The 144,179-nt window shown below is 42.6% G+C and overlaps 2 protein-coding genes, 1 long non-coding RNA gene and 1 other non-coding gene across 9 annotated transcripts; 3 read left to right on the top strand and 1 right to left on the bottom strand.

Moving 5' to 3' along the window:
* The first annotated feature begins 33,224 nt into the window (after positions 1-33,224).
* PRRG4 (proline rich and Gla domain 4) lies at positions 33,225-50,868 on the top strand. The gene is made up of 6 exons (XM_001506825.6): positions 33,225-33,345; positions 34,057-34,172; positions 37,020-37,183; positions 38,606-38,654; positions 39,658-39,787; positions 50,159-50,868. The coding sequence occupies exons 2-6, from the start codon at positions 34,070-34,072 to the stop codon at positions 50,385-50,387; spliced, it is 675 nt and encodes a 224-aa protein (XP_001506875.3). The 5' UTR covers positions 33,225-33,345; positions 34,057-34,069; the 3' UTR covers positions 50,388-50,868.
* A 936-nt stretch (positions 50,869-51,804) lies between these two features.
* LOC114810507 lies at positions 51,805-51,942 on the top strand. Its single transcript, XR_003758206.1, has one exon. It is a non-coding gene; the product is annotated as a small nucleolar RNA SNORA7 (small nucleolar RNA).
* Positions 51,943-75,037: 23,095 nt separating this feature from the next.
* Positions 75,038-143,812, top strand: QSER1 (glutamine and serine rich 1). 6 transcript variants are annotated; one of them, XM_029061163.2, is made up of 13 exons: positions 75,038-75,480; positions 108,645-108,760; positions 109,254-109,415; positions 112,377-116,081; positions 120,468-120,790; positions 121,642-121,758; positions 124,935-125,068; positions 129,011-129,225; positions 131,079-131,216; positions 133,829-133,926; positions 137,020-137,172; positions 137,481-137,576; positions 139,695-143,812. In XM_029061163.2, the coding sequence occupies exons 1-13, from the start codon at positions 75,266-75,268 to the stop codon at positions 139,833-139,835; spliced, it is 5,613 nt and encodes a 1,870-aa protein (XP_028916996.1). In that variant the 5' UTR covers positions 75,038-75,265; the 3' UTR covers positions 139,836-143,812. The 6 variants fall into 6 exon arrangements, with proteins under 6 accessions (XP_028916996.1, XP_039767402.1, XP_007657446.1 ...); XM_039911468.1 differs by lacking the exon at positions 75,038-75,480 and adding an exon at positions 107,265-107,384; XM_007659256.4 differs by lacking the exon at positions 75,038-75,480 and adding an exon at positions 107,737-107,976.
* Positions 102,731-136,241, bottom strand: LOC114810228. The gene is made up of 3 exons (XR_003757953.2): positions 135,737-136,241; positions 115,968-116,060; positions 102,731-103,047 (listed from the first exon to the last, which is right to left on the bottom strand). It is a non-coding gene; the product is annotated as an uncharacterized LOC114810228 (long non-coding RNA).
* Positions 143,813-144,179: the final 367 nt, after the last annotated feature.

Below are 144,179 nucleotides of genomic sequence, written 5' to 3'. Positions count from 1 at the left end.
CTGGTCCAAGATTCTTCCAGAAATATTTAAAACCCCAAAGAAATATAGGATAAACATTTTATTTACTTGGATCCTTGATAACATTAACAATATTGATTTATTAATTCAGAAACATTAGCAATACCATGTCCAGAATATTGTACTAGGAGATAACAATAATAATAATGATGATGGTATTTGTTAAGCACTTACTATGTGGAAAGCATTGTTCTAAGCACTGGGATTGATACAAGGTAATCAGGTTGTCCCACAAGGGACTCACAGTCTTAATCCTCATTTTATAGATGAGGTAAATGAGGCCCAGAGAAGTTAATTGTCTTGCCCAAGGTCACACAGCAGACAAGTGATGAAGTCAGGATTAGAACCCATGACCTCTGACTCCCAAGCCCGGGCTCATGCCACTAAGTCACACTGCTTCTCTACTAAACTGACCTCAAGGGGACTATAATCTAATGAGGAGAGACAGTCAGTGGTATCTGAGCATTTCCTTTTTGCAGAGCATTCATTCAATAGTATTTATTGAGCACTTACTATGTGCAGAGCACTGTACTAAGTGCTTGGAATGTACAAATCGGTAACAGAGATAGTCCCTGCCTTTTGACCGGTTTACAGTCTAATCGGGGGAGATAGACAGACAGACAAGAACAGTGGCAATAAATACTGTACTAAGCGCTTGGGAGAGTACAGTACAGTAGTTTTGATAGAGACAATCCCTACTCTCAAGGAGTTTTCAGTCTTGTGGAGCAGTTTAAATTCTAGTGGAGGAGTTTACAGTCTAGTTGGGATCTTACCGTTCATCGAGGGAGTTTGGTCAGGCAGACACAAATTACATACACATAGGAGGCCAAAAAGAATGGAAAAGTGGATAGATGATTAAATAAGTCCTTGCTGCATAAATCAATATGTATAAAAGTACTACAGCTGGCTAAGTACCTAAGGCCTGAACTGAGAGGAACCTGGGAGTAGATAACCACTGAGGGAGGAGTAATTCCATTGATGATGATTATGGTATTTGTTAAGCGCTTACTATGTGTCAAGCACTATATTGCAGAATGCCTCCTGGAGAACGTGGCATTTCAGGAGTCCTTTTAAGATGGGAAAATCTGGGGTGATCTAGTAGATTTGAAAAGGAAGTGGAACTAGGCAGCAGGGAAGGGCATGAGCAAGAAGCCAGATCTGGGAGAGGCGAGAGCGAGACACAATGAGGAGTGTAGAGGAAGCCTGGGGAGTAGCAGATGAAGGCAAATAATTAAGAATAATAATGTTGGTATTTGTTAAAGTGCTTACTATGTGCAGAGCACTGTTCTAAGTGCTGGAGTAGATACAGGGTAATCAGGTTGTCCCACATGAGGCTCAAAGAAGGAAAATCTTGCCCGGAGAGAGTTTCGACTCCAGTGGTCAGGAATTGTTGCTTGACACACTGAAGGTTATTGAGGAGAGGAGAGAAAAGAAGTGATCAGAATGCCATTATAGGAAAATGGTCCAGGCTGCATAATATAGTATAGACCTCTTCTTAGGGGAAATGCAGCTCTCATTCATTCATTCATTCATTCAATCGTATTTATTAAGTGCTTACTGTGTGCAGAGCACTATAGTAAACGCTTGGGAAGGAACAATACAACAATAAACAGTGGCAATCCCTGCCCAAAATGAGTTCACGGTCTAAGGCGGCGGAGACAGAGATCAATACAAAAAAATAAAATTACAGGTATATACATAACTGTTGTGGTGCTGGGCAGGAGGGAAAGCAAAGGGAACAAGTCAGAATGACGCAGAAGGGAGTGGGAGATGAGGAAAAGTGGAGCTTAGTCTGGGAAGGCCTCTTGGAGGAGATGTACTTATTCAAAGCTTCAATTAGGCTTTGAAGTGAGGGAGAGCAATTGACCGTCAGATTTGAGGAGGGAGGGTGTTCCAGGCCAGAGGCAGGACATGGGCCAGGGGTTGGCAGTGAGCCAGGTGAAATTTAGGTACAGTGAGAAGATTAGCACCGGAGGAGTGAAGTATGCGGGCTGGGTTGTAGAAGGAGAAAAGTGAGGTGAGGTAGGAGGGGGCAAGGTGATGGAGGCTTTAAAGCGAATGGTGAGTTTTCATCTGATACGAAGGTGGATGGGCAACCACTGGAGATTTTTGAAGAGGGGGGCTAACATATTCTGAACGTTTTTGTAGAAAGATGATCCAGGCAGTGACTTGAAGTATGAACTCGAGGTTGGTGAGACAGGAGGTTGGGAGGTCAGCAAGGAGGAAGATGCAATAATCTAGGCAGGATAGGATGAGTGACTATATTAACGTGGTAGCAGTTTGGATGGAGAGAAAAAGGCGGATTGCAGCGATGTTGTGAAGGTGGGACCCGACAGGATTTGGTGACAGATTGAATATTTGGGTTGAATAATAGAGAGGAGTCGAGGAAAACGTCAAATTTAAGGGCTTGTGAGACGGGAAGGATGGTGATGCCATCTACAATGATGGGAAAATCAGGGAGAGGACAGAGCTCTGTTTTGGACTTGTGAAGTTTGAGGTGACGGGAGCACATCAAAGTAGAGATGTCCAAGCTCTCAAGCTGTGGGGGAGAAAAGTGAGGACAAGCTATTTATAATTAATTCCCATGGTTTCAGGCTAAGGTGGGGCCTGCCACCAAACAAAAAGCAGGGCTCTAGTAGTCGAAGGATCCCGGCTCCATCATTTTTCTGCTATATGAACTTGGGTAAGTCACAACTTTTTCTGTGCTTCAGTTCCCTCATCTGCAAAATGGGGATTCATTACTTCTTCTCCCTTCTGCTTAGACTGTGAGCCCCATGTGGGCTGATTATCTTGTATCCACCCCAGTGCCTAGCACAGTGTTTGACACATTGTAAGTGCTTAATACATGTGATTATTATTATTATTATCAGTATTACAGTGCCAGTATTGTGCACCACCAAACCCTACCTAAAAATCATGGCAGATAGCACGGGGCCTCTGACCTCCATCTGACCCTCCACTATCAGGGAAATTAACGTCCAGGAGTCTCCTGAGCACCTATCAATCTATTAATCAGTGATATTTATTGAGCATTTACATTCAGATTTTGAGTTTAAATCAAGGCAGCAGGGTTGGCCATGTCAATCTCAGGGAGCCCTATCCAATCCATTTCCTATCGCCAATGGGGTAAATCATAAATTTATTCTATTCCACTATGCGGAAAGATGCAACCAAAAATTTGAATGCAGGTGGTAGAATGCATTTCCTGCAGAAGTCTGTTTGCTAGGCAGCATGCTGGCACCAAAGCCAAGACAGTAGAAAACCTAATCAAGAAGGCCATTACCTCCTTTGAGAGAATGTGTTGGCAATTTCCTATCAGGCTCCACAACAACCTCTTGGTCTAGAAAGCATTAATGCTTCTCTCTAGCTGTGAAATCTGGACTGCCTAAAGATACCACATCTGATTCCTTAGACAGTTCCATCATTCAGGCAGTAGCATTCAGTTGAGCACTTACTATCTGCAGAGCAATATGCTAAGAACTTGGGGTTGGACAACACAGAGTTGGTAGACTTGTTCCCTGCCTACAAGGAATTTACCATCTAGAGGGAGCTTACAGTCCATCCATGTGATTTATGGGGTTTATTCAACTTGGAATGACAAGACAGGATCATAACCAAAGAAGAGATCAATCTTCTAGCATTAAAGCTATATACTGCCTGGGGTGGCACATGTGAGGAGAAAGGAACTGTGGAATATTTAAATACAGGCCTTCCTTGATTAAGCCCTCTTTTCCCCAGCTCCCTCTCCCTTCTGCCTTGTCTATTCGCTTGATTTGTGACCTCTGGGCATTTGACATTCACCCCACCTCAATCCCACTTCACTTTTGTATGTATCTTTAAATTATATATTATAAACTATTTATTTATGGTAATGACTGTCTCCCCTTCTTGACTGTAAGCTTGTTTGGGGCAGGCAATGTGTCCAAACAATGTGCTCTGTAACAATAATAATATTAATGGTATTTGTTAGGTGATTACTATGTGCCAGGCACTGTACTAAGCACTGGGGTGGATATAAGCAAATCGGTTGGACACAGTCTCTGTCCCATGTGGGGCTCACAGTCTCAATCTCCATTTTACAGATGATGTAACTGAGGCTCAGAGAAGTGGAGTGACTTCCCCAAGGTCACACAGCAGACTAGTGGCAGAGCCAGGATTAGAATCCATGGTCTTCTGTCTCCCAGGTCTGTGCTCTATCCACTACGCCATACTACTTCTGCTGCACATAGTAAGCACCCAATAAATACCACTGACAGTGATGATGCTACATGGGGAACTGAAACTGGGAAACTGCAAACAAGGGGGCCATAGGAAACCTTTTAAAGACACAATAAGACAGAGCCTCAGACATGTGCTGCATCCCAGGTGATAGCTGGAATTCAATTATTGCAAGAAGACTAGCATTACACACTGCAATCAAGAAAGAAGTGGCTCTGTTGGAGCATCATTAGGGGTATTTATTGAGCACTTTCTGTGTTCAGAGCACTGTACTAAGCACTTGGGAGAGTATATCAACAGAGTTGTAACAACATGAGTTTACTGTCTAGAGAGCATTTCTGTAAGGATCACAAAAAGAAAGGAGAATAACAGATTTAAGAGCTCTAAGCAATGAACAGGACAGTACGTTACGCGTTTACTATATTCCAGGCACTGTTCTAAGCGCTGGAATGGATACAAGTAAATCAGGTTGGACACAATCCCTGCCCCACATGGGGCTCACAGGCTCAATCTCCATTTTACCGGTAATTCCCAGAGAAGTGAAGTGACTTGCTCAAGGTCACACAGCTGACAAGTGGCCGAGCCTGGATTAGAAACCATGATCTTCTGATTCCCAGGCCTGTGCTCTATCCACTGTGCCATGCTGCTTCAACCAGGACTGTGAGTTCTGCACTGGCCTTTTAGCTATCTATGCATCCATAGGTGAATGTCACCACCAGTATCTTCCCAAGTACAAGGCATGATTATCTGTAATATAAAGAGAGAAAAACAGATGAACAAAATCTGGAAACACAGTAGGTGGTAGGGGCAGATGTCATGAACTTCGAATGCTGTGAACATGAGAGATCGAGGGGGTGAGATGGTACAAAAATAGCTGAGGGGTGAGGAGCAAAATAAAGTCTCCACCTTTCTCTGTGAGTCAGAGTAGCTAAAGGTGAGGCTACCTTTGGAGAGAGCAGAGGGGATGCAATATCGTATTGAGTCAGGCCTTTGTGGTGATGAGGAGGAAGAGTGAGCCAGACAGTAACAGATCTTAGATAGAGGGGAGTTTGCTCACCATGGGATGGAAGGCCGTCCCTCCTCAATTCAACAATTACTCTCTCCCACCTTAAAAGCCTTATTGAAGGCATATCTCCTCCAAAAGACCTTCCCTGACTAACCCCCCCTTTCCTCTTCTCCCCACTCCCTTCTGTGTCACCCTGATTTGTTCTCTTTGTTTTCCTCCCCTCCCAGCCCCTCTATACTTATGTACATATCTGTAATTTATTTATTTGAGTGGATGTTTGTCTCCCCCTTCTAGACTCTAAGCTCACTATGGCCAGGGATTGTGTCTTGTTTATTGTTGTACTGTAATCTCCCAAGGGCTTAGTACAGTGCTCTGCACTCAGTAAGTGCTCAATAAATAAGATTGAATGAATGAATGAACCAGGCTCCACATTTAATGAAGTTGAAGAATGGCAAAGTCTAGGATAGGAGAGGCAAGAAGTGAAAACATAAAATTGGAGTGAGGTGCCCATGGGCATTTCTGGGGATGAGCGATCTGGGCTGCGCGGAGGGCAGAGTGAAACAACAGTGCTCAATAAATATCATTGATTGTGTTTGGAGGGTAGCAGGACAAATATCGGGGTTGCGTACTTCAAGGTCAGAAAATGGAGATGATGGGGGAGGTGATGGGTAGTTTTAAAGTGCCTCAAGCAGAATAATTGGCAGTAATAAACTGCTCTGGCAAGCTACAGCTTCTCAACATTTTAAATGATTCCTTTTTCCTCTGCTGATGATGCTAGGTAAGGGAGAACAGGACTTGGGCAGGGCTGGACTGGGCCTGGAAAGTCAGGCCTGCTCACCTATGGCCTCTGCCCTCCTCAGCTGACACTATAACTAGTGACACTATTTCAATAAATTCCTATCCTTAGCTTTCAGGAGAACTACCCCCAGTTTGTGACAAAATACCCTGAGGATTTATTTGCTAAATTTTTGGTTAGAGTTTTCTCATCTAGAATATCCAAACTTTAACAGAAAAACAAGGAATTATTTCACCAAAGGCAGGATTGGAAGCTCTAAAAACTATCTCCATTATGAGGAAGATGAGCTTTGGAAAACCAACTTTTACTTCTAGTGTAATTATGGTATTAGGTTCACTTTATGAGGAAGGAATTTAACTTATGAATTTTGCAACTAGTCATTTTTCTATTTCCCTATGAAGGGAAAAGCACATTGCTGCCAGCATTCAAATTTCACTTTGCATCCCCTTTTCATCCAAAGGGGGAAATTAGAATGTGAGCCTGTCATTGGGCAGGGATTGTCTCTATCTGTTACCAAATTGTACATTCCAAGCGTTTAGTACAGTGCTCTACACATAGTAAGTGCTCAATAAATACTATTGAATGAATGAAATATTTTATTTAAAATAAGAATGAAATCAAACACTGATGATGTTATTTTAATTTTTACCAAATAATTTCAATGTCCCAAAAGGATATACTTGTCATTAAAATTTGGGAAAGCTAAGAGTCCATATAAAATGCTGCCAAGATACATTAACGCCTTAGATTGATGTTGCTTCACTGATATATTGTAAATATATCACGACAGGAAACAAAATAGATGTCCTGTAGAATACATTTATTCTACTTCCATGGTAATTCCATCTAAAACTATAAAAACAGCTCTCTCTCCCCTTTGTAATCAGGAATTAGGAAACAGTCACAGCTGGGAAAGGAGGACAGAGCTCTCTCTAGTGTTGAAAAAAGAGAAGTGGGCACTGAGGTTGGAATCAATACTCTAAGAACAGAACCAGAAGATAAAGTGGGAAAAGAAAGAGCACAAGAAGAAAATGGAAGGGAGTAATTCAGTGAAGAAAATAAATAGCAGTAATAATAATGATAATATCAAAAATATGTAGAGCATACTTAATTTTTCATAGTGTTCCATATTAATAATAATAATGTTAGTATTTGTTAAGCGCTTACTATGTGCAGAGCACTGTTCTAAGTGCTGGGGTAGATACAGGGTAATCAGGCTGTCCCACGTAAGGCTCACAGTCTTAATCTCCATTTTACAGATGAGGTAATTGAGGCACAGAGAAGTGAAGTGACTTGCCCACAGTCACACAGCTGACTAGTGGCAGAGCCTGGAATCGAACCCATGACCTCTGACTCCCAAGCCCGGGCTCTTTCCACTGAGCAACGCTGGTATTATAGTATTTTGTTCTGGCAAAATCACTGAGAGGTATGGAGAAGCATTTTACATATGAGGAAATGGAGGCACAGAAAGATTAAATGACACACCCAAGATCAAGCAGCCGATCCGTGGCAAAGCTGAGACTGAAACCCCGGTTTCCTGACACCCAGACCCATGTTCTTTTCAGTAGGCTCTGCTCTGCTCTTGCAAGTGAGTCTTCCTTTACCCCTTCTTCCCCTTCCCCCACAAGATAAAAGTTTCAAGATAGAATTGAAAATTTGCCAACTGGAAAAGTACTTCTCCATTAGCTGAGCAGTGAGTCTAGGACAATTACTGAAGCATGTAGAACCTGACGATTGTTGCTTCCGGCTTCCGATGGTTACATAAGTGAGGGAAATGCTGGGGAGAAACTGGTTGACAGCAAATCAACTGAATAAAATATCTAAAAGCCAATCACTCATAAGCCAGTCACCTAAGGCTCAGTTGTTGACTGTCCAATAACCAACAGGAGGAGGAGGTGGCTGCAGTCTTAAAATTGGCCGGTAGATCAATCCATGGTATTTACTGAGTGTTCACTATGTGCAGAGCACTGAACTAAGCGCTTGAGAGAGTGTAAAGCAATTCAGTCACTTCCGCAAAGTCAAAACTCCAATCTTTCCTCGGATTTTTTTTTAACCTTTTCACATCTCTCCCTGCAAACATTAATTTGTGTTCCTTTTACTCCCTCCTACAATTCTGAACTCAAGTTATTGGGAAGGTCTCATCTCTGCAAAGGTCAGGGACTGTCTCTATCTGTTACTGATTTGTACATTCCAAGCACTTAGTACAGTGCTCTGCACATAGTAAGCACTCAATAAATACTACTGAATGAATGAATGAATGAATCTCTGACCATTCTTCTCCCTTCTAACCCATTTTCTGCGACCCATTCTCTCCCTCTCCCTGACAACTTCTCCCTACTTTCCTTCTCCTGTGCTCCCCATCTTCATCCCTTCCAAAAATCTCTCTAAACCTCGACCCATCAGGGACAACGGAAATATTACCGGCCAGCTGGGGCCGGTGGAGAGAGCTATGGAAGGGATGTAGGAAGCAAAGAGGAAGGAAAGGAGGTAGATTGAAACGGGACAGAGAAGAGTCCTCTCTAGTTGGGAAATGAAGAGGGACATAAAGAAGGTGTTATGTTACACCAAGGGCAGGAAGTGCTGGGGATGTGAGGAAGAGAACTCATAGGCAGCGGGCTGAGTAGGGAGCCAGGGGCATAAAAAATAAAGTGTCTAGTAGGAAGGAACTCTCTCCTATAAATCGATGCCTTCCTGTGGCAGGAGGGATACCCATAATGGAAAGGTCTACACCAAAGCGTCGGACAAAGTCAATTCACCTTTGCTGGGCAGCAGAGGCATGGGAAAGAGTCAAAGGCGGATGACCAAGTGATTAAAACGTTGATAAAAGCCAAGAGCAGAGACTCAGGTTTCTACTGCGTGCAAGAAGATAATGGTAAACCACTTCCATATCTTTACCAAGAATACTCCACGGATACACGTACCAGAATGACCTTATGACAGGAGACGGTACGTTCGGAAGAGGGTGTGTCCACGGAGTCACTATGGGTTGGAAATGACTTGATGGAATTTGAAAAAGAAGGAAGGAACTAGAAAGGCAAAGGTGGGCGTTGAAAATATTTTTAAAAGACCAGAAAAAAATGGATCAAAGGAGGTAAGCAGGGAGGATGTCTAAGGTGGCAGAGGATGAAAAGAAAATGGAGGCGGTGAGAAGGGAGGTAGCAGGGGACCCAACTGATTGTTGTGAGTTTGGAAAAGGATTTAGGAGAGTGGGGGGAACAAGCAGGGATGGGTTGGGGGTTGGTAAGTAGACTTTGAAGAATTATTGGGTGAGAAAAACCCAAGTTGTAGTCTATTTAGCACTGCTTGGAAAGTTAGGACATAGGATGGGAAAGGATGGTGCTTACTTGTATGGCAGACAGGGCCAGGAGGCTACCACAGGGCGAGATGTCACTTCCAGTATGCTTCATCCAGAAGTGAATTCATACTGCCATGCATCCATCAAGTCTTGCTGTAGACCTGGCATGGGCAAGGTTTGGGATGAAATAATGCTGTGGGGATGAAGACAATGGCTTTGCCCCCATAGCTGAAAACTCAATGTGTCAGTGTCCCCCATCTCACCCAAGTAATTATGGGAGGAGGGTGGCTATTTTGTGTTAATGTATGAAAACCTAAATTTGCCGAAGATTTAGTTTGTCAATGGCTGACCTTTGATTTTTTTAGCTTGTTGATGATTGAATTCTGTTGACAACTCTTTTTTAGGGGATATGTTAGTTGACTCTGGTATGAATGCCCAGGGCCAGTGTTTCTCTCCTCCAGTGTTTCTCAGATTGATAGTGTGAAAGAGTCATGCAGTAATTGCTGAGTTCCTGCCTACTTCCTTCCAGGGAAGGACAAAACTGCCCCTCCCCAGCTTCCCTCCCTCACAGGGCAGAGCTGTGTGGAGCAGCTTAGTACTAAACCCCTCCCTCTCAGAGCAGTGCTCAGGTCAGATGTTCTGGACTTTTTTTTTTCTTCTGTGAAGCACAGGGACATTTTAGAAATGTCACACTATGTCACATCTGACGGTCAAGTTTGAGAATCACTGGTAAACCACTTGCATGGGTTGTTATTCTCCATCCAGAATTGCTGCCGAAGAATTGGCAGACTTTGATTCAGATTATTTCTCCAAGAAATGTCTCCAACATCCTCTCTGTGTGGTTCGAGGTAGATCAAAGAGGTCTGGGTAGAAAGCTGAGTATTCATCTTGTCTGATGAATACTTCCTCACCTTTAAAAGATGTATTTTTATATCTCCTCTTCCAAGTGGCATATATATAAGGACTAGTTTAATGGTTTTGAGTATTCAGTCAATCATTAATAATGTCGGTATTTGTTAAGCGCTTACTATGTGCCGAGCACTATTCTAAGCGCTGGGGTAGACACAGGGGAATCAGGTTGTCCCACGTGGGGCTCACAGTCTTAATCCCCATTTTACAGATGAGGTAACTGAGGCACCGAGAAGTTAAGTGACTTGCCCAAAGTCACACAGCTGACAAGTGGCCGAGCTGGGATTCGAACCCATGACCTCTGACTCCAAAGCCCATGCTCTTTCCACTGAGCCACGCTGCTTCTCTAAGTATTTACTGAGTGCCTACTCAGTGCAGAGCACTTCTAGACTATAAATTCATCCTCATATTGTTATACTATAATCTTCCAAGCGCTTAGTGTACAAGGACCTGGTTTCTAATCCCGGTTCTGCCACTTGCTTGTTGTGTCACCTTGGGCAAGTCACTTCTGTTCTCTGTGCTTCAGTTACTTCATCTATAAAATGTACTGTGTGCCAAACACTGTACTAAACACTGAGATGGATACAAGCAAATCAAGTTGGACATAATCCCTATTCCATTTGGGGCTCACAAGTCTCAGTAGACTGTAAACTATTTGTGGGTGGGGAACATGTCTACCGATTCTTTCATATTGTGCTTTCCCAAGCACTTAGTACAGTGCTCTGCACATGGTGCTCAATAAATACCATTTATTGAGTGAGAAAGACACTGAAGCAAATTACAGGTAGGAGGAAATAATGGGTATGTACCAAAATGCTCCAGAGGTAGTGAAAGCATCGAATACCCAAGTGCTTAGATGATTCAGAATTTCTTAAGTAGCACTTGAGGAGGATATAGGGTTAGGATGAAAGATTAATCAGGGAAAGTCTCCTGGAAGAGATGTGATTTCAGAATAGCTTTGCTTGGAAATCATTAGCTAGAATCATGACAGAATCTCATTCATAATCAGAGTTAAGCAGACAAATCACTCCACTAAGAAAGGCCATGCACCGCACCCACAGAAGGAGAAACAGGTATCAGTTTTTCAGATCTTTCCAGGTCTGGGCTAGGTGAGGTTTTCTGTTATCTCCTAAAGATAGCATTTCAAGCCTGCTGCTGACCTTCAGGAAGTCACTTAATGTTCTGTGCCTCAATTTCCTCACCTATAAAATGTGGATTAAATACCTGAACTCCCTCCCCCTTAATCTGTGAGCGCCATGTGGATCAGGGATTGGGTTTGACCTGACTATTTTGTATCTTCCCCAGTGCTTAGTACAGTGCTTGGCCCATAGTAAGCACTTAACAGATGCAATTATTAAATATATTCTTGAAAGCTTCTATCATGGAAAAACTCGTTTTCATTTTTAGTACAAATGAAATAGTTTTTCCATTTTGAAAATTTAAATTGCTCCCACTAATTTGCAGGCTACAGAATCTTTGGCCCAATCATTTTTTTTGTTATTATTGGTTTTGTACAATATATAATTTCTTACTCCTAAGAATTGCTAGTGTGTTTTGGTCATTTGTATTCTTTCACAATACAAGGTCTTTCTCTAAAATTACTTTTGAGAGAAAATTTATTCTCTTTAGTGCTATACACTGAATTTTAAGTAATTATTTCTACTGTTCTTGACCCACTGAAAACTAAAGACCCAAAGGAGTCTCTTAGGAATAAACAGACTTTAGAGTATTAGTCAAAATTATAAGTATTTTTAATACAGATTTTTCCAAGGACATTTGTGAAAGCATAAAATACCCTCAGGTATCAGCCTTGCAATTAGATTGTTACTATTAAAGGTTACCAAATTTGTCCAGAGACATAATTTATGGTCCATTGATCATACATGTACTTCTGAAACAAAAATGCTGTGTCATCATCATCAATACATCTGCCTCCTTTTTGCCAAATACTGAGTGCTTAACAAATAACATCTTTTTTTAAAAAAAAGGACTATGCTGAAGTGTCATCACCATATCCACAAAATTCCCTCTTAATCTGGGCTGGGATGGGGTCAACTACACTCTTCAAACTACTGCAGTAAATAGAGGTTCATATACAGGTCTCTAGGGGAACTAATAGAAGCTTTCATGATTGCCCAATATGCAGAATCTTGGTGAGCTGCCCATTTTTGCAAATTCAGTATCGCCATTATTATCAATAATATTAGTTGAATGCCTACTCTGTACAAGACACTGTACTAAGAGTCATTGTCCAATGGAAAGAACATAGCTGTGGGAATCAAGAGAAGCAGCAATGCCTGTTGGGGGATTTTTGGCAAGTCACTTAACTTCTCTGTGTCTCAGTGCCCTCAACTGTAAAACAGAAAGTCAACACCTCTTCTCCCTCCTACTTAGACTTCTGATGCCCTTGTGGGATCCAGCCTGTGTCCAACCTGATTATCTTGTATCTACCCCAGTGCTTAGTAGTGTTTGACACTAGTAAGCGCTTAACAGATATGACAATTACTATTATTACTGCAACCAAATTCCACCAGGCAGAGGCAATGTGCATGGAATAGACAGCAAGATATCCGACAGCTGTTGTAAGGAGAGCTGAAACGGAGAGACCACAAACAGAACAGGCAGAAGAAGAACAGGCAGAGAAACTATTTAAAGCATCCTAAATCATAACCACCAAAAATGTAGTTTGGGTGTGGACCATGGTGAGACAAAGACTGATTTGGTACACGGCAATAGCGAATCGCTAGTCCTGAACCTAGGTTTCAGCCAAGGAGACGGCTGAAAGCAGCAGTAGACAAACCCTGTGTGTAGCAGCGCAGTGTAGAAGAGACTGTTCCATGAATATTGGCCTTTTCACCCCACCCATACATACAGAGACAGTGATTCATCTTCAGAGCCATCAGTGAAAGACTATTATTTGTTGGTATTATTTTATGGCAGTTTTAACACTGAAGCATACTCCTAGAGGTGGCTGATTCTTTGACATTTCTTTTAATTATATATATTAGAAACTGGCAAAACTAGTGTTAGTAAGAGGAAATCAACTTTAAAAAGCCCTAAAGAAAAATACAGCGTCTAATTCTTCTGGTCTTAAATATACCTGTTAATAAGTTAAGTGTTTTGGGAGGAACATAATTATTTCACTAGGAAAGGATTACTGAATGGCCCCAGGGTATTATGTGATAATGTTCTAAATGATCCCCTGGAGGCCTGAAGGAGTTCGTTCTCCTCCCGTAGGGCCATATTTACGACAAAGGAGTCACTTTGAAATTGAGAGAATTGCACAGGCCATCTTGGTTCATTGACAATAAAGTTAGGTGCCCAAGGGGGAGTAGTGTAGAGGTTAAAGAAAGAGGGAAACCATGACTAGATTAGGACCGGAAAGGAAAGGATTCTTGGCAGTTCAGGGTTGAGTAAATAGAGGATAAAATAAACTGGCAAGTCAAGTTTTAGTCTTCAAGAAAAGGAGATGATAATTTGAAAATGAATGGATAATTTTGAGTCAAGTAATGAACAAAATGGATTTGAAAATGGAAAGTATTATTCCAATTTGTAAAATCTGGAGAAAGATGTAGGAAGTAAGGAAGTAAAGAAGATGTAGGATATAAAAGATTCCAGGAGGAAGATAGGATTTAGGCTGAGTGGGCAATGAAACACCTGGAAGGACATTATTGGATAAAACATAGAAATAATGAATTGATGAGCCACCAGGTTTGAAGTTATCTTGTATTTACTCCAGTACTTAGTACAGTGCTTGGCCCACAGTAAGGGATTAACAGGTCCCACAGTGCAAAAGGCAGGAGGTAGGGGCCAGCTTCTCAGGAGAAAGATGGCAAACATAGAGAAGAGGTAAGCTAAACTTGAAGGGGATGACAGGTTTTGAAGTTAGAAGCAACATGACCTAGTGGATAGAGCATGAGCCTGGGAGTCAGAAGGACCTGGATTATAGTTCCAGCTCTGCCATTCCTCTGCTGTGAGACCCTAGGCAAATCACTTAACTTCTCTGTACCTCAGTTACATCATCTGTAAAATGGGAATTAAAACTGTGAGCCCCATGTGAGACATGGACTATGTTCAAGCTCGTAGAACAGTGCCTGACACATAGGAAGTGCTTAACAAATACCAAAAAAAAAATAACTTGGGCACAAGAGGATTGTGGAAGCTACCTATCACACTGAAGGGGAGTCTGAGTATGTTTGCTGTGCTAACAATAATGATGATGGTAATAATAGTAATAATAATAATTAGCATTTACTATGTGCCATGCACTGGGGTAGATACAAAATAATCAAGTCAAACAGTCTTATGGGAATCACAGTCAAAGTAGAAAGGAGGACAGGTATTGAATTGAGGCCTCACCCAAGGTCACACAACAGGAAAGTAGCAGAGCTGGGATTAGAATCCAGGTCCTCTGATTCCCAGCTCTGTGCTCTTCCCATTAGATCACACTGCCACTAGGCTGTCTTCCTCCTGGGCTACCTTTTTATAACAAATTCCTGGCTAGTTCTTACTAACAAAGCAAGGAATGGAAAATTGTGGAAAATTGTCCCCAAGGGGGGAAAAAAAAAGAAAACTGCTTCTCCAGGGTAAAAAATTCAGACAGCTTGATTGCTGCTCAAATAAGAGAAATAAATGAGCACCCTAGGGCAGTAATGTCAATCAGGCAGATTTCAAGGCCTTACCCATAGACTCAGTGCTACCTTAAGTTATCCTATTTTTATTACATCAAATAAATGGATTTCAGGATGAATTGCAACAAAGTTAAAGCTGGTGACAAATCTCCCTTTTTACAAAAAATGAAAATGAGGTTACTCCTGTGTATGTGGTTAAATGTAGAGGTTCAGAATTTCTTTTTAAAATACTGTAATTAATTTTGCTCCTGGTGGGCAAAGTCACTGTCCCTCTTTTGAATGCTGCAGAAAGAAACCTATTTTCTTTAAATGTCACAGATTTGGAAAAGATAAGAAGATGGAAAATGGCAACGTGAAATGTGTCAGCCAACTGTATATTTTGAATGTTTACTGTGTGTAGAGCACTGTCCTAAGCCGTTGGGGAATTACTATAACAATATAACATATACATTCCCTGCCCACAGCAAGCTTACAGTCTAGAGGGGGAGACTTTGCCTTTAAGTCTGGGAATGTTGACAACATAGAGATATAGATCTGCCACTTTTGGGACAGCCTGGTATGAGAGTTGGGGAGGGATGGCCTTTCCTGCTTACCCATGTACTCACACTTGCCTGTGTGACCTTGGGCAAGTCACTTAACTTCTCTGGACCTCAGTTTTCTCATCTGTAAAATGGAGATTCAGTACTTGCCATTCCTTCCCCCTAGACCATGAGTCCCCTGTGGAAGAGAGACTGTATCTGACTTGGTTATCTTGAATCTATCCTAGTACTTAGTTCAGAGCTTGGCACAGTGAAGGGCTTAACTAATACCCAATTATTATTATTACAATCCATAAAGAGGATTGTGCTTCTAGGACTCTACAACCCAGAACCAGATTGGATGAACTGGTGGTAAACAGCTGCTTCCCCTCCAGCACCTAGTACAGTGCTCTGTACACCCAGTAATAGCTTAATATATAAAATTACTACTACTGTAAGTTTCTCTGCAATGGTGCGGCTACTACTGCTTTCACATAATGAAGACAAATCCCACACCAGCACAGTGAGTTTCCCTGAAAATATGGTAATATAAGCATTACTACAAGTAAAATTAGGGGGAAAAATGCTAAATGATGTAGGCACAAGACAACTAGCTTGATGGCCTTAATCAATACAATTTCATTGAAATTGATAATATCCTAAAATTACAAAAGTTTGTCAATAGACTTTAAAGGTAATTTCATAAGATTCATTTAGGATCAGCTTTCAAGATATATATCGAAATGTGCCTCCTCCATTTTCTCAAATGTTTTGCATATGACTCAGAAAGCGAAACAGGATAACTTGAATGTTTTATATTTTAGACATTACTGGGAGGTAGATTCTGAAACAGGTCTCCTGCTAGGTAGCTAGGATTCTTTAAAAGTTTTCCTTTCTCCCCAAATCTACCTAATTGTCTGCAACAATTTGTTCAGTGTGGTAAATAACACAGTGTGCTACCAATTAACTGTTTTTTATGACAGACATTGTACTCTAATTGCTCTTAGACTGCAAGCCCCCTGTGGGATGGGAACTGCATCCAACCTGATTAACTTGTATGGGATAAGGCATTTAGACCAGTGCTAGGCACATAGTAAGCACTTAGCAAATACCATAATAAATTCAAGTGCACTGGTTGAACTATTCTTAGGACAGTTCTTGAGTGAATGTATGTGAATTTCTTAAAGGCAGCTCTAAGATATTCACAGCCCCTTAGCGAGGAATATGGCTTCTGGTGGAAACTAAAAAATCCATTGGGAGCAGCTGGACACCATCCAGACCACCTCAGAGAATCAGGGTGGGCGGAGAAGGATCTTTTTCCTCAGCTGTATGGAGGAAAAGAGAATCAAACCACTTAAATATTGAAGTGTTTTAACAAGGCAAGTATAGAAAATGATATGTAAAAATGAGTTTTCCCCTCTGACAGTGACACTCTTCATTACATGTGAGGATGATGCAGCCTGACAAAATCTTAATTTTAGAATTTGGCCTTTTCCATTATGACTGCGAAAGAACAAAGGAAACATTATGATTTACAGGGAGTGAATCCCAATGCAATTACTGAATGGTGAATTATCATTCAAATGGTAGTGTGGCAGAGCAGACAACACACTGGAATAGAAACCAGAAAAGCTTCCACAGTGTTACCACTGACTCACTTACTGTATAAACTCAGATAAGTCCCTTCACAACTCAGCACCTAGGTGTTTGCCCAAATAGCAAGGAATCTTCCTTGCTTTCCATCTGGCTGAAGGGATTGGGATTAAAGAGGATTACTGAGCTTTGGAAAACACAATGAGTATTTGGACTAAAGGGCTGTAGAAGCTAGGTCAGTCCAAAGTTTCATGATTCCAGAATGGATGAGTTGGGTCATGGAGGCCTCTGACCTTTCCCTCTGTTATCCCAGGACTTTGGGCAGATGCTTAAGACCCACTGAAGTCTGAAGGCATTGGAGATGGTGAAGCCTGGTCTAACTTGCTATCTCCTAAATTATTGTTATTATTATTATTAATATTTAAGTGCTTATTATGTGCCAAGTGCCGGAGTAAACACAAAATAATCAGGTTAGATAGATTCCCTGCCCCACATAGGACTCACAGTCTCAGGGAGAGGGAGACTATTAAATCCACATTTTATAGATGAGGAAACAGAAGCACATAATGGTTAATGACTTGCCCAACATCACACAACGAGGAAGTGGCAGAGACAGGATTAGAACCCCATTCTCTGAGTTCCAGGGCCACGCTTTTTCCACTAAGCCCTGCCGCAAGGACCCCTCAGCCCATGGAGGTCAATGACCTATCAAAGGACCATTATCAGGCAAACACACATACTGGTGTCCAAGACCAAATCAAATCAATAAATCTTTAGAATCTGAAGAGTTGTTATACTCCAAGCCCACTAAAGGACAGGGGCCAAGCCTAATTCCCTCCTGTGTGTTCTCTGCTAACACTTACTACAGTGTTCTAAACAGTAAGCACTTAATAAATACTATTACTACTGCTACTCAACAAAGCAAATAGATGGCCCTCTGGTTCCAGAGGAGGTTCAGAATTAGGTGGGTAATTGAAAGTCTGGCCTAACCCTTAGGAATCCCCTTCCAAAGGACTCCAGGGAGAATGGACTGAGGGTTGCTAACCCAACCCTAGTTCAGGGAGGTCAATTTTCATGTAATTCTTTCCTGAATCTACTTACCTCCTAAGGTTCTGTGAACCTTGGCTGCACTGATGCCTAGCTGGATCAGCAGGGGCCTCACCAAAGCAAAGCAGATACCATCATCCATGACAATCATGAAGCCCTCCTCCTACCCTGCTTCACCACATCTTCTCCTGCTCTTTGCATTTCTCCCCACCACCTTGCTCACCTTCCAAGGCTCCTCCCTGTTTAATCTCTCAGACCTTTCCTCTCTCCTCTTTAATATCATCTCCACATCATCCCCCTCCACAACTTCCTCAGTTCCCTGCCAAATATCAAGATACTTCTTGGTTATCTGTGGGGCCTAGGTCTATTTTCCTGTTGAAATGACCGCTGTAGTTCTAGTAAGTTGATCCAAAGTGCCATTTAAGGTAATACCCTGCCTTTAGGAACCAATGAGGGTACTGATTTGCAATATCTGCACGGAGTAGGCACCGATCACAATCCATACTCATAAACAGAAAACTCAGAAATGACAGGTAGGGGAAGGTATCAAGTAGGAAGATTAGAGACTAACTGAGGTAGTCTGCCTGGAGGAGATAAGGTTGAAGATGGGTAGAACTGGAGACTGGCTGCTATGAAGGGGGCAGTAGTTTCAGGTAGGGGGAAGACATCAGTAAGAGGTAGGCAAAAAGGAAAGATGAAAGCAAGGCATAATGACTAAGTTCGCTTGAAAGAAATGAATGAAAGGAATGAAAAGTGTGTGTTGGAGTGTAATGGGAGAGGAGAATCAGTCAATCATATTTGAGTGCTTACTTTGTGCACAGCATGGTACTAAGCAGTTGGGTGAGTAAAATATAGCAGAGTTGGTAGACATGTTCCCTGCCCATAATGAGCTTATGATTTAGAAGAGAATGGAGAAATAGAAGGGAGTGTGGTAAATAACTTTAATCAATCAATCAGTCATATTTATTGAGCACTTACTGAGTGTAGAGCACAGTACTAAGCACTTGGGAGAGTACAGTATAACAGAGTTGGTAGGTACATTCCCTACCCAGAAGGAGTTAATAGTCATGGATTTCTGTTTGTTGCAGACCACCATTTATGTGTTTTTGAGAATTAAGGGAGCCATGGGTAGTATAAAGTTTTAGAAAAATCAAATGGAGAGAAGAATGAAGTACAGAATGCAGAAGAAAGAGGCTAGAGGCAGGGAGGTCAGAAGAAAGCTGATTCAAGCCAGAATATGACAAGTGCAGACCAGCGAGGTAGCCATTTAGAATGAAAGGCAGGGTCAGATCTTGGAAACATTGAGGAGGATGGATCAACAGTTTAAATATGGAGGTTGATAGAAGGGGAGAAGTCAAGAATAAAGCGAAGGATGGTGAGGATGAGGGTGTTGACAACTGAGATGGGAAAGTTAGATGGAGGAGAGGATTTTAGAGGGAAAATGTCGAGTTCAGTTTTGGACATGTTGAGTTTGAGGTGCCATCGGGACATCCATGAAGAGATGTCTTGGAGTCAGAAGGAGATTTGAGATTGAAGAGAAGGCAAAAGGTCAGGGTTAATGAAGTAACTCTAGGAGTGATCTGCATAAAGGTGGCAGTTAAAGCCTGGGAGTAGATGAGCTCCCCAAGGGAGTGAGTGTAGATTGATAAAATAATTACAAGGAGATAATTTCAAGATAATCAGGCCGGTTGCATATGGGGTTCACCATCTAAGAGGTTCACAATCTAAGGGGAGCAGATATATTATCCCCATTTAACACTTGAGGAAACTGAGGCACAGAGAGGTTAAGAGAGGTTAAGTGACTTGTCCCTGTTCAATAGAAGGCTAATGGCAGAGATGGGATTGGAACCTGAGTCTCCTAACTCAACCCCCTGGATCATTCCCCAAGGCCACCTTGCCTCTTAGAGCCTGTCGTGAACCCAATACCTCAAGGAGACTATACTATTGCTCTAAGAAAGGGAATGAGGGCAATATTTTTTATGGCATTTGTTAATAATCGACCAATGATATTTATCAGGCACCTACTATGCTCAGAGTACTGTACTAAGCACCTGGAAGAGTATAAGACAACAGAATTAGCAGGTTTGTTCCTTGTTAAGTGCTTACTATGTGTCAGGCACTGTTCTAAGTGCTGGAATAGCTAAGGAAATCAGCTATCTTCCCTTACCTGCTGCTCAGTTTACTAGAGGCAATGTCATCCTGGCTCCTTGAAAGTGTCCTAGCTTCTGGGATCCAAATCTATCAAGGCAGAGCAGAAAATCAAATAGACATTACTGGGGTGCATTAGCAGGAGCAATCAATCAATCAATTGTATTTATTGAGCACTTACTATGTCCAGAGCACTGTACTGAGTGCTTGGGAGAGTACAATATAACAGTGTAACAAAATCAGTAGACCCAATCCCTGCCGACAATGAATTTGCGTCTAGAGGGATAGTGAAAGTGAAACATTCTAAGTGTCCTTCTTCCATCTGGTACTGTTTGGTTGGGGAAGCCTGGTTGTAAATGCAGTTTGCAATCTGGCCCAGGGTGGAAAACATAGACCAAAAGAATCTGGGTTGAAACATCTTGGCTGTGTCCCATTGACTCATGACAGATTAGGAGCTTCTCTGCCAGAGACTGTAAAATGCCACTTATATACAACCTCATTGTTTAACCTGGGGCAAATTTTCTTGAAAAGTGAAGGAAGAAGTCACAAGTATTCCATGTTAGCTTTAATCTATGGCATTTGCAGCTCTTTGGGATGATACAAGTTTCCCTTTTTAAATCTCTTTTCCTTTCTCACAAGTCCTTTAGAAGATGGGAAGTGTGGCCTAGTAGAAAGAACAAGGCCTGAGAGTCAGTGGACCTGGATTTTAATCCCAGCTCCACCAGTTGTCTGCTGATGGGACCTTGGGCAAGTCACTTAACTTCTCTGTGCCTCAGTTTCCTCTTCTGTAAAATGGGAGCTAAATCCTATACCCTCTATTTAGACTGTGTACTCAGTGTGGGACAGGGACTGTGTCCAATCTGATTATCTCGTATCTACCTCGAAACTTAGAACAGTGCTTGGCACATAGTAAGTATTTAAATACCAAAATTACTTTCTGTCCATTTCTAGATATCTCCAGGCTCATCCCATTTTTCAATTTTGTTTTCCTCATCTTGGAATAATAATAATAATAATCATGGTATTTGTTAAATACTTACTATGTGCCAGTCACTGTACTAAGCACTGGGGCGGATACAAAAAAATAGGGTTGGGCACAGTCCCTGTCCCACATGGGGCTCACACTCTCAATCCCCATTTTACAGAAGAGGTAACTAAGGCACCGAGAAGTGAAGTGACTTGCCCAAGGTCACAAAGCACACAAGTAGTGGAGTCAGTTACCCAGGTCCTTCTGACTCCCAGGTCTGCACTCTATCCACTAGGCCACCAGATGTATATTTATGCTCAAACATATATATATATATATTTACACATACTTAGGAGAAATATGCTCACAGATTCAATCGCACTCACATGCTTCCATACACAGACTCACATGTATCATTCACCCTCAGTCATTTTTACAAATATGCCTACTCACATTTTCCTCAGATCAGTGCAAGATGAGTGCATGTGACTGAGTTGCAAAAGACAGCAGGATCCTCAGTGTTAGATACTCTTCTGGAGCGGAAGTAAAAGAAAGGTATTGGTACAGTCATAAACTAAGAAATGTCCACCAAATTGTGGCTGGTATCAGTGCCCTGTGAGTCAGTGTCATCAGGAAAACCTGCTGAATCTTTCCCAAGTGCAATAGACTTTGGAGTAATGTAAGCTATAGAAACTGTAAGTTTCTCTTTTAAAGAGCACACAGAAAAGTCTCTAAAAAGCCAAAGTTAAATCTATCAGCGTTCTTAATTTCACTTTAGGAGACCCTTCACCTAAAAGAGTAACTCCACTGCTAACACAAACCATGCCAAACTAGAAGTGCTATAAAACAAACAAATTATCCTCTTACAATAACTCAACTCACACTGTTCTTGGTCCAAGCACAAGCTCAGGAACAGGAAATTAAAGTAAATGGAGAGGGAGCAGAAGAAGCAGGAGAGGATCTTTTTAGACATTCCAGGGCAGGAGAGGAGTTTCGATCCATCAGTCACTGATATTTAATAAGTGCCTACTCTGTACAACACTGTAGTAAGCTCCTGGGAAAATACAATAGAGTTGCTAGATACAATCCCTGCCCTCAAACATCTTAAAATCTAGCAGGGGAGACTGATATGAAAATCAATTTCAGGTAGGGGGATAGAAGAGAGTTTAAAGATCTGTATTAAAGTCCTTGGTGGGGGGATGGTTGGGTGGGTTTAAGGGGTGAGGGCTCAAGATGTAGTAGTGGGAAAAATTGTATAGGGAGGTGAGAGAGTTGTCAGGGAAAGCCTCCTGGGGGAGGTGTGATTTTAGTCAGAATTTGAAGATGGAGAGAGAAGTGGTCTGTCAGATATGAAGGTGAGAGAGTTCCAGGCAGGAGGTAAGGTGTGAACAAGAGATCAGCAAGGAGAGAGATGAGAACAAGACACCGTAGTAGGTTGGTGTGAGAAAAGCATGTCTTGAGAGTTTGGGGTTAGTGGGAAAGGAGCCATGATAAGTAATAGGAGAGAATTGATTGAGTGCCTTAAAGTCAAGATCAGCAGTTTCTGCTTCTTGCCGAGGGCTGGACAACAAACTGCAAGTTTTTGAGGAGTGGGAAGACATGCACAGAACAATACTTTAGAAAAAAATGATTCAGGCAGCAGGGGGAAGAATGGACTAGGGAGCAGATGGGCTGGAGACAAGAGGTTGACGAGGAGGCTGTAGTAGAGACGGGATGATGTGCCTGGACCATTGTGGTATTAGTTTGGATGGAAGAGAAGGAATAGATTCTGGAGGAGTTGAAGATAGAACCAGCAGGATCTGGTGACTGACCGACTGACTTACCCTCTAGACTGTAAGCTCTTTGTGGGCAGACATGCCTATCAACTCTGTTATATTGTAGTCTCCGAGCAATTAGTACAGTGCCCTGTACACAGTAGCGCTCAATAAATACAGTTGATTGACTGATGGATACAGGTCAAAAGAGAGGGAGGAATCAAGGAAAATGCCAAGTTTGTGGGCTTGTGAGACAGCAAGGATGGTGTTATTTTCACTGTCTGGGGATTTCACTGCCCTGAATAACCTGTCTTTCTGATCCCTGATTGGCCATGTTCCATTATCCCCACTGGCCAAAACTGACTTCCGCCCAGAAGATTCCAAACTTTCAAGGGATTCTGGGACTGGTAATCTCTAGCCAGAAGCTAGTTTTTTGGAAGAAAGAAGCTGCTGGAATATCTTGCTACCACCGGATTCACTTTTGGCCTCATGTGTGATATACCATCTATACTTGGAATTCACACAACCAGCCTATGCTCACAGACTCACAGACAGGGAAGGGAATTGAGAGCCAAATGAGAGGAAGGGACAAAACAAGAGAAAATATCCAAAAGAGAAGAAATAATGAGAGAGCTTTGAATCAGTTCTCCCCCCTCCTACCTTACCTTACTAATCTCCTACTATAACCCAGCCCTCACATTTTGCTCCTCTAATGTCAACCTATTCACTGAACCTCAATCTCATTTGGCTCACCACCGACCCCTTGCCCATGTCCTCCCCACTGTCCTGGAACCGCCCCCCAACCCTTCATTTCTGACAGACCAACCCTCTATCTTCCCTACTCAAATCTTATCTCCTCCAAGAGCCTTCCTTAACTCCTGATTCCCCTCCAACCATTCACGGTCCCCTCTGTGTCACCTATGCACTCAGATGTGTACTCCTTATGCACTTTGAAATTCAGTCCCAGCTCCACAAAACTTAGATTCATATCTTTTTATACTCTGCTATTTTCCCTATCTTTAACTTCTGTGAATGTCTGTCTGCTCACCTAGACTGTAAACTCACTGTGGGCAGGGATCTTGTTTACCAATTCTATTGTACTGTACTTGGGGAGCAGAGGGGAACCAAAACAGGATGGACGCTTGGGGAAAAGGAATAAGTGAAGACAAAAGCTTGGGGAGCAGCATGGCCTAGAGGATAAATAACAATAATAATTGTGGTATTTGTTAAGTGCTTACTATGTGCCAGACACTGTACGAAGCACTGGGTGGATACAAGCACATGGGGTTGGACTCGGTCCCTGTCCCACATGGGGCTCCCGGTCTCAATCCCTATTTTACAGATAACTCAGGCACAGAGAAGTGAAGTGACTAGCCGAAGGTCACAGAGCAGAAAAGTGGCAGAGCAGGGATTAAGCACAGGCCTGGGAGCAAGAAGACCTGGGTTCTAATTCCAGCTCTGCCATTTGCCTGCTGTGTGACCTTGGGCAAGTAATTTCACTTTTCTGTGCCTCAGTTTCCTCAACTGCAAAATAGGAATTCAATACCTGTTCTCCCTCCTTCTTAGACTGTGAGCTCCAAGAGTGAGAGGGACTGTATTTGGTCCAAATAACTTGTACCTACCACTGTGCATAGAAGCATGCTTGACACATAGTAAGTGCTTAACATATACCATTTTTTAAAAATGGCTAATCTGAAGAAAGCTAACTACAACAGGGAAATTCTCCAGTCCCCTGACTCTTTTGCATAAGCTCTTCAAATGTATGTGAAATATGAGGAGTATTTTGAAATTTGTTTTGTGTCTAAAATATGGAATTATAACTCAAAATCGTGTCTGGCACCCTTGCTTACACTATTTTTTCTCTTGGAGTAAGCATGTGCAAGATGAATTAATTCAATTTAGCACTTCTCTGTATCAGAGGAAACAATTTTTCAATTGGAACTTCAAGGTGTCAAATCTGAAATGAACTCACATATGCGGGTTATCTTCCAAAATCTGGTATATTCAAAACAGCATAAGATTTGCTGCACTGACTCTGAGATTACCAAAGGTTCAAAAACTCATGGTTTACACAAAGTGTTAGATTATAAACGTGATAAAAAGAGAGATAAGTCAGCAAGTTAAGTTGCAAAGAGAGTGATGATCTAATACACAAGACAGAGCAAGAGTTTTGTAATATACGGTGACGCAGGCACCTGTAAATGGCCTTAAGCAAGTTTCTCAACCACTCTGATTCAGTTTTCTATCTCTGTTCCTGGGAAGGATTAATGCTTTAAAAGCATTTAATAGTCATTTCTTTCATCCCTACCTGCCACCCAACTTAGGTTTCCTGAGACTTTTTACAGCAAATGAGTTCCAATATTATTTAACAGTTATTAAGCACAAAATGTGCTTACGACATGAGCCTCATCCAAAATCCTCAGAGCCTAAACTGGAATGAAGAGATAACTTGGGGTGGGGTAGATTCAAAGTGGATTTTAAAAATAATTTCAACTGTTTAGCTTAATCTGAAAGTACTAACTCATAGCTACACAATAAACCTACAACAGAATAGTCGCATTTTCCATCTGTCTGAGTTTTTTAGGCTAGTTCCAGACAGCACAATAACCGAAGTTAAAATGTCTTTGCTAGAATGCCATAGAGCTATACGGTTCTCCAGAGTTGTATCTCCAGTCCCAAATAATGGCACTTACCTCTTTGTTACACAGATGGAAGCAGCGTAGCCTTCTGGCTTCCGTCCCCTTCACTCCACAGAAACTGCCCTCTAGAAGGTCATCAATGATTTCCTTGCCAAATCCAACGACCTCTACTCTATCCTTATCCCCCTTGACCTCTTAGCTGCCTGTGACGCTGTGGACCACCCCTTTCTCCTGGAAACGTTATCCAACCTTGGCTTCACTGACTCTATCTTCTTCTGGTCCTCCTCTTATCTCTCTGGCCATTCATTCTCAGTCTCCTTTGTGGGCTCCTCCTCTGCCTCCCATCCCCTAACAGTGGGGGTCCCTCAAGGTTCCTTCTGGGTGCCCTTCTGTTGTTGTTCTCCCTTGGAGAACTCATCTGTTCCCATGGCTTCAACTAGCACCTCTGTGTGGATGATTCCCAAATTTACACCTCCAGCCCTGATCTCTCTCTCTCTCTCTCTTCAGTCTCGCATTTCCTCTTGCCTTCAAGACATCTCTACTTGGATGTCCTCCCGTCACCTCAAGCTTAACATGTCCAAAACTGAACTCCTTATCTCCCCACCCAAATGTTTTCCTCCCCCTGACTTTCCCACCACTATAGACAGCACCACCACCCTTCCTGTCTCAGGAGCCCGTAACCTCGGCATTCTCCTTGACTCTTCTCTAACCTTTAACCTACATATTCAATCCATCACTAAATCCTTTCGGTCCCACCTTCACAGCATCACTACAGTCCACCCTTTCCTCTCCATCCAACCTACTACAACTGAGCCCACACACTTTGCTCCTCTAATGCCAACCTAATCGCTGTACCTCGATCTCATCAGTCTTAATGCCGACTTCTCGCCTGCGTCCTGTCTCTAGCCTGGAACACCCTCCCTCCTCAAATCCCTCAGACAATATCTCTGCCTGCCCTCCTTCAAAGCCTTATGGAAGGCACATCTCTTCCAAGAGGCCTTCCCAGACTAAGCCCACCCTTCCTCATCTCCCACTCCCTTCTGCTCACCCTGTCTTTCTCACTTTGTTCTTCATCCTTCCAGGCCCACAGCATTTATGTACTTATCTGTCATTTATTTATTTGTATTAATGTCTGTCTCCACTTCCCCCTTCCCGCCCCTGCAGACCGTAAGCTCGCTGTGGGCAGGGAATGTGTCTATTTATTATTGCATTGTATTTTCCCAAGCACTTAATACAGTGCTCTGCACACAGTATGCACTCAGTAAATATGAGTGAATGAATGAATAAATGAATAGTGGCAAGAGCACGGACCTGAGAGTCAGCGGACATGGATTCTAATGCCGGCTTTGCCACTTGTCTGCTGTGTGACTTCGGGTAAGTCACTTAACTTCTCTGTATCTCAGGTACCTCATCTGTAAAATGGAGATCAAGACTCTAAATCCTAGGTGAGACAGGGACTCTGTCCAACCCGACTACTTTGTTTACTAGCCCAGTGCTTAGAACAGTGCCTGGCACATAGTAAGTGCTTAAAAATGCCATAATAATAATAATTATTATTACAGAGAGTAGATGGTGCAGTTTGCAAGGCTCACACATTCATTTATTCATATTAATGCCTGCCTCTCCCTCTAGACTGTAAGCTTTTTGTGGACAGGGAATGTGTCTACTCCACTGCTTAGTACAGTGCTCTGCAGACATTAAGTGCTCAGTAAATACAATTGACTGATGAACTTATTTATTACAACATTATCATTGCATACCATGACGCAATTCTCCTGCTTTCACGGTAGTTGCTCTTCTCCTGTTTGATGTAACACTTCTTTTTTTATTTCTTGCATTCTTTTGTGAAGCAAATTTTTTAATCCCTGTCCTCCAGTAGCACACCAAAATCATCAATGACCCTCTTATAGCACAATCCAATGAGCTGCACTCTTTTAATTCTCCTTTGCCTCTCTGCCACCTTCTGCTGTGTGACCTTGGTCAAGTCACTTAACTTCTCTGTGCCTCAGTTACGTCATCTGTAAAATGAGACTGCGAGCCCCATGTGGGACATGGACTCTGCCCAACCTGATTACCTTGCATCTACTCCAGTGCTTAGTACAGTGCCTGGCACATAGTAAGCATTTAAGAAATAACATTAAAAAAAAATGTCAGCTGCACTTGCTTTTGCCAACTTGATACTCCCCTGGTTCTCCTTCTACCTCTCTGATTACTCTTTATCTTTTTCCTTCACTGGATCCTTTTCCTCTTTTCATCCCCTAACCCATGGTTAGGAGTTAGGGGTTGGGGTTAAGCAAGACTAGGAAAAGATTCTTTATCATTGGCTTCCAACTTCTCCACTAGCTCATGGCTCTCCTTTCCCACTACTTCCTCTCTCCCACTCTTCGTTCCTCCTAAACCCACCTCCTGGCTGTACCCCTCTTTTATCTTACCTGCCCATAACCCTTTGCTATCATCACCAACACTGGGAACCCCTTTGTCCCCAAATCAGCCTGCTCTACCATTAAAGCCCTCCTAAAATCTCGCTTCCTCCAACAAGCTTTACCCTATTAGTTAGGATCAATCAATCAGTCAGTGGTATTTACTGAGTGTTTACTATATGCAGGCACGCAGAAACTTATCCACCCTTCCACTGCCTCTTGTAGTTTCACATTTATTTTTATGCACTGTGTCTATGTGAATCTTCAGTAGAACAATAATAATGATGGTATCTGTTAAGCGCTATGTGCAGAGCACTGTTCTAAGTGCTGGGGGAGATACAGGGTAATCAGGTCGTCCCACGTGAGGCTCACAGTTAATCCCCATTTTACAGATGAGGTAACTGAGGCACAGAAAAGTTAAGTGACTTGCCCACAGTCACACAGCTGACAAGTGGCAGAGCCGGAAGTCGAACCCGTGACCTCTGACTCCGAAGCCCAGGCTCTTTCACCTTTTTGATTCCTCTGGAATATTTCTATCTCTTCCATGAGTGTAATAAATGGTCAAAGAATCAGTTTACTATTTTGATTCCACTGGAATCTCTTATCACCTCCTTTAGTGTAATGTAAACATATTCAATCGAACAATGAGTTTACTATTTTGATTCCACTGGAACACTTCTATCACCTCCATTGGTGTAAACACAATCAATTTATTGTTCCGATTAAACCGTGCATGGTTATTTCTGACTGCCTTCTGGCAGAGTGAAAGCGTGATCCATTTATTAACCTGATTGCTTGAACTATTTCAAGCTTATCTCTTTATTTATTTTCACTCATTCGATCGTATGTGTACTGAGCGCTTACTGGGTGCAGAGCACTGTACTAAGCGCTTGGGAAAATACAGTAATACAGAGACGATTCCCGGCCCGAACAGCGTTTATTTTGGGCGTTATTTATCCTCTCTGGGTCCCAGTGTCCCCCTTTTCATCCATTAGGCAGGACTGACTACAGAAGCAGTGTTGCTCATTGGAAAGAGCCCGGGCTTGGGAGTCAGAGGTCATGGTTTCAAATCCCAGCTCTGCCACTTGTCAGTTATGTGGCCGTGGGCAAGTTCCTTCACTTCTCTGTGCCTCAGTTACCTCATCTGGAAAAGGGGGATTAACTGTGAGCCTCACGTGGGACATCCTGATGATCCTGTATCTACCCCAGTGCTTCGAAACTTCTCTGTACCTCAGTCACCCATCTGGAAAAGGGGGATTAAAAGTGAGCCTCACGTGGGACATCCTGATGATCCTGTAATAATAATAATAATGTGGGTATTTGTTAAGCGCTTACTATGTGCCGAGCACTGTTCTAAGCGCTGGGGTAGACACAGGGGAATCAGGTTGTCCCACGTGGGGCTCACAGTCTTTATCCCCATTTTACAGATGAGGTAACTGAGGCACCGAGAAGTGAAGTGACTTGCCCAAAATCACCCAGCTGACAAGTGGCCGAGCCGGGATTCGAACCCATGACCTCTGACTCCAAAGCCCGTGCTCTTTCTGTATCTACCCCAGCGCTTCGAAACTTCTCTGTACCTCAATTTACCTCATCTGGAAAAGGGGGGATTAACTGTGAGCCTCACGTGGGACATCCTGATGACCCTGTATCTACCCCAGCGCTTAGAAACTTCTCTGTACCTCAGTTTACCTCATCTGGAAAAGGGGGATTAACTGTGAGCCTCACGTGGGACATCCTGTTGACCCGGGATCTTTGCCAGCGCTGACGGGTCTGCCCACGCGGCTCGATTCCCCTCTTCCCAACGCTTTGCACAGTGCTCTGCGCCCCTCCGCCCCCGAAGGGGCTCGGCACTGCCAGCTGCCCGTGGTCGGGGATCGCGTCTGCTGCAACTCAGTGGAAAGAGGACGGGCTTTGGAGTCAGGGCTCATGAGTTCGAATCCCAGCTCTGCCACTTGTCGGCTGTGTGACTGTGGGCAAGTCACTTAACTTCTCTGTGCCTCAGTTCCCTCATCTGTAAAATGGGGATTAAGACTGTGAGCCCCACGTGAGACAACCTGATTCCCCTATGTCTACCCCAGCGCTTAGAACAGTGCTCGGCACATAGTAAGCGCTTAACAAATACCAACATTATTATTAACTCTCCGGAGCGCTTAGAACAGTGCTCTGCCCCTCGGAGGGGGTCGAGATTCTCAGCTCCTTGAGGGCGGAAGAACGTGTCTGTCAACTCTGTTCAACCCCACCCTTCCCAGCGCTTAGTACAGTGTCCTGCCCCCCCCCCCCCGAAGGGGCTCCACACTGCCAGCTGCCTCGTAAGCGCTTAACAAATACCAACCTTATTATAATGTTCATAATAATAAGGTTGGTATTTGTTAAGCGCTTACTATGTGCAGAGCACTGTTCTAAGCGCTGGGGGAGATACAGGGTAATCACGTTGTCCCCCGTGAGGCTCACCATCTTAATCCCCATTTGACAGATGAGGTAACTGAGGCCCCGAGAAGTGAAGGGACTTGCCCCCAGTCACACAGCTGACAAGGGGAGGAGCCGGGATTAGAACCTGTGACCCCTGACTCCAAGCCCGGGGTTTTTCCACGAAGCCACGTCCCTTCCCCCTCCCCTCCGCACTGTGCTCATTTCTATATATTATTACCCTATTTATTTTGTTAATAATAATGTTGGTATTTGTTAAGCGCTTACTATGTACCAAGCACTGTTCTAAGCGCTGGGGTAGATACAGGGTAATCAGGTCCCACGCGGGGCAATGAAATGTACATCCCCCTGATTCTATTTATATTGATGATGTTGTCTTTTTCTCTTCTGCTCTGCTGTCTCCCCCGTTTAATAATAATGATGATATTTGTTTGTTAAGCGCTTACTATGTGCAAAGCACCGTTCTAAGTCCTGGGGGGGGGGGGCTACAAGGTAATCAGGTTGTCAAGGGTTCACAGTCTCAACCCCCATTTGACAGATGAGGTCACTGAGGCCCAGAGAAGTGAAGTCACCCAGCTGACAAGTGGCGGAGTCAGGATTCGAACCCATAATAATAATAATGTTGGTATTTATTAAGCGCTTACTATGTGTAATTTATATATATATATATATATATTTAATTTAAAATAAACCAGTCTGAAGCTGCCGGGTTACATTCTCAGCACGGTGCTCATCTGCTCATTTGTATATATTTTTATTATCCTATTTATTTTTTTAATGAGATGTACATCCCCTTGATTCTATTTATAGCTATTGTTTTTGTCTGTCTCCCCCGATTAGACTGTAAACCCGTCATTGGGCAGGGATTGACTCTATCTTTTGCCGAATTGTACATTCCAAGCGCTTAGTACAGTGCTCTGCACATAGTAAGCGCTCAATAAATACTATTGAATGAATGAATGCAGAGCACTGTTCTAAGCGCTGGGGTAGATACAGGGTAATCAGGTTGTCCCACGTGAGGCTCAGTTAATCCCCCTTTTACAGATGAGGTAACTGAGGCCCAGAGAAGTGACTTGCCCACAGTCACCCAGCTGACAAAGGGAGGAGCCGGAATTCGAACCCATGACCTCTGACTCCCAAGCCCGGGCTCTTGCCACTGAGCCACGCTGAAATGTACATCCCCCTGATTCTATTTATGTTGATGATGTCTTTTCCTCTTCTGCTCTGCTGTCTCCCCCTTTAATAATAATGATGGTATTTGTTTAAGGGCTTACCCTGTGCAAAGCACCTTTCTAAGCGCTGGGGGGGCTAACTTCTCTGTGCCTCAGTTACCTCATCTGTAAAATGGGGATTAACTGTGAGCCTCACGTGGGACAACCTGATTCCCCTGTATCTCCCCCAGCGCTTAGAACAGTGCTCGGCACATAGTAAGCGCTTAACAGATACCGACATTATTATTATTAGCTAAACCCTCTTTTTCCCCTTTTCCCTCTGCTCCTCCCCCTCTCCCTTCCCATCCCCACAGCACTGTACTCGTCCGCTCAACTGTATATATTTCCATTACCCTATTTATTTTGTTAATGAAATGTACATCGCCTTGATTCTATTTAGTTGCCATTGTTTTTACGAGATGTTCTTCCCCTTGGCTCCATTTATTGCCATTGTTCTCGTCTGTCCGTCTCCCCCGATTAGACCGTAAGCCCGTCAAACGGCAGGGACTGTCTCTATCTGTTCCAAGCGCTTAGTACAGTGCTCTGCACCTAGTAAGCGCTCAATAAATACTATTGAATGAATGAATTATTACATTACCCTATTTATTTTGTTAATGAAATGTACATCGCCTTGATTCTATTTAGTTGCCATTGTTTTTACGAGATGTTCTTCCCCTTGGCTCCATTTATTGCCATTGTTCTTGTCTGTCCGTCTCCCCCGATTAGACTGTAAGCCCGTCAAACGGCAGGGACTGTCTCTATCTGTTCCAAGCGCTTAGTACAGTGCTCTGCACCTAGTAAGCGCTCAATAAATACTATTGAATGAATGAATTATTACATTACCCTATTTATTTTGTTAATGAAATGTACATCGCCTTGATTCTATTTAGTTGCCATTGTTTTTACGAGATGTTCTTCCCCTTGACTCTATTTATTGCCATCGTTCTCGTCTGTCGGTCTCCCCCGATTAGACTATAAGCCCGTCAAACGGCAGGGACTGTCTCTGTTCCAAGCGCTTAGTACAGTGCTCTACACCTAGTAAGCGCTCAATAAATACTATTGAATGAATGAATGAATACAAGGTGATCAGGTTGTCAAGGGCTCCCAGTCTCAACCCCCATTTGACAGAGGAGGTCGCTGAGGCCCAGAGAAGCGAAGTCACCCAGCTGACACGTGGAACCCATAATAATAATAATGTTGGTATTTGTTAAGCGCTTCCTATGTGCAGAGCCCTGTGCTAAGCGCTGGGGGAGATCCAGGGTCATCAGGTTGTCCCACGTGAGGCTCCCAGTCTTCATCCCCATTTGACAGATGAGGGACCTGAGGCCCAGTGAAGCGACTTGCCCACAGTCACCCAGCGGGATTCGAACCCATGACCTCGGACTCCCGGGCTCTGGCCACTGAGCCACGCTGCTTCTTTCATCCCGCCGGGAGGGCGTTGCGTTTCTGCCTCCCGATGGAGCCGTTTCAACCCGCCGGAGGACAAAAGCCGTCTTCATTTCGACTCCGGTGAGGGAGTGGGCTGGACGCCCCCGCCCGCCTTGGAGGCGCTGAGGATCGCGGTGGGGGCGGGACCCCGGGCTGCTCCCTCCCCTGACCCCGCCTGTCGCCGTTGCAGGAGGTGGAGAGGAGCCGCGCCTTGAGCTCACGGACGGAGCGCTCAGCACAGCCCGGAGCTCGGCGCACCCGGCCCTCGGGGCCCCCGAGCAGCGGCTCCCCGACACGGACCCATTTCCGAGGCGGCAGAGGTAAGACGCGTCGGCGGCTCCGGGTGCCCGGGACGGCAGCCGGTCCTCCGGCTCCAAAGGAGACTGGGGGACTGCGATGGACGCCTCCAGGGGAGGGGGCTTCCCCAGCCCGGGGGGCAAGGCCGCCGGACTCCCCGCCGGTGCCCGTCCCTGTTAGGACCGAGGCTCGGCTTCTGGGGGGGGGACCGGGTCTGCCCAAGCGGCTCGATTCCACCCTAGGAAGGGCTTAGTACAGTGTCCTGCCCCCCCCCCCCCAAGGGGCTCCACACTGCCAGCTGCTCGTGGGCGGCGATCGCGTCTGCTGCAACTCTCCCGAGCGCTTAGGACAGTGCTCTGCCCCTCGGAGGGGGTCGAGACTCTCAGCTTCTTCTGGGCGGGGGAACGTGTCTGACAACTCTGTTCGACCGCACCCTTCCTAGCGCTTAGTACAGTGCCCTGCCCCCCCCCGAAGGGGCTCCACACTGCCAGCTGCTCGTGGGCGGCGATCGCGTCTGCTGCAACTTTCCCAAGCGCTTAGAACAGTGCTCTGCCCCTCGGAGGGGGTCGAGACTCTCAACTCCTTGTGGGCGGGGAACGTCTCTGCCAACTCTGGTGTCGTGTACTCCCCACCCCCCCAGCACTTAGCACAGTGCTCTGCACACGGTAAGAGCTCAGTAGCTACCGTTTATCGACTGAGCCTGGACTTTCTGATCTTCCGTTTCTGTTCGTCAGACGCCGCCGGACTATGTTCGTTCCTCTGGTCCTCCTCCTCCAGCTGCCGTTCCTCACCTTGGCATTTCCTCCTTGCACAAGAAAGCCGAAGGGTGCCAACCAGGCGGCAAAAGGAGGTAAGAACTTCATTTCAGGAGAAAGCTCTTTTGGAATACAGCCAGTTCTGGCAGCGCGGCCCACTGGAAATTAGCTATTCTGCCGCAAAATTCGCCCGCGGCCACCGATAGGGAGAAGCCCCTTGGGTTTATTAGGGTTTTCCTTTACCCCAAAAAATCTCTGTATTACTTTTAAAGGAGTTTAAAAGGTAAAGGGTGTTTTTTCTCACCTATACTCTGCCCTTGGATTCAGCACTAGCACTTATGTGATTTATAATAATAATAATCAGAAATAAATCCGTGATTGATTTATAATAATAATAATCTCAATGATAGTATTTGTTAAGCGCTTTCTATGTGTCAAGCACTGTTCTTATTGCTGGGATAGATATAAAGTAATCGGGTTGTCCCACATGGGGCTCACAGTGTAAATCCCCATTTAACAGATGAGGTCCCTGAAGCACAGAGAAGTGAAGTGATTTGCCCAAAGCCACACAGCTAAGTGGCGGAGTAGGATTAGAACTCACGATCTCTGACTCGCAAGCCCGTGCTCTTTCCACAGAGCCACGCTGTCTCCCTCCTCTAGACTTGGAGGTCGTTGTGGGCAGAGAATCTGCCTATCGACTATGTTGTGGACTCTCCCAAGCTCTTAATACATAGTGCCCTGGACACAATAAGGGCTCAGTGTGGGATGAACATTGACTGTAGTGCTGAAATAGTAGTCAGGGAATGTCTTTTATTCTATTTGTAATGTTTTACAGTAATAATGGTGGTATTTAAGTGCTCGCTGTGTGCCAGTCACTGTAATAAGCCTGGAGTAGACACCAGCTAATCATGTCAGTTACACCCCGTTTCTCATGGGTCTCAGAGACTGGAGGTACAGAACACGCATTGTCTCCTCAAGAAACTCACAGCAGCTTTCTTTAGGTGTTACCTAATCGAATCGCAATCAACCAGTGGTATTATCAACCACTTATGGTGTGCAGAGCACATGTACTGAGTGCTTGGGAGTGTACAATGCCATAGAGTCGGTAGGCACAATCTCTGCTTTAAAGAGACTTAAAATATAGTGGAGGAGACAGATATTAAAATAATACATTGCAGATAGGAGAAATAGAGTGTAAGGATATGAAAGGAAGTGAGTTGAAGTGCTTAGAGGGTATATATCCAAGCACAACTCAGACGGGAGCTGGGAGGGGGGGCTATTTTGGCTAGTCAATGAAGGCTTCTTGAAGGAAGTAGTGCGTCACAAAAGTTTCTTCATGAGTTAGGCTGGAGAGCGTCTCATGTTACAGGAAGGACCGAAAAGTTAGCAACTGCGTGAGTCAGGTAGGCCAGGAACTGAAAGTATATATCCAGGCTCCCAGCCTCATGTCATCTGCACAAGTCCAGTGGTTTTACCCTGATATTAGGAACAGTACCCCTAAACATTAGGGATTCCCTTGAAATACACACACCCCCATTCAAACCCTTAGAGGACTATTACCTAAAACTGGAGCTGAGGGAATGGAGGAGCAGTAGCAGGTGAGAAGAGAAACTACATCTTTGCTGGTTCCTGGAAGCTGGTGCCTTCCTGTATTCTTGGCAGAGGTACAAATTCTAGGGAGGTTCAGCAGCAGAAGTAGTTTCTCTTGTAACCCTTTCCAGCTGCAGCTGCCGCCACTTTTATTACTGCCGGGTTTTCTGAAGCACTTGTTGGAGCTGCTGCTGCCCAAACGGTTATAATGGGGTGTACTTTTTTTTATTTCTTCGTCGTATTTGTTCAGCGCCGTGCCAGGCACTGTACTAGGGTTGAGGTAGTGTCTGTGAGATTTCTGCATGCTGGTTACTTTGCCAGATTTTTACTTTAATAGGGGTTAACGGTTAGACAAACCATCACTTTAAATTCTCTGGTTTAAACAGGATCGGTGAGGACAAGCGTGAGTCTGAGACTGTGCTGCGGAGTCCCATCCAAGCAAAGTTCCTGCCTCAGATCTCTGATTTTGCTTTTTTTGGTATTAAGTGCTTACTACGTGCCAGGCACAGTAATAAGCACTGGATAGGTACAAGATAATCAGGTTGGACACGGTCCATTTCCCATGTAGGGCTGTCTTAATCCTCACTTTCCAGGTGAGGTACCTGAGCCAAAGAGAAATTAAGTGACTTGCCCAAGGTCACACGGCTGACAAGTGGCAAGGCGGGGATTAGAACCCAGGTCCTTCTGACTCCCTGGCCCCAGATCTATCCACTAGACCCCGCTGCTTCTTGGTCTTGGAAAAGTCAGTCAGTCTCCGGGCTTCAATTAACCTCTGCGTCATGCCTGGTGTTATTTCCATTAAAGGTTTGGGATGGGTCAGTTGATCAATCGTAATTACTGAGTGCTTTCCATCTGCAGAGCATTGTACTAAGCTCTAATCAGACCACGTAAAACCCTTTGGAAACATTTAAGTGGAAAAAAGTCACTTGTTTTTCTGGGGGAAGGTAATGAAAATTGACATTTCTAATCCTCAAGGATCGCGTTTTTGAAAATGGACTTCAGAATGGTCCTCATTTTGGCTGGTTTGAAAATTGTCTAAAAATATAAAGGTTTCTCTCCAGATTTTGGAAATGTGTGTATATAGAAACAGTATCATGCAGGTTAACAGGCGTGTTATCTGTGAAGTATTTACACTTCTGTATGTTGTAGTATGTAGATGAAAACATCTGCCACATCAGAAAAAGTAAGTTGTTAGAATTCAAATGGAACTAGTTATTTCAAAAGTTAATAAGGTAGGAACCTTCCTGGAGTTTTTCAAATGAGAATTCCAGTTGCTTTTTTTGTTTGTTCACTGCAGTGGGATTCTGTCCCTTAAACTTTTGTTTTTAAGCCTCTTTGTATTTCTTCATTAGTCTTTACACCAAAAGAAGAAGCCAACATGTTCATTCAGCGACGCCTCCTTTATAACAGATTTGATCTTGAACTCTTCACTCCTGGAGATTTAGAAAGAGAATGCAATGAAGAACTGTGCAGCTATGAGGAAGCTAGGGAAATTTTTGGAGATAATGATAAGACGGTAATTTTGATTTTGTTCTTTGAATTGGTTGAAATTGCCTACTGGAAAGAACGCGGGCCTGGGATTCAGAGGACCTAGGTCATAATCCGGACTCTGCCTACTCTGTGACCTTGGACAAGTCACTTAACTGCTCAGTGGCTCAGTTTCCTGCTCTCTAAAATGGGGATTTAATTCCCGCTCTCCCTTCTGCTTAGACTCTGAGTCCCATGTGGGCAGGTCTGTGTCCAACCTGATTATCTTATATTTACCTCAGGGCTTAGAACAGTGGTTGGTACAAAGTATGTGTTTAACAAATACTACAATTATTATTATTTTAGTTTTTATTATTACTAATAATAAATTATTATCTCTAGGTAAAATACTCCAATTCATAGAAGTGTCTTAGGTTTGGACAGAGCTATTAAGTTGTTACAATTTTTTTAAGTCAATTTATCTGCAGTTATCTAGTTGTTTTCAAGCCTTCAACCAGGGCTAACTGACCTGGCTGCATGAATCCTTCTGTTTTGAGATGTCCAATCTCTAAAGGATCATCAGGCTAGCCCCTTCCTTAGGCAGACATACAATTAAACCTGGCCCTTACACATATGATTGCTAATCCTATTTGTAAAAACTTCTTCCTGTTTGACCAAACTCTCATTTCAATTTAAGCCTATTTCCTCTTGCCCTGTCCACTTTGGAGATGGCTGCTGGTTTGGCCTGTCTCCCCCTATAATAAACTAAAAATCATTTTGAATTCTGGGTCCACGTTCCCTCCTCTAGGTTCCTCTCCTGATCGGATTGATGCCAAGTAAAGTGAAAGCAATATTTCCTGGCCCCCTGCATGTAATCTTCTTGTTAATACAGGCTGGTTGCATGTTAACTTTTCAAATGACAATGCTAAATTTATATTTCGTTATGGCTCTCTATAACCCTTACTGGACTTGTTTTTACTCTCTTGTCCCACCACTGGGTAATTTGCTGTTTATCCCAAGTATATACTACTTGCGCTAACTCCTGTTCAACTTCACCGTGGTTTCAATAGGTTATTTCTCTCATTTATTGGTGTCACTTTGAATTCTAGTGTAACCCGGTCCAATTTGGTATCATTTGTTTACTGAATAGACCCTCTCTTCGATCTACAAATGGTATCAATGGTATTTGAACATTTACCCCGTGCAGAGCACTGTGCTAAGCTCCTGGGACAATACAGTACAGTGGTGTTGGTGGATGCTATCTCCACCCACAGGGAGCTTTAGTCTCCTTTTTTCAGATCCATCAATACCATTTCAGATTGATTTCTGTACAATACCCCGCTCCCCACAGGTTGTCACTGAGCCATAATATCCCCATTTTTCGTGAGACCCTCTGCCCAATTATATCTCTTTCTAGCTTGCTAATGGGATTAGGATGTACTATAAACTTAAAATTCTCCTATTTTTATAGATATCATTTTGGAAGGATTATTCACCAAATGGACCCAGTGCAAAATCAGGTAAGATGAGCCCCGGGACAAGTCTTGTTTCTTTCTTCGGGGAATCAAATGAAAATTTTGTAACTAGCATTCAATCCGTGAATGTGTTGTTGCTCAATATTCCTTTAATTTTAAAGAGACTTCTTTAATTATACGTTGAGGTATATGAATGTTACCCCCCTTCTGTCTTATGACTTCCCAACAAAGAGAAGCAAGTTTGGTGAGATAGCTGGGGAATGAGAGTAGAAGATGGAAATATATTTCTGGACAGCTCTTGACAAATGTGGAGTGGGAGGCAAGGTGAGTCTAGACTTGTAGGTTACTAGGGGAGGACTCCACAACGTCTGACCAATTGATAGTTTTTTTTTCCCACCATTACTACACCATGGAATTGTAAATGTTGACTACTGGGCTGAATTAAGTGACGTTTAGGAGAGGGAGCTCTTCTTGTTTTTGCACATCATCTCTAGTTGTTTTAGGGTCTATTGGATTTTCCAGTTGTTTTTGTTTCTGCTACCAAAGACTGGATATAAGGTGAATTATCACTTCTGTCTACCGTGTTTGATGATTAGTAAACTGGCCAGAATGATTCCTACTTTTTTATGGTATTTGTCAATTGCTTTCTATGTGCCAGGCACTAAACGCTGGGGTACATACAAGCCGATCTGTTGGACACAGTCCCTGTCCCACATGGGGCTCACAGTCTTCATCCCCATTTTACAGATGACATACCAGAGGCACAGAGAACTTGAGAGACTTGCCCAAGGTCACCCAGAAAATAGGTGGCAGAGCCAGAATTAGGACCCAGGTCCTCTGACTCCTAGGCCCATTTTTTTGTTTTTTAGTTTCTTTTCTTCTTTGAGAGTCCATTTAGGAGTAATATAGCTAAACCAAGAGTTATTAAAAGATGATATTTTTTACGTTTAGATTTGATGTTAGTCACTGGAGTAAATTAAGAGAGTTCTTTGCCTCTTCTTATTTATATTATTTTACAAGTTGTGTTCTAATAATGATTTCTTTTAAGATGGCAAAAGAAAGAAAATTGATGTTATGGGACTTTTGACTGGCTTAATCGCTGCAGGAGTATTTTTGGTAATAACTGGGTTATTTGGTTACTATCTCTGCATCACCAAACGTACAGGACAGCATTCAAGGTGAGTTCCATAACCGGTTATTTTTCACATTATTTTTCACCATGGTCTAAAATTGAGTACGGTAAAACCTAATTAGCATAAACCTTTGATTCTGGAGAAAAAATACCATATATAGAAAGTACAAAAGGAATGGTTTTGTGCCGTTCTTCACTGTGATGCTCTTTTTTCTTACATATTTCCAAACTACAGAATTGCCTAATAACATATGGTTAGTAGCAGTGTCAGTTAAAGAATGCAGACCTGTCAATTCACTAGATCAGAGTTCCCCCTGCAATAGTTATTGGAAAGAGTAAAATGGGGCAAGGAATATTTTCACAAAGAACATGTAGGTGCAGAATAAGGCTCTGATGGGCCAAGGACAGTGAGTACTCAAGTGCTTATTGCCTTCTCAGATTATGTCCCCTCCCCACCTGACATTGTCGGGGCTGACTTTTAGCCCATTTTACAACTGTGGCAGAAATAAAACTGGAGAGGATGCTATGAAAATGTCTCTTCCTTATTATTAAAATGTTCCTGAAGTCACAGGTTTACAGAGAAGATGGTCAGTAATTCTGCCATCTGTAACTGATTCTCATTGCTTTCCTGCTGCAGTGAAAGCATCAGAACTTTGGTTAATCTTAACCCTGAAACAATAATAATAATAATGTTGGTATTTGTTAAGCGCTTACTATGTGCAGAGCACTGTTCTAAGCTCTGGGGTAGACACAGGGGAATCAGGTTGTCCCACGTGGGGCTCACAGTCTTAATCCCCATTTTACAGATGAAGGAACTGAGGCACATAGAAGTTAAGTGACTTGCCCACAGTCACACAGCTGACAAGTGGCAGAGCTGGGATTCGAACTCATGAGCCCTGACTCCAAAGCCCGTGCTCTTTCCACTGCGCCACGCTGCTTCTCGCTGCTTCTCACCAATGTGAACTACCATATTTACTCGCATAATTTCCGTCACCACTGAATTGACCCCCCCCAACTTTTGAGGAGTAAATGAAATATTATTTGAGTTAACACATAATAGTAAGAGTGCTCCTAGGGAGGAAGAGGAGAATGGGGGAGGAGGGTTTAATTCATTGACTTTCTACCAAACGAACTCAGCGGGTGGGAGTGTACAGTAGGCTAACGGAAGACTCAGGTGACCTCTTAATTTAGTCTTCCTTCTCCTCACCTTTTGTTCCTCCTCTTTTTTCTCCTGCTCCCCTTATTGCTAGACTTAATTCTTAAATGGCCAATTTAATAATCCCACCCCTATTTTAATATTATAAAAATTGTATGAAAAGAGAGATAATTATGTGAGTAAATAATGTATTTGTTAAGCACTTACTGGTCTCAGTGCTGGGATAGATATAAGTTAATCAGGTCAGACACAGTTCTTGTCCCACAGGGCTTCATAATCTAGAGAACAGGTTGGGATCCTCAGGTTACAAATCTGGAAACCAAAGCAGAGAGACTTTTAAGTGACTTGCCCAAATTCACCCAACAGGCAAACGGCAGAGTGGGATTAGAACTCAGGTCCTCCGAGACCCAGGCCCATCAATCAGTCAATCAAATTTATTGAGCACTTACTCTGTGCAGAGCACTGACTTAGCTCTTGGGAGAGTATGGTACAACAGAATTAGAATTGAGAAGCAGCGTGGCTCAGTGGAAAGAGCCAGGGCTTGGGAGTCAGAGGTTGTGGGTTTTAATCCAAGCTCTGCCACTTGTCAGCTATGTGACCTTGGGCAAGTCACTTCACTTCTCTGTGCCTCAGTTCCCTCATCTGTAAAATGGGGCTGAAGACTGTGAGCCCCACATGGACAACCCGATTACCTTGTATCTACCCCAGCACTTAGAACAGTGCGTGGCACATAGTAAGTGCTTAAATACCAACATTATTATTATTATTAATTAGAAAACACGTTCCTTGCCCATAACAAGCTTGCAGTCTAGAGGGGGAGACAGACATAGGAATAAATAAGTGTTTTATAATATTTAATTTTAAAATATGTACAAAAAATGCTGTGGGGCTAGGGGTGGAGAGACTGTCAAGTGTCCAAAGGTCACAGACAGAGGTGCACAGATGACGCATAAGGGAGAGAGAGCTGGGAAAAAGAGCCCATGCTCTTTCCACTAGGCCACGCTGTTTCTCTAGAAAAAGGATAGTTAAAGGAGTTAGTGCTTAGGTACTGGAACCCATAGGATGTCGTAAGTGCCCCCTCACATGAACAGAGGACATGGGACAGGCAGCCCAGCTGGCTGCCATCTGGCTTCAGTTCTCTTCTGCAGACTCAAAGGCTCTGCCTCATACATGGTATATTCTGAGAATATGCTAATGTTATAAAGGGCATTTTAAAAAATTAAGCTAATTGGTTATCTTCAAGGTGCTTAAAGGTACTCTTTTTAGGGATCCAAATTTCACCGAAATGCAGACAAAATTAAAAACAAGGAAAAAAATGTAATCAATTCAGGCTCAGAAGTTTCTTACGGATGTTTTAAAGTATGATTCACAGTACTGCCTATGTAAGGAAAACATGGAGGGTGAGGACAGATGGGGTTTTCCGTGTTACATATGGGGAGTTGGGGAATGAGTCACAGCTACTCCCTGAGATGACCCCGTAGACAGTGGCGGTGCCCAGAGGTGAAGCGAATGTCTTCTGACTTCCAATCTACTGTCTTACCTTTAGACTGATGCACATGGGACAACCCGATTGCCTTGTCTCTACCCCAGCACTTAGAACAGTGCTTGGAACATAGTAAGTGTTTAGCAAATACCATAATTATTATTACAATTATTATTTCATTGCATCCTAAAGAAACTATCAAGAGTGTGGAAATAGGGAGGGGAAAGGAAAGTTAACTCCTCGTCTAGACTGTAAGTTCTTTGTGGCCAGTGAGCACGTCTGCCAACTCTGTTTCATTGTACTCTCCCAAGGGCTTATAACAGTGTAGTGCACACTGTAAGCACTTATTAAGTTCGATTGATTCTGTAGTTCTTGTAGATCTGGTCCAGAAAGCACGGCTATTTATTCAGGAAAAAATCAAAACGATCTGCTGGCAGAGAAAAATCGCTCCTTGATTGTGAAAATTTTAATTGGCCCTATGGACACCTACTGGGATTAGTTGTCTCGGCTTCTTAGTAGTAGTAATTGTTTTTATTTAGCCCTACTGTGTGCAAAGCACTCTGCTAAAAATACATGGGTGAGAATTAGACCTTTTCCTTTTGTCCTTTCAGGGCTACCTGTCTCAGAATGATTGGGGAGGAGTTTGGTGACATACACAAGGGAAAATGAAGATAGTAGAAACCAAAAAAACATAAAAACATATCCAGATATCTGGGACCAGTGGGGGTCTTATCGTGCTGCCACCCCAATTATCTAGAATCCAGGTATAACCAAAGATTTCCCAAAGGTCTCAAATGTTGAAGGCACCTCATTCATTCATTGTATTTATTCAGAGCTTACTGTGAACAAAACATTGTACTAAGGGCTTGGGAGAGTACAATACAACAACACAGTCCCTGCTCATAACAAGATCAGAGTCTAAAGGAGGAGAGAGATATTAATATGCATAAATAAATAAATATAATACAGATACATATATTTGTGCTGTGGGTATGGGGAGGAAGGATGAGTGAAGGGACCAAGTCAGGGTGACGCAGAAGGGAGTGGGAGAAGAAGAGAGAGGGCTTATTCAGGGAAGGCTTCTTGGAGGAGATGTGCCTTCAATAAGGCTTTGAAGTAGAGGCGAGCAATTATCTGTCTGATATGAGGAGGGAAGGCATTCCAGGCTGCCACAGTTCAGTCAGTAGATAGATCAATCACTGGTCTTTATTGAGCATTTATTGGGTGCAGTGCTCTGTACTAAGTGCTTGAGTCCACTGCAGCCCTTCTGGTATAGGGCAGGGCAGGAGTGAAAGCCCTGCATGGCAGGAGAGAATGATGAGATGTTCCTAGTCCCAGTTACTGAACAAGGGAAATTTAGTTATTTCCCACTTGTGGTTTCTCCCCGTAATACTGACTAGTTCAGGGCCAACTACTTAGAACCTGAAAGAAACAAAAGCAGGAAGAGGAGCATTGTGCCCGAGTGGAAAGAGCCGAGGTCTGGGAGTCAGAGGACCTGGGTTCTAATCTCACCCCTGCCCCTTATCTGCAGCGTGAACTTGGGCAAGTCATGTAACTTCTCAGTGCCTCAGTTTCATAAGCTATAAAATGGGGATTCAGTGCATTTTCTCCCTCCTATTTAGGCCATGAGCCCCATTTGGATCAGGGATTGTGTCTGACCTGATTAATTTGGATCTACCCCAGCGCTTAATACAGAGTGCTTGACACATATTAAGCACTTAGCAAATACCATAATGTTGATGACAGCCCCATGGGCCAGATAACTAAGGCAATGGCTGTTGTAGCTTCATCCCTGGCAGCTCACACCAAATTAGTTGACAGGCACATTGTTCAAATGGTTCCTACCCCCCCTCCCCTCCCCTGCCCTAGAACCCCACTTTACCAGCGCTACCCCCTTCCCCCTTCCCCTACTCTTCCCCCCACCAAACCCCCTCCTCACCCGCTCCCCCCTTCTCTCTTCCCCACCCACGCCCCATCCCAGTCCTCTTGTCCCACCGCTACCCCTCATCCCCCTCTCCCCGTCCAGGGCCCCGCCACCTCCTTCCCATCCAAACTCTCCCCTCCCCCCGCCCTTCCGTCCCTCCCCCCCTTGCACCCATAGCTACTTTCAAGTGTGGCCTCTGGAACCCCCGCTCTATTACAGGTAAGCTACCTCTCATCAATGACCTTTTCCTCTCCCGCTCTCTCCTCCTCCTCGCCCTTTCGGAAACGTGGCTCTCTCCCGAAGACATGGTCTCCGCCGCTGCTCTCTCCAGCGGAGGCCTCTCCTTCTCCCACTCCCCCAGACTCACCGGTAAGGGAGGAGGCGTCGGCTTCCTCCTCTCGCCCTATTGCCGCTTCCGCACTATCCCTCCTCCCCCCTCCCTCTCCTTCCCCTCCTTCGAAGCCCATATCATTCGCCTCTACCACCCCCTCCAGATACTTGTCGCTGTCATCTACCGCCCTCCCGATCCCACCTCCGACTTCTTCAACCACCTTGACCCCTTTCTCACCTTCCTTCTATCCTTCTCTCTGCCCACTCTGATCCTTGGAGACTTCAACATCCATATGGATGTACCCGACGACTCCTCTGCCGCCCGCCTGCTATCCCTCCTCGACTCTGCCGACCTCCTCCTCCACTATACCGCGCCCACTCACCGACTCGGTCACACCCTCGATCTCGTCATCTCCTATCGCTGCACTATCTCCTCCCTCACCAACTCTGAAATCCCTCTCTCTGACCATAACCTTCTCACCTGCCTCATCTCTCACACTCCCTTCCCCTGCAAATCTTCGCTACTGCCCCACAAAGACCTCCGCTCTCTCGATCCCATCCGTCTTTCCAAAAGCATCTCTCCTCACCTTGCCGCCCTGTCCTCTCTTCCCACTCTCGACGATCAGGTCTCCGCTCTCAACTCCACCCTCTCTACTCATCTCGACTCTCTCGCCCCCCTTTCCCTCCGCCGCTCTCGCTCCACTAACCCACAGCCCTGGATCACCTCCTCCGTCCGCCTCCTACGCTCCTATGCTCGAGTGCTGAGCGCTGCTGGCGAAAGTCCAAGCACCAAGCCGACCTCACACACTTCAAATTTATCCTTTCCTGCCTTAACTCTGCCCTCTCCTCCGCCAGGCAAAACTTCTTCTCCTCCCTCATCGACACCATGCCCGTCACCCCCACCGATTGTTCCGGACCTTTAACTCTCTCCTTAGGCCCCCTGTTCCTCCCCCTCCCCCATCTCTCACCCCTAATGATCTGGCCACCTATTTCCTCACGAAAATCAACACGATCAGGTCTGAGCTCCCCAAAGTCACCCCTCCGCCTCTCCCCTCCCCCCCAACAACCCCCTCCCCTACTTTCCCATCCTTCCCTGCAGTATCCTCAGAGGAGATCTCCTCCCTCCTCGCAAGTGCCACCCCCTCCACCTGCGCCTCGGACCCCATTCCCTCTCACCTTATTAAAACCATCGCCCCTGCCCTCCTCCCTTCCTTAACTTCTATTTTTAACCACTCAATCTCCAATGGCTCCTTCCCCGCTGCCTTCAAACATGCCCACGTCTCCCCCATCCTAAAAAAAACCCGCTCTTGACCCCACTTCCCCCTCCAGTTATCGCCCTATCTCCCTACTACCCTTCCTTTCCAAAATCCTAGAACGAGTCGTCTACAGTCGATGCTTAGAATTCCTTAACTCCCATTCTCTCCTAGACCCCCTCCAATCTGGCTTCCGTCCCCTCCACTCTACCGAGACTGCTCTCTCTAAGGTCACCCGTGACCTCCTTGCCAAATCCAATGGCTCCTACTCCATTCTAATCCTCCTTGACCTCTCTGCTGCCTTTGACACTGTCGACCATCCCCTCCTCCTCCATACCTTATCTCACCTTGGCTTCACGGACTCCGTCCTCTCCCGGTTCTCCTCTTACCTCTCTGGCCGGTCATTCTTGGTCTCCTTTGCTGGCGCCTCCTCCCCCTCCCATCCTTTAACTGTTGGAGTTCCTCAAGGGTCAGTTCTTGGCCCTCTTCTGTTCTCCATTTACACTCACTCCCTCGGTGAACTCATCCGCTCTCACGGCTTTGACTACCATCTCTACGCAGATGACACGCAGATCTACATCTCCACCCCTGTCCTCTCTGTCCTCTCCCCCTCCCTTCAGGCTCACATCTCCTCCTGCCTCCGGGACGTCTCCACCTGGATGTCGGCCCGCCACCTAAAACTCAACATGAGCGAGACTGAGCTCCTCATCTTCCCTCCCAAACCCGGTCCTCTCCCAGACTTCTCTATCACCGTGGATGGCACGACCATCCTTCCCGTCTCTCGGGCCCGCAATCTCGGTGTCATCCTTGACTCGTCTCTCTCGTTCACCCCACACATCCTATCCGTTACCAAGACCTGCCGGTTTCACCTTTACAATATCGCCAAGATCCGCCCTTTCCTCTCCACCCAAACGGCTACCTTACTGCTACGGGCTCTCGTCATATCCCGGCTAGACTACTGTGTCAGCCTTCTCTCTGACCTCCCTTCCTCCTCTCTCGCCCCGCTCCAGTCTATTCTTCACTCCGCCGCCCGGCTCATCTTCCTGCAGAAACGATCTGGGCATGTCACTCCCCTTCTTAAACAACTCCAGTGGTTGCCTGTCGACCTCCGCTCCAAACAAAAACTCCTCACTCTAGGCTTCAAGGCTCTCCATCACCTTGCCCCGTCCTACCTCTCCTCCCTTCTTTCTACCGCCCACCCCGCACGCTCCGCTCCTCTGCCGCCCACCTTCTCACCGTCTCTCGGTCTCGCCTATCCCACCGTCGACCCCGGGGCCACGTCCTGCCGCGGTCCCGGAACGCCCTCCCTCCTCACCTCCGCCAAACTGATTCTCTTCCCCTCTTCAAAACCCTACTTAAAACTCACCTCCTCCGAGAGGCCTTCCCAGACTGAGCTCCTCTTCTCCCTCTACTCCTCTACCACCCCCCCTTTTCCTCTCCGCAGCTAAACCCTCTTTTCCCCCCTTTCCCTCTGCTCCTCCCCCTCTCCCTTCCCATCCCCTCAGCACTGTACTCGTCCGCTCAACTGTATGTATTTCCATTCCTATTTATTTTGTTAATGAATTGTACATCGCCTTGATTCTATTTAGTTGCCATTGTTTTTACGAGATGTTCTTCCCCTTGACTCTAATTATTGCCATTGTTCTCATCTGTCCGTCTCCCCCGATTAGACTGTAAGCCCGTCAAACGGCAGGGACTGTCTCTATCTGTTGCCGACTTGTTCATTCCAAGCGCTTAGTACAGTGCTCTGCACATAGTAAGTGCTCAATAAATACTATTGAATGAATGAATGACTAGGAGAGCCCATGAGAAGCAGTGTGGCCTAGTGGCTAGAACATGGGCCTAGGAGTCAGGAGAACCTAGGTTCTAATCCTGGCTCTGCCACTTTCATTCATTCATTCAATAGTATTTATTGAGCGTTTACTATGTGCAGAGCACTGTACTAAGCACTTGGAATGTACAGTTTGGCAACAGATAGAGACAATCCCTGCCCATTGACGGGTTTACACTTGACTGCTGGGTGACCTTGGGTAAGTCACTTAATTTCTCTGTGCCTCTTCCGTCATCTCTAAAATGGGGATGAAGACTGTGAGCCCACTGTGGGACATGGACCATGTCCAGCCTGATTAGCTTGTAGCTACACCAGTGCTTAGTACGGCGCCTCGCAAATACTAAGAACTTAACAAATACAGAGAGAGAAAGAGAAAAACAAAATTCCACCCAACTTTCTGAATTGTGGAGCAGTGACACAGTAGCTGGGGAGCCCCAGCTCTGGCATTCCTCTCTCCTCCCACTCAATGGATTCCTGGATTGATCCAAAATAGTATAGGAATTGATCGGTAGAGCATCAAGTTCCCACAGCTTCTTCCAATCATTGGTTTAAGCAGGGACCCAGAAGGGACAGGAACTGAAAAATTAACAGTGTCTCGTTCACCCTCCATTGCCTGAAGAATTGGCATTAGTGAATCCTACAACTTTCTCTATGGCTCAGAAGAATGAGGTTCTGGGACTTCATCACAATTTGACCTTCTGTGAGGTGTTGTAGGGATGTGAAAACATTATGGATAAAATTGTGCTGGGGTGAGGAGAAAGGAAATATTTCAGGACAAAGGCTGAAAGTGGTTAGAATTTCACTCAAAATTCAGGAAGGGGAAAGATGGTGAGACTCAAACATTGTCGGTTAATATTGTCATATTAGCAGATCCGCTTAAAAAAAAATGGTGGAGGAGGTGGTAACTGCTAGCTAAAATGAGGTTTGGAGAAAACTTGAGATTTAAATCCTGCTACTTCCATTCCAATTCCAAAAGGAGAGGATTATTAACTATATACTATATACCATGACTGGTGGGAATAATTTCTCAAAATGTATATGGGATTTTTTTAACTTCAGTGGAGTCCATCCCATCAATCAGTGGACTGTTAATAATAATATTTATTAAACATTTACTACATACAAGGCACAGTACACAGTTCTGGATAGATACAAGATAAACAGTTTGGACCCAATGAGTGGTAAGAGTATTTATAAGGTGCACAGAGTAGGGTATTAAGAGTGGACAGGTGGAAATTAGACACAGATCCTGTCCCTTGAGGGGCTCACAGTCTATGATTTAGGTGGTTGGGGGTTGGAAGAGGACTGGAGACAGAGAAATCAGGAGCAATGAAACACTAAAACATTAAAATGGAAAGTCAATAGAGAGCTGTAACTAAAGTTGCTGAACTTATCTTTGAGATTCAGAGCGACCAGTAATGGCTACACTGACACTAGCTTTCCCGAGGTTATATGAGGTCTTCTGTTCTATATCCAATGCAATGTGCTTATTATGAGGATGATGATGAAGGTACAGATGCTGTTCTCACTCCCACTGTGGGGGTGGAAGGCAGAACAAGGTGGGGTCATTCTGAAAGTATGGAGAAGGGCTGGCGATGGTCCTGGGTGGTAAGGATAATAATAATAATGATTGTGGCATTTAAGTGCTTACTATGTGCCAGTCACTGTACTAAGCACTGAGGTAGATGCAAGGTAATCAGGTTGGATAGTCCCTGTCCCACATGGGACTCGCAATATTAATCCCCATTTTACAGATGAGGTAACAGGCACAGAGAAGTCAAGTGACTTGCCCAAGGTGTCACAGCAGACAAGTGGGCAGAGTCAGGATTAGAACCCAGTTCCTTCTGACTCCCATGCCCGTGCTCTAACTTTAAGGTCACACTGCAGTTTTGCTAGGCCATGGTGACGGGGGCCCAAGAACACCCAGGAAGCTGAAGTTGCCAATACCAGATATTTTGTTTGGTTCTGGAAATGGAGAGAACTTTAAAAATTATGAGATGAATAATATTCGGTCAGTTGTCTAGCATGGTGGTTACATTCTTGATGAATCTATGCTCAGGAAAGGGAGCATTGTAGAACTTCCACTTTGATGTTGCATGCTTGTGCTCAACTGTTTCTTCCAACACAGTATCATGTACCCTCCCGATAGACACGTGTTGTTGGGGAAAGTTCCATAAAAGCATTGTGTCCAAAATGCATAATGAAAACACATTTTATTGTGAATGGACTACCAGCAGAAGAGGAAAGAGAGTATTTCACCCTAACAATTGTTTCCAAAGTTGTGTAAGAATTAGGTTTAGGAAAAGGTTTCTGGCAAAAAGGAAGCTAAAATTTTATCATACAAGATATATTGTGCTGAAGTAGAAGCTGTTTAGTGAAATATTTCCTTCTCATTGTAAAAATAGATATCAACTATCCCTAATTGATTCATTTTTTGTAGTTCCTCAGCATATGTGACGAGGTCTAGACACTCTCCATCGATCATCTTCAGAAGGCCAGAGGAAATTTCTTTAACTTCTTCACCTCTCTCCCTGGAGGACTCAGGATTACCATCATATGAACAAGCAGTGGCATTGGCTGGAAAAGATGATATCCCTCCTCCACCTTATCCTGGGCCAGCTAAGGGGTTTCAGGTTTTTAAAAAGTCAATGTCACTCCCAGCGCACTAACTCCAGTATTACTGCTTCGGCTTTGCGTTAAGGTGATGTTCAGTTGAAGAATCTGAAAACGTACAGTTTTAATTTTCCCATACTTTAAAGGGCATGTGACTTAAACGCCCTTGGATTTCTTGGACCAAAGATATTGAAAACCAGCTAACCACTGTATCCTCAATTGTGAAAACTTTGACCGTATACATAAGCCCGTGTATCCAGCTTTACAATCCTTCAGAGCGCTGAAGAATTGGGCACATTACCTGATGATTTATAGGACAAGAGTTTTTTTACAATTCAAAATCTCTCACAACCATTAAATCTAGTAAATTATTACCATTTTTGGACTCTTCCATGAGTGATGCTAGTGAGATCAGCAGATCCGTTTACACAAATATGGTGCCCAACTCTTGGCAAAGACATAAAAGAGCAAACTACATATGTGTGTACATATACATATTATAAACTATATGCAGGTATGTATGTATGTAGATAGATAATTGTGGTATTTGTTAAGTGCTTATTATTTTCCAAGCACCGAACTAAGCGCTGGCACAGATACAGGATAATCAGGTCCCATATAGGTACACAGCCTAAGAAGGAGGGATAACGGGTATTGAATCCCCATTTGGCAGATGAGGGAAGTGAAGCACAGAGAAATTAAATGACACCCATGGTCACACATAGGTAAACAGCAGAGTTGGAATTATAACCCAGGTCTTCTGACTCCCAGGCCTGTGCTTTTTCCACTAGGCTACACTGCTTTCCAGGGTGAGGTCAAACAGTAGCATAGCCCTGAAAAGTAGAGTGAAAAATAGCCTTCCTTAAATAAGTCAATCACTAGCCAAGTTTCCACTTGGTAAAGTTACAGAGATTTTATAGGCATGAGACAACAATCCACATCCATTTAATTGTCCCTTGTAAACCCAAGTAGTGCTATTAGTTATTTAAAACTATAAAATCCCATTCTAATTGAGCATTTTTTTCATATTTGGCAGACCTCTTAGATTAAAAAACAGTGAATTAGGTTAAGAAAGCATTGTATCTTTGTTGTCCTAAAATCCCCAAGACTAGACTGGGTTCTTGAGACCTTTTTTTTTTTTTTTAAATCAAAATCACTTGAGTTTTAATCTTCATTTCCCAAGGAACCTTTATGTGGGTCTTTAGTCACTAAAGACTAAAGCATGTAATCATCTTTTCAACTACCTGCATTGCCCATCTGAAAATAGTTTACTACTAAGGCGTTCAATTTTGGGGTGCCTTTTTTACACAACTCAAATAACATTGTAAATTGTACATAGTGATATACTTAGTGTTTTTTTAATCACTATGTAATTTTTATCACTTTGTCCCTTGATGTAAATAGGAGAGAGCCAGTATTTGTAATTTCATTCAGAAACAGAGTTACGTGATTTATCCAAGTTACCAAGTGAGTCCCCTCTCAGGATCGCACCCGCAGAGTTTCCACTACTCTACCAGTCTCGGCTACGGGAGGGAGAGTCAAACAGAGGCCTACCCATTCCATTCCCAGCTTGGGCAGTGGCTAGAGAGTGGAAGGCAATCTTCTACAAGTCAAAACTCACCTGTGCAGCGCAGCAGTGGCATTGGAGTGAGTCATGGGCGGAGACTCCAGTAGACTACATGGAAGAAGGCAGTGGTAAATCACTTCCGTATTTCTACCAAGAAAACTCTATGGATACACTGCCAGAACGTTTGCAAATGGAGGCGGGACGTTCTGGGTGAGATGCGTCCGTGGAGTCACTATGTGTCGGAGACAACGCAAGCAGCATAAGACAAGACCAAGTGGCCGATCCATTACTAGAACCCTAATTCTGCTGCCTGTATCATTACCACCAGACTGACTCATTTATGTTATGAATTTCTGGTACCTTGACACTGAATTCCAGGGTTAAGAATTTCCCAAACCTGGCCAAAATTTGAAAAGCTACAAATTTGAAACTTTTGAAACACATCCCGCTAAAGCATATGTAAACATAATCTCCAACGTCTCAGAAAATAAGAGGTCAAATTTGTTTTCCAAAGACTGTGTTTCCTCCAAGCAACATATGTTTGATAGGAAACTATTGCTGTAGAGCACTTAGACTACTGAATTAAAAATTAAATTTGATTATCCTTAAAAATAATTAGTGGTAGATGTAGAGTATGCTCCTAAATGTAAAAGAAAAGACTTGGATCATTGAAACTGAAAAATATTTCATCCAATTAAAATGTTTTAATAGCATATGTGTACTGCTTATAAATTTGCATTGTACTATTTTTATTCCAGTGTTGTCAGCTGTACATTAATGTCGGCCAGCCAATTAGATCTATCTTGGTGCCAAGATTTTTTTGTACAAATTAGAGCCTTTTTTTTTGTTTTGTTTAAATCACAAGTTGACTGTATTATGGAAAAATAGTCAATGACGAAGAGTTGGGTCTGACAATAAAATGGTTAGTTATGATTTTAACAGGTTTTCAGAAAGCTAAGTATCTCTTTGAGCTCAATCTTGTGGATATTAATGCAGAGCGTAAACTGGGAGATAAGACCAATTGAAAAGGTTTACAAGCTGAAGAAACCACCATCTCTGTCCAGTATTTAATTGGAAAGACCACTCTGATTTGGGGATCTTTTGCATGTGTTCTTGTTATGCCTCAAAAATGTTCGTGTGTTGTGTGGCTTTTTGTTTATATTTCAAGTGAGTTCCCTGGTGCTAAGGAAACCAAGCTCACCTTAGTAGCACTGGCAGAAACACTAAGAACCCCAAATGGCCCTCCTCACTTCCTCTCACCCTTCATTCCCAGGGTGAGAGGATACATTAATTCTCATTTTTTATCAGACTATAAACTAAAATGTTTAGTGTTTATAAAATTGATTTGAAATATTGGTCTCACTCAGTATATGGAATTAATATTCGATTGTAACCTCCAAATCATTCAGTACAGTGTGCTGTACAGGGTAAGCACTCAGTAATTACTACTGAATGATTGATTGTTGACTGTGAAGAATTTCTGTGGGAAACTTAAAAATTTTGACGACTTTTAAAGGTAAATTATAATGGATCATATCCTGCTTATATGGTGGCTCCTTTTTAGGGTGGGAGCCACGACCATGGCAACAGGGGACCATTTCTTTAATTACTCCTGTACTCTTCTATTTGCCCCACTTGAGTAAGAGGAAGGCCTGCACAGAAAGTATGCCAGTATATGCACATATGAGTATATGTAGTTGGTAGTAATAGCATTTAACGAGCACCTATTTTGCGGGAGATGCACTGTTCTAGTTGACTATGCAGCTCCTAATAGAAAAATGGCAGCTTTCTTGCCCATAAGGAAGCTGTGTGCGTGTGTGTGATCGTTTGTAGATCATCAGCATTATTAACAGTACTGAGCCTCTGCACTGGGCAGAGCAATGTGCCAAGATCATTCATGTTAATTTTCCATTTCCTTCCATTTTTCTACTCAACTGCTTTAAATTACCCTTTGGTAGCCAAAATACCTAATCCGGTTCTTCCAAGGATTAGTTTACTCACCTGACAGTGATGTAGCCAATACCAGTATGCTTATTGTCTTGAATGACAAAGCTAATTCCTTTTTCACATTTAGTGGTCATGTTACAATTATAATTTTAGAACATCTTTATGATGTGATACTCTAAACTGTATAATGAATAGGTCTTTTTCCTTCAAACTTCATTCAGGAATGCTACAGCATGTTAAAAGTAAAACCTGCTGTCAGAATTCAGAGAAAAAACATAAATATCAGTATATATCAGATTTAATTGTATCTCCCAAAGGCTTTCGTTATGGTCTAATTTACAGTATGCCTACTACTTGGTCTTTAATTTTATTCTCTAGGAAATTGAAAGTTGAACAACAGGATTGTTTTGATAGTGCAGTTCTTTTAAAAAGTCATTATAATTTGACTTGTGTCTATTTATTGCAATAGTAAGTACTTAAAAACTTACTGGATTCCTTTTTAAAAACATTTACTTACAATTCTCCGTGTCTTGTCAAATTGCTAAATAAATGTGTTTTCTTCCATTGTAGTAATATCCTAGCTCATATCCATTATGAAATGCAGACTTTGTATTTTTATATGCAATATTAATGATAATTTCTTATCATATACATTTTATACTTGTGTAATAAACTTGAATTTGTAACTGTTTAAAAACCAAATATTTATTGCTTAGTGTTTGTATTAAACATATTTATCTTAAACCTCCTTGTCCTAATTAACACTTTTAGATGTCAGTTGAATTCTGTTTGGCAACAAGTGGAGCCGAAACTTACACATTCAGTGCTGTGTGTTTTCAGAATAATGGCAGCACTGTACAAATGGCTCTACATTTCTTTGAAGCAGGTCGGCCAAGGAGGGCTCACGCTATGAGAAAAAAGCAGAACATGGGGATATAAAAGTGTCATTTAGTAACAGGAATTTTAATTTTTAATATACTGTCCTCTCTGTAAAACTATGTTGTATAATATGCCAATAAAAGGTTTTTCTGTAGAGCTTGTCGGTTGGATAGTAATCTCTGATGTGAGTCATGAAGAGTACTAATATGAAGTGCTCCATTAAAATTGGATTTACTGACACCTATAGATGAGATACTTAGAATATGCTCCTCCTCCCCTCCCCATTGCCCCTACTCCCTCCCTCTGATCTACCCCCTTCCACTCCCCCAGCACTTGTGTATATTTGTATATATTATTTATTACTCTTATTAATGATGTGTATATATATCTATGATTCTATTTATTTTGATGGTATTGATGCCTGTCTACTTGTTTTGTTGTCTCCCCCTTTTAGACTGTGAGCCTGTTGTTGGGCAGGGATTCTCTACCTGTTGCCAAATTGTACGTTCCAAGTGCTTAGTACAATGCTCTGCACGCAGTACCCACTCAGTAAATATGATTGAATGAATGAACATAGAAGAAGAGTGGTCTAGTGGATAGCATGCAGGCCTGGGAGTCAGAAGGACCTGGGTTCTAATCATGGCTCTACCACTTGTCTGCTGTATGACCTTGGGCAAGTCACTTAACTTCTCTGAGCGTCAATTACATCATCTGTAAAATTGGAGTTAAGACTGTGAGCCCCGTATGGGACATGCACGGTGTCCAGCCTGATTACCTTGTATTTACCCCAGTGCTTAAACAGTGCCTGTCAGATAGTAAGCACTTAACAAGTACCATAAAAAAAATCACTGTAGTTCTGAAGGATGCATTCTTAGAATGTATCATTAGCAAAGTAAGCCTATCAATGGTATTTGAGGGCTTACTGTGTGCAGAGCACTGTATTAAATACTAGACATGTTCCCTGCCCAGAAGGAACTGTTTCAATAGGAAAGGTGGGTATCTGTTTCAATTTCCTCACCCAACTCCTCTTGCCCCTTGGGCATACCTGAAATTATAAGTAAATAAAAATCAGTACCTCCAGAACAATAATTTCACTGAGAGGCTACTTGAGAGTAGACTAATTCATGGATGCGTGTTACCATAGGGATGCTCTGAGAGATGCTTGATGCCAAAAAGAGCTGCCTCTCGACCCCACACACGACTCTCTAGATTGTCCCACAGTCAGAAGACTGAGGGGCAAAATTGCAGCAGATATTCTCTTATTTCTGGTTGTTTTCCATCATCCCCACACCTACCCCCCACGCTGTACCATAGAGAGGTGGAGGGTGGACTTTGGGGTTTGAGGTAGTCTCCTACTGGTTTCTGGTGGCATAGCTCAGCATCAACATTAATTAATTCATTCATTCATTCAATTCAATCATATCTATTAAGTGCTTAGTGTGTGCAGACCACTGTACTAAGCGCTTGGGAAAGTACAATACAGCAATAAAGTGATAATCCCCGCCCACAAGGAGCTCACAGTCTGGAGGGTGGGGGAGACAGACATCGATACAAATAGACATCTGTATAAATACATAAAATTACGGATATATTTTGAGCAGAGGTGGATGGGCTACCACTGGAGTCTTTTGAGAAGTGGGGAAATGTGGACTGAATGTTTTTGTAGCAAAATGATCCGGTCAGCAGAGTCAAATATGGACTGGAGTGGGGAGAGACAGGAGGCTGGGAGGTCGGCAAGGAGACTCATGCAGTAAACCAGGCGGGATGGGATGAGTGACTGCATTAACCTTTGGATGGAGAGGAAAGGGCAGATTTTAGACATGTGGCAAAGGTGGGACTGACAGATTTTTGTAATAGATTGAATCCTAGCTATAGTTAGAAAAGGAAACTTGGGGAATGAAAAATAAATCTACAGCCTGCTTGTAATTAACCTGTCTTATGTGGAGTTGGCCAAGACAATTAAAAAGCTGTGTGGCCTAGAGGAAAGAGCACAGGCCTGGTAATCAGGTGGACCTGGGTTCTAATCTGCCGCTTGTCTGTTGTGTGACCTTGGGAAAGTCGCTGAACTTCTCTGGGCCTCAGTTACGTCATCTGTAAAATGGGTTTAAGACTGTGAATCCAATGTGGAACAAGGACTGTGCCCAACCCAATTACCTTGTATCTACCCCATGGCTTAATATGGTCCTGGCAGCGGTAAGCCCTTAACAAATGTCATTTTAAAAAAATCACATTTTTATCTTTATGATAAGGCCATTATATAGGGGATGCCTGTTAGTTAAAAAGTAATTGATTTAAAGTGTGTTCAGGAAAAAAATCACAAAAAGTGTAATAGCCTATTTGCAAGGACTTGGGCCAAGTGGCATGTCATCCTTTTTTTTCCCCCCCCACTTTAAAACTCTGGTCCTTTTTAGGGGTTTGAGAAAGAGTGAGCAAGATGCAAAGGAGATAAGAGAAATGCAGCTTTAAATGGCATGTTGGGATGGTGAGGGTGTAGAAATCAACACCTTAAGTTTTTGCTTCACAGCTTGCATAGCTACAATGTGAACTGATAACAAAGCCTGATATGCATACTACACATAGTGAAATTTACCATAATTGAAATGTATACTAACAACTTGCTTCATTTACATATTAAGTAAATTGTCGTCCTTTCTGTATCTTCTGTAGAGCTTGTTCGAAAATGCTTTGTCAGGTACTTACACCCATTCGTGAAACTAAGGAAAAACTCAAGAAAAAAAATTAACTGCCACGGGCAACATAAATCATGCAAAGGTAGTGATTACACTATCAAAATTTACTGATAAAAGTTTTGTTTAAAAAAGAGTGGGTTAAAATGTAGATTCTGGATTTGTCATAGTAAACAATAGGCACAAATTCTATATAAAAGGATATCAGTCTGCATGAAGATTTGTGCTGGATATCCTGTGGTCCAGGAAATTTATGTCGAAAGAAGATCAAAATATTTTATTTCTAATGCGACATTTTAAAGTTCCAATGTTTAAGAGAAGCCCAAAACTGTACAGAACAACACCTAGCATTTTAAAATAACATGTTTTCCCCTTAAACGTTGCATTTTGGGTTTTTTTTCAAATATTGCAACTTAAAGTTGTTTATTGAGAAAGTACAATATTTAAAAAACAAGATGGAATGTTCTATTATTAGGGAAATATAAACTCAAAATGTGAAAAAAATCTTTCTAGAGTAGTCTCAGAAAAAGCTCCTAAAGATTCAAAAATCAAAACTGTAGTAAACTTTATTTTCCAATTGTATTACTTCTCAATCCCCAAAAAAGATCATTTGGGATATTTTTTCAACTACTACATAAAGGTGTTATTTACTCCATTAAAGGAAAATTCTGTATTTGAATGGCAATTTCTAATGCATAAGTAAATAGTATAAATCTGGTTAAGGTCCTTCCTGTTAATAAACACTTACTTGTGTTCAGCTTCCCAATCTCTGTGTGCAAACAATCTAATCAAACATTCACACAAATCTGAGTTGTTAGTTTCAAAAACAGAGGTTAGAACCAGGAAAAACACTGTCATTTGGTCTATGCAGTCAAAGAAAGTGTAAAATTAGGCAATTATCCAGTGATTTGGATCAAAGTCCCCTTTTTTTCCTAAAATAGTATATTGTTTTGCCTGAATATCTGGATAATTGCTTAAACTCTTCACAGTCTAATGATCTGGTCTGGAAAAGACTTCCATTTTAGCCCTGGGCAATGCATATCGAGATAATCAGGGATGATAAAGGAGTTGATCAGGTCTGAATGGGTTCCTGCCTGAAACCAATTGTGTTAAAAGGTATGAAGATTTGGTTCCTTTCTATTCCAAGGTGCAGAAATGTAAAGCATCCTAAGTTTGTTCAATATTGATTTCTATGGGGTGGAACAAAAACAAGGAAAGTAAGTCAGTCTCAAAACGAACAAGAAGTTCAAATGTTGCCCTTTAGAAATTCAACGTGTGTGTATATATAAACACTTGGATAAATTGACTTGATTTGGAATTTATGCAAATTGCTAACTTGCTGCCCATTCAACAGGCTTTGCCTGAATATTTTCAAATTTCCCTGCTGATCTAAAGACTGTTCCTCATTTCCTTCTTGCAAATTGGAATTTATGTCACATTTAAGGAAATGATGCTAAGAGAAGCCAACGTCATCTGACCAAGAAATTGGAAAGGTTGATTGTACTCTTCCAAGGATGTAGTACAATGTTCTGTATGCCGTCAGGCTTAATAGATATTTTTAATTGATTGATGAATATTGAAAGAGATGCGTTAAGAATATATCAATATCATGGGTTTAGGAGATGAAGAGAACTGCGGTCTTGTGAATTGTGATGGGAATGTTAAATGAAGGAGAGGATTTGAGAGAGAAGATGAGTTCAGTTTCAGACGTGTTTAGCTTGAAGTGCCGGCAGGTCATCCAGATAATCAGTCAATCAGTCAGTGGTATTTATTGAGCCCATACTCTGTGCAGAGCACAGATGTGTCCAAGAACAAATTAAGTAGCCCAGGAGTAAGATCCAGTGTGTTCGTGTGTTCCACAGTCGAAACTCTAAGATATCTTACAATTTGCATAAAAGATAAGTTAGGGGATTTGCTGCACAATACTTTCACCAGTGGGAAAATCTGGGTCTGGTGTGCTTTGAGCGTCTTAGAACAAGGAATTTTATGCATTCAAGATGCCATTGTTTTGCAGATGTGTGTTTAGCTGTGTGTTGATGATGTGGGGGCTGTGATAATCTGAGAAGTCAATGGAGCATTGTATTTTCATGGAAACAGTATGCAAGTGTGCAAGAGATTCTCTGTCAGTGACACACTCTCACAGATACAGTCTCCATCAGCAGTGTTTTCTTCAAACCTAAGGACACTCTAGGACTAGAATGAGGCATTGAGGTGAGCCAGAATGGACTTCATAGTTCAGCAGTGTAACTGTTTAGAAAGGTTCATCATTTTAGAAAAACAGAGATTCTGTGGGATTCTTACTAAGTATTTGCATTGTGCTGGATATCGTTCAACTACCTGAAGCGTCTACTGAGCCACTTCCTCCTTCTAGAAGTCTTGATAAACTCTCTATTTTGCTGGCAAGATAGAGGCCCTCGGATATTAACTTCTCCAAAGTCTACTCTCAACCCCTCAAGGGAATTGAGTGCTTAACAAATAAAGTATGACAGGTGGTTGCCAGTTCATAAATATATGGTCGGCATAAATTATTCAATCATATTTAATGAGCACTTAGTGTATGCGGAGCACCATACTAAGTGATTGGGAGAGTACGATACAACAGTAAACAGTCTCATTCCCTGCCCACAGTGAGCTGACAGTCTAAAGCGGTGGAGACAGACATTAATATAAGTAAATAAATTACAGATCTGTACATAAGTGCTGTGGGGCTGGGCTAACAAAGGGAGCAAGTCAGGGCAATGCAGAGAGGAGTGGGAGAAGAGGAAAGGGGGGGCTTAGTCTGGGATGGCCTCCTGGAGGAGATGTGCCTTCAATAAGGCTTTTGAAGCAGGGGAGAGTAGGGGGAAAGTAATTGTCTGTCAGATTTGAGGAGGGAGGGCGTTCCAGGCCAGAGGCAGGATATAGGCTAGAGGTCGGCATCGAGATAGACTAGAACAAGGTACAGTGAGAAGGTTAGCATTAGAGGAGCGAAGTGTGTGGGCTGCATTGTAGTAGGAGAGTAGCATGGTGAGGTAGGAGGGGTGATTGAGTGCTCTGAAGTCAATGGTGAGGAGTTTTCATTTGCCTTGGAGGTGGATGGGCAACCATTGGAGTTTTTGGAGGAGTGTCCTGAATGTTTTTGTAAAAGAATGATCTAGGCAGCAGAGTGAAGTGTGGCCTGGAGTAGGGAGAAGGGAGAGACACTGAGTTGGGAGGTCAGCAAAGAGGCTGATGCAGTAATCCAGGCGGGATCGAATGAGTGACTGTATTAACATGGTAGCAGTTTGAATGGAGAAGAAAGGGCGGATGGTAGTGATGTTGTGAAGGTGGGACTGATAGTAGTAATCTCCCTCCCATCTCCCACCACTTATTAGTCCAAACTCCTTGGAAGCGCTGTGTATACCCACTGCTTTCATTTCCCCTTCCACCGAACCTTTGCAGTCTCATTTTCACCCCTTCCATTAGACTGAAACCACATTCACCTAGGTCTTCAATGACCTTCTTTTGACTAAATCCAAAAACCACTATTCTACTCTAATTTCTTTTAACCCTTACTTAACCATTCCCTCAAAGGAATTCTCTCCAGCCTTGGTTTATTAACAATAACCAATAATAATGATAATAATGGTATTTATTAAGTGCTTACTATGTGCCAAGCACTATTCTAAGCCCTGGGGTAGATACAAGGTAATTAGGTTGTCCCATGTGGTCCTTATGGTCTTAGTCCCCATTTTACAGATGAGGTAACTGAGGCAGAGAGAAGTGAAGTGACTTGCCCAAAGTCACACAGCTGACAAATGGCGGAGCCAGGATTAGAACCCACAACATTTGACTCCCAAGCCCATGCTCTTTCCACTCAAGCATGATACGCTTCTGGTTCTCTTTTATTTAACCACTTTTTCTCAGCCTCTTTTACTAGCTGCTCTTTCTCCTCTCACATTTAACTTCCCATTCTCTAGACTGCAGACTCGTTATGGCAGGGAACATTTCTGCTAATTCTTTTGTGTCGTACTCTCCCAGTCATCTAGTACAGTGCTCTGCACATAGTAAGCACTCAGTAAATACCATTCATTAAGTGAGAGTTCATTCTCTCACGTGACTTCGGCTACCACCTTCATGCAGAAAATTTCCACATCTGTCTCACCAGCCCTGACCTTTCACCTGCTCTATAATCTCACATTTCCTCTTGTCTCCAGGGCCTTTCAAAATAGATCTGTTGCCGAACTGTACATTCCAAGCACTTAGTACAGTGCTCTGCACATAGTAAGCACTCAATAAATACTATTGAATGAATGAATAGATGATCTTCCAGCATTTTAAACTCAATATGGCTAGTGAACTCATCTTCCTTCTTAAACCGACTCCTCTTCCTAACTTTTTAATGATCAATGACACCACCATACACCTTTCCCCCAAAAGCTCACAACTTCAGTATCATCTTTAACACCTCTCTTTTTTCTTCACTTCCCACATTGGTTGGCTCTAATTCCTACCAGTTATGCCTCCGCAAGATTCCTGGATCTCAACCTTTATGACCATCACCCTGGTCCAAGCCCTCATTTCCTAGTTGGACTATGACATCAGTCTCCTTACTAAATGTTGGTATTTGTTAAGCGCTTACTATGTGCAGAACACTGTTCTAAGCGCTGGGGTAAACACAGGGGAATCAGGTTGTCCCACGTGGGGCTCACAGTCTTAATCCCCATTTTACAGATGAGGGAACTGAGGCACAGAGAAGTTAAGTGACTTGCCCACAGTCACACAGTTGACAAGTGGCAGAGCTGGGATTCGAACTCATGAGCCCTGACTCCAAAGCCCGTGCTCTTTCCACTGCGCCATGCTGCTTCTCATAGCCTTTCTGCTATCAGCTTCTCCCTTCTTCAGTCTATTTATTCTAAATTCATCTGCCCTCTGAATTAGTAATAGTATTGTTATTAATAATCATCATCATCATAATATTTGTTTAGCCCTTACTATGTGCCAAGCATTGCACTGAGTGCTGGGGTAGATAGAAGATAATCAGGTCCCACATGGGGCTCACATTCTAAATAGGAGAAGCACAGGCATTGAAGCTCCATTTTGCAGATGAGGAAACTGAGACACAGAAAAGTTGAGCGGCTTGCCTGAGTTCACACAGTGGTCAAGTGTTGGATCCGGGAGTAGAACTCAGGTCCTCTGACTCTCAGGACCAGGCATTTTCCACTAAACCACACTGTTTCCCAGATTATGTTTGGAAAACACCTTTCAGAACATATCACTCTCCCCTACTAACTCCTAGTGGTGTCTGCTCACTCTATTGTAGCTCTACTCTGAGTAAGCCCTCTATAAATACCATTGATTAATTGATTAATCACTCCCTACTCCACAAAACCTCCAATGGCTCATCATTTCTGCATCTGACAGAACTTCTTTACTGCTTTCTTTGAGTCTTCTCCTTCGTACATTTCTTTTCATCTTGTGTTCATACTCTGCTCCTCACAAATTACTCTTTAGTTATACCTTGCTCCTGACTCTCCCCTTTCTTACTCATTGTTCATACCCTACCTCCACCAAATCCACCAAAACATGTTTCTCCCCAACTTCAAAGTCCTATTAAAAAGCCATCTCCTCCAATAGGCAGTCTCCAGTTAATCTCCATGCTGCAAGATGTCCTATTCCATCCAGCGCATAAAACAGTGCTTGGCACATAGTAAGTGCTCAACCAATACCAACATCATTATTATTATTATCTTCCCTTAGCACTTATATATCACTGTATTTATTCCATTGATTTATCCATTTTTGCTTATTTTTGTTTTATCAGTTGTGCCTATGTTTTTATTCTTGTTCCTTTTGTATGTGTGCCCTCCTATTTCCCCCATTAGCTTGTATACTCTTTGAGGGCAGGGTCTGTATCTTCTAATTTTATTGTGTGTTCCCAAGCACCTAGTACAGTGCTCTGCACCTAGCAGGTGGTCAGTAAATACTGATGATGATGAAGTGATGATGATGATGATCCCTCTCTAGACTGTAGGGTCCTTATGGGTAGCAAATTTGTTTTACTGTTGTATCGTTCTCTCCCAAGTGTTTAGTACAACACTCTGCAGCCAGTAAGCACTCAATAAATGCAATTGACTGACTCACTGATGTTGATGATGACAATAAGAGAGGAATGATGTGCTCCCTGCTAATGGTATAACGTGTAAAAACAAAGCAGCATTGCAAGTGATTTATGGCCTTCTTTCCTCATTTCTCTGGCACCGGGAAGGCTATTTAGGTAAGCGTGAGTCTCCGAAGCCATAGTAACAAATGTGCATGTTCAAATGTAAGTGCTCAATAAATATGATTGAATGAATGAAATGTAGATTGATTGATTGATAGATAGGGCTAGGAACAGTGAGGCTTGCTGGGGCATAGGGTAGAGCACAGGCTAAGGAATAGTGGGTTGAGAGAGCAGATATGGGAGGAGAGAACTGGAGGGCAGCCATAAGTTTTTTCCTGATGTGGAGGGTAATGGGTAGCTCCTCCTTGATTGAAAGCCCCTCTAAGGCAGGGATAATGTCTACCAACACTATTATACTCTCCCAAGCACTTGGGAAACTACGCTGCCCGCCGTAAACACTGAGTGACGGACTGATTGTGATTGATTTGGAGAGGGGAGAGAGATGTGAGCTGAATTTTTTAGCTGAATGATCCAGCCTGCAAAATGTATTACAAATGTAATTCAATCAATGAATCAATCAATAAATTGTATTTATTGAGCACTTGCTATGTGCTTTGGGAGAATATAACAGAGTTGGGAGACACATTCCCTGACCTCAAGGAGCTTACAGTCTAGAGAGGAAGATAGACACTAATATAAATACATTATGATGTTGTACATAAGTGCTGCAGGGTTGAGGTTTGGCTGAATAAAGGGTATAAATCCAAGTGCAAGGGTGAGTGGAGAAGAGGAAAAGAGAGCTTAGGAAGGCCTTTTGGAGGAGATGAGATTTTCCTAAGGCTTCGAAAGAGGGGAAAGTGATCATCTGTGGGATATGAAGGGCGAATGAGTTCCAGGGCAAAAGCAGGACATGGGCAAGGACTCAGCAGTGAGAGATAAAGTGAGTAGACTGTCATCAGAGGACCGAAGTGTGTAGGCTGGGTTTTAGAAGGAAATCAGTGAGGTAAAATAAGAAGGGGCAAGGTGATTGAGTCTCTTAAAGTCAGGTAAGGAGTTTCTGTTTGATGCAGAGGTCGATGGGCAACTTCTGTAGGTTCTGGAGAAGTGGGGAAACATGGGTCCAAAGGCTCTATTGAGAAGTAATCCAGGCAGCAGAATGAAGTATGGACTGAAGTGGGGTGAGACAGGAGATAGGGAATTGTGGTGGTATTTATTAAAAGCACTCATTCACCTCACTCCCCTCACTGATCTCCTACTACAACCCAGCCCACACACTCGGTTCCTCTAGTGCCATTTTACTTACTCACTGTGCCTCAATCTTCTTGTCTATAATGATGACTACCACTTTCCCACCTCCATAAATGCCAGACCACGACTCTTACTACCTTCAGAGCATTAGGGTCCCATCTCCAAGAGGTCTTCCCCGACTAAGCCCTTCTTTTCCATGGCTCTCTCTCTCTCTCTTCTGTGTCGCCTATACAGGTGGATCCGTGACCTTTGGGCATTTGAGATCCATCCTACAGTCAACCCACAACACTAATGTACATATCTATAAATTACATATTATAAATTATTTATTTATGTTGTCTGTCTTCCCCTCTAGACTGTAAACTAGTTGTGGGCAGGAAGGGTCTTTTAACCCTTTTGTATTGGGCTCTCCAAAGCATTTAGTACAGTGCTCTGTACCTAGTAAGTGCTCAGTCAATACCATTGATTGATTGATTGTTGTATGTCAAGCATTCTAAGCCCTGTGAGCCCGTTGTTGGGTAGGGATTGTCTCTATCTGTTGCTGAATTGTACTTTCCAAGTGCTTAGTAATAATAATAATAATGTTGGTATTTGTCAAGCGCTTACTATGTGCCGAGCACTGTTCTAAGCGCTGGGGTAGACACAGGGGAATCAGGTTGTCCCACGTGGGGCTCACAGTCTTAATCCCCATTTTACAGATGAGGGAACTGAGGCACAGAGAAGTTAAGTGACTTGCCCACAGTCACACAGCTGACAAGTGGCAGAGCTGGGATTCGAACTCACGAGCCCTGACTCCAAAGCCTGTGCTCTTTCCACTGCGCCACGCTGCTAGTACAGTGCTCTGCACCCAGTAAGCACTCAATAAATACGATTGAATGAATGAAATCAGTTAATTAAGCCAAACACAATCGCTGTCCCGCATGGTGTTCATAATCTAAGGGAGAGGGAGAACAGGTATCAAATTCCTATTTTACAGTTGGGGAAACTGAGGCAAAGAGACTTTGAGTGACTTGCCCAAGATCACACAGCTGGAAATTGGCAGAATCAGGACTAGAACCCTAGTCCTCTGACACCTAGGCCCGCGTTCATTCCATAAGGCCACACTACTCCTTCAATTCCCTCCACCGCGGGTAGGAGGCAGGGGGGCCAGTGGGGAGGCCGGTATGGTAGTCTAGTCAGGAGATGAAGAGAGTTTGACTGATTGATTGGTTGATTGAACCAGGGTGATGGCCATTTGGGTGGAAAGGAGTGGATCCAAGAGAAACTGTGGTGAAACAACTGGCGGGATTTTAGTGACAGATCGAACGTGAGGAAGTTTTGGGAGGGAAAACTCGGAAAATTCTGGTGGGCGCTCTGGTCTTGAGGGTCGGTGAGGGAGGTAAAGCGGTCTTGCTGAGCAGATGGAAGGGTTGAATTTGAAGTGGCAGAAGTCAGGCTGGGCCCTGGATTTTCAACAGTAAAGCTTGGATGCAGGAGTTCAGGAGCAGAGGAAGTAGATTGAGGGTCATCCAGGGCTGGGGATTAATGCCGTGATGGGGAGAGAAGGGGGCAAGGGAATGGAGTTTGGTATAAAGGGCTGTGTTGAGGGAGGAGAGCGAGGTTGGCCCTGAGGTGGATTTGTTTTTTAAAATCTGCTCATATGAGAGCGAAATGGTATTGTTTTGTTCCAAGTAATATTTCACGTGCAACTGAAGCATTTAGACTGAAAGAGAAGACAGAGTACCTCTCTGAAATACTGGATATGGAAGGAGGGTGGTTTTCTTTGTTTTGCTGTAGAAAACCCCAGATATTTGATTATATATGTAATGACATGTAGGGACAATTAAGTTTGATAGCTAGAAGGGCTCTTGGTGCATTTCAATTGGGCGAATGACCTTATCTGTTAGGTTCTCCGGCTATCAATAGGCTCTTAAAGCATTTTAATCTCTCGGAAGCTATTTTTTGAGTGAGCATGTTGTTTTGTTTACTTTGTGGTAACTAATTTAACAGGCAGAGACACATAAACTATAGTAATAGAGTAATAATATACTAAAATGCTTCCTAAATTTTTCTCTAATGTCTTGCCTTTGATTTATGTGACATAAACAAACTTCATAATACTGTGAGGTGCTATAAAGGTTTTATTGCCACTTGTTTTGGATTGCCTGCATAACTCATTCTGAGTACCAACTGTAAGCATCCGCAACTCAATTCAGTAAAATATTTCTAGCATGCCACGTTATTCCCTACATTTTCCATAAGGACAAGTCTTTTACGTTCGCATAAATGTATGCAAAAATAAGGTGGCTCCGAGTGGAAAGTTTTCTGTTTTCTGCAAGACTGCAGATTCCCCCCACTGTAGGAAGTAATATATTGTCATGTAGATTTCCTTCACTTCCCTGCAGGATCTCAGATTATCTGGTAAATCCCTCCCTGTTGGAAATGCTACTTTTTCAATGGTATCCACTGTAAAGATACATGGCAATTAGCATAAAACTGGCAAGATCACTTGTGTCAACATGTTTGAATTCAGTTGTAAATAGCAACTACTGTTTCTCTTCAATGAGCCTTCCCCCACTCCATGGCCAGACCTGCAGGCATCACAGGTGCAGAGAGACGAGCAAAGAAGCAACAAAGGGCCTCGCGGGAGTAGAGTAGGAATAAATGAAAAATTCAGGTAAAGAGGAATTAAACATTGTTTGTAATGGTAGTCATATTTTAGGACCATGAAATGAGGGGTAAAGACCCACGTATCTGCTGAACTCTCCCAGGGCCGAATCGATTTTTGGAAATCAGTGTTCAAAGAGATTTGTATCAGGTTTATGAGGTCTTCCCTTACCCATGCTTCCTCTACTGTAAATTTATATGCTGGACTTCCTTATGCGATTTGATTTTTAATCTTGGCTGTGGGTGGGGTGAAAGGAATCGATCGAAATTCATTTTAAGCTTTTCGAAACACATTACTTGCTATTGACTATTCTAGGCTTTCTGAGTAGGGTTCAAGCACCTAATTAGACACTCTGAAGTGCCCTCAAGACGCAGGATTTTATGGTATCGACGGTATCTCTCCATACACCTATACTTAGGTAGTGGAAAGAGCCTGGGCTTCAGAGTCAGAGGTCATGAGTTCGACTCCCGGCTCTGCCACTTGTCAGCTGTGTGACTGTGGGCAAGTCACTTAACTTCTCTGTGCCTCAGTTACCTCATCTGTAAAATGGGGATTAACTGTGAGCCTCACGTGGGACAACCTGATTCCCCTGTATCTACCCCAGCGCTTAGAACAGTGCTCTGCACATAGTAAGCGCTTAACAAATACCAGCATTATTATTATTATATGTATTGAGAGAGAGTACCTGGAATTTATTTTAGAGTCTGTCTCCCCCAAAAGATTGTAAACTCTTTGAGGACAGGGATCGCGTCCTTTGATTCAACTAATCAGTTGTATTTACTGAGTTCTTACTCTGTATATTGTACTTTCCCATGTGCCTACCACAGTGCTCTGCACAGAGTAAGCGCTTCATAAATACACTTGATTAATTCCTACTGTCCGGATATTGAAATGATGTCACCTCAGCAGTCAATAGGACAACTAATAGTAATAATAATAATAGCATTTGTTGAGCGCTTACTATGCACCGAGCACTGTTCTAAGCGCTGGCGGGGATACAGGGTGATCAGGTTGTCCCACGTGGGGCTCACAGTCTTCATCCCCATTTTACAGATGAGGTAATGGAGGCCCAGAAAAGTGAAGTGACTTGCCCAAAGTCACACAGCTGACGAGCGGCAGAGCCGGGATTAGATCCCACTCTGTCTGACTCCCAAGCCTGGGCTCTTTCCACTGAGCCACGCTGCTTCACTAGCGTGTAACAACTCTTATATTGTACTCTCCCAAGCGTTTAGTACAGTGTGGCGCATTCGGTAAATCCACAGCACTTTAGTCCATATCTGTAATTTATTTATATTAACGTCCGTCTCCCCCTCTAGACTGTAAGCTCCTTGTGAGCCGGGAATCTGTTTAAAATAATAATAATAGTGCTATTTCTTAAGCGCTTTACTATGTGCCAAGCACTTTTCCAAGGACTGGGGTAGATACAAGGTAATCAGGTTACCCCACGTGGGGCTCACAGTTTTCAACCCCATTTTACAGATGAGGTAACTGAGGACCAGAAGTGAAGTGGCTTGCCCAAGGTCACACAGCAGAGATATGGGGGAGTGGGGATTAGAACCCACGACCACTGACCCCCAAGCCTGTGGTCTTTCCAGTAAGCCACGTTTATTGTTCTATTGTACTCTCCCAAGCGCTTAGTACAGTATTCCACACACCGTAAGCGCTCAATAAATACGACGGAATGAATGAATGAAAGTAAGCGTTCACTAAAAACGACCGATTGGTGGATGGGGTTATTTTGAATGAGCCAAGTATTGCAAAAATCCCTTATGAAGTTTATCCCGGCTCTGCCACTTGTCCGCTGGGTGACTGTGGGCAAGTCACTTAACTTCTCTGTGCCTCAGTTACCTCATCTGTAAAATGGGGATTAACTGTGAGCCTCACGTGGGACAACCTGATGACCCTGTATCTCCCCCAGCGCTTAGAACAGTGCTCTGCACATAGTAAGCGCTTAACAAATACCAACATTATTATTAGTAGTAGGATTAATAAGGAAGTGCTGGGCGGATCAGGCCTTCTAGACTGTGAGCCGGTTGTTGGGCAGGGATCGTCTCTATTTGTCGCTGAATTGTACTTTCTAAGCGCTTAGTACAGTGCTCCGCACACCGTTAGGGAAGCAGCGTGGCTCAGTGGAAAGAGCACGGGCTTGGGAGTCAGAGGTCGTGGGTTCTAATCCCATCTCTGCTGCTTGTCAGCTGTGTGACTTTGGGCAAGTCACTTAACTTCTCAGTGCCTCAGTCACCTCATCTGTAATGCTTCTCCGTAATGTTGGTATTTGTTAAGCACTTACTATGTGCAGAGCACTGTTCTAAGCGCTGGGGCAGATACAGGGTAATCAGGCTGCCCCCGGGAGGCTCACAATGAATCCCCATTTTCCAGGTGAGGTAAGTGAGGCAGCGAGAATTTAAGTCCCAGTCACAAAGTGAAGCAGCGTGGCTCAGTGGAAAGAGCCCGGGCTTTGGAGTCAGAGGTCATGAGTTCAAATCCCAGCTCGGCCACTTGCCAGCTGTGTGACTGTGGGCAAGTCGCTTCACTTCTGTGTGCCTCAGTTACCTCATATGTAAAATGGGGATGAAGACTGTGAGCCCCACGTGGGACAACCTGATTCCCCTGTGTCTACCCCAGCGCTTAGAACAGTGCTCTGCACATAGTAAGCGCTTAACAAATACCATCATTATTATTAAAGTGGCAGAGCTGGTATTCGAACCCATGACCTCGTTCATGCCGACTTGTTCATTCCAAGCACTTAGTACAGTGTTCTGCACATAGTAAGCGCTCACAGCGTGGCGCAGTGGAAAGAGCACGGGCTTTGGAGTCAGAGGTCATGAGTTCGAATCCAAGCTCTGCCACTTGTCAGCTGTGTGACTGTGGGCAAGTCGCTTCACTTCTCTGTGCCTCAGTTCCCTCATCTGTAAAATGGGGATGAAGACTGTGAGCCCCACGTGGGACAACCTGATTCCCCTGTGTCTACCCCAGCGCTTAGAACAGTGCTCTGCACATAGTAAGCGCTTAACAAATACCATCATTATTATTAAAGTGGCAGACCTGGTATTCGAACCCATGACCTCGTTCATGCCGACTTGTTCATTCCAAGCACTTAGTACAGTGCTCTGCACATAGTAAACGCTCAATCAATACGATTGAATGAATGAATGACCTCTGACTCCCAAGCCCGGGCTCCACTGAGCCACGCTGCTTCTCATGTAACAAAGAGACGTAACAAAGGGAAGTGGAGAGGGAAGAAATAGAATTGTAGATGTAATAAGTGGGCTGGGGGGGGGGGGTGAGAGGGTTCTCAGGTGGTTGAAAGGAGAAGGATTTGCCATGGCGAGGGAGGGCGGGCTGCGGGTGGGAGTGAGGGGGCCCGCCCGGCCTCGGGGACGGTTGGCACGTTTGAATTTAAATCTCTAAGCGGCGGTTTAACGTCTCGGCAGCCGGCGGGGCCGGGCCGGGGGGCTGCTGCGGGCCCGAGGAGGCCGTCCTGGCCGGCTGCAACAGCTCCTGGAAGACAAAGCAGCCCCCCCTCCTCTCTATAACGCGGTGGGAGCGCCGGGGGACCCCAGGGCAGCAATGGGGCGCGACCCCCCTCCTTCCAAAAAAATAAAAAGTCGGACTTCCCCCCTCCCCGCCTAACCGTAAGACGGCGGACGGGGGGAGGAAGGGGCAGCTACAGGACGCTCTCCCCCTCCTATAACGCTCTCCCCCTCCTATAACGCTTCCCCCTCCTATAACGCTCTCCCCCCCCCCCTATAACCCTCGCTGCCGGAGCTCGGGGAAGGACGGACCCGGCTCCCCAGCCTCCATTTCCTTTCTCGGGCAGGGATCGTCTCCATTTCTGGTCGAATGGTCCCTTCCAAGCGCTTAGTACAGTGCTCTGCACGCAGTAAGCGCTCAATAAATAAGAATGAATGAATGAATGGATGAATTTCGCCCCCCCCAAATAAATTAAAGGTCGGTCTGCCCCCCCTCCCCGCTTAACCGTAAGACAGCGGACAGGGGGAGGAAGGGGCAGCTACAGGACCCTCTCCCTCCTATAACGCTCTGCCCCTCCTATAACGCTCTCCCCCTCCTATAACGCTCGCTGCCGGAGCTCGGGGAAGGACGGACCCGGCTCCTCAGCCTCCATTTCCTTCCTCGGGCACTGATCGTCTCCATTTCTTGTCGAATGGTCCCTTCCAAGCGCTTAGTACAGTGCTGTGCACATAGTAAGCGCTCAATAAATAGGATTGAATGAATGGATGGATGGATGAATTTCGCCCCCCCTCCAAAATAAACTGAAGGTCGGTCTGCCCCCCTCCCCTCTTAACTGTAAGACGACGGACGGGGGAAGGTAGGGGAAGCTACAGGACGCTCTCCCCCTCCTATAACGCTGTCCCCCTCTTATAACGCTGTCCCCCTCCTATAACGCTCTCCCCCTCCTATAACGCTCGCTGCCGGAGCTCAGGGAAGGACGGACCCGGCTCCCCAGCCTCCATTTCCTTCCTCGGGCAGGGATCGTCTCCATTTCTTGTCGAATGGTCCCTTCCAAGCGCTTAGTACAGTGCTCTGCACATAGTAAGTGCTCAATAAATAGGATTCACCCCCTTGATTCTATTTATTGCCATTGTTCCTGTCTGTCTGTCTCCCCTGATTAGACTGTAAGCCGGTCAAAGGACAGGGACTGTCTCTGTTACCCATTTGTCCATTCCAAGCGCTTAGTACAGTGCTCTGCACATAGTAAGCGCTCAATAAATACTATTGAATGAATGAATGAAGGGGGAGGAAGGGGCAGCTATAGGACCCTCTCCCTCTCCTATAACGCTCTCCCCCTCCTATAACGCTGCCCCCTCCTATTACGCTCGCTGCCCGAGCTGGGGGAAGGACGGACCCGGCTCCCCAGCCTCTGTGGAAAGAGCCCGGGTTTGGGAGTCAGAGGTCATGGGTTCGAATCCCGGCTCTGCCCCTTGTCAGCTGGGTGACTGTGGGCAAGTCACTTCACTTCTCTGGGCCTGTGACCTCATCTGTAAAATGGGGATGAAGACTGTGAGCCTCCCGTGGGACAACCTGATGACCCTGGATCTCCCCCAGCTGTTAGAACAGTGCTCTGCACATAGTAAGCACTTAACAAATACCAACATTATCATTATTATCTCTTGTCAAATGGTCCCTTCCAAGCGCTTAGTACAGTGCTCTGCACACAGTAAGTGCTCAATAAATAGGATTGAATGAATGAATGGATGAATTCCCCACCCCCCAAAAATAAACTAAAGGTCGGTCTGACCCCCTCCCCGCTTAACTGTAAGACGACGGACGGGGGGAGGAAGGGGCAGCCACAGCACGCTTGCCCTCTCCTATAACGCTCATCCCTCCTATAACACCTGCTCTCTCCTATAACCCTCGCCCCCTCCTATAACGCCGGCTCTCTCCTATAACTTTCACCCTCTCCTATAAAGCCTCCTCTCTCCTATAACTTTCACCCTCTCCTATAACGCTCGACCCTCCTATAACACCTGCTCTCTCCTATAAGCCTCGCCCCCTCCTATAACGCCGGCTCCTATAATTTTCACCCTCTCCTATAACGCTCATCCCTCCTATAACACTCACCCCTCCTATAACGCTGGCTCTCCTAGAACTTTCACCCTCTCCTATAAGGCCGGCTCTCCTATAAAGCTCGCTTCCTCCTATAACGCCAGCTCTTTCCTATAACTTTCACCCTCTCCTATAACACTCACCCCTCCTATAACACTCGCCCCCTCCTATAACGCTGGCTCTCCTATAACTTTTACCCTCTCCTATAATGCCTGCTCTCTCTTATAACGCTCGCCCTCTCCTGTAACGCCTGCTCTCTCCTATAACGCTCGCCCCCTCCTATAACGCCGGCTCTCTCCTATAACGCTCACTGCCCAAGCCCCGAGCCTCCATTTCCGTCCTTCCCTTGTCGAATGGTCCCTTCCAAGGGCTGAGTACAGTGCTTTGCACAGCGGAAGCGTTCAATAAATATGAATGAATTTTTTATTACCCTATTTATTTTGTTAATGAGGTGTACATCCCCTTGATTCTATTTATTCTTATTGTTTTTGTCTGTCTCCCCCGATTAAAACTGTAAGCTCGTCAATGGGCAGGGACTGTCTCTATCTGTTGCTGAATTGTCCATTCCAAGTGCTTAGTACAGTGCTCTGCACACAGTAAACACTCAATCAATACGAATGAATGAATGAATTTTTTATTACCCTATTTATTTTGTTAATGAGACGTACATCCCCTTGATTCTATTTATTGTTTTTGTTCTGTCTCCCCTGATTAGACTGTAAACCCGTCTACAGGGCAGGGACTGTATCTGTTGCCGATGTGTCCATTCCAAGCGCTTAGTACAGTGTTCTGCACCTAGTAAGCGCTCAGTCAATACGATTGAATGAATGAATGCTGTGCACCTAGTAAGCGCTCAATCAATACGATTGAATGAATGAATGCTGTGCACCTAGTAAGCTTTCAATCAATAAGATCGAATGAGTGAATGCACATAGTAAGCGCTCAATCGATACTATTGAATGAATGAGTGCTCTGCAGATAGTAAGCGCTCAATCAATACGATTGAATGAATGAATGCTGTGCACCTAGTGAGCGCTCAGTAAAAACTATTGAATGAATGAATGCTTTGCACCTAGTAAGCGCTCAGTAAAAACTATTGAATGAATGAATGCTGTGCACCTAGTAAGGGCTCAATCAATACGATTGAATGAACGAATGCTCTGCACCTAGTAAGCGCTCAATCAATAGTAATGAACGAGTGAACGCTGTGCACCTAGTGAGCGCTCCATCCACACGAATGAATGAATGCTCGGCACAGTGCGGTTGAATGAATGAAGGCTCCGCACATAGTGAGCGCTCAAACCAATGCGATTGAACGAATGAATGCGGCCTGGGGGTGGGTGGGTGTGTGGGTGGGTGTGTGTGGTGGGGGGTGTAGGGATGTGTGTGTGTGGGGGGGGGGGGTGTGTGTGTATGTGTGGGTGGGTGTGTGGGGTGTGTGGGTTCGGGGGTGTAGGGATGTGTGTGTGTGGGTGTGTGGGGGGTGTGGGGGGTGTGGGTGTGTGTGGGTGTGTGTGTGGGGGGGTGTGTGTGGGGGGTGTGTGTGTGGGGGTTATGTGGGGGTGTGTGTGGTTGTGTGTGTGGGGTGTGTGTGGGTGTGTGGGGTGTGTGTGGGTGTGTGGGGTGTGTGTGTTTGTGTGTGGGGGGTGTGTGGGTGTGTGGGGTGTGTGGTTGTGTGTGGGGGGTGTGTGTGGGTGTGTGGGGGGTGGGTGTGGGTGTGTGTGTGGGGGTGTGTGCGGTGTGTGGGGTTGTGTGTGTGGGGGTGTGTGTGTGTGGGGTGTGTGTGTGGTGTGGGGTGTGTGTGGGGGGGTGTGTGTGGTGTGTGTGGGGGTGTGTGTGTGTAGGGGAGTGGGGGGTGTGTGGGGGGTGTGTCTGGGGGGGAGGTGTGTGTGTGTGGGGGGGTGTTTGTGGTTGTGTGTGGGGGGGGTGTCTGGGTGTGTGTCTGGGTGTGTGGGGGTGTGTGTGTGTGGGTGTGTGTGTGTGTGTGCGCGTGCAGGAGAGAGAAGGGCAGCGGCTGCGGTGCATCCTGGGAAAGCGAGCAACATGGGGAGGAGAAGGAGCCGCCGCAGCAGCAGCCGGTCCTGGCCGCCGGTCCTGGCCGCCTCCACTTCCCTAAGCCAGCCTGGGGGCCTGCCCACCCTCTCCCCGCCCTCGACCATGTGAGGGGGCAGCTCCCTCCTCCTCCTCCTCCTCCTCCTCCTCCTCCTCCTCGTCCGCCGCCTCCTCCCGCCAGGGCCGGCGCGGATCCCCCCGCGCCCTCCGCAGCCCCCATGATGGACAGGGACTATCCGAGCCCGGGCTTCGCCGACCCGCCGCCGGGGCCTCCCGCCACCTCCTCCTCCTCCTCCTCCTCCTCCTCCTCCTCTTCCTCCTCTTCCTCCTCCTCCTCCTCCAGCACGCAGCCCCCCGCCTCCGCTTGGGCCTACGAGCGCGGCCCCTCCGGCGGGAGCGTCGGGACCGGCTCGGGAGGCAGCCTCAAAGCCAGGTAAGGGGGGGGCGGCCGGCCGGGAAAGGCCGGGGATGCCTTCGGGGCCTTAGGCGGGGGGGACACGGCGCCCAGCGCCCTCCGCATGGCCAAGTCGGGGCTCCGGGGAGGCGCGGCCCAGGCGGCCGAGCCGGGGAAACATCTGCTCCTCCGCTCGCAAACTTCTCCTTCGCCCTCCCCCGGCGGCAGCCTCCGTTTGGCCGCGCTGTTTTTCGGTGGGGTGTGTGACTCGAGCCGGGCCCGGGGACGAACCCGGGCTCCCTCATGGACGACACCCGCCGACCCCGGGGGGAAACAAGGGGCCCAAGGGGCTGGGTTCAAGAGTTCACCCTCCAGCCTTTCCAGGAGAAGCGACGTTTGGGACCCGGGGCCTTGGAGGTTGTGTGTGTGGTGGCGGCGGGGGGCGGGGGGGGGGATATGTTACATCCCGGCGAAACGGTAACTAGAAGGCGTGGTCCGATTTAACGGCCTGGAGAGAGATGAGTGTGTCAAAACTACCTCTTCTGGGGCTGATAGGTGCAGCCCCTAAATTACCGGAGGACGAATACCAGGCAGGGGATCCTTGGTTTCCCGTGACTTCATCCCCAACTACCAACAGGAAGCTTCGCTGCTTTGTGAGCTCACCAGGCTTCTTCACTGGACTCCCAGTTGAAGTACTTTCTATTTTGTATTTTTAAGAAATTCCCCAGCCCCCAGGATCAGGCTGCTCCTGCTAAGGAGTTGGCTCTTTGAAAACCAACGTTGTCCCTTTTTTTTTTCCCCCGACTCGACTAGATGGGGGAGAAGTTGCTATTTTAGGTCTTTCCAAATAAGCCATTTCCCCCCTTTCTAAGTAAAGGGCTGTGGGGTTTTTTTTTTTCCTTAAAGAAAATGGACAGAAACCATAGCAGAGAATTTGAAAGCCTGAATATTATTCAGAATGAAATTGAATAGAAGTAGGTTTCGTAATTTGGTGTGGGGCCCAATTTAAAAAGTTCTGTAGATGATGTTAATTCAGTACCTTACCTTTTCGGTACTAAGTACAGTACGTAACTGCACTGTACCAACTAATCTCTCAGCAGCTGGGGCGGTGTGCCCATGAGTGTGAAAAGGAAAGGGACTTTCTCAGCAAACATCCATAATTTGATGAGAAGCAGCCTGGCCTAGTGGAAAGAGCATGGGCCTGGGATTTCTAGGGTCCGGGTTCTAATTCTGCTCGAATTGCTTGCTGTGGAACCTCGGGGAAATCTCTTAACTTCCCCCTGCCTCAATTCCCTCATCCTTAAAATGGGGATTAAATCCTCCTCCCTCCAGTTTAGACGGTCAGCCCCATAGCCCCATGAGGTGACGACAGACGGTGTCCCACCTAATAAACTGGTATCGACCCCAGGGCTTGATAGCATACGTGCCTAACAGATTCCATTAAAACAATAATGTGGAGCGATGTACGTAAAGTTTTCTAGTTAGAACCCCGAAGGGTGAAGTCCCGTCCGATTATTTTTATTGGACCTCTTCACTGCAATTTAATAGCTCTTCAAACATTGTAACTAGAATCTACACTTTAAGGTGTTTTTCACATTGGGGGAAAAACGGCGCATAGGTTTACATTATGAAAATACACAAGTGAGGCTGGATTCCCTTTTAGTAATGTTGAGCACTGAACTATTAATTTGGGGCTTAGATACTGGAATCCAGGAGTTCTTAAAAGTGGTGCCTCGTTTGTTTTTGTTCACCGGAAATAGAGCACATGTGGGGTGTAGCTCTTCCCTCACCCTTTGTTAAAGTCTTGTGTTAGGGGCTAGGCCCTCGGAAAAACACTGTCCATGCCTCTCAGTGGTACCTCGTTTACATCGTTTGATTTTTAACCCCAAACTCCCACACACACTGGCGTCGGCTCACCGATTTACCAAAAAATTCTGAAGACAGACTGATGTTCTGGAAAAAGAATGTAAGTGCAGCACACTGTGATGCTTTGTGTGATTTGTGCCTTTCTTTGCCCACCATTTAGCCCTCTTAACTACACTTCTTAAAACTGTGTGTCGTATTTCATCCAGAGGCGCCCTGCGCCTTGGAGTTTACCTTTCGGGGAGACTTTTCCTAAAGGTGTAAATTAGTGCCAGTTGTGGTGCTGGATGTGGTAATATGGATACTTATCCACCAGGAATTAGACCTAGTCTGTCACCTCGTTTCTTATAAACCGTTCAATGCCTGACAGATGGTAATGACATTCGGTTGTTAACAACCTGGGCTCAAGCTATCTTTTCATAAGTCTAATATGCAGTATATTCAAGTGCCGTATTTTGAGAACACACTTTAAGTTCCTCAAGCTCTTTGATTTTTTTCTAAAGAAAATGGCCTGCAAGTAATAGGTATTTCCCGCGTTTTGACCATTGGACAATAGATAATGGAGAGCTTAGCTTCTTTCTTTACTACTGTACTGTACAGCTTGCAGGCATCTTGTTGCAGATCCTGCGAAGAACCACTCCCTGCATTCATCACAGGAAATTAAAGGATGAGCATTAGTTAAATAGTAGTAAGGGTATTTACTGAGTACTTGCAGAGTTTACTGTATGCTGTGCTGGCACAGTGTTCTGCACGCAGTAAGCATTTAATCAAGTACTATTACTTCTGTTAATGTATTAAGCTCACGGCAATTACCCCAGCAGCCCAGGACACGTTCCTTGTCCACAAGGAGCTTACCCTCTAACTGTAGGGTAGACGTAGAAATAGTCAACAGAAGCGAATTGGAATAAATTAAAGTGAAAGTTCACTGAATATACTTATATACACACGTGCCGAGGGTTGGCATAAAAGTATCTGTTTATTGTTGTGCTCTCCTAAGCGCTTAGTACATTGCTCTGCACACAGTAAGCGCTCTGTGGATACAATTGAAGGAATAAATAAGTACCAAGTGGAAGAGGCAGCTCCCTCTTCCTGCCCTCTCTCTTCTGATGTCTTGCATTTCCTGCCTCCAGAACACTTCTCTGGCTAAATGGGTAGGTCCCACCTCAAGATTCAGGGTGCTGATAATTAGTTGGCGGAAGGCTTGTTAGAGGAGGTGAGATTTTTTAGGAGGGCTTTGAAGGTGGGGAAGGCCGCGTGGTCTACCATGTTTGTGAGGGAAGGGAGAACTCTGCCCAGGGTCAACCTAACCGACAGTCTTGGGTAGACTTGGGAGGAGTGACTGTGCCCCGCACATGGGACGGGGACTTTGCCTAACCTAAGTAAACTTGTATCCCCACCCCCCCATCCACCCCCCCCCGTCCACCCCCAGTGTTTGACACGAAGTAAGCACTTAACAAATACAGTAAAAATAAAGCAGGAGAGTAGCAGGTGAAGAGAATGAATAAGGAGAGTGGTGTCTTGAAGCCAGTTGTCGTACTGTACTCTCCAAAGTGCTTATTACAGTGGCTAACATAGTAAGTGCTTAACAAATACCGTAATAATAATAATTATTATCAGTACAATGCTCAGCACCTAGTAAGCACTCAGTGAATATCATTGACCCATCTGTTTGAAGTGTAGGGAGATGGGCAAATAATTCATTTGAAAAAGTCAAACTGAATGGAAACAGTTTAAAATTTGATTTCTCTCCTTAATGATTTGTTCCACTTCTCCTGGAGTTGGTTAAGATGGGTGCTGAGTGTCTTGGTACAATTTCTAAAGCAAGAGGCAGATCTTGAACTGTAGAATCAACTACAGGAGAGATGTTCGTTTTCTCTACCTGAGTTTTGTCGTAGAGCAGAAGAGGAAATGACATAGTAAACTGACAAAGGCTACTGTTGGGGATGAGAGATTTGCTTTTTTTTTTTTTTTATTTACTAAGGAGTGGCTGGATGGAAGTAAGTTGTTTCCAGTCAATTATATATGTTTTGAGCCTTCCTCAGCTCAGTCATCCTCTCACCCAACTTTCCAAATACCCATCCAGCAGATGTGGAAGACCAAGATCTGAAGTGTGTTAAGAGGTAGAAATGAATGAAGGGCCAACTCCACATTAAAGAAATGTGTCTTGACAACTTTTTTGGTGCTTCTGTACGGGCAGGTTGCCAGGAGGATTTTAATTAAGTTCTAGTGTTGACCAGCATAAATCTCATAGCAACATGCTTACCCTCTACTAAAATGAGGGAAGGCACCTGGGACTTAAATTCTGCCAAAATCTGGTAAATTTAGTATTCAGTAAATTATTCAGTGCGAGATAGTTGAATGTCTGGACATAAGGCAATCTAAGAAGTCAGGGCATAACCTTGAAAAACCTTTCTTTAGGTAACTCTATGATCTGTAGACTGTAAGCTACTTTTGGGCAGGAATCGTGTCTACCAACTCTGTTGTAATGTCCTTTCCCAATACCATTTATTGATCCGACCACAAGAGTAGCTGGATCGTTCCTGTGGAAAAACAGAATGTGGGGTTGCATGGAAGTCTCAAGTCTGGGAGCCAGCAGAGAGAAAACACATTGTGTTTGCCCATAGCCAGCAAATAGTCCTCCAGAAGCTCTCTCTCCAAATCGAACTTTAGGGGGCCAATTTAACATTAGCTGGGATTGCGTCGTATCGGTAGTGCTGATTTTTAAAAAAATCATATACCGCGAGTCCCGCTACCGAGCCAGCTCGCTCAATCGATATAATAATAATGAATAATTACGCTATTGTGATCTTTGTTAAGCAGTTACATTGTGTCAGTCACTGTACTAAGCGCTGGGGTGGATGCAAGCAAACTGGGTCAGACACAGTCCCCACGTGGGACTCAGTTTCAATTCCCAGTATGGAGCAATTACTGTTTGCAGAGCTCTGTACTGAGTGCCTAGGGGAGCAGTGCAGTAGAGTCGGTAGACAGAATCCCTGCCCTCGAGGTGCTTGTAGTCTAGTGTCTAACTGCTGGACTAACAAAGCATTTGGGCTTTGAGTCTGTCATTGGGCAGGAATTGTCTCTCTCTGTTGCCGAATTGTACATTCCAAGCACTTGCTCTGCATATAGTAAGCGCTCAGTAAATACTATTGAATGAATGACTCCATTGCCACATTGGAGGTGCCTCAGGGCAGGATCCGGACTCCAAAAAGACTGGTGGGTGGATGAGGTCTTGCCAAACCCCTGGCTTCTTTGAGCAGCAGCCGGCAACCAGTCATATTCGGGCAACACGTGTAAAGACTCAAGTGTGCGGAATCAAATTGCCTTGTGAACCAGTTCAGTGTAACACGATTTAATCCTTGCAATGCTGAAAGGATCCAAAGTGCTAAAACAATCAAGTCTTCCTAATGAGGGCAGGTAACGTGGATTCTGCAGAATAGTTTTATCTTGCTCTTAGTTTGCCCCACTTGGATATGACTGTGGTGCAGATCAGCTGGCATTCACAGCCACTAGCTTCCTCTGTTAAATTAGTAAGGAAAAGCTTAGCTGTTTTTGACCAAGGACCCCAAAACTGTTGAATTCTTTACCCCTGACTCTCTGGCGGAGCCTTGATATTAGGACACCATTACTTCATTTTGGCCTTCAAGCAGTCTTGAATGAATCCAAAATGTTTGTGCAGGCCCAGTTGTAGACCGATCTCAATTATATCATTGAGAGGAATAGACTATTGATGCATTTCATTCATGTCATTTAATGGTGTACATTAAAGAATTGCTTAAGAATTGAGCAGGGCCATGCTTAGGATATGGAGCTGTGTGGCACTTGGAACTGATGCCTGTCCATGATCTCCCTCCTCCCTTATCTGGCCAGACCGCTCCTAAGGGCTGGATTCACCTACTGCCTCCACCTCCTCTCCTTCCGCATCCTTCCCAACTCTACAGTCTGATGTCTGTCCCCTTCACTCCATCGAGACCACCCTCTCCAGAGTCACCAATGACTTCCTCGTTACCACATCTAACGTAATCTACGCCGTCCCAGGCCCCCTCGATCTCCAGGCTGCCTCCGACGCCATGGACCACTCCCTTGTTTTAGAAACCTCAACTGACGTTGGTTTCTCTGCAGCTGTTCTCCCCAGGTTCTCCTCACTGCTTTGGTTGATCCCTCTCCGTCTATTTCCCTGGCTCTTCCTCCCACCCCCTAACTGTCGAGTGGCTCTTAAGGCCCCATTCTGGGTCCTCTTCTGTCTCAATTTATGCTCACTACCCCGGGGAGTTCTACCACTCTCACAAATTCACCCTCCATCTCTCTTGCAGATGATTCTTAAATCTCCCTCCCTAGTCCTGACCTTCCTCCTCCTCAGTTTTGTATTTCCTCCTACCCCCAGGTTATGCCCACAAGGTACCTCAAGCTCAGAATATCCAGATTTGAGCTCATCTTCCTTCCCAAATTTTCTCCTCCGTTTCACTTTCATATCATGGTTGACAGCACCACCATCCTCCCCGACTTTCAATCTTAAATCCTGGCTTATCATTGACTCTTCCCTCTCTTTCAATCCCTATATTCACTCTGTCTCCAAGTTCTGTCGGTTCCTCCTCACAACCCTTCCAGTATCTTTCCCTTCTGCACCACTCAGACAGCCACCACGCTGTTTCAGGCACTCATCATATGCAGACTTGACTACTACACCAGCCTCCTCGTGGATCTCCCTGCCTTCCATTTCGCCCCTCCTTAGACCGTACCGCCCAGATCATTTTTCTGAATTATTGTTCTACAAACATTTCCCCACTCCTCCAAATCTTCTAATGGTTGCCTCTTCCTCGTTGCGTCAACATTGGGCAGGAAATGTTTCTACTGCTTCTGTTCTATTGACCCTCCCTAGCACTTAGTCCAATGCTCTGCACACAGTAATGCTCAGTAAGTGCTGCTAATTGATTGATTCTCCCCGTACACCCCAGCTGGTTCTCTTCATTCCTGTTAAGCTAAGCGAGTCACTCTGGCTTTTTCCCACCTCTCCTGCCGCCTACCTTTTACTCACACCCTCCCTCCTGCCTGGAACTCCCTCCCCCTTCTCTTCCAACTTCAGCCTTTCCCATCTTCAAATCCTTTCCAAAATTACATCTACTTCAGGAGGCTTCTGTCAGTTCAGTACTTTTGCATTTAAATAATCTTAACTCCCCATAGCACTTCTTTACATAGCTTATATACTGTTTTACCTCCCCCTATCTGTAATCTACTTTAGTGTTCCTCCCCGCTAGAGTGAAAACTTCTTGAGGGCAGGGTTTGATGTTTTACCATTTCTAGTCTACGGTCCTAAGGGTTTAGTACAGTGTACTTCACAGAGTAAGCACTCAGTGAGTAACATTGATTAGGTGGGATGGAGTTTTGAGGCTTTGACCCTCACAGTCATTGTTCCCACTGCAGCTCTGCTGGGGAGAGGGGAAAAATATATTTGGCTTGGGAAAAAGATGTGTACAGACACTGAGCGAGAGTGCTTAGCAGGAGAGAAGGGTGCTGGGTCCCAGGAGGGAGGTGGATGACATGGGGAATTTGCCTCAAAGGCAGAAACATCCCAGAATTCTCCTGTATCTAGGGACTGTGTTGGCCGATCAGTCAGACAAAGGGAAAAGACTTGTAAAATTTTCACTTGACCTTGCTGAACCTTACCAATTCCATTCTCATTCTCTTCTAGTTACCCAGACCACTAAAGGTAGAAGAGCATAGAGGTAGTCTTCAGTTCAACATGTGCACGCGCACCCACCCACCCACTCCCCCAATCTGATTACTTTGGCAGTCTCCTGGAAATTGTGATTGCACGTGACATTTCAAGACCAGGGCTTTGGGTCTGCAAGTTCTTTGGCAAGACCAGAGGCAATATCTGAAGCCGGCCTTAATGCCAAATACTTAAAGTGATTCTGTTATAAAGTCACAATTCCAAGAAACGATTTCCAGGAAATGAAGCATTTTGGGGAAATTTCCATTTAATACTGATTCAGAAGTTTTCATATGTGTTTTAGCAAGTTGGATTCAAATCATTTTGGGTCGGAAATCAGGTGGGAAGAAAGGATTCAAGGTGGAGACGAGGAGGGAAGAGTATGCCAAAATGAATGCCTTAAATTTGGATTTTAATTTTTCTTTAAAATGTACATTTCACAAAAGAAAGGGCTGAGTTCATTTTATTAGGAGTATGTGTAAACACAGCTATGCTAATATACTTCAGACATCTAAATAGATTCATTTTATTAGTAACAGATCTTTTCCCTCAACTCTTCTTCAGTACAATTTGTGCAAAAGATCCTGCAAAATCCCCCAAAGTTACACAATAATGTAGATTTTGTATGGTCACTGCCCTATAATGCCAGATGACCAAACACTGAGAAGAGTGAACAAAATGTTAATGCATTAAGAAAAACTTTAAACTACGGTACTCCCAATTCTTGCCTAAATTTCTGTTGAAGGAAACCGGTGCTGTGGTCAACTCATCTATTCTGATGTTCTGCTCGTGTGGAAGCCCATATGCACACAGGCTGTTTATTTTATAATGGGGCACAACCAACCCAAAGTGGCCCTTAGTGTTAGAAGAATGTTCCTTAATAGAAACACATTTTTGCTAAAATGAATGGCAGAAACAGGTGTATTTTTCTTATTTAGTTAAATCATTGGGAAACTAATTTGTTGTAGGCAGGGAATGTGTCTGTTTCATTGTTATATTGTATTCTCCCAACTGCTTAGGACAGTGCTCTTAACACAGTAAGTGCTCAATAAATACGCTTGATTGATAACTAATGATGAAGAGAAGTAGACAAGTGTACTAAATAAACAGGTAAAACAGAAAGAAACCAGAATCAATTTTGGAATCTATCTGCAAGACCATTTTAAAAAAAAGTATACCAGTTCAACAAAGTTGGGACAGAATGAGGAATAAATCAGTAGAGAGAGGTAAAAAAAAAAAGAGGAAGAGACCACTGATAGATAGATCAGGAGAACAGTTAAGAGTCTTGGGTGAGACAAATTGAGAATTACAGGAAGATAGAAGTAGCATGGCCTAATGGAAAGAGCACGGGCCTGGGAGTCAGAAGGACCTGATTCTAATCCCAGCACTGCCACTTGTCTGCTGCGTGACCTTGGGCAAGTCATTTAACTTCTCTGTTACCTCATCTGTAAAATGGGGATTAATACTGCCAGCCTCAGGTGGGACATGGACTGTGTCCAATCTGATTTGCTTGTATCTACCCCAGTGCTTAGTGTACAGTGCCTGGCACATCATAAGTGCCTAAAAGTTACAATTAAAAAAAAAAAGGTGGCAGAACACAGTCACAAAGCCAGGTGAAGATTGGGTATTTCTTCTAACAACCTTATAAAGATTTTGGGCAAACTGAAGGTAAGTTTTTAAAAAGATTTCTGTTTGAAGATTTATGTGAGAGAAACTCTCCGTTGAAGATCATTTACTTCATTTTCTTCATTCACACCAATCGGAAAGGGTAGTCGCGTTTTGAAGAAAGAATACATTTGAAGTATAAATGTAGAAAGAGTTGGCATTTTAGAAGAACTCTGACTGCATAGTAAAAAGTATTAGGCAGAATTGTCTTCGAGTATTTGCTGGGTACTCTTAAGTTTTTCTTAAGACACAATTACTTGTGTATAAATTTCTCCCCTCCACTGAAGATGAAAGCAGCAGTGTTCTTCCAGAAATTGAACTGAGATGATTCCACCCAGCTTGATAGCTAAGTCTAACCTAAGAAGCAAAGCTGAACTCAGCCTAATAAAATGATTCTCAATTCAATTTGCAGCAGTATTTAAATCATTTTGTGCTTAATCTCAGTTTAATAAAATGCTCTCTAATCCGATTTACAGTAGCGTTTAGAGCAGGCATGTCAAACTAGCAGGCTGTGGGTCTAACTTTGTCTTGCTTTGAGGCAGGATGGTCACATATTTACAGGTTCCATCACTGCACCCAAAAAAGCCCCCAGCTGGGCCCGTTTGGTTCCGCTTTGGCCTGGGAGGTGGGAAAGATCCTGACAGCCGTGTTTCCTGTCTTGGCCGCTCAGACCGGACCCTGTCTTGCTGTGAGGATGTCTGAGCCCTGCAGGAGACAGGCACAGCAGCATGAAGGCGGCGGAGAGAAAAGAGGCAGTTAGGCTAGTCCCTTCCCACCTGTTGGAAAACCCGACTCCTTACTCTAGACCTAACGGGATAAATTCGGTCAATCATATTTATTGAGCGCTTACTGTGTGCAGAGCACTGTACTAAGCGCATGGGAGAGTACAGTACAACAGTAAACAGACATTCTTTGCCCACAACGAGCTTATGGTCTAGAGGATGCCAGTGGATTGCCTGCGACTCTTCTCTGTGGTAGCCAGGCCACCCATGGTAACAGTGACAGTTCTGAACAAGGCCCTGTGCTTCTGACTGAGGTTGGCGAGGGGCGGGTTCAACTGTGTGTCTTTTCTGTCTATTATCTGAGGGTCTAATGTTTAAGTGTCCGCTGGAGAGACATACAGCCCCTCCACACCTCTGTATGACTCTCTTTTACCTGGTTTTTATCCCTCCGAATCATGAATTACTGTTCCCACCTCTGTGGAAGCTCATGAATTACTGTTCCCGCCTCTGTGGAAGCCCCACGCTGCACATACAAGAAGTGATTAGAGAGAGTTCTAGTCTCTAATTTCTCCTCTTGTTCTATTTAATAAGAGGGCCCTATGTTGCTTAGAATTTTTCAGTAATTTGCCACCTTTGAAAGTACAGCTCCAGGATGAATGGGTAACTGCAGAAAAGACTCGTCCATAGGAAGGAGTTGCCAGGCTTGGTTTAGACTTTTTTGGCTGGCACAATGTGGCCCACTCTGACAAGTTCATGGGTTCTCTTCATTATCTTCCCTCTATTTTATAATCAAAGTGACTGAGTGTTGGATTTCTCAAAATAATAATGAGAAAATGTTCAGTTTAGCTTTGGGTAGCATTAATGTTGCATCCTTAAGTAGTTTAAACAGCAGTGTAGGTAAGTGAAATTCATCCCCTGGGAGCCAAGCACAGGTTGACGATCACCTGTGAGCCGGCCAGGAACATTTTCCTTAACCAGACTGCAGTACGAGGGTTCCTGGAGGTAGGGTTTTTGGGAACAGAACTTCCAAATAAGGTTATGTAATAAGAGCTGTTATTAAAATTTAGAAAAAAAAATGATCGACAGTGGAGTCGCACATCAGACAGTTTGCAGCTGCAACTGCTAGTTGCATTCCCGAGTGCTGTTTTTGTGTATCATTGAAATAATCCCTTTTATAGTTCTTAGGTGATTCTGGCTGGGGAGAGGCAGGAAACTTTTAGGGGGCCCTTTCCGATGTGGGGAGATCAGTACGTTCTTAAAAAGGACTTCTAGACCAACTGCTTGCATAGAACATTTGTACAGGGGCTGTATCCAACTCTGCCTCAGTTACCTCATCAAGGCTGTGAGTCCCATGTGGGACATGGACTGTGTCCAATCCCATTAGCTTGTATGTACCCCAGCGCTTTAGTACAGTGCCTGGCATGTAGTAAGCTCTTAACAAATACCACAAAGAAATGATTATAGGCAATCAGTCCAAGTCATGATATGTACATTAGCATAATTTGTAGAGGATTAGGTGGAGTTAGGACAATCTGTGTCCGTGAAATAGAATGGCTCTGTGCTTGGCATCATGTATGTTGTGGAGTGAGGCCGTCTTGTCCGTCGTAATAATCACTGGGGTCTTCTGCCAGCTTGATGAGAAGCAGAGAATCGGTATACAGCAAAGGATTTCAGTGTCCTCACAGTGTTACTATCTCACATCACACTGAAATTAGCTCCAGTTACCCAGTTGAGATGGGGAAGAATTTAAAATGAGGGTCCCCATGATGGGTCTGCGTCTTTTTCTATTAGAAAGGCACTACAATAATACGTGATTCAGCTATTTTGGACAAGCAAGCACTTAGGCCTTAAAAACCTGCTGTTCCAGGAGGCACTCCCCTCAACCAAGAAAAACACTGCAGTTCCAACAACAATACCAGGAGGTCGTCTTCCCCAGCATTCCTAGGAAGCAGCCCCCTCAACTGGGTGGGACAGAGCAACTTCAAACTCCAGATCTGAGAAGCAGCCCCAGCACTCACCTTTCCCTAAGGCCTCAACTTTCTTTGAACTTTGCAGCCAGGTAGGCTTACCTGGAAAACTGACTGTTTTCCAGGAGCTTTTGATTTGCATTGATTTTTGTTGGATGCAACTCCAGGGTAATGGGAGGAAAATTGGTAGGCTTTAGAATCAATTGGCGAGTCAATCTCCAGGAATTTTACTCTTGCCGAAGGGCATAAGTTCGTGCAATTTTTTGAAAACACTCAAAGTGTGTTGTTTTTAGTAAAAGGTTATGCAGTTTGTTGAGAAGTGAATGTTGGGTTGTTCCGTTTAGAAGGTGGATGCTGAGCTGCCTAAAGATGCCTACTTTAAAGTAGGTATCTTTGTATGGTTTTCTGCAATGTTTTTCTTTGGTATTAAGTTAAATACACAATTGCCAGACCTAACCTGAAGAGAATTGCTAGTTGCCCTTGTGTATTTATTTAATAGGAGGATCCTCTAGAACGAGTGATGACCAGGAAATGAAAAAAAGACTAAAACGAATTGCGAGGCTTTTGGAATTGTGCCGAAATTGAGCTTCGATGGTTGTTATGATCGGGGATGCAGCCAGACATATGCCACATCACCATGGCGTACCATTCGTTTCCCAGAGGAGAGGCAGAAGGGAGCTGCCATCCTGTTGGGTCTTGGCAGCAAGTTGCCTGGGCAGCTGGTGAAAATGCCCAAATCTATCTGCACTCTGTTCTTTGTGATGTGTGCGCAATTAATAGAATGATCTTTGTTCGTTCGCTCAAACTTGGTTAGGTTTGGGGGGAGAAAAAACCAAGGCAGCAACCTCCTTAAACTCTCTTTGCTCAGTTGAAAAGAGAAGTCTTCATTTCTGCTACCCGGAGTACATTTTTGGGACAAAATTATGCAACTTCAATTTTAAGGCATATTAAATCTTTTAAGAATGCAATGGGTGAATACATGGGTGCACAAACAAAATGCTCATGTGTAAAGCCCTAAGGGTGGCCTCTTGAAGGATTAATTGAACACCAAAGCAGGCTGACCATCTTTGAGGTAGTGGTGGTGATATAGGAAAAAGACTTAAAAGTTCCAGGATAAATTAATTCAATCATTTTTACTGGAGCGCTTACTGTGTGCAAAGCACTGTACTAAGCGCTTGGGAGAGTACAATATAACACCATCAGGGTAGAAAGGAGACAGCCTCCGTGACTTTGATTTTTTTTGAAATCAGGACTTAATTTCTCCAAAATTTTAGAATTGGGGTTCTCTGCGCTAAACCTAACTCTAGCAGATTGCCAACCAAGTATTCCGGTCTTTAGGTTGGGAAATCAAGACACAGAAGTGACTTGCTAGGAGGTAATAGAAACTGGGAACAGAATTTAATATACCTGACTTTTTCAATCTGTTTACTCCAAAACCCCTCTTTGGAAAAACATTTTGAAGGTACCAGTTGATAATAGTAAGACTCCAAAACAGCACATGGGAAGTCCAGTCGACTGACATAAATATTTTTGCTCTTGAAATAATAATCTATTGTGGGGGGTTGCCGCAATAACACTACTTGGCCAACAACGAGGTTAGGGAAGTTAAATTCCAGAAGTTGGTCTTCTTATATGGTGAGATTGCCACTGTTTTATCCTGAGATAAAATTATTTTTCTGTCATCTCAACTAATTTAATTTTTTGAATATTGTTTCAAGACACCGTGATAGGTCTGTTTCCTTTCCTAGACTGATATAATGCTCATCCTAGTCAGCTTGCCCTCCACCTACTTCAGAACTATTTGGATGGGGGAGTAATGTAACTCTAACTTGAATATGCTTAAATAAGGTTTTTTGGTGTGTTTTTTTTAGAAATGCTGTACAATTATAAATGGACTAAAGTACTCCAGTAATTTTCTGCAGCTGATATGCATGCAGACATCTCCACTGGTTTGTGACTGCTGATATTAATAACAGAGCACCTATATTAATAAGAGTTCCTTCATTTTCTCATCACATCTCATAAACAGCAAAAGGAAAATTACAAAGAATCCTCATATATCAGAGTTCATTAACTTGAGCCTTTCTTTTAACTCCAAAATAAATTATTACCTAATAAATATCTAATCAGTTCTTGGAACTCAGTTTTTTTCTCTACAAAATGGTTCCTATCTTATAAATAAAAAGCATCATAAAGTTGGCATCTGAATGTAGCTTGGAAAGCGTATTTTAGAGGTCCTTAAAATTGGATCCAAATAGGTATTTACTGTTATTTTCCTGCTTGTCCAGTTCTTTGTAGCTTAGAAAACAGGTTTTGCAGTAGAGAAGATTTATTGATGCATTGGTTAGCTAGATGCAGGAAAAAAAACCCTCCCAACTTCAGAGGGACTTTTTCAATTATGAATAGGTTTTGTATTTTGTAACTAAAAACTGCACTTTAAAAGCTGAAAGGGAACTTTGTCTCAGTTTTATTGTAATTTTGCTGTGGTTGAATTTTTTTCACAAAAAAAGTGGTATGCTAACTGAAGGCAGAATTATTCATACAGTGCTTAAGATTTTAATTCTTGAGTGCAAGTGCTGGCTTGTCTCAAATCTTGGAATGAAACCCTTATACTGCTATTAGACTTTCTTTTTTCCTTTCCCGGCACCTTTTCTAATGCCGTTTTGAACTTAGTAAAGAGTTGATTTCTAAGCATCACAAATCCTAATAAAAGTAGGTTGACTAGAGAATAGAGTACCATGTTAATAGTGCCTCACTCTCAAAAGGATAAATGAAGTATTCTTGAGGATATTTTTTTCAAGGACATTTTTCTTTGCTATAATACTGTACTTGCTTCTAGAGATGAGGTCAGAGTTTTGGATGAGAACTGACCACATGCTGTAATTAAATATCCCTTGATACTTTTGAAACAGTAAATCCGTTAACTCTGTACTTTCTAAATCTTTCCCAATGCTATTGTCAGCCCCCTTCCTCAATGTATGAGAAGCAGCATGGCCTAGTAATAATAATAATAATAATGTTGGTATTTGTTAAGCACTTACTATGTGCAGAGCACTGTTCTAAGCGATGAGGTAGGTACAAGGTAATCAGGTTGTCCCACAGTTAATCCCCATTTTACAGGTGAGGTAATAACTGAGGCACAGAGAAGTTAAGTGACTTGCCCACGGTCACACAGCTGACATGTGGCAGACCCGGGATTAGAACCCATGACCTCCGACCCCCAAGCCCGGGCTCTTTCCACTGAGCACGGGTGTGGGTCAGAGGTCATGGGTTCTAATCCCGGCTCTGCCACTTGTCTGCTGGGTGACCTTGGGCACATCACTTAACTTCTCCGTGCCTCAGTTATCTCATCTGTAAAATGGGGATTAAGACTGTGAGCTCCATGTGGAAAAGCGACTGTGCCCAATCCGATTATCTTGAAATTACCACAGCACTCAGTACAGTTTCTGACACCTAATAGGTGCTTAACAAATACCACAATCATTATTATTTGTTATTACTGTGCATTCCAGTCCCCAAAATGCTGTGTGTCAAGAGAAGTGTCAGAGGTAAAAAGGCCAAAACGTGGCCAGGAGAAAAAACCATGGTGTGTGTTTTTACTGGAATTTGGTATGCATCCTTTATTCACTGTGTTTTAGCAGGGACTTGGTACCGTTAAAAGACACAGAGAGGAACAACTAAAATGGTGAAAGGAATGGAGCAGTTTCCTTAGGAGGAAAGCCTAAAAAGTTAAGAGTATTCCCCAGTCTCTAAGGATGAAGGGTGTGGGGATGATTGAGGTTTATAAAATCAAGATGGGTGCTGTGAGGAAAAACAGAATTATTTTTCACCAGTCCCACAATGCTAGAATTAGAGAGTACTCACTGAAGCTTTAAGGTGATGAGTTTAAAGTAAACTGAAGAAAATACTTTTTTAAACTGTAGGTGGTAAACTCATGTAATTGGTTGCCACCAGGAAGTGTGCAGGCAGAAATTATCAATAGATCTCTCACACACATGCTCGCGTGCTGTTTTCATAAGAGCTTTTTTACTCTGTGTTTTGGATAGCCTGCCTTTGGGGAATTAGATGTATGTTGTTAGATGAGTGTTCCCTCTCTTGATGCAGTACAATGCTGGAATAAATATATGTGAGCATGCAAACAATGCCTATCAAGGCACACTATGAAAAAAAAACTGTGGAATTTGTCAGAGGCATATGTGCCCCATGCAACAAGAGAATGGAATGGATTTGAGAAAGACACATAATGGGGTTATTAGCAGGGAGAGTTAGAAATGTTAGAATTCATGTACCTAAACATGAAGATGGATAAATTTCTGTTGCCACTTTTGAATGACAGAACATAAGGCTTGGATGGATGCTTCGATCTTCACAGCAGTGTTGTTTAGGTTCACGTTCAGATGTCAGATTTACAGTGCTTATTTATAAAGTGGAAACTATAAATCAAAGGGAAGGATTGGGGACAGGATTGTGGTGGTGACAGGTATAAGTTAAAAAAGGGAAAGCAAATGGCCAAAATGTAAAGAGGTTGGTAATCTGGTTCAAGACTGGGTTGGGATTTTTGAGACATGGACTTTCTCACCTACTCTTTCTTTGTCACTTGAAAAAAAAATTCCCAGCAAAGAAATGGAAATAAGAGTTGGTTCTCCTCAGTGATAAGAGTATTTCTGCAAAATGTTCAGACCTTCCCATGAGAAATCTTTAATATTTTAAGGGACTTAAGGTGGGCTGGCCTGCTGTTGTTATAACATGATGGTTCTGAGTGGTGCCCTAGTTTTTGTGCTAAGTGAGATTTAGCATGGATTTTAAATGTTTTCTTAAGAGCACTTACTCTCCTTTTGCTATCATAGATAATTGAACTAACATGTGTTTACCAGGAATAAAGACAAAAGAAATAATATAGCTTTGTAGACAGGAGGAAATCTGAGCCTTGTAATTTATCATGTGATCCTTATTTCATTCTTACCCAGTTGGGCTCAGATTTGGCAAGGCTTTAGGATTGTGTATTATGCAGATAACTGTTGCTATGACAATTTGAATACCAGATAGAATGTTAGGGATTTTAAAAGGGGAAAAAAACAACTATTTCATTTGTATTAAAGATTTTAAAAAATGCTCAAGTATGATCACCACAGTTAAGTAGATTGAGGGTATGGAAAATGACCGATGAATTGGTTCATTAGTTGCGAAGTAAAACTTAATGGTTTTCTATGCTCTGTTACCTGTTTCATATTTTACAATTACGATTCTTTTGAAACTTTAAGATTCAAACGTGGAACAATTTAAATATTTTATTGGAGTGAAGTCAAAATTGTAACATACTGTGTTAAACAGGATATCCACTACAAAACACTTATTAGATTACATCACTTTCTGTAGTCTTGAGAGCATCTGCCATAGTGTTGTGTAAAGCAGAATTGGAAAAGGCTTTTGTCATGTCCAAACAGAACTTCTCATCTTCCCACCCAAACCCTTTCCTCTCATTGTCTCTCTCTTCACTGTAGCCACCACGACTATCCTCCCTGTCTTATAAACCCATAATCTAGGCAGTATCCTGCACTCATTTCTCTTGTTCAGCCCACAAAGTCAATCTATCACCAAATCCTGTCTGTTCTCCCTTCACAAAATTACTAAAATCTGCTCTTTCCTCTCCACCCAAAGTGCTCCGCTTCTGATCCAACCTCTTAACATTATCCCACCTGGACTACCGCATCAGCCTCCTCACTGACTTCCCCGCCTTCTGTCTCTCCTCACACCAGTCCATACTTCAGTCTACTGACTGGATCACTTTTTTACAAAAATGTGCAGTCCACATCTCCCCATTCTTCAAGAACCTCCAGTGGTTGCCCCTCAAACTCTGCATCACATTCCTTACCAATGGTTTAAGAACTCGATCAGCTCACCACCTCCTACCATACAACATTGATTGCCTGCTACAACTCAGCCCTTGCACTGTGCCCCGCTAATACCAGCCTGTGAAGCGGACTTCCATCTTGTCTGTCTTGCCACCAACCCCTTGTCCATGTTCTCCCTCTGGCCTGGAATACCACCCCCCCCCACACTATCATAGATGATAGACCACCACTCTCCCCACCTTCAAAGCCACATTTAAATCACATTGCCAAGAGGGTTTCCCTGGCTAAGTCCTCATTTTCCCTACTCCCTCTCCCTTCTGTGTTGCTCACACACCTGGATCTGTACCCTTTAAACACTTGATATACATCTCACCCTCAGCTTCACAGCACTGAGGTATATATCTGTAATTTATTTTTATATCTGTCTCCACCTCTATACTGTAAGCTCCTTGTAGGCAGGGAGAGTTGAACTCTTCCAAGTGCTTAGTACAGTGCTCTGATCACAGTAAGTGCTCAATAAGTATCATTGATGTAAACAATTTTACACAATTTCCTGTGACTGGTATTATCTAGGAAAAAAGAGAAGGCAAAATTGTTAAAATAACTCATATCCTTTTATACAAGATTATCCCAAGAAAAAAAAACACACTTTTCCTTTGTCAGAATTAAATGTATGCTCACATCTATGAAAGCAGTTGACTTTGCTTTATTAATTTATCTGAAGAAACTTATGCAACTCAGGAGAAAAAATAAAACAGGTGGCAAAGCTTAATGGTTTCAGGAAAAACAAAGCAGTTTCATCGGTGACTTTTAAATTGGTTAAGCAGTGTATATCCATCAGTAAAGTTTTTATCTGCCATTCGTCGGTTGTGTGACCTTGGAGGCATTCTATATGCGAAAATTCATACCTGATGCCCAAATGACTACTGAAATGAAATACTTGTACATCTCTAGACTGTAAGCTCGTTGTGGATAGGGAATGTGTCTACCAAGTCTCTTGCGATCTCTCAAGCACTTAGTACAGTTCTGCATTTAGTAAGCACTGAATAAATACCGTTGATTGATTGGTGCGTATTCGTTTGTGTAAATTGTCTGGTGAACCAGTGTAACCCTTGGATAGACCTTAACCCCGGGAGGCAGTGAGGCTTAAAATAGGGTCTGGAGGGTTAGTTTATCAATTGTACTTATTGGTCTTGGTCTGTTAGATAAAATGAAGGTGTGCCTTAACATCCATTCATGACTCTTTGAGTTTAGGAACAGATCAGCAGTTTTGATAGTTAAGCATCAGTCTAATACAAGCAGGTCTCTGAGTCCTGTTTCTCTTAAGTTCATGAACCAACTGGCAATCTTTATGAGTGCATGTGGTGTGTGTATCTATGTGTGTGTTTATGTGTATGAATTATATTGGTTTACAAAAACATTTATATTTTGTAAACCAACATGAATCAACATGTGAGGAGAGAGAGCTTTTACCTAACTTCTTTTTCAGTTAAATTTCACTGTCACTGGGGAGTAGTACATTTGATCCTAGATAGTATAGGACCAAAAATGGGGTGGTTGTTTTTTCAACTTTATAAATGCCATCCTGCTAAGAAAGCTAGCTCACCAGAGGAGGAAATAATTGAAAAGAACTGAACTGTCAGGTTTTCATAAAGGGCTTGGGTTAAAAATTCCAGTTCTTTTGTTAAATTACTCCTAAGATTTCTACATCACTCTAGTATGACAGATTTGAGGAATCCCTAGTGAGGAGGGATAAGTTGATGCAGCTGACTGAATCTTTGATGTGGAGAGTGGCCAGTTATACTTTTTTTAATTGTTTCTCTTTCCAGTTGTCATTGGGCTTCCTGTCCAAATCTGCTATGGCTATGCAACTTTAAATTCATCCCTGTGGAAATGAATTCTTTGTAAGAGAAACTGTATTGTAAATAGTCTGAGATTTTTTGCTGAATGTTTTGGAGCCCGGGGCAGATTTCTGGGGTTACTCTTGAAATGAATATTCTTGCAGTTGTATTCTGTATTGTTAACTTTAAAATTGTCCATGAAAATAACTGAATTGCCGGGAATTTAGTGATTATTCTAATGTTGGAAACTGGAGTCCAAATGAAATTATTTTAATCTGGTTTCTTGAAAGGCTTTTAAAAAATGTTATTAACTAGAATAGTGACCTTTAAATTAGGGGTGCCTTTTCTTGAAAGTTGAAGTTGTTTGTTTTTTTTAAATGGTATTTTTTAAGCACTTATTATGTTCCAGGCACTAAGTGCTGGGTTAGATACAAGCTAATCAGGGTAGACACAGCCTATGACCACATGGAGCTCACAGTCTTAATCCCCATTTTACAGATGAGGTAACTGAGGTAGAAGTTGTGACTTGCTCAAGGTCGTACTGCAGACAAGTGGTGGAGCGGGACTAGAACCCAGGTCCTTCTAACTCCCTGGCCCTGCCCTGTCCACTATGCTACACTATTCTTTTAAGATTAAGCTTGTTTAAAAAAAAATTCATCTTTTGGGTCAACCTTTATATGGTTTCTGGATTCTATTCCTTTCTTTTTCAGTGAGTACAAAGTCTCATTCAAAGTTGTTGATGGGAAAAGATACGGATAATTGAAATACATGGATAATAGAGACAGTCTTCCATGTAGCTATTAATTTCAGCATCCTTCTACAGTAGACCTTTTTAACAATGATGGTAATCAGTATCTTGACTAATTGATATTTTGCTCTCTTTAGCCTCAGTTGCCGCAGACATTAATAGGGGGGATAAGGAACAGTGAAGTAGCCAGAAAGCAGATGAAAAAGAAGGCGAAACCATAGGCCTCACTAATTGCAAAATAAATAATTATTTCTTGAAAAAAATTGAGAATTAGGTGTATCTTTTTTTCAAGTTCTAGTAACCTCCTTTTTCAACCTCTGCACATCCAGTTTTGCCAGAACAAGTGTTTTCACTGCACATTTTGGCTGAGATGTTCGGCAACATTCCTCTGACAATGTGAAACTGTTAGTGTTGGAAGAAGTGGCTTGTGTGCATATGTGTGGCATCAGACACACATTGAACTTTAATGTAGGGTTTAGGGACGGTATACGCCTTCTATTTTAGGAGAATCGGATGTACTTTTGCCTCGGTCTAATTCACTCCCATGCTTTCATGCTTTAATTCAATTCTACAGACTGAATTTTCTTACCTTTTGTTGATTTGTCTTGATTTTGTTCTTTTGGGAAAGAATTGTTTGCCTACAGCTTATGGCCCAGTTTAACATCACAAGGTCACTTCATGTGAAAATCAATCAGTCAATAGTACTTATTAAATGCCTGCTGTGTGCAGAACTCTATAGTAAATGCTTAGCAGGACACATTTAATAATAATGTTGGTATTTGTTAAGCGCTTACTATGTGCAGAGCACTGTCCTAAGCGCTGGGGTAGACACAGGGGAATCAGGTTGTCCCACATGGAGCTCACAGTCTTAATCCCCATTTTACAGATGAGGTAACTGAGGCCCAGAGAAGTGAAGTGACTTGCCCACAGTCACACAGCTGACAAGTGGCAGAGCTGGGATTTGAACTCATGACCTCTGACTCCAAAGCCCAGACTCTTTCCACTGAGCCACGCTGCTTGTAGATATGATCCCTGCCCTCAAGAAGCTTAAAATCTAGTAGTGGCGGATAGACACTAAAACAAATTACAAATAAGCAGATGTAAAAGAATATAAACATTTGGAAAACCATCCTATGGGGAGTTGGGAGTACCTAAGTGCTTAGATGGTGCTGAAGAGCTGAAGGCCTCTTAGAGGAGATGAAATTTTCGAAGGACCTTGAAGATGGAGAGAGCAATGGTCTGTCATGTCAGACGTGAAGTGCAAAGGGAGCTCTAGGGGAGCGGAAAGGTATGAGAGGTAGGTAGCAGGAGAGATGAGAATGAGGCATAATTAGTAGGTTAGCTTGAGAGGAACGAAGAACGGAGGTTGAGATGTAGTGGGAGCAGAGAGTCCGTAAGTAGGAGGGATTTATAGCCAATGGTCGCAAGTTTCTGCGTGGTGCAGAGAGGAATGAGAAATCATTCGAGGTTTTTGAGGAGGGGGGAAATGTGGGCCAAACAGTATTTTGGCAAACTAACCCAGGGAGTAGAGTGAAGTATGGACTGGAGGCAGGGATATCAACAAGGAGACTGGTGTGGTAGTCAGGCTGGGATAAGTCCCTCAACCAGCTGTGTGAATGGACAGGAAGGGATGGGTTCTGGAAATGTGGAGGAAGAACCGACAGAATTTAGCCACAGAGAGAACATGGGGCTGGAAAGAGAGGGAAAAGTCTGTGGTAATGCTAAGGCTATGGCAGAGAGAGAATGGTGTTCTTGTCAGCTGAGTTGGGGAAGGCTAGGTGGAGAGAGGATTTAGCAGAGAAGGTGTGAGTTCAGAATAGGTCATGTTGAGTTTGAGGTACTGGCAGGACATCCATGTAGAAATGACCTGGAGGCAGGAAGAGATGTGAGAGTGCAGAGGAGAGAGGTCAGGCCAGTGAGTTATGTTTGGGAGTAAGATCTGCCTCTGAGCTATTAAATCTTTCCATGATAAATGCATTGCCAATGGAAAGGAGAAATGTATCAGGCCAGAAGCAGTTTTATTTTAGGTCCTGCTCCACGATCAGTGCTGACCTGACAAATTTATGGTCTGTGTTTGTCCTGGGGCCTCACACCTTGGCTTTTATGCACATCTTGCAACACACCAAAAGTGGCAACACTCAAGCTCCTCCATTTTTGACAGTAGATTCCAGCACCATCATCGTTAAGGACTGCTTATACCCTCATAAGCAATAAAACTACTCTTGGGGTACAATTCTAAAATCTCTTAGCGTTGGGGTATTTTTACACCAGAAATAAAGCACCTGGTTGGAATCGATGTTTTGGGGAAAATTATTTCCTAAGGTGTGTCTTGTCCTTCAACATATATGTCATCCATTTTAATTTAGCTACTTTGTAGAATCAGAAGTCCCTAGGTAACAATAATAATAATAACAATAGATAAAGTAGGGAGTAAGTCCCCAAGCCCTCTGCTGCACAGGGACTGGGTCCAACTTGATGATCTTGTAACTATCTCAGGTCTAATACAGTGTCTGGCAGGTAGTAAGCACTTAAATACCTTAAAAAATCTAATAATTTGTAATTTCACTTCATGCTTATTTGGGTGCATGCAGCATTTATTTGAACAAAGTTGCATAGGTCCTATCCTGATCTCAGGCAGTTGGCACATGTCAATGAACATTAGAGATGATTTTGCAAGACATGTAGACTGTGATCCATGTGGTGTGTTTGAGATAAGAATCTGCCCACAAATAAATTGTGCAGTCATTTAATTGTGCTAACAAATACAAGTGTTAACAAATTGGCTTTGTTATTTTGAGCAAGTTGTTCATTTGAAGTCCTGTTAAAACATAAGGTTCAAATTTTTTTTATGACTTTACTAAGAACTTACTATGTCTCAAACACGATTCTAAGTGCTGGGGTAGATACAGGTTAATTAGGTTGGCCACAGTCCCTGTCCTGTATGGGGCTCACAGTCTGAGGGAGAACAGGTATTTAATGTCCATTATACAGTTGAGGAAACTGAGGCACAGAGAAGTGAGATGACTTGCCCCAGGGCACACAGCAAGCAATGGCAGAGCAAGTAGCAGAACCAGGATTACAACCCAGGCCCATGCTCTTTCCACTAGGCCATGCTGCTTCTCGAGCAGTCATTCCGCCAAAGTATCTTTGAAACAATGAAAATAGAGAAGTTGACATATGTAAACTACATAATTTGTCATAGTGGAAGTATTAAACACACTTTACAGTTTAAAGGTTTGTGTGGGGGACATTTTGTTTTTCTGAAATTGATAGGTGTTTATCATCAAAGATAAGCAAGTGGATCCTTTGGATTATAGTAAGAGATTTAGAAATCCCCATAAGGTAGGGAACAGTTGGTTCCTTTTTTTTTTTTTTTCCTTTTTTCTTCTGGTGTACTCTTCCAAGTGTCTACTACAGTACTGGGCACACAGATGCGCAGTTCTCTTGTTTGAGAGGTTTCTGAATGGCTATATTTTAATAGGATAATTATTATATGATGCCTCATCAGTTTATGGCAATTCTGATTATGATCTGGTAGCTGGGGTCATCCTGCTTCTCTTATTGTATTAAAATGCATATAAAGGGTTATATTAATGTCTCAAGAGTTACTCACTAGCCTGGAGGCTCAAACTCTCAAACGTTTTACCATTTGGAAATGCAGTGTATCCCAGTATCAGCACAATTAGCTCTGTCTGTTTTCTGTAAGTGTTAGGAAAGAGTGATGTTGAAGAATTCTTTAAAGTTTTTTTGTGTTTTACTGGGTTTTTTTGCCTTGTTTTTTTAAAAGAACACTACCCTTGCACTCTTGAATTGGCTGTATTCAAGTGTAGGGGCAATTGACACTTCAAGTCATTGACTTTGAATAAAGTTCTCCCATTGAATAGGTTAAGCATTCCCAAACTGTTACAAATTCACATTGTGATAATGTGAGTGAAATAGAATGTTTGCATTTTAACCTTAAAGAAAAGTCAAACTTTTTCTTATTTTAAGCTCAGGGTACAGCAGAGAACAGCTAAAGTCAGGTATACAATTCTTGTTCAACTCTTAATTGTTTCTTTTGAAATATTTCTGCTGCCAGTAACAGTGCTAGCCAATGAATTATTTGAAAGCTCTTAACTTTAGTCATTGTTGTACTGTTCTTTCTTTTTTTTATTTGACCTTAAAGGAGTCACTGCCTAAAAAGAAGTAAATAATATTGACTTACCACACAGGAATGTGGATTAACTGGTTAATTATTGTAAGATGCTCTGACGTACAAAATGCCAAATGAAAAACAAATATTACTATTTGTAAGTTCATTTAGTGCTTTGTTTTATTGGTCTTCAAAGTTATACAGATAACCTTTTCGGTTATTTGAAACTTGCAAAGTATGCCTTTTGAGGCTCTCTTTAGGGTTCTAAAATACAGTTTATTTGTAAATGCAAACTGAAAAATCACATGGATGCACTTGGTTTGATCATAATAATATTGAGATTGGTATAGGCAGCTGGATGGCATTAAGGATGCAAGTAGTAAGTAAATCACATATTTCAAAACTTTTACCTTGACCTTAAATTCTTTTTCTTCATGCCTGCAGAAAATTCTCAATCCCTCCTTCAGCTTTTCTCTTCAGCTTCGTTGCTGTAGCTTTTTCCCTTCATCCTCAGAGCTTCTCCATCCTTAAGAAAAGATTCCTTAACTTAACTATCCCTTCCAGGTACTAATTCTCACTTTCCTCTTTCCATACTACTGGGAGAAGTTACCTATATACCCCTTACCCTTAGTTCTTTACTGCCGATTTTCTTCTCATACTCATTCAATAAGTACGATTGAATGAATGAATTTTCTTCTCATACTCATTAAAAGAAAACCATACAGCTGGAAGTTGTCGCCATTCACCTTCTAAGAAGACAGGTATAGGACCTGATAATGTATTGCTCATTCTCAAGGTATTTATTATTGTCAAATACTATGAGAAATACATGAGAATCAGATTATGGGGCCCTTTCCCACATGGAGCTCACAGTCTTCCCTGAATCTGACTCAGATATAGGTTAAAATTCCTTGATTGCTTAAATCTCCGGTGTTTTCTTCATTGCAAGCTAGTGTCTGCTACTTATTCATTACCTCACTGCTACTCAGTTCATCCTGACTTTGAAACTGTCTTGCTTGGAACACTAATTTTTTTTTTTTGTGGATTTTCTCTCCTTACCTCCTGCATATAGTAGGACACAGGGCCAGGTTCACAAGTCTGCTTATTCCCCGGGTACCCAAACTCTTGTCTGTTCCCTTGGCTTCAGATACCAGTTGACTGCAGAGAACATTGAACTTGTCCTATTCCTTGTGATCGCTCCCCCTAAATTCAGTCCAGAATCTCATGTGCCCAGGGCAGACAAGGCGTAAAGGCAGGTGAAGAAAAGCTCATAGGCTCTGCTTATTTCTTAATTGTACTAATGATATCTGATTTATTTGCTGCTAATAATAGAGCTGAACATGTCACAATTCAGCATAATAAGATTGGAAAGTGATAGGCAGAGGCGATGGACACCAGGCAGTTTTGGCAGTGGATCATGAATTTGTTGCTTCTTGTTGACTTACCAGGGGTGGAAGGGCAGGTCTGAGAAAAAGTGAGAAAGATGCAATCTCCATTTCAAGCTAAGGCAGATGTGCAAAATTAGGTTCTTGGGGCAGGCTCTGAGGCAGTTTAAGTGGTATGAGGCTCCAGGTATTTTGGTTTTGCTTGTATAGTGCAGTTCCCACTAAGGTTAAGATGGTTCTTAGTGTCCATCATCAGTTGAGTCCAAAATTAATTTATCAAAAAGTTACCTTCAAAAAACACACCAGCCCCAGCAGATTACTTCCTTTGTCCTCAGAGTGTCTTGACTAGAATGTCTTGTAACTATCTCAAGCTCATCATCATTCACTTTGGCTTTAAAACACTCCATTAGCTCGCCCCCTCCTACCTTACCTCACTGGTTTCCGGATACAACTCAGCCCACACAATTTGCTCCTCTAACACCAGCCTACTCACGGTTTCATGATCTTGTCTCTCTCGCCGGTGACCCCTTGGCTACATTCTCCCTCTGGCCTGAAATGCCCTCCCCCTTCATATATGACCAACCACCACTCTTCCCATTTTAAAAGGCTAATTAAAGTTACATCTCCTCCAAATAAGCCCTCATTGCCCCTACCCTTTCTCCCTCCTTTATCACCTTGGTACCTGGATCTATAGTCTTTTAACCCCATGGCATTCACCCCACCCTCAACTCCATAGCAATTATGGACACATACATAATTATGTATCCATAATTTATTTTTCTGTCTCCCCATCTAGACTGGAAGCTTCTTGTGGGCAGGGAATGTGTGTACCAACTCTGTTGTAGTATACACTTCCAAGCAGTTAGCACAGCACTCTGCACACAGTAAGTGCTCAAAAATCCCATTGATCAACTGATTCGTCATGGGGAAAGCACAGCTCTTTTTCCCCCAAGCCTCCGTCCTTTGTACTAATTGTAAAACCTTCCTAATTTGGCATTATTTCATCCTCACCACTTCCTTCCAGGTAGGTTACTTAAGCATGATTTTAGTTTCCATGATGTTTATTATCCTTCGTAGGAATTCCATAGGCAAATCCTTCATTTTGCAAATTGTTGATAGGTTTTCCTTTCTCCAGTTCCACCACCAGGTCCTTAATTCAGGTCATTTCTACCTATCTATTGGGCTTCTGCCATTCCTTCCTTTCTGAACTACCCCCATGACTCCATACTACTTCCCTTCAATTAATCCTACCAGCTGCCAAGTCATTTTTTTAATGATGCTGCCATACTTTTCCTCACAACCCTACTTGAATCATCTGTATTCATGTCCTTAGTGTTTAAGTTAATGTGTGTGTTTTTGTTTTGCAAATTACAGGTATTTGAAAAGTAGCTCATTACAAATAAATTGTCTCTTCTAAGATCATTTTATTCAGTTTCGGTTCTAATAATTCTTGTTCCTGTTATTCATTCTTCAAATTAACATGACCCTATAACTTTGCAGTTTTCCTCATTTTAAATATAACAGTGCTATTTTAAGAACAAAATATAACTGTGCCTGCCAGGAGTTGCTAGATGAATGGAGATTTTTGTTGTGCTGTATAATACAACAGAGTTGGTAGAAACTTTACTTGGCCATTAGTAGCTTTTGCTCTAGCGGGGAGCTTGAAGTCTGCAGTCTTGTTAATGCAGTCTTCAGATCGTTAATAGACGGGGAAGAAGAACCTGCAAATAAATGAAGGAAAATATAAGGAACTCATCATATGTATACAGTTATTCTGTCATCAGCTCATTTTGGGCAAAGAACATGTCTGCCAACTCTGTTATATTGTACTCTCCCAAGCATTTAGTACAGTGCTCTGCACACTTAAGTGCTCAGTAAATGCAGCTGATTGATCATTTTCGTGGGTCTGTCCTAGTGGACAGTCTGCTTGTGATGGGGTGCACAGGGCATGGAAGGCATGCTCTTGGAAGAGCCCACCTATCCAGGTAGATATGCTGTCAACAGGAGCAGCTCAGTTTTCTTAGCCACTTTGTTCTTGGGTGGGCTCCTGGTGGAGGCAGGAATCTGGCAATCAGTCATTTATTAAACCTGTACTATCTGTGGAACACTGTAGTAAGCACTGAGCAAGTACAATAGAGTTAGAAGACACAATCTTGTCCTTAAGGAGCATGTAGTCTAGAAAGGGAGACAGACACAAAATAACTTAGAGGAGGAAGAAGAGATGGAAAGAGTCATATGTGTACGAGTAGTGTTTAGAGTACATAAATTAATGTGTAAGTGTTTCAGGTGAGTGTATATATGTATGTGCTGAGCTGGTCGTTGGGACAATATAATACTAATGATTATGGCACTTGTTAAAGGCTTACTAAGTGTCAAGCACTGTTCTAAACTCTGGGTAAATATAAGATAATCAGGCTGGACACATTCCCTGTCCCACATGAGGTGCTCAGTCTAAGTAGGAGGGAATAAGATTTAATCCCCATTTCACATATGAGGAAACTGAGGCACAGAGAAGTTAATTGACTTGCCTGAAGTCACACAGCAGACCAATGGCAGACCTTTTAGAACCCAGGTCTTCTGATGAATTGGTGGAAGGCTTCCGGAGGAGGTGGGATTCAGAAGGGATTTGAAGATGGGGAAGAGCTGAAGTCTGGCAGATTTGAAGGGTGAGGAAGTTCCAAGTAGGAGGAAGGACAGACTCATTGTCTCAGTTTGAGAAGAATGAAGAGCATGAGCTGGACTGTAGTGGGAGAAGAGTGAATACGTAGCAGTTTATAACAGTGGTATTTATTGAGTGCAGTGTCCTGAATTTCAGTCTTGGGAAAGTATGACAGAGAAGCAGCGTGGCTTAGTCGAAAGAGCATAGGTTTGGGAGTCAGAGGTCATGGGTTCTAATCCTGGCTCCACCACTGATCAGCTCTGTGACTTTGGGCAAGTCACTTGACTTCTCTGTGCCTCAGTTACTTCATCTGTAAAATGGGGATTAAGACTGTGAGCCCCATGTAGGACAACCTGATTACCTTGTATCTACCCCAGCTTAGAACAGTGTTCAGCCCGTAGTAGGCACTTAACAAATGTCATCATCATCATCATCATCATCATCATCATCATTATTATTATTACAAGATCTGTATCTTGGAGCTTGTATTCTAGTGAGGGAAGTAGACATATACATTTTCACAAATAGTGGAAGATGAGAGCCTTAGTATTCGGAGAAAACCGATAGAATGCATTACAAGCCAAGGCAAGGAGTTTTTGCTTGAAACAGAGAAATGAGATGCCATGATGGTTTTTAAGGAGTGGAGGGATGTCTGCAGAACAGTGTTTTAGAAAAATGACCTGGGCAGTAGAGTGATGAGTAGACTGGAGGGAGATAGACCTAGTGAAGAGACTGATACTAGTAGTAATAGTGTTTAAGTGCAGACCAATGTACTAAGTGCTTTGGAGAGTCAAGTGCAACAGAGTTGGTGGATCTGTGCCCTACCCACATGGAGTTTGTAGCCTAGACGGAAAGACAGTAATATAAATAATTTACAGATCTGTACATAAATTCTATGGGGTTGAGGGTGGGGTGAATACCAAATGAGAAGCAGTGTGGCCTCGCTCTGCCACTTACTTGCCTTGTAACCTTGAGCAGACCACTTAACTTTTCTGTGCCTCAGTTTGTTTCCTAAGCTGCATAATGGGGATATCTGATCTCCCTCCTACCTAGACTGTGAGCCCCATGCAGGGCAGGGACTGTGGCTGACCTAATTAAGTTGTACCTATGCCAGCACTTCGGACTGTGTTTGACACTTAACAAATACCATTAAAAAATGCCCAAAGGGTAAAAAATCAAGTGTATAGATGATGCAGAAGCACAAAGCTCAAAATCTCAGAAGGGATGATGAGTCTGATAACACACAGAAGCTGCTTTTATTCCCGGCCTGGTGCCGCCCAGACTTTCCTGGGAGCTGCTATAGAAATGTAGTCTGGACAAAAGTACCTAGACCAAAGTTTGGATGGAGAAGAAAGGGGAATGCAAAACGTACAAGATTTATTAATAGTAATAATAATAATGTTGGTATTTGTTAAGCGCTTACTATGTACAGAGCACTGTTCTAAGCCCTGGGGTAGATACAGGGTAATCAGGTTGTCCCACGTGAGGCTCACCGTTAATCCCTATTTTACAGATGAGGTAACTGAGGCACAGAGAAGTGAAGTGACTTGCCCACAGTCACACAGCTGACAAGTGGTAGAGTCGGAATTTGAACCCATGACCTCTGACTCCCAAGCCTGGGCTCTTTCCACTGGGCCACGCTGCTTCTCTGATTTAGCTGAATGCAAATTGAAAGAGTGGGAAGAAAAGAATAATACTGCACTGTGGGTTTCAGAGACAGGGAGGATGGTGGTGGTGTCAACTATGATGTGGAAGAAAAGGTGGAAAGGGAACAAGTCTACTAATTGTGTTATATTTTCTTCTCCCAAATGTTCAGTTCAGGGCCCTGCACACAGTAAGCACTCAGTAAATACAGTTGATTGGAAGAGATGTTCAGTTTTATGATTATTGAGCTTAAGGTACTGGCGGGATAGGATATCCATGTGATGATGGATGGAGCCTGGGCCTGGGAGTCTGAAGGACCTGGGTTCTAATCCAGCTCTGCCACTTATCTGATGTGTGACCTGGAGCAAGTCACTTAACCTCAGTGCTTTAGTTACCTCATCTGTACAATGGGGATTGAAACAGCTCCATGTGGGACATAGACTAATCCAACTTGATTAGCTTGTATCAACCCCAGTGCTTAGTACAGTGCCTGGCACATAGTAAGTGTGTAACTATTTTTTTTAAAAAAAAGTCCTGGAGCCAAGAGGAAATGTGAAATTTCAGAGTAAGTGAAAGGTCGGGATTAGTAAAATAGACTTGGGAGTTATCCAGATAGAGTCGGTAGCTGAAACCTTGTGAATAAGGGAGGTCTGGCAAAATGTAGTGGGAGGAGAAGTAATAGTAAAATACCTAGCGGCTGTTGTCCTTGTTTGCCCACTGGCTCCCTTGAGTTAGCAACTCTCAGAGACACGTAAAATGGGTACCATCAGTGGCAGGAACCAGTAAGTTTAAAAATTGAGAATATGATGGTAGCCTTGTCTTGCCTCCGGTTTTTGGCCAGGATATTCATAGTGGGTGCTCAACAAATGCCACCGAATGATTGTTTCTCTTGTCCAGAGTCCATGGCATCAGAGGAAAAGGGAAATGTCTGGCTCCCCATTTCTGATCCTGAAGAAGTAAGATTCAGGAAACTGCCCTTCCAGATTCCTCCAGTTTATTGACTAAAACTGTAGGGAATTGAGGGAATGCCAGTTTCCCATTCATTTCCTGCAGTGAGTCTCAGGGGGAACTGCCTAAAGGACCACTCTAGGGCAGTAAAACAGATCCCAATATTTTCTCTTCATTCAGTTTCATTTATTGAGCGTTTATTGTGTGCAAAGCACTATAATCTCTTGGGGCAGGACAGTGTAGCAAACAGACATTCATTGCCCACAGTGAGCCTACAATCTAGAAGGGGAGACAGACATTAATTTAATATAAATAAATTATCGATATGTACATAAGTGCTGTGGGGCTGGGAAGGGTGATGAATAAAGGGAGCAAGTCAGGGTGATATAGAAAAGAGTGGGAGAAGAGGAAAGGAGGGCTTATTCAGGGAAGACCTCTTAGAGGAGATGTGCCTTCAAAATGGCTTTGAGGGCGGGAAGAGTAATTGTCTGCCTTCCCATACAGCTCCACGGTTCTGGGCAGGATACAGGTAAAATTAGTAATCCCCAGCCTCGCTCAGTCCCCTGCTTTATCTGAGAGTGGAGGTGGCAGGTGTTCTAAAGAATCCCTGGGACAGTTCTCATTCAGGTCAGTCCAAGGTCAGTCCAAAATCAGAAATGGGACCAAGGGCGTTCTGTACCGCACTGCTGCCCCAGTTCCAGAAATAAATCCAATCCTGAAGGTTGACAAATGTCCACTTTGAACATGAGTAGGAGTTGATGGAGTCTCTTGTTGAAAATGGCAAGTAGAAGAGAAGAAAAGCTATAGGTGCGTAACTGTAATATTTAGTTAATATTTTGTGATTATGGTTAGTGCTTTGAAAGATAGTGCAATCTATGGGAAAGCCATGTAATGTTTTTGTTGTGATTCAGCCAAGGCCAGAAACATCTCAATTTATTTCAATGGGAAGCTACAGTGTCCAGTGGAAGGAGTTCGGGCCTTGTGTTCTAGTCCATGTGTATTCTGTTCTTACTCGCATTGTGACTGCTGTTCTGTTCCAAACTGATGGCATAAAAGTATAGTTTTGGGGAGGGCACAGAAGTGTGGATTGGAAAAAGTGGGGAGGGGAAGGAGGATGGAAGGGGGATGGAGTGGAGTTGGGTGTCAGTGGGCGGGAGGAGCCGTTTTCCTTTTATTTATTTTTTAAATTTCCCTCCCAAATCCTAGATGAAGCCTGGGCAATTTTGCTGGTACTTTTGTGAAATGTCACTGTAAAAGGGGGTGTAAAAAAGGAGAGAGAAACTAGGGGACACAAAATTGGAGGCCTGTAGCAATATTTTGTCATTTGTTGGAATTTAGCATCAGTTTATATATTGGTGCAGAGAAGTGAGGAGTTTGGCAATTATATCCAAGAATTGTGGTTAGCTACTTTGTTTTACATTGCTATGTTGGTCCGTTAATTTTAATAGTATATTATTTTGTTTTCCACTTCCGTTTGTTTACTGCCATTAAAATTGGGCTTCACAGGGATTTGTTTGATATGTTTAATATGTATTTCTCCCAGTATTTTGCCCATAGGAGGTGCTTAATAAACACCATAATACCGGCTGCTACTACTAAATGGAACTATCAATCAGTAAAAGATATTTACTGAATGCTTACTGAGTATAGACCTCTGTACTGAGCCCTGGAGAGAGAACAATTCAGTGGAGTGGTAGGCAGGATCCCTGTCCTCAAGGAGCTTACAATCTAGTGATTGTTATGCAACAAAACATAATTAAATGAAAATGCCCATGGCATTTGTATTCAGACTTCTCCAGTGTGCCTTCAGAAAATCTAGTATTTTGTAAATTGCAAATAACAGTGACCTGACATCTAGAGTATTTCTGTTAAGGAGGAAGTTTGTTTTTTTTTTTTTAAAAAAAGGCGCCTAATGTTTTCCTCCTTCTTGAATTTTCCCCCCGAAGGAATTTTGGTTAAAAAAATGGAAGCTACTTTTCTTCAATTTCTGGTTTTACTGAGTTCATCTGGTATGGATTGTTTTTGGTATGGGTTGTCTGCTTAGTCACTTCTTTTAATATTCTCCAGTTTAAGCTATGGAGGAGGAGGTCAACCGTCACATTCTGAAACGGACATCCTTCAGAGACAGACATATGCTGCTTCTCATCAGCTTCCTGGATATTCTTCCACACATCATCCAACTGGTAACTGTAATATTGTGAATTCTGTTTTGAAAACCTGGAAAAGGTTATGAAAGATTGATGTACTTCGGGTCATGAAGCTGGGTGGAATGAATGTCCCCTCGAAGGGCTATTTCCAAGTTTAAATATAAAAACTTTGTAGCTCACTTCAAGCATTACTACATGTAACATTTTTTGGAGGAGGTTTGTGTGGAAAGATTAAAAATGTTAAAAGTAATCATACTTTAAAACAAAGGCAACCAGTAACTCTCTAGCTGATTGCTTTAAGTTGGGTGTTGGGTTTGGAGTGCAGGAGGTAAGCGGCTCCAAATATCCAGGATTTATTTTTTTTTTCAGTAAGTAGCAGGGAGTGGGGAAATAGCCTTCTTAATATTTTCACATAATGTTGAAAATGTTTGCATACGTAATGTTTTGCAATACATAGCATGGTGGTGGTGGTATTGTTTTGCATACAATGATTCTTAGACTTGTACTTTTTTTTCCTACCAAATGATAGGTCTTTCTGGACTCTTTGATACTAGCATAAGCAGTGCTGGCTCCAACACTAAAGAATCTTCAGTGATGAATTTTCTCTCCTCAATTGAAACCCGTACTACTCAGGCTGTTTCTTCAGGAACGACCCTTTTACCACAGTTCAGGGCTCCAGCATGGCAGACAGGTGATGTTTTCTGAAGTTTTGGAAGACTAACATGATAGAAAAGACACTTTGTATTAGTTGCGGTAATTCTAGTCCAGTCGAAATCGATGTGGATTGTTAATTTCTGTAGCTTGAAAAATGTACCAAGAGAATCTGAACATTTTCATGCCTGATCTCTCAACCAGAAGGTTTACCAACAGTCATACTTTTTACATGTAGCTTAAGGTTGAAAAAATGTTTTGGGAGTTTGGAGAACTGAGAAGTGATTTGTGTTTAAAAGTTTAAGTAGTCTACTGTGGTATCTGCTCAAAAAAAAGCAACCCTCTCCTATGGACAGGTACATCCCTGTCGGGGAAGTAACAGTTTATTCTGGGCAAGTAGAAAAAAATATGCACTTCATTAATTCTGCGGGAAAGGTGAGATAGCAAGAACATTTTTGTTGTCCAGTAAATTTTTGGACTTGTTTGTAAAGGTGACTTAATTGTCAAGGCTGTGAATATCTAGACACAAACGTCTTCTTATTCAGCAGAATATTTGTAAAGCTTGTGTATTTTAAAAGTTGGGTTCAAAATGATCCGTGAACCTTTCTCCTCATATTTTTTTGTCACTGGTCCCAAAAAGAAGTTCTTGGGCTAAGTCCAAGACTGATGGGGGTGATGATTTGAGGCAATGAAAATTTAAAGAATAATTATTTGTGATTACTCTAATGTATCATCTCCTGGTAGAGCCATCCCCAGAATGTCTTAGCTAGCTATATTAAGATTCTGAAGAAATACTTGTAATTTCTGCTTGAATTGAAATAAAATAGTTCACTTTTTAAAAAGCTCTATAGTTTTCTTCCTGAAATCTTGTGAAATTTCTTCATTTAATTTAACCCCAAGTGTTCATTTATAAATATTTGCTGCAAGACTGAAGCTTTATATTCAGGACTCAGATCAGGTTTATTTAAAAACAAAATAAAGAAAACTTGACTCTGCTCTGATGGGATTTTTTTGTGTATTTAAAGGAAGCAGGAAACCTTTTTGGCTCGCTTCAAGGTATGACTGGTACCTTTCTGTAAAATGCTTTTATTTTATACAAGTGGTTTTTTTTTTTTTAATTCTAAAGAGTGTTTTGAGATTGATTAGACCAAGTAAGGATCATTCAGTCCAATAATGGAGTTGAGTGTAGGCTGTTACTTTCCTAGCCAGAAACACCAGGAAGTTTTCCTAACACTGCATTTTGAAATGCCTCTTGGAGCAACACTGATGGACTCTTGAGGGCATTCAGTGGGATGGAAATTTTCTCTCTACTATCTGGGTGTGGTGGGGTAATTGAATTGAGGATAGCAGGAGATGTTTTGCATCATCTCCTTCAAATATCTATTCCTCATAATAATAAATTGTTTGGTTTCCAAAGCCTTATACCATCAACATTCCAACTTGCTAGTTCAAGCTTGAAATTCAATTTGCTGTTTTAAAGCTCGCTCACTCCTTTTAAGTTTAAATTCTTGCCCCTCTTTCCTGTACTGTAACGTGGGACCATAGAAGCTTCTCTTTGCACCTTGACCACATTGAGTGAAACAGCGATGACCCCTAACCTGCCCACAAAGAATCAGTCAAAGCTACCAGAGGCTTCAGGGGTTAAGGACGGTGTGCTTCCTTCCGTCTCTATTTTGGTCCAGGATATTCTCTGAGCTACTAACTCCGACCCCGGGGAGCCCCACTGCCTCCACCCGCCTGGATTTGGGGTCTTGCTCACTACTGCCACTTCCAAGAAGAGGGAATTGGGATGGTGGACTTGTGCCTGGATGGGTGGGTTTTTATTTTTCTCTTCAAAATACAGTGTGAAGCTGGAATGAAAAACCCTCTTTATTATTTGCTTTCCGGTTCATTGTTGATGAATAATGTCTGCCCTTCATCTACCCCTCCCACCCTCAATTTGTTGTTTGACAGGCTCCTCTACCTGAATATAGGCATTCTGAGATTCATTGCAACTGACCTTTAGATATAGTTAGGAAATCAGGGAAGTGAATAGGTGCGATAGGCTTTGAGCCCAGCAGAAAACCGTGTCGTGTTGTAACATGGAAGTTATTTAAATTCCAAGGCTTTAGTTGGGTTCTTTGAGGCATATATTCTGTTTATATACATTATCGTCAATAGATTAAGTGTGCAGTTTTAAAAGGTGTTATGGATTAACTACTTTTTCTAATGCTGCCCGAGAAGTTTCCTCATCTTTGATGAGGCAGCATTTGATAATGGGAGGAGAAAGTGAGAAACATTTTTTACCAATTAAGATCCAAGGAATCCTTCCCCAAATTGTGCTTCGTTAATGTTGTAGCAGATTTTTTGTGTCATGGGAAAATAATATAATTTAAATTTCTATATTGCATTGCTGTGAATTTACAGAAGAGAAAGAGGTTTGACTGTCCTTGACAGTAAAACAATTTTTTTTTTAATGCAATGTAATTTAGGTAGACTTTGGGCAAATTTAATACTAATTGTGATTTACATTTCTGCTTATTTTAGGTTTTCTGTTTAAATTTGCACTTGATTTGTCCTTATGGGAGAGAGCAGAAAGCAACCTACTTAAGCCACTGTGGAATTATATGTTTATTTTTATGTAATTTCATAGTTTATGAATGTGTTGCAAGTAGGCAAATCTCAGCTATCAGTACAGCCATATATCGATGTATGTACAGAATCCCTACTAGATTTGTTCAGTACATTATTTTTTTCTTGGAAAGAGCTAGCAACCTGGGAAATTCTACACTTTAAAATGAAGCAATTTTGAAAGTACCTATAAAGGAAAAAAGAAGCTTTCACCTTTTTATCATCAGTTCTTCCACACTGCCACACAACTCAAAAAAACAAATTAAACACATAAATCCTCTGACTGGAAGAATCATTCATAGTTTCTCAAGCTTTATAAATGGGTGACTACATGTCACATGAAGCGGTATTTTTTAAAAAAACTTCTTTGTGCTTTGTCTTCTTTTAACAGGTATGCATTCCTCAACAGCAACTGAGCTGTTTGTTACGGGAGCACTGCCAACCTCTGGAACATTTCCACCAACATCTGCTCTTTCCGCTTATCAGCATCCCAACACCTTCAGTAGTAGAAGCTTTGCCACTACCCCATCTCTGACTCTTCAAGAATCAACTTTCAGTGCTACGTCAAATGGTCTCCTAAATTCTCATGACCCTTTGCTCCAGCTCAAGACTTCCCAGGCCACGGTTCCAACTGCCCTGGCCTTTGAGCGCCTGGGCAATTCGGTGTTAAGTACCAGCATGCCCCCTCAGTCTTCAACTTACCGTTCTGCTCAAGAGTCTGCACCCCATCTCTTGCAACCTCAGTTCAGTTTGTTGCCTTCAGCACTTGGGGGAGCTCAGCAAGCTTCTCAAGCTTATAGCACATCTGTCTTTACTGGTTCAAATGTATCCATTGAAAGAGCACTTCTGCGAGAATGTAGTGTGATTAAACACCATCAGCGGCCTTCAAGTACTCAGTCTGTGCAGGCACAACTGACTGGTTCACAGCATTCCCTACACAGTTATTTACCAAGTACAAATGTAGTTAACTTTCAGGATACAACCAGGCAGTCAACATTGTCTTGTAGCCCCATTGGAGATGTTACTCAGGTGAGCAACGGAGGATCACAACAGAAGACTTCCCAGGTCTCAGTGGATCTTGCTCAGTCTTACTCATCTGCAATTCCGTCACCTGGCTACACTCCAGCTTCTGTTACAAAAGCAAAGAACTGTTCCACAAAGCAGCCACCAAGGTCCACAAAGACACCCAAACCTCAAAGTGTAATCCCCCCTGTGCCGACACAAAGCTATTCCAAATCTCTACACAACCAGAGTTCGGTAATATCAGGCCAAACACAAATATATTCTACAGCGCAGCTACCAAGTCTTCTGTCAGTCAGCCAGTCCCAAAATTATGCTTCAACCCAATCCCACAATGTGCCATCTATTGTTCACTCACAGGTTTACAAGTCCAGCAAGGTTGAGAAATTGCCCTCATTGTATAAAACACTGACTTTTTCTGGGCCGTCACAAACAATAACGTCTGAAAGTCAGACACTAAGTTATTCTTCTGATCAGCATCAGGTGTTAAGTTCAGTTCCAAGTGAGAACTATTCTGGTCAAGCAAGAGATCTGTCTTCAGTTAGCCAATCTCAAAGTTATTCTTCCAGTCACTCTCAGGGTTTATCTCCAGCTAGCCAATCACAGGTTAGTTATTCATCTCAGTCACAAGCTTTGTCTGCTGTCAGTCCGTCAGAAAGTTACACTTCAGGGCAATCTCTAACGTTAACGTCATCTTCTCTTCCATTTTCTTCCACCTCCCGGGTTCAGAATTTGTCAGCTTCGAGCCCATCCCCAAATTATATTTCTATGCACTCTTCCCAAAATCCTCAGACACAGGAATCCTCTTCTCCACAGTCTCAAAAGTTTTTACCAACAGGCCAGGCTCCTTTTGCTTCCTCTGCTCATTCGCAGACCTTACAGGGCAACAGGCCTTCTTCAGAGACCAAACTGTACACTAAAAGGAAATCTGACTCTAACCTGTATGCATCCTCAAAGCAAGAAGATGAATTTCCCATGCAAGAATTACAGGTTTTACAGCAGCAAGCGTCTCTTGCCTCATCAACCCAAAGGCTGCCTGATGGGGAAATTAATGCTCAAGATTCAGCCTACCGCGTCTCAAAGGCGGATGAAAGATATTCTCAAAGCGTAATCCGAAGTAACTCTCGACTTGAGGATCAGGTTGCTGGGATTACGCTCCAAGGAGCAAAAAAAGACGAAAGGATGGTTAGTTCGGTGACCCACCTTCCTCAGCAAATTGGCCAGATCAGTAATGTAGCAAGCCATGATATGAAAAAGACATCAAATGTAATGCAGACACCACAAGTGAGCGTAAATGCAAAAGAACTTAACCAACAGCATCCTCTAATGCATAAAATTCAGGAAAACAAGGTCCAAGAACAGCACAGTCAAGTTATTAATGCCCCTCCACAGGTTCAAATTCAGTCCCAAGCTTTGAGGCATGGCCACCAAGTATGTTTACCTAGCACACAGGTACTTCTAGAGTCTGCGTGTGATCTACAGATTCTACAGCAGTCAATACTGCAGGCGGGTTTAGGACAGGTAAAGACCTCTCCCGCCGTCCAGCGCATTCAACCGTCTCAGCAGTTAGCACATCCGTTTCTTCAAATGGATGGTCACGTTATTCAAAGCAATGGGGGCCCTCAGCCGCAACAACTTCATCCTCAAAATTCTGAAATTTTGAAAATGGACGTTTCAGAATCCTCAAAGCCTTTACAGCAGCATCTGGTAACAAAAGACCATTTCAGTCAACCAAATCAGCACACTTCAAAAAATCAGTTTGCTCCCCTGGGCTCGATATGTTTTCCAGAATCGATGCTTCTCGGTGATGAAAGAAACATTCTGTCAAATGTCGATGATATCTTAGCAGCTACAGCAGCGGCCTGTGGGGTTACACCCTCCGATTTTGCCAAATCAGCTTCGAATGAGGCAATTCAAGCTGTTGAAAATGGCGATGAGTCCAAGTCCCAATTCCAGCCGATTGACGTTAGGCACGTGACAGCAAACTTCAACTCCCTAGCAACTGTAGCTGGAAAGCCACAGGGTGTAAATAATATCTCCTTAAATGGAGGCCAAATCACTTTAAATCTGTCATCAGTTCCCTCTGTACAATCAAAGAATATGGGCCTCGATCAAAAACATATTGAAACTCCCGAGCAAAATCCCCCCGCTGGAATGGCCTCTCCGGCAATTGGCTCCGGTCACGAGGAGCAAGAACCGAGTTCTGGCCCAGTCAGGAAACAGCCTAGCAGCACAAGTCAAGAATCTGAAGAGGACAATGATGTTCCTGTTGATGGGGTGTTAAATCATATTAGGGATTCAGAGTTTGTCTCCAGTGGTAAAAGTCTGAGTGGAGAAAGCGCCGCGTCAGACAGTGACTTTACCACAGGCGGTGAGGATGGTTCGACTGCAGGGAGCCAAGCGAAAGGCCCGCTCGCCCCGCTGGCCGTCTCCCAGCCTGGAGAAGCGGTCAGTGTCAAGACCGAAGAGGAGAACCAAGAGTTGATGCAAGGCAACTTTCAGAAGAAGAAAGGTAAAGGAAAAGGGCCAGTGAAAGAGGAGGAAAGTGGAGCCCTGAAACAGCTAAAAAGGACTGCACCGGCCAAGCGTCAGAGTACTAAGGGAACAGATGTGAGCATACCATATTCTTCTCCCGTTCCAGAGAACTGTTACGACGGGTATCAGCATCAGGAAAAGATGAGGCAAAAGATCAAAGAAGTAGAGGAAAAGCAGCCCGAAGTGAAAACGGGGTTCATTGGTTCTTTTTTAGACTTTCTGAAATCTGGGCCCAAGCAACAGTTTTCGGCTCCTGCCGTACGAATGCCTAACCGGACCAGGCGGCCGGGTACCCAGGCTGCTCGCACCCCTTGTCCTCAGCCTCTTGTGAAGCCTCCGACGTCGACACCTTTAGGGTCTGAGGCTGGGGCCACCAGCCCTTCCAAAAAAGCCGACGAAGAACTGAAAAGGAATTTGGAAACCCTACCTTCGTTTTCTTCGGATGAAGATGATTCTGGAGGGTGTAATCAGGATCTTCAAAAAAGCATCACCACTGCTTTGTCAGCTCTGGATGATACTTCTGATAAAAAGAACAAACCAGGTAAGATTTTATGTAAGTTGCGTGATTTGGACTTGGCGGTAATGTTGCTCTCTTAGTTCGGAAAAGCCACCTTTTATGGCTAGAATCAAGTTTGCAGTTAAGAGCTGGGTTGCTCGCCACCATTGTGAGGCAGGTTCTATAACTCTTCATCTTGACGTTGGGGTTGGCTGTGGCGGGGTCACATCTCTCTGATTTTGTGTCCCGATTCCGGGAACTGTCGCTCCCTGGACTTTTAGGAAGAGCAGGCATTTCTCTTACAGCTTGGCCCGAAGGGCCGCATGTGCTTGAGAAACACTGAAGCAGTGGGGCTAAAAGTAAATGGAGGAGAGAGTTTCTCACCTGCAGTTGCTCACCCAAAATTCAGCTGAAACTGAATTTCAGAAAGATTTTGATTTTTATGTTCACTTACTGAATAGTCAGAAATTTATGTTCTGTGCTCAGACATCGTGCTATTTGGATTCCATTAACTCTCATGTTACTAGAGTATTTTCTTCCCCTGGTTAAGAAAATTATATTATTCTGTCGGGGGAGACTGGGCAAATTCACTGTAGTTCTCCAGGGGTAGAAGACCTAAATGTACATAAGAAAATTTATTGCGCCCCTAGATCATAATTTGCTCTGTAGTCTACTTTTGTTACTTTTTGCATACATGCCTTTGTAGGGTGGATACTGAATGGAATTGATTTTATCTGAGTTTTGTCTTTTTTTTAAAATAGTATTTGTTAGGCACTTATTATGTAATAATAATAATTATGGTATTTAAGCACTTACTATGTGCTGAGCACTGTTCTAAGCACTGGGGTAGATACAAGGTAATAAGGTTGTCCCACGTGAAACTCACAATTTAATCCCTGTTTTCAGATGAGATAACTGAGGCACAGAGAAGTTAAGTGGTTTGCCAAAGGTCACTTGGTACAGTGCTAGGCACTGTACTAAGCCCTGGGGGTAGATACAAGATAATCAGGCTAGACACACATTCCAGGTCCCACTTGGGACTCTCAGTCTCCCCATTTTACAGATGAGGAAACTGAAGCACAGAGAGGTGAAGTGACTTGCCCATGGTCACAGAATTAGAACCCAAGTCCTCTGACTCACAGGCCGGTGCTCTTTCCAGTAGGCCAAGGTGGGCCCATGTTGCCTGGTTTTGTGCTAGGCTTGTTGGGGTCAGAGTCGATTAGACTGTAAGCCCGTCAAACGGCAGGGACTGTCTCTATCTGTTGCCGACTTGTTCATTCCAAGTGCTTAGTACAGTGCTCTGCACATAGTAAGCGCTCAATAAATAGTATTGAATGAATGAAAGGCAGTCTCTCGGACCTGTTCTGGGCTTCTGGAATTTTGTAGTTCCAGGATGGGACTGACAGGTCCATGGAGAAATACGAATCCCAGAGCTTGTGCGAGAGGGAGCAAAGAACTTCCACTCCTCAAATGCCTCCTTCCACCAGTCTCCCTGGAGGAGATTGCTCTATCACTTGGCAGACATGCTAATTTATTGATTTTTGTGTACTCCAGAACCTATCCCAGTACAAATTGAATACTGCCATATAGAATACGCTCCCTTGAGTACTTAAACCTTTGCGATCTGTCCGAAGTATTGCTGGTTTATCTGTACCTCCAAATCATTATTTGTAGTTCCTAATGTATCTGCAGAAATGCATTGTGTAAAGTACACACTGAAAATATTTTGCCTGTATGTACGATACTTTCAGTAGGGTACTCACAGTGCCTAATTCTTCTCTCTGTTTCACTGACCTCTTGCTCACACCCTCCTTCCTTCCTGAACGCCTTTCCCCTTCACATCCTACAGACCACGGCTCCTCCCCGTTTTCAGAGCCCTTCTGAAACCACATTTCCTTCAGGGGGACCATCCTCGATTGATTTCTGATCTCCTCATTTTGTACCTGCCAACTGACATCATAGCACTTTTCTGCCACCTAAGTACCCATGACCCCTCCCCAGTGGCACTTGTGTATTTCTTTATACTTTATTTCTTTCTCCTATCTTTATTTAGGGGGTTCTTTCCCTGTCTAGATTATAAATTCCTTGAGGGTAGAAATCAAATCTACTAATTCTCTCGTGGTCTCCCAGGTACTTAGTACAGTGCTCTGCACATAGTGAGCACTTAGTAGATAGTATTTATTGATTGGTATTGAAGACGCATCAGTGTACTAGTTTATCTGAGTTTGCCATATTGTCAAACCTTTGATTTGAAGAACTATTTTTGTGGGGAAGGTTACGGGCTCTTGTAGAGATCTCAAAACTCTGTTCTTCAAAGAGGAGCAGGAGACTGCCAAAACTCTCCCAGATAGATTGGTCTCTGTTCTTTAAATCAATCAATCAATTAATTGTATTTTTTGAGTGCTGCTTATGTGAAGAACACTGTACTAAACATCTGGGAGAGTACACTATAGCAGAATTAGCAGTCACATTCCCTGCTCATTTCAAATTTACAGTAGAGGGAACAAAATTCCAATTCTCCCTTCATTTGATCAGTCCCCAGTGAATCTTTCCATTTAATAGACCTTTCATATTTCTACTGTCCAGTCACATCCCAGCCATCAGTTTCCCAGGCAAAATAATACCAATTACTTTAATCTTATAAATCAACTGCTTCACTCGTATAATCAATTTGAATGTTCTTCTGAATTCTGTCTGTCCTTTTGCGGTACTCCATATTGGACAGGGTCTATGCCAAAGATAGATGAGATTACAACCTCACTGTTCTTGGATGTTTAGTTCTCATTTTTTACATCCCATTCTCACTTGTAACGTTAATATTACACTGCTGCCTTCTGATTCATTATTTTACCATGAGACCTAGATTTTTTTTTCTGTGACATAGTGTAAAGAGCACGGGCTTGGGAATCAGGGGTCGTAGGTTCTAATCCCAGCTCTGCCACTTATCAGCTGTGTGACTTTGGGCAAGTCACTTCACTTCTCTGTGCCTCAGTTATCTCATCTGTAAAATGGGGATTAAGACTGAGCCCCACGTGGGACAACCTGATTACCTTGTATCTACCCCAGTGCTAAGAACAGTGCTTGGCACATATTAAGGCCTTAACAAATACCGTCATTATGATGATTATTGTTATATAGTCATTTTCCATTTTTTTTTTAAATTATGGCATCTGTTAAGTGCTTACCTTATGCCAAACACTGTATTAAGTGCTGGGGTGTATAAAAGGTAATTAGGCAAAACAAAGGTCTTTCTCAGTTACCTCATCTATAAAATGGGGATTAAGACTATAAGCCCCACATGGGACAACCTGATTATCTTTTATCTACCCTAAAGCTTAGAACAGTGCTTGTCACATAATAAGCGCTTAACAAATACTATTATTATTATTATTAATTATTATTTTTATAACATAGTTCCCTAGGTTTAACAGCCTTAATAAACACATTGAACCACCCACAGAATCACTGTGTGCTTCTTTCCTATCTTGCCTTACCTAGTCCCTATATCCCATAGCAGGTAGCTGGTGTTTCGAGCACTGGCATGGCCTAGGGGGAAGAGCATGGGATTGGGAGTTACCAAGCTTGGGTTCTAGTTTAGGCACCACCACTTTCCTGCTGTGGGACATAGGGTGAGTCATTTGACTGCTCTGGGCCTCAGTTTCCTCACCTTGGGGGGTAAATACCTCTTCTTCCTCCCTCTTAGGCTGTTAGCCTTGGATGGTACAGGGACTGTATCTGATCTGAGGGATCTTGTCTCTACCCCAATGTTTTACACATAGTAAGCACTTAACAAATACCATTCTTATTTTTATTATTATACACCCCTGACAAAAACTGGGCCAGAAGACCATGATTTTTCAGCTTAGTGTTGTGCAGATACTTAATCACAATACTACATGTCGACTGCAGTAGTAGAAGTAATATTTATTAAATACTTTCTGTGTGCAAATCGCTGTACGAAGTACTGGGAAAGAATAGCCAGTTGAGAATTAGGCAGAATTTCTGACCCTCAAAGGGGCTCACAATTTAAGACTAAGGGTCTGGGGAGAAAAGAATGGTGACTATTGACAAGGTTACCCTATTATTGATAGAAAGGGTAGATTGGGCTGACAGGATTTGTTCAGGAAGCTGTGTTGGCCATTGTTCAGTGTCCTGTTTCATTATACCGTGTTTGCAAATGTATATGTTCCAGTACAAGTAGTGTGATTGCATCTCGGGCTAAATTTACAGGCTCCCCTTTTTGTAGAGGGACACCAAGCCAGTCATCCCCAAACCCCCAAAAGTAACAGTTATTCCTGAATTCTTGACTTTGGTTTGGAATGTGGAGTGCTGACTGAATTTTTGTTTTCATGTTAAATGAAGGATATTCTGTCCTGTTGGATAAATAAGTGATTTCAATCCTCTTACTGATGTGTTTGTGCTTTTATTTAGTTTCAGAAGCTGCCAAGGTGGTGGCTGCTAGCACAACTTCTATTCCACCTGCTACCACTGCTGCTTCCATCAACGCTGCAGTTAAGCAAGACTCTCTACACACTACTTCCCCTGCAATAAATGTTCAGGAAAAAATAAGCTCTACAGAACCCTCAAAGCTAGCCAATCTTGATGATGTTCCTTTAGACCAGTTAGCAAAGGCACAGGAAGCTGTTGCAATAGAAGGCTGTACAGATGAGGAGAATACAGACAGTGGAGGAGAAGGCATGTACAGAGAACGTGATGAATTTGTGGTGAAAATAGAAGATATAAATATCCTCAAGGTAATCTAGCCCATTCTGGGTTATGCATTTTACCCGAATCAACACAAATATTGAAATGCGATCCAGACTTTGAAAGTAAGGGTCTTCCTTGATGGGTTTGCTGAGACTGTCGGGAAGGGGCACGCCAAAAAATAACATTGAAGTGACGAGTGTGTGAGGAGAAAGCAAAATCTAGCCTCTCTGCTCTTAAATGTGGGCTCCTATTGTGTGGCAAATGCTTGTGGTTTGTTGAAAGAGTTATGGTTGCAGCTTGGCTGTAGTTGTAATGCAGTGAGTCCAGTTCTCCCCCTTGGTAGTAGATGACACACTCTGGGAAGAACAGAGGCCTTTGGGATCACTAGGGACCATTTCGTGCATTGTAGCCCATGTTGGACATATTCCGCTGCAGTCCATTAAAACAATTTTCTAGTGCATTAAAAAATTTATTCACCTCCCAAAGGCCTTAATTCTCAACTAGGGAGTTACTTCATGCATGAAGAGAATTGGCCTCAAAAACTTTCCATTTGAAGAGAGCTTGTTATAAACACTTCATAGACTGTTCTGATTCATTATGAAATAATACGTAATAAAAATATCAAGTAGTATATGTCAAGGTTTTTGGTGTGTTGGGGGGAGCTCTAGCAGACTCCAAGCTTCATTTTATTTTTGAGTCAGTTTTGAGTTTTCATTTTCAAGCGTATATGAAGCATTGATATGATCTTCACAAGTTAGTGTAGGCATTATGGTCTCCTGAGCCAGAAAAACTTTGGAGGAAATATTTTCTTTTGTGTTTAAAAATTCTCGTTTAAATAGAAAGGATGAAAGTTACAAACAGTGGCTTTTCTAAATTCAGTAAATTTGGTTCATTTCAGATGGCTCTACAAGCAGGAAAAGAACCCCCAGCAATCTGGAAAGTGCAGAAGGCTTTGCTACAAAAATTTGTCCCTGAAGTTCGAGATGGGCAAAGAGAATTTGCTGCTACTAATAGTGTAAGTAGAAGAAATGCCTGCCAACTCTGCTAGTTTCAAATAATCTTTATGCAAGTGGTTTAAAGTCAATTGTATTTTTTTAGCTTATATTTATATTAGAATTTCCCTGGAGTGGTGACCAAACAAATTATGCAGATGATTCGAAGCTAGAAAACATGTTTTGCCTTGAATGATTTATTTCAAGTGGATGATTTTTGAGGGGTTGCGTTAGCCAGATAATGAAATTTGTATGTATTTTTAAGCATTAATTCTTGTATAATTGGCCTTTAGTTGAGGAAAGGTTAAACTGCTCTGAGGACCCAATGCATATCTTGTCTTTGCTCCTTAATAGTAAATGAAAGACTCTAATAAAATATTCTATCTCCTTGAGCTAATATGAGAGGACAGAGAGATCAGTCATTCAATCGGTGCTGTTTATTGAGAGTTTACTATGTGCAGAACATTGTACTAAGCACTTGGGAGAGTCCAATACAGGAATTGGTAGACCCACTCCCTGCCCATAATGAGCTTCCAAGTCTTCAGGATCTCAGCAAGAGGAGGATTCTTTAGGGAAACCTCTGTTGCTCCATTTGATTCCATTTCTGGGAGGGAAAGCTCCAAGCCTGGATGCGGCCACATCAAGGGTGAAAGGAAAAGAGAGGGAAGGAGGAGAAAGAAGGGACGACGATATCTTATTTCCACTCCATTGTGCTCTTAATTGAACCGGTGGTAAAGAAGGCGGGCAGAGACAATTTTCTTGCTTCTGCATCTGAGCAGAAAGATGACAGCCCTAACCCTTGTCCCTTGGAGTAAACCCTCTCCTTCACCCCCAGTCCCACTTACCTGTCCCCAGGTGAAACCCCTCTCCCTCATCCTAGGCCCCACCCACCCATCCCCAACTGTAACCCCTTTTCCATATGATCCTTAGGAGTTACATTCATTCATTCATTCAATTAGTATTTCTTGAGCGTTTATTTTGTGCAGAGCACTGTACTAAGCACTTGGAATGTACAATTCGGCAACAGAATTACAGCAAAGCAGCTATTGGGTAGCTTTTCGCTTCTCTATGGTTGTCCCTCAAAGACTTGTAATAAGTCCAAGGGCCTTAGTCTAGTTATGATTTTAGAGCGCCACTGGCAGTGCCGTGTTAGGAAGTTCCCTTGGGGTGCTTGCAGAGCATCCTGGTATCTGTTAAGGTCTGTGATTTGGGGCAGTCCTGACTGGGAGGGAATATGCCCTGGTGGCAAACCTGGCTCTTCTTTAGTGCTGCAGAAAAATTGGTCCAAAGGTAAACTTCAAACCAGAAAAATCAATGTTTCCACAGGTCCCTTTGGTACTTTTTTTTAAGGGTAAATATTGATTCTCCGTTTCATGTATTACGATGAAACAGCAAGGGTTTTTTTTTTCCCACTTACTGTGCATCACCACATGGATGTCAACACAATTCTGGGAATAGAATTGGGAAACAAATATGTTCGATATTTTTCCTCCACAACTTCAGTGGTGGCAGTAACTCTGACAAGGCTTTTTGGACTATTAACTCAGAATCAAAATTCTCTCTTAAAATAAAGGTTTAAGAAATAAACAAGTGGTGGTCTGGCCCCCATCCCAACAAACTACTTTTCAATAAAAATCTCAGCCTCTCAAAGCAAACAATGAAAACATCCCACCTTCAGCATGGCCTAGTAGAAGGAGCATGGACTTGGGCGTCAGAGGACCTGGGTTCTAATCCCGATTCTGCAAATTGTTTGCTGAGTGACCTTGGGCAAGTCACTTAACTTCTGAGCCTCCGTTTCTTCAACTGTAAAGTGGGGATTCAATGCCTGTTCTCCCTCCTACTTAAACTGTTGGCCCTATGCAGGATAGGGACTGTGTCTGACATAAGTAACCTGTACTAGCCCAGCGCTTAGAACAGTGTTTGACACATAGTAAGCACTTAACAACTACCATGAAAAAAAACAACTCCTCAGGTTCCCCTCTGTATGTTCTTTGGAGCATAAATGCTAGTAACAGCAACAGAAACCTGTAGAACAGAGAGGGTGGGTGTGTCCCCGCAGAATTGAGGTGTTGAAGGGAAGGCCACCATTGGCTACTTGGATCCGTACCATTGGACATTTGATATTCGCCCCACCCTCAACCCCATATGTATATATCTTTAAATTATATGTTATAAGTCATATTAATGCCTGTCTCCCCTTCTAGACTGTAAGCTCACTGTGGGCAGGGACCATGCCTGCCAACTCTATTATATCATACTCTCCCAAGTGCTTAGTGCTCTGCACATTGTAAGCACATAGTAATCTACTGTTGATTAAGTGATGTCATTAGCTTTGTCCCCTCATGGCGTTTTGGGCTGTCTACCCCTCCCCTGGCCATAACAGGAACAGGGCTTCCGGCTCCTCCCAACTCAGCTTCAGGAGAAGCACCGTGGCTTAGTGGAAAGAGCACGGGCTTGGGAGTCAAAAGGATCTGGGTTCTAATCCAGGCTCTGCCACTTGACTGCTTTGTGACCCTGGGCAAGTCACTTAACTTTTCTGTGCCTCAGTTACCTCATCTGTAAAATGGGGATTAAGAGTGTGAGCCCCATTTGGGACAACCTGATTACCCTTGTATCTACCCCAGTGCATGGAACAGTGCTTGGCACATAGTAAGTGTTTAACAAATACCATAATTATTATTATTACTACACTCTACTGGCTTTCTCTGTCTGCCTATCTGTAGTTTATTTTAGTGTCTGATTCCCCGTCAGACTGTGAAGCCCTTAAGGGCAGGGATTGTGTCTACTAACTCTGTTGTACTTTTTATAGTGCTTAGTACAGTGCTCTGCAAAGATTAGGCACTCAGTAAATCCTATTAATTGTCTGAATTTCTCCCCCTCTGGTTTGTGTGTGTATGATTTGTTTCTGTTGCACTGCCCTGGTTGGGGGATGGGGAGGAGAGCATAGTGGATGGTGTCCATCTTCCCAGCTGTGTTTAGGCGGGTGTGTGTCTCCACTCCGGGGCTTCATGTGGACTTCCACCCCACCTCTGGCCTCCAGGCTGAGCATGTATTTGTATGTCTGTGTGCATGCATGTACATTCGTGGATACATGTGTGCCCCTTTGCTGGTCATATACAAATGAAGTCATTTTATTTGATGTAAACTATAATAAAATATGAATATTTGTGATGTCTCATGGGGGTATTTTTTTTCTCAGTATCTTGGATATTTTGGAGATGCAAAAAGTAAATACAAACGGGTGTATGTGAAGTTTATAGAAAACACAAACAAAAAGGAATATGTGAGAGTGTGTTCCAAAAAGCCAAGAAGTAAGCCTGTGCAGACGACAAGGTATGTATTTCCTTATTTTTCTTTTCTATTTATTGGTTCAGGTTTGGAAAGATGGTGTGTCATCTCTAACAGTTGTGTACAAATAATCATAACAATTTTAATTTTAAATTTCAGGAAAAAACTTCCTGGTTTCTACCTGAAGATCATTTATGTTTTTCACACAGCACTAAGCAATGTTTTAGCAAGAGGAACACTGTTCCATTTATTTGAATAACCAATTGAGTCTGTTCTCACCAGGGCCTGGTTGCTACCTAATGGCAAGTTATGTACACACACACAGGAGTGTTAATTCTTCCAGGTAACAAGACCACTGAACCAGGACAGCTGAAGCTCCCAGATGAACAGTTCTAAGTACCTAAGGGAGTAACTTAAGCAAGGAGAGACCATCCAGAGCTGCTTTTTTCCCAGCCATTCTGGGATAGTGATGTGGAACTTTGTACTTGTTTACTGTAATGACAGAAACGTTGACCACCGGCACATTCATTCTGACCACTGTCCTCTCTAGCATGGTCTGGCTCTCAACCTTCCAGATGTTGCATTTCATATGTGAATCCAAAATATTTTGCCTTTTTCTTCAGAAAGGGCAGTAGTAACCATCAGTGTCCCCTAGGCAAGGGGTTGGGGAAGGTGGAAGAAAAAGGACAGGTTGCACTGCCCCGCCCCAGTACATTGCTTCCCCTCCCCTCCCCCCAAAAAAATCACCCCTGACTATACCTGAGTGTCTGTAGTTATGGCGGGAATCTCTGTCCACTATACTGCCCAGGCACAGCACTAGGTGCAGCAAACCATGCCAACAGCATCTTCTCAGCGTTGGGAGAGAACAACAAAATATGGGGATTGCAGAATGGAGTAAAGCAAGAAAGGGCGCAGTGAATCGAAGAGGAAGCGTAGATAATGAGAAAGAGAAAGAAAATGGGAAATGGAAAGAAGGAAGTCAGGAGGAGGAAGAGGGGAAAAGGAGAGGCTAACAGAGTGAAGGGAAATGAAAACAGAAATGAGATAAAAAGAAAGGAGGGGAGGGAACCTAAGAGGAACACCTGGGAAGAGGAAGGCAAATGGGAGAAGCAGGTAAGGGCAGAAGGAGTGGAGCAAGCCGAGGGGAGAGTTAGTAGGAAGTCAGGAAAGTGAGGGAGAAGATAAAGGAGAGCAGGAAAATGGAAGCCTGAACAGATAGGGAAAGATAATAAGTAGAAAGAGAAAGAACAAAGAAACGAGTGTATCACCACTCTGACAGTAGAAGTGTTCCATTTAGTAGAGGCATTTGAGTGAGTGAATAAATGATTTAGAACCGATTTTAAGCATTTAGGCTTTTTATAAGACTGTAGTCAGCTCTTCTTAATTCATTTTAAGGAGAAATGAACACTAATTCATGTGATTGGCAGGGCTGAAGCAGCTAAGAAAAAGAATTAAATTTTTTAATACTTCATTAATGAGCCAGGTGTTTCATGTGCTTAGGTTCCCCTTCCCAGCTAGAAATTGACATTTTGAAAATAGCATTAACTCCTTTAGAACTTTAGATTAAGACAGTCCCTCCAAAAACCAGTTTCTCTGGTGCTTATTTCACACCTGCATTCTACCACCAAGGATTTGCTTGAGGACAGTTAAAAAGTAAATTAAAAAAACACAAAGAACTATGATGTGTACTTCAGTGACAGTGTAAGAGATTGTGGGTGAAATGTGAACTCTCCACTGGACACGGGGTTTGAGTCATAGGTCACATGTGCCATCCTGTATTTCAGGATTCCGTTCCTGTAAAAGTTGCACTATGATAGCAAATGAGCCCGTTAATTTATTCTTCAGCCTTATAGTATTAAAATTATTCATTCATTCAGTCATATTTATTGAGCACTTACTGTGTGCAGAGCAGTGTTCTAATAAGTGTAGAGTTTACATAAAGTTTCATCAATGCATGTGTATACACATTAGGGAGTTTGGAGGGGATTAGAACTCATTTCCTAAATTCCCACTGAAACAATAGCTAGAAAATGCTGGTATTGCTAGGAAAAAGATCTATTTAGAATGTATCTGTGGCCTGTAGAGATGGACTGTGACCAGCCAATTAATCCATTCTCCTTCTATAGTGTATGGCAGATCAAGGGTGCCATGATGGGGACATGGCTGGGGCAACGTGTGTTCACATCACTGTAGGACTTCCACTGGCAGTATCCAGTGGATTTGTTGTGCCAACACTAAAGTGGCACCATGACCTTCTCCCATGGAAGATTTTTTTTTTTCAACCCTTGAGTGACACCGTCACTAAGATTGCCGGTGTAACCTAGTTTGGGAACCTCTGTCCTTTATATCCGAGCACCCTCAAAAAATTAATCTAGCTTCAATAATAATAATAATGGTATTTGTTAAGCACTTACTATGTGCCAGGCACTGTACTAAGTGCTAAACCTGTTCCCACTTTGTAGTCAGGCTTAGTTTAGGCACTAGAAGAGTCTGGAAAATACATTTCCCACTGAAAAGGTAATTATGCCTTATGTAATCTTGGTGTGTGAGGCTACTGTAATCATTCATGTGCAGGGCATGAGAGATAGCATGAATAAGAGAATATGCATGATAATGACAAATCCTTACTTTAGTCAACATAGGTGAAACCTGAATATAACAAGTGATCATAAAATTATCCAAACTGTTTAGATTTCTCCAGGAATAGGGCACATCAAGTAAGGTATTCAGCATCAATTCCAAAATAATGATTATAATACTGATGATATTTGTGAAGCACTTACTGTGTGCCAAGCAATTCTAAGCACTAGGGCAGATACAAGATAATCAAGTTGGACACAATTCCTGTCCCACTTGGGGCTCACGTTCTTAATCCCCAATTTATAGATTAGATAACTGAGGTACAGAGAAGTGAAGTGACTTGCCCGAGGTCACAAAGCCGACAAGTGGCAGAGCCAGGTTTAGGACCTCTGTCCTCTGACTGCCAAGTTCATGCTCTTGCCACTAAGCCATGGATATCTCTCCTGACCTGCATGGGAGAAAAAGGAAGCTTGTGTGGTTTGTGGGAAGTTAAGCCATGGTCTGCCCTTCTTTCCTCAGTAGTTTAATTCATTGGCGGGTTTTTGTGTTGTTGTTTTTCCTGTGGTGGACCATTCATTCAACTCCTGCTGGATCAGTGGACTTGGGTTCTAATCTCAGACCCTCCCCTTGTCTGCTGGGTGACCTTGGCCAAGTCACTTCACTTCTCTGTGTCTGTTACCTCATTTATGAAATGAAGATTAAGACTGTGAGCCTCTTGTTGGACGCGGACTGTGTCCAACTTGATCAGCTTGTATCTATCCTATTGCTTAGTACAGTGCCTACCATATGGTAAGCCCTTAACAAATATCACTTTAAAAAATATATAGATGGGAGAGGAAATTGGAAGGAATGTCTTAAAATGTCTTTAGAAAATTGACTGACCTCTCCAAAATGGGTTATCTTTCCCTTGTTTTAACAGTTGTGTTATTTATTAAGGGCCTCCTAGGTGCCAGGTTTACAGTTTCAGCTGCTCTTGCTGAAACTATACTATCTCCCTTTATGTAGCATTGTCAAAATATAGGAGCATTTTCTCCAGGTGCTACTTGTGTGTCAGGATTTCACTGGTGCTTCAACTTTCTTTCTCACCAAGTCTTTACCAGTGTTGCTACCAGAAGCAAAACCATCTCATTTCCTTCCTTTCCTCCTTTTTGGAAAATTCTAATGGGCCTAGAGGCACAAGGTAAGAAGACAAAAGATCAGGCCAGAGAGGGTCTGGCTGTGTTCAAGTGTATCACAGAGTCCTATAACAGATCCTAGGAGCTAGAGGGTTCTAGAGAAGTGATGGAATCAATCCTGCCGAGTGTCCTGAGATGCCTTTCGATTTATGTGAATCCCATTTTCTGCTTCGGTTCGGTCATACCAATCACCAGTGCGTTAACTAAAATTTCCATGTTTGTACCATCACAGAACTGTTCATTCCAAGCCAAGTAGTAGCAATAAGGCTCCTGATCCTCCAACACCAAAAACCACAACAACAAAAGTCTCTTCTGTGAAACCCAAAGTTAAACAGCCAAAGACAAAGGCTGAACCACCACCAAAGAAACGGAAAAAATGGAAAGAAGAATTCTCCTCTTCCCAATCTGATTCATCTCCTGAAGTCCATTCTAGTAGCAGTGATGATGGTGAGTATTATGGACCATCGGTCAGGAGAAAGGAAATGAAGCTAATAAAATGCTACTGAAAGTAGCTATCCTTTTAAATTGTAAATCATTATTTCAGAATCTAAAGCCATTTTTTTCAGAAAATTATCCAAATAAATGGCATAGATAGAAGGTAATTACATAAGTTAATATACTTATATGACCCAAAACAATGTCCTTCCCACTGTCCTACATTGTACTGCAGAGTCCTTGGAGTAACAGTGGATGGCAGCCCTCCTTGAAACACATTTCTAAAATCCACAACTTTTACCTCTGATTACTTTTTCATCCTTGTTTAAATTCAAGCAAGCTGAACTGTTTCCAGAACAGTACTCATTTTTAAGATTTAAGGAAGGAACAGAGTTTTTCTATTAAACATTTAAGAAACAGCATTCTACTAGATACTATAGCCTTGAGCCTACTAGATACTAGAGCCTTGGCCTCTATGAAACTGTCCACAAATAAAATTCTTCTTATGTTTTGTCAGCCTGGTGGTGTGGAAACATCTAATATAGATAGCTTTTACTTCAGAAGAAAGACAAACCAAGCTCTAGGGGATGAAATTGGAATTACTTAAAAACCTGCATAGGGATTCCGATCAGCGCTGCTGGAGCTGCTTGTGATCATTGCGCAAGAAGTAGAACTCTTTGGTATATGCCAAATGACTAGTGGGGCTAAGGGTTTCAGCACCTATAGAGCAATCTTGCCTACTATTAACTTATAACATTGGATATATGTAGTTTAGCTTTTTTTAAAAAGCCTAGCTGAATTCCTTTCATTTTAACAGCCTGTTTAACCACTAGGTGTCACTATCAGTTAACACAAAGTTAACACATTTTAGATACGTTAAATATGAAAATGAATAATGGCATCCATTCAGAGAGGATGAAAAAGGTCAAGATTGCTATAAAACGCTAATTTTACAAGCAGTGCCTTTAATTTTGAATGAAGTTGCCTGGGATATCCAGCAACGATAATGAGCATACATTTCCCCTTGTATTTAAATCTCCAGACTTCATTATTATTACCTAGTAGTACCCACAGAGCAGTATAGTAGATTATCTAAATTACAGAATTAAAGATAGAAGAGAGTCAGGAAAAGGGAGAAAGGAACTTGGAAGGCATTTCCTTGAAACCTGACTGTAAATATTGTACATTCCTTATTGTAGCCTGACCTGTTGATACCTGAAGTAATACATGTAACCACAGGTAAAAGTGTTCAAAAGAGTTTGTGATTATCTTTTAATCTGTTGTATTTAACGATCTCTTCTAGAGACATGCAGTAAATTGCTTGTAATTCAGAAGGAAGCATATTTTGCAATTTACATATTTTTCTGCACATTCATCACTTCTGTATCTTTTTTCACTCAAACTTTTAGCACACCAGATTCTGAGAAAAATATCTCCTTAATACCCTTAAAATCTATGCTAGAGGAAAAAAAAATCCTTCAAAATGAAGTGAAGTGAAATGTTTCATTTCGGCTGAGTGTGCACAATTTAAATTTAGGGGAGATTGAGTAGTCACCTAGTTGATTTGCTCCGTGTCGACCACCCAAGTGGATCATTCAGGCCCCAAAGTGAACTTTTTTTATCCAATTTATTTAGTTGGAGTTGATCCCTCCACTTCAATTGAGTTGTGCTGACCCAGCTGTTCTCACAGCTCAGGACGCATTAGTTGACTCTTTGCTTATAAAATAGGAATCATTGCAAATAAATGTTTTAGATGTCTAAATGCTGAATTCAGTAAAACTTCTTTTGAAATCTCTGTACTTATTTTTTTTAACTACTTGTTTCTGGAATAAAGGCAAATTTAGTATTTTCTATATTTTTCCCAGAATTTGATCCTCCAGCGCCTTTTGTCACACGTTTTTTGAACACAAGAGCTATGAAGGAGACTTTTAAGAGCTATATGGAATTGCTTGTTAGCATTGCCTTAGATCCTGATACAATGCAAGCCTTGGAAAAGAGCAATGGTACAGTATGTTAACACTACTTTCTTTGTAACACTTGAGGATTTCTCCTTGATCATTTGGAAGTATTTGCGACTCAGTATTGTATACTATTTTAATGAACCGCATTTTAATTCAATACAGTGATAATAATAATAATAATGTTGGTATTTGTTAAGCACTTACTATGTGCCAGGCACTGTTCTAAGCGCTGGGTACAAAGCCACATGTTGTCAATTCCCAAACTTAGCTGTACAAAACAGATTTTAGTTTTATGCTTCTCTAACATTCTCAAATATTTACTATTGCAAAAATGCTTGTTTCTATATATAGTATTGAGACAGTGATAGTTTGGGTAATCTAAAAAATTCAGAGGCTTTTGATCATTGAAATAACTATAGACCTTCAGCAGTAATCAGTGCGGGCATGAATTAAGACTCAAATTGCTTAAATGATGTGTTCTGAAGGGAACTAAAATGTACTTTTAAACCAGGATTGGTCTAGTGGGATATTGAAGGGGGGGAAAGCTGAACCACTTTCCAGTTAGTTGCCTTTTGTCCTATTTAATAAGTTTACTTTTTAAAATGTTTGTTTAAATTATTATTTCAAAGAGAATATTAAGATAACTTCTGAAAACTGACAGTTAAGGAAAAAGCCCAGAGACTAGTTGAGTAGAACTGTGAGACCGGAATTGTTTCTCATCAGAATGGTATTTTGCCCCATTCTCCCTCCTTCCTAGATGGCTTTTGTTTTTCCTCCCTCTTCTGTTTGCAAAGAAATCATTCATTGTAAATATTAAGACTCACAACCTAAGAGGTGAGCAAGCTACCCTCAGGATGTAAGTTTGGTCTTTTAGGAGGCTTGCAAACATTCCAGGTTACTGGAGAAATACAATTAAATAAAATATGCTTTTATGCCATAGCTGGGAGCACTCAGTCTAGAGCGTAGAATCTTTGGGGACCCAATAAATACCATTACCATCACCAAGTCTGTTGGTCCTTTCCCAGAGACTATTAGAAAGCTCTCAGCCACATGCTTGTTCACCACAGTCTAGCAGCCTACAGATGCCCGGATCCTCCAAAAGTACCATTTAGGTGACTGAGCTTCCCAGACTATATCTTTCCAATCCTGAGTCAGTGTATGGGGACTTGGTGATTACTTGAGGTTTGGAACGGAAAGCATCATCCCACAAGGGATCCGTTCCAGCCTATAGCATTTTGGTGGAACCTTTTTGGACCAGGTGATACTCTCCAGTCCAGGGAACCGTCTGGACCAAGGAAGTTTAAGAGTGGATGGGGAGGGCAGTGCCTAGATGTTTAAACCGACTTTGGGGAATCTGGGGAGAAGGGAGCAGGTATTACAACCATGGTGCCTCCCTACCCCCCGGTAACACCCCCAAATCCAAGCAGGAGTCCCAGGGGGTGGTCCTCCAGTTTGGGAACCAGCCTCAACATTAAGACCATCAACATTGCTATATTGGGTCAGACAGTAGTCCATCTGGCCCAATAGTCTACCTGACTTTGGCTATAAAGAGTGCTTAGTGAAACAGCCCTCTTTTGACATCCAAGACCAGAGTCATGGATGTACTTTATAACATCTCTGTTTCATCCAATAACTTACTTTGGGTCTTCGTATATGAATCAACCCCTTTTTGAACCTACTAGGCAACTCCAAAACTACTCAAAGGCATAAGAGACCCATTCCCCCAGTGATGCCATATAACAGCTGGTTGGGGATAGGGCAGTTAAATGTTCAGCAAAGTTTCTTGCACCGGCAGAGTCCCCCAAGGAGGTTGTTCCTCTCTGCGGTATGTACCCTAGTCATTTCAGCCATTCAGTGCAACTCCAGAGGTGATTCACCTACACTCCTGGCATATACTTAGGAAGAATTATTTTACTGTGTCAGCTGTTCTCCTAACCCTTTACAATTCTAATAGAAACACCTGGAACTGATCCATCAGTAATAGCTATAAGTGTTAACTGTGTGCAGATGATTAAGTGCTTGGGAGAGTATAATAAATGTAGAAGCCATGATCCCAACCCACACGGAAGTTCCAGTTCATTTAAGATTTTTTGGATGTCATTATTTTCTTAATATCTTACCTGTGGCACACAGTTTCAATAAAGAATATTGTAATGACTATTAAGTAAATTAAAATAATCTAAATAAATAATAAGGAACACAAACTGTGTTACGCCAATATCTAGGTCCACAGATTGTTAATTTTTCTTAACCACTTCCCTAATCTTCAATATTTCTTCTCTGTCAGTTTTTCAGAAGCCATCAAGTGACCAAAAAGAAGATAACTTGTTCATGCTACTTGCTTCTGAGAATTATTTCCATCCTTCCTCAGCCTATTCCTGAAAGCTAGCCTATTTCTATATGATCAAAATAGTTTTTGTTAGAATTGAACATAATCAGTCAGTGGTATTTATTGAGTGCCTCCTGTGTGCAGAGCACTATACTGAGCGCTTGGGAGAATACAGTGCAACAGAGTTGATAGAGATGTTCTTTGTCCGCAACGAGCTTACAGTCTAGAGGGAAGCACTTCATTTTTTTCTAAAAGCATTGACTAGGGAAAAATAAGTTCTTGAATTCCTTTGTTCTTTTCAGTACAGCAAATTTTTATATTTCAGATGAGCTGCTTTTGCCTCACATGAAAAAAATTGATGGCATGCTGAATGACAACAGGAAAAGGCTTCTTTCGAAGTTACATTTGGATCAGTCATTAAAGGTATTTCTTTTGAACCTTACTTATTATTCATCATCAGAAGTCCTATATCTTTCCTACACTAAGAATTCAATTTCCCTATCACTAGTTATCTTCTGTTGGTGTTGGTTATTATTCTTAATATAAAAGAAGCTTTTTGCTTTCATATAGCAATGTCTGTCTCATTCCTTAAGCTTTCACATTCATCTAGCTTTTTGCTTATTTTGTAAATATCCCAACTCTCCCCATTTATCAGTGTTTAAAATCAAATTCATATCACCTGAATGCTCAAGAAACTCTTTCCTGGAATCTTTTGCCTTACTTGGAGTGCAACAATTCAGTTTCCATCAGGTAGGCTTAAGCTTTTTAACAGCTTGCAGTTTGTAAAGATTCCCATTGTTTGACTGTCTTTTTTTTGGTCAGGCTATTTTCCAGCCAAGGCAAAATTGATTCTGGCATGACAGGTGATATTTACAATTACAGTGATAGAACTGCTCTCCTACTTTACAAATTGTAAGTTAGCTTTTATGTCTGATTTAACGCTGAGAAACAGCGTGGCACAGTGGAAAGAGCCCGGGCTTGGGAGTCAGAGTTCATGGGTTCGAATTCCGGCTCCGTCGCTTGCCAGCTGTGTGACTTTGGGCAAGTCACTTCACTTCTCCGTGCCTCAGTTACCTCATCTGTAAAATGGGGATTAAGACTGTGAGCCCCACGTGGGACAACCTGATTCCCCTGTGTCTACCCCAGCGCTTAGAACAGTGCTTTGCACATAGTAAGCGCTTAACAAATACCGCCATTTATTTAACCTAAAGCACAGTACAAAAAATCACTAGTCTCAAGTCTAGTAATTTATATTTCACACTAAGACCACGTCTGCAGTTTAAGAAGATCTAAAATGATCATGACCTAGAGTAACAGTTTGAATACATATGCTCATGATTTGAATTAATTTCTAAAGTAAAACCTCTCTCATTTCTCTCATGCCCCCCGGCTACAAGAGTAGGGTTTGAAAAGTCCTCTATAGGGAGTTGAGCCTGAGCGGGGCTTCTCCGTGACTAAAATCTCCAGAGAAAGTGAATCCAACAGGCAGTAGCTGATTCTTGCAAATTATTGCTGTATCGTGTGTGGCATAGACAGTACTTTGACTGGGGCAAGAAGTCAACCTACTTGTCAGGGATTGGGAAAAACCATCCAACTTCTCTCTTCTCTCACTTATTTTATCTGTTGTTTATGATATCTGTTAAACTCTCACTATGTGCCAGGCACTGTTCTAAGGGGTGGGGTAGATATAAAGTAATTAGATTGGACCCAGTGCATGTCCCATATGGGGCTCACAGTCTAAATCTCCGTTAAATCTCCATTTTACAGATGAGGTAACAGAGACACAGAGAAGTTAAGTGACTTGCCATGATCACAGAGCAGAGCAGATTAGTAGCCAGGTCCTCTGACTCCCGGGCCCATGCTCTATCTACAAAGCCTAAGAGATCAGTGAATTTGCATACTGCAGTTCTGCTAGCACTTTAATGTAGAGGCACTGGTTCAAGGAAAGATAAGCCTATTCAATCAGTAAATACATTGTATCTTAAAGTCTTTAATTTTCTTACTATTTACCCACGTGCAAATTTCTCACATAACATAAAATGACACAGCATTGATTTTTAAATTGTAATCAGTGTTGTATATTTGCCTAAAAGCAAGAAAATAAATTGAAGTAAATCAGCAGTTATTACCTCAGGTGGTTAAGTCTACATATGTTTAGGCCCATAATTTTAACACTAACAATTTTAACAATATTGACTTGACTTTTTATGGTAATATCAACAAATCAGCTTACCTAACATTGTAGGTGAAACATGAAATTTAGATATTTTAGCCCCTCTTTTCTCCATGGAAGTTGTTTTCTCCATCGATGTTCAAAGGTCCCTGGAAGTGGTGATGATTGGTTCCTTTTCTTCTGGATTCTGTGTGATTCAGTGTCCTGGGTTTATTGAAGAGGTGGATGGTTTGTAATATGCCCTTTTGTCTCCTAGCACTTTTATTTAATATCTTCAGGTTTAGGATGAGCAACCAACCTTAGTTCTACTCTCATTTGCAGTTGAAAGAATGAATTCTCAGTCAGAGATGAGTATTGTAGAAATAAAAAGCATCCAAACATGAAAAATTAGGTTTCATAGGGAAAGCAGGAACACTTACTTGGAAGAAAAGAAATTGAATAGATGCTAGCAGATTCTAGTTGCTGGCTCAGCAAGTCAACTCTAGCAACTGATGAAAACATCCCAAATAATCTCATTGTTTCTTGCCGATGAAACTTATATAGTTTCTTCCCTCAGTCCTTACTAAAAGGAAAAGAAAGTTATCAGTTATAAAAATGTCAATTATGCACATTCTATTTCAGGGCCACTGTACCAGGTGCTTGGGAATACTGCAAGACTCTGGATAAGAGTGTCCTTGAATTGTGAAACTGTTTATTTAAAATTACAGTCTATCAGCTTTCCACTATAAAAGACACATTTTCTCATTTGGAACATTTTAACTCTTTGTTCTGACCGTAGTGAGAACTTGGTTTTCCTGAACTTCTTGGTCTGTTGGTTTTGTTGTATAGGAAAAGGTTTTTAAATAAAGGTAAAGCAGCAGGTAATTTTATTTAAGAAAATCTTTCTGAATTATGAAGATAAATAACAAAGTAAGAGCATTATAAAATTGATACTTTCATTAGAAAGTGAGATTTAAATAGGCAGGAGTGGCAACTGAAAGTTTGATTTGAACCACTTACTTTGCCAATAAAGAGAAACAACCCATTCTTTTCTAGTTCTCCAAGTTTTCTAGCTCTCCAGATTTCTAACAAGATATATATTCTGTACCTCAGTGACCTCATATGTAAAATGGGGATTAAGACTGAGGGCCCCATAAGGGACAGGGACTGCATCCAACCTAATTACCTTGTATCCACCCCAGTGCTTAGTACAGTGCCTGGTACACAGTAAGTACATAGCAAACACCACAATTATTGTAAATTAGAAACTACAAAGTTTTGAAAGTAGATATATAATTTGCTTTAAAAAATAATGGTACGTTTAATTCTGATACAGTTCATTTATTTTTCCATCCTGTTTTAAGACTGCTTTGGAAAGTTTTCCTGAACTGACAGTAATTACTCGTGAATCTAAAGCAAAGAATGGGGGATCTGCAGTTCCTAAAATCAAAGTGAACGGCAAAACTTATAACAAAAAAACCTTGAGGACTTCAAAGGCAACTACTAAATCAGCACAGGTAAGTATATAAAGATTAATCAGAATGCTTTCACATATTGTTTTCCAATCTTAAATTAGAAAATCAGGACTTCTTTTGTGATGAAGTTGAAGGAATCAACTCTGAAATCTCTTATATTCACTTTCTTTACTACAACTTGGACTTCAGAACAAAGACTGTTATCATGTTTGTACTTCATCTTTATTCCAGATGTAACTGTCCACTTGAAGAAACCCACAAGGAAGGATTACTATTAAAGTTGAAATTCATCCAAATTGATCACACTTTTTCATTACTTTCAGTAAAAGTACTTTTTTTCTTATCTGTAGGAGTTTGCTGTAGATCCAGAAAAAATACAGATGTATTCATTATATCATTCACTCCATCATTACAAGTACCACATTTATCTGATCTGCAAAGAGGAGGTGAGTATGAGTGTTTAAAATGCCCTACATTGTATATTTGTTTTTAAAAAAGCGACATGGGCCAAGGAATTTGTCCTCTTCCCAAATAAAATGATACTCCTAGTTGCATTTCTTTCAAATTCATATTTGCCCCCCCCCCAAAAAAACTTTTCTGCTTTCAGCAGTCACTGCCACCCTTTCTGCATATAAACTATCAATTTGGGGTAAAGATTGAAGTATTTCTATGTGCAATGCTATCTTTTTGTTTAGCATCCTATACCTCTGCTTGACCTCAGTGAAGTTGGACTGCTGCTAACAGTCCCAGGTTATTAACGTTGATATTACATTCAAAGCACTTTGTACAGTACATGCTCAGTAAATACCATTGATTGATACTCCATTCAGTTGAATCTTTGAAAAATCTTTTCCACCCATTCTTTGTACAATGGCTCTTCTTAGGTTCACTCTGATTCCAATTTATTCATTCATTCAATTATATTTTTTGAGCCCTTACTATGTGCAAAGCACTATACTAAGCACTTGGGAGAGTATAATGTAAGATCAAACACATTCCCTGCCCACAGTCTAGAGGGGGAGAGAGACATTAACATAAATAAATGACAGATATATACATATGTGCTGTGGGGTTGGGAGGGAGGATGAGTAAAGGGAGCACGTAAGGGTGATGCAGAAGGGAGTGGGAGAAGAGAGGAGGGCTTAGTCAGGGAGGGCTTCTGGGAGGAGATGGGCCTTCAATAAAGCTTTAATGTTGGGGAGAGCAATTATCTGCCTGATATGAGGAGGATGTTCCAGGCCAGAGGTAGGATGTGGGCGAGAGGTCGGCGGCGAGATAGACGAGATCGAGGTATAGTGAGAAGGTTAGCATTAGAGGAACTAAATGTGTGGGCTGAGTTGTAGTAGGAGAATAGCGAGGTGAGGTAGGAGGGGGCAAGGTGATTAAATGGTTTAAAGCTGATGGTGAGGAGTTTTTGTTTGATTTGGAGGTGGATGGGCAACCACTGGAATTTCTTGAGGACTGGGAAAACATGTCCTGAATGTTTCTGTAGAAAAATGATGCGGTCAGCAGAATGGGGTATGGACGGGAGTGGGAAGAGACAGGAGGCAGGGAGGTCAGCGAGGAGACCGATGTAATAATCAAGGCAGGGTAGGATAAGTGCTCACATTAATGTGGTGGTAGTTTGGAGAGGAAGGGGCAGATTTTGTCTGTTGTAGGAATTTAGGAGACCGATGTATCCCAGTTTTGTCCCATGGCCAGCACAGAGCAGCAGATCTGCAACCAACATATCTTTGATGCCGGTGGAATATATCTTTGGAAATCCTACTGCTTTTTGATGTTGCAAATAAAAATTGTTCAGAAGCTGCATGGAATAGGCCGAGACCTTGTACCTTGCATCTACCCCAGTGCTTAGTTCAGTGCTTGGCACACAGCACATAAATGCACAGTTATTATCTATTCAGGATGTGGAGTAGAAGTAATTATTGCCTATGTGCAACTCAGACTTGGGTCAGATCAAATTATCTTTTGTGGAACTATGGATGTGGTGCTAAAATGACTCTGGATTTTGGACATGACAATGAAAGTATGAGGAGCGGCATGGGCTAGTGGAAGGAGCACAGGCCTGGGAATCAGAGGACCGGGGTCTAATCCCATTCTGCCACCTGCCTTCTGGTTGATCTTGGGCAAGTCATATAGTTTCTCTAAGCCTCAGTGGTGCATGAGAAATGCTATTAAACAAATGAGATTGGTAGAAATCTGCAAAAAATTCAGGTGTAGCCATTAAGAAGGCACTGTATTCTACATAATTTGAATAATTCTGCCACTTTTCCTGATTGGCACGGAAATATATTTTGTTTTGCTGGTGTGGAGTCTTAGTGTAGAATCCTAAAAAAGATAAACGGCATTTCTGGGCTGGCATGGTGGCCTCTCTGCTGACAGGATTCCATTTTCTTCACTGCTGGGGGAAAGCATAGTAGTTTCCATATGAAAGCAAGCATGTCCTGTAATGGTGGGTGAACACACCTTAAAAATGGAAAAATATGCCCTTGAGATTGTGAAGATTAACTACATATTACAGCCCTTAGTATATTCTAATATGTGTTTTTAAAATCTTTTTTTAGATTTCTTCTGTGCAGAAAAAAAATGAAGATCTAGGACAGGAAGAGATTGTACAGCTCTGTATGAAAAACCTAAAATGGGTGGAAGATCTTTTTGAAAAGTTTGGTGAACTATTAAATCATGTGCAACAGAAGTGTTCATGAAAATATTTTCCCCAGTGATTTTTTTTTCTACAGCACTCATGTGATAAAGAAAAAAAATAGAGAGAAGGATCCCAATTCCAGAGGAAGCCAGACCAACGTCTTGTTTGCTCTAGATGAGCTTCTCTTGAGGAAGTTGTGCTGTGACCTGTGCTATGGGAGAGTGAACCTGCCAAGGAAGTTTGTCCTTTGCAGATGGACTTGTTACCACATTTTTAACCTGAGGAATGATTTTTCTATTTTGTAAACTGTTGAGTAACTTAGTTATTTTCAGAAATGGTTTTTGACAAATGATACAGCATGCACTAAGTATAATTTTCTTTATTACTATAGAGATAACACTTAAATACCTTGATTTTTTTTTTCTGCCTCTGGCTAAACACCAGAAAGAATAACGAGGGTAGAGGTAAGCATATATTTGCATTTGTCTGGCCATCAAATCAAGAGTATTGTACATTTTGTAAACAGAGCTGGTGTGCCGTCACATTCTGTAAGAGAATCTTGCCATCCTAAAATTCAGAAATTACATTCTGCTTTATGGACTCCTTTTACTATTAACATGTTCAGGAAACTGAATGTGGAATTGGTGCAATCCTATGACTGCTTTTTGTGTCAAATTATATTGTAATGAAAAAAACAATGACCTATTTTCCCTGTTTTGAAAAAAAGTATTTTCCTTTATACTGTGTTTTTTCTTTGGAAAAAAATTCAATTGTACATTTTATCTCGCTAATAGTTGTATTTTTCACAGAGAAAATATTGTGGTTAAAATTATGTTTCATGTATCTTTGTAATACACTTTTCATTGTTTTCAGTCAATCCTTTTCATTTATATGTTGATTTTCCATATATCTTGAGGTAACCATTTGTCTATCCAGGTTTGCGTCAGTGTTAACCAGTATACGCATTCAGTACTAGCTTAGTTTTGCTTAATAGGTGTAGTTGTGTTAGACACTGCAGTTATTTTCTGATACACGAAAATAAATTTCTTACTAAACTAGCACTTGATTAACTGATTTGTTAAAAGGTAAAGTAATTACATTTTTACTTTCTGGATAACAAAACTTGACAATTGAGTAGCTTGTGTGCAGTGTTGAACACAGCTTACATTAACTCTTAGAACTGGAAGTGGTGGATGACTTCTCTCCTTTGGTGCCTTTCCAACCTTGATCCATGCTTTCGGAGCTTTCTTTAGTTTCCTAACAGCTGGCAGTTCAAGTTGTTCTGCTCAGACAGTGAATGTACTAGGTTCTACCCAATCGTGTGTTTTATTTACATTTGCCAACAAGATGCCTTATTTGTTTGGAAAAAAAGACTTTCTAGAGTCCTTCAAAAATGCCCTTTTTTTAGGATCTTAATGGAATTGTCAACTGTCATGCTTTTGTTTGTCATTTTAACCACCATTCAGTGCCTTAATTCCAGTCAAGAAAGCAGTGTTAATGCTCAATGCCCAAATAAGACATGCTTGTGTGGACATTGCCAATGTCTTCATTTTGAGTTAATGGTCTAATTTGTTATGTAAAGCTTCATTAAGTGTGGTGAAGAGGTGAATAAGGTGAATAATCATATCGAGTGGGAAAACATTGAGGAAAAATGTTCAACCCTGCGTACCCAGCGCTTAGAACAGTGCTTGACAAATAGTAAGTGGTTAACAAATACCATTAAGAAAAAAATATCTGGGTCAGAGTTGAGGTAGTATACTTGTTTCTGATGGTTATCTTGTCAAAAGCAATAATCCTTTAATGCTGGTATACATTAGTAGGCACAAGATACTTAACCGTGGAAATTTTATAGCCAGGTAATATTCCCCCTTTTTAAATACTTGCTCAGGTAGCTTCGTACCCTGAGGATAGTACACTGTGCAATTGCCAGACTTGACTTTCATGGGAGCCCAGATGTGGGAGGGACGGATGGGTAAAGGCGGCAGCGTCGGCAGCGGAATTTACATGAAGTGGAGGAGAAAGGTCCAAGGCAGCCGCCAGGTCTCTTCCAGCGTCGCCTCAGGCTCTGAGCGGGCACTGCAGTCAGACCTGGACACTCTCAACCCCATGAAAGGGAGAGTGGAGAAAGGAAGGCTGCGGAACTTTTAGATTGAGAAACTGGCAGGCACTAACAACGGGATGGGTAGGGAACGTGTCTTCCAACTCTGTTACATTGTAACGCTCCCAAGTGCTCAGTATAGTTCTTGGCACACAGTAAGGGCTCAATAAATACGATTGATGTGTTTGACTGCAGCTGGGGCAAAGATAGCACCCCAGGTAATCCCACCCCTCCCAGTCAGCCTATCCATCACTAACCAATTGCCCATTTGTTCTCTCTCTAGCCTTCCTAGGCTTGGTCTTGCCAATTTCGGACGGAACTAACTTGTATCACTCTCAGATTGGAAGGGTGAGAATTACGTTGTAGAAATACAAAATTCTATAGTAAGTTAACCCATTCACCCACCGTAAACCTTTCAGTTAAAAAAAAAATCCTATTTGCCTTTAAGAAGAAACATTAGTTACCTTGGTTACAGTGAAATAGCTATCAAACTAGTAGCCATAATTTCATCCTTCTTCTGTTCAATTGGCGAAAAAGGTGGTTCCTTTTTTTAGTTTAAATGAATGAACTGTTTTCCTGCAGAAAAACTAACCTACTTTTTCATTTTAGTTCTGTAAATTGAACTTTTGGCCATATAAAAAGCCTTCAAGCTCTTAAAGGTGGACTCCACTCTCCAAATATAAATGAACACTGGGAACTGGCATTATAATGCTATCATAAATTGCCTATAGCACAAGAAAAATTAAAGTTTTCCACTCAGAGAGGAAAGGTGGGAGTTTTTTGATGGCTGTAAAGATATTCTTCCATTGCAGTTACTCAGAGACATTGCTAAGATCCAAAGGCATTCAACCCTATAAGCTCCTTGGACTCTGAAATTGTGTCTCCAGCATCCATTGTATTCTCTCAAGCGTGGGGTACAGTGGTCTGCGCACAGTAAGTATTCAGAAAATACAGTTGATTGATTAGTCCAATAGAATGGTGGTCCTAAAATGGGATTGCTGAAAGTGAAGGGTGTTAAAGAAGAAAGCCACATGTCATTCCAACGGACAATATTTTTGTGACACACACAGCTCAAGAAAAACTGCAAAAAAATCTTTTTTTTTCCCCTATTTCAGATATCTGGTTGGAGAAGAACTTTTTTGTTTTAAATTTCTCACTAAAGCCCAGTCTCCCTTATCTTGATCCTGCGGTGAAGTGTTAACCCCTTAGAGTGTACTAATCTGACGCCAATAACAATTCACCATTATTTTTTCATTGCAAGATCAAGTAGGAAGCCCTGGGAAGAAGGAAAGCCTTTTTAAACATTTCAATGTTAGCAATATTTTTAAAAAATTGTAAAATCAAAGTGAAAATTCAAGGACTCATGTTTTAAGATTGCTTTCAAAGTTTGCCTCGACATGAAAAGGTTTCTCGTGAAATATGCATTTTTCTGAAAAAGCTACATTCCAATCTGCAGCTTCCAAGATCTGCCCGGATAGAGCATCAGGGTTGAAGCTATAGTTACCCTGAAAATTGCATTAAATGGTCAGAGTTCTAGAAATTGTATGTATTTGAATGTTTAGAATGATCTCTTTCATCCGTTTTCCAAGAAGTGCTTTTCATCGAAAAGATTTCAAATAGAATTGACAAAACCCAGGATAATTGCTTCCAATGGTGTTGATGGCACTTGACACTTAGCCGCACAACGCACCTAGCTGTGCACTGTTGCACAACGTACACCATGTTGTATCATTGTTAACTAATGCATGTTTCTGCATATCACCTTTATACGTGATGACAATAATTGAAAATAAAGATACTAGACACCTTATGCATTTTTAGGCCAGAATTTCAAGAGGTCCATAATACAATGTACGGAAATGTGAAAGGACAGTTTTGTATAATATTCATTTGATGTTACTAACTAAATCCATTAAAAAAGAAAACACTTTTTAAACAAACTCAGTGGTTTGGGGTTTTTTTTCCTTTTTTTACTGAACAAAAATGCTATCCTATTAAGAAGGAACTACAAATTTTAACTTGGAATTTGGAAAACACTGAGTTGACAGAATACAACTTAAGCTGTCCTGTCTCCAGCACCACCAGCTTACTATGTCCAAAGCTGAATTCGTCTTCCTTCTTAAATCCTCTTTAACTCCCGGCTTCCCCATCAGTTAGAAACAGGTCCATCCTCCCTCTCTGAAGCTGCAACCCTGGCATTCTTGTCTTCACCTACTCCAACCCCCATATTTAGCCTGCTACCAAATCTTCCCACTTTTATTCCACGGTTCCAGCATCCCCCTCCACGCCTGCCTCTCTATCTAAACA

Source organism: Ornithorhynchus anatinus, chromosome 3 (assembly GCF_004115215.2).
Source record: "Ornithorhynchus anatinus isolate Pmale09 chromosome 3, mOrnAna1.pri.v4, whole genome shotgun sequence".
NCBI lineage: Eukaryota > Metazoa > Chordata > Mammalia > Monotremata > Ornithorhynchidae > Ornithorhynchus > Ornithorhynchus anatinus.
Note: the sequence above shows the minus strand (reverse complement) of the source record. Positions and strands in the feature narration are given on the sequence as shown.

Bases quoted from the DNA above. Each gene is read 5' to 3' on its own strand.
- QSER1 (XM_029061163.2), top strand. From the start codon at position 75,266: ATGATGGACAGGGACTATCCGAGCCCGGGCTTCGCCGACCCGCCGCCG. The intron at 131,217-133,828 runs GTACAGTATGTT...TTTATATTTCAG, and splicing joins AGCCTTGGAAAAGAGCAATG to ATGAGCTGCTTTTGCCTCAC. The intron at 137,173-137,480 runs GTAAGTATATAA...TCTTATCTGTAG, and splicing joins CAACTACTAAATCAGCACAG to GAGTTTGCTGTAGATCCAGA.
- PRRG4 (XM_001506825.6), top strand. From the start codon at position 34,070: ATGTTCGTTCCTCTGGTCCTCCTCCTCCAGCTGCCGTTCCTCACCTTG. The intron at 37,184-38,605 runs GTAATTTTGATT...CTATTTTTATAG, and splicing joins TTGGAGATAATGATAAGACG to ATATCATTTTGGAAGGATTA. The intron at 38,655-39,657 runs GTAAGATGAGCC...ATTTCTTTTAAG, and splicing joins TGGACCCAGTGCAAAATCAG to ATGGCAAAAGAAAGAAAATT.